This window comes from Nyctibius grandis, chromosome 4 (assembly GCF_013368605.1).
Source record: "Nyctibius grandis isolate bNycGra1 chromosome 4, bNycGra1.pri, whole genome shotgun sequence".
In the NCBI taxonomy this organism is placed as follows: Eukaryota; Metazoa; Chordata; class Aves; order Nyctibiiformes; family Nyctibiidae; genus Nyctibius; species Nyctibius grandis.
The window spans coordinates 93748500-93872081 of NC_090661.1; the positions used below are offsets into that span (position 1 = coordinate 93748500).

Below are 123582 nucleotides of genomic sequence, written 5' to 3' on the forward strand. Positions count from 1 at the left end.
TACACTGACACCAAAGCAAGGAGCTAGAAATATTGTGTTTCTGCTTGTGTGGCATGTTACACTGGCTGCCCTAAAGGTGGTCTGATCCCATAGGGCTCAGGAGCGTGGAGGAGAGTTGAGAAGCCTTGATTAAATTGTCGCAGACGTAGAGATGTTTTCAGTAGTAGTAATATTTCTTTTTTTATAAAAGACACACATAATAACATAACCAGCTTCCTTACTAGCAATATTAAGGACAGCTGAGATCAGAATAATTATTTTTAAGTAGAACATATGGTCACTTTTATGTCTGAGCATGGTTCCATCACCACTTCTGTTTCACCCACTGTACTGAATTTTGCTCTTGACTTCTCACACTGTTTGGGCTGTCAGTGCTGGGGCTGTTGTTAGTTGTTAAAATCTCCCCTTCCAGTTTATCTAGCTGTGAAGGTTACTCTCATGCATGAGCTTGGCCGCTGGAAGCGGGGCTGGAGGCTGAGGCTTTGCTGCCTGTGCAGACATCACCAACCAGGTTGTTTTCAATTTTTTTTCATATGCTTTTCTGCTCCTATTCTGTTCCAAACTGCACCTATGGGAAAAGTATTTGTGCTTGGGGCTTTCTTCAGATAGGGGTGTTTCACAAAGCTGGTCATACCTCTTCTTCAATTGAAAACTAGAAAATTGCTTTTTGATTGACAAGTCCATTTGAATGACAAGTCTGGACAAGTCCAGAAAGAGGCTTGACAAAATTTCAAACACTTTATAAAATATTTCTGAGCAAGATGTAAATCTTTCTTCCTTGTTGCTGTTAGACTTCTGCCATAACCATATGGGCACACAGGCACCTGGATCTGGTGTAAATCTGTTCTCCCCGGTGCCAGCACTAGTCCTGGTGCAGCCCCGTGACTGTGGGCACACAGGGTACCACTGCAGGGAAGGCTGAAGGAGGGAGCCAGGGAGAGGGCAGGCACTGCCTGTCTTGCTTCAGCTTGGATATCTGCAGTTTCAAGTGGCTGTTCCCTCAACACAGCCTAAAGGTGTTGCTCTTGCCATGGTGCAAGGCATTTTAGCAGCTACCCGTCACCAGAGAGAAAATATTTTTCCCCCACAATCCTAGTCCTTGTTACCTTCTCCCATCATTTACAACAGCTCTGGTGCTTCTTGAATGCTTTGGATGAGCTGGTTAAATTTGCTATGCTAGAAAATATCTGCTCATCTCTTGTATATTTTTCTATATTGTTTATTTTATATTTTTCTGCGCTGAGTGTCCTGGAGGGCTAGCAAGCTGATTCAGGTGGAGCATATGGCTGGGCACTGAGGCTGCAGGAGGTGGCAGAGAGGCACAGGATCCTTTCTGTTTGGGCTCGCCCCACATTGTGGGGCCCCACATGATGCTCATCCCCCTGCCTCTCCCCAGCTGGATGGGTGGCAGGCTCTGTGCTGCTGTGAGGCTGTGGGTCCCTGCAGGAGCCAAGCGATGATTAACTCGGGTAGGTGGCCCACCAGGGTTTAGTTATGCTTTGCACATCCTCTCTCTGACAGCAAGGAGCGAGTGTAGAGTGTGTGCTGGCGTCTGCTCCACCAGTTCTGGAGTCTGTGACTGCCGGAGAGCTCATGGACAGATACTGGCCAGTGCTTTGCTCCCCATAAGCCTTTTGACACTGCCTTTGGGCATGGTGAATAAACACTGGCTGTGACAGACACCCTTCTTGCAGACCTCTAAGATTCATAATGACCCAAATTAACCTCACTTTTTTCAGATGCATGTGTTGCACTTATCTCATCTTTCCTCTTACGTTCATTCCTGCAGCCCTCCGGGCACATGTGGCTTCTGCAGTCCTCTGGCCTCTTTCTTTTGTCCTGGTGTGGGCTTAGGACGAGGAGGCAAGCATGCAGTGCAGCTCTGCGTGACCTGCCTTCGTGCAGGATCCTCCACATCACGCACAACGTGAATGGAAAGCTGTCACTTGATCACTGGCTAGAGGAACAGGTCTTACCAAGCCAGCTGACTGTGCAGCTGGAAGAGGTTAAAAATTAACCCAGCAATAAGATAGATATATGGGTAATTGACTTTCTGTTGGTTTTGTAAGTAGTGCCGGCGTCATTCAAAGCAACCTGAAGCAGGGTAGGGCAGGGGGGGAGGGAGGAATGGGGTGGGGATGGGCAGGAACTGGAAATATTTGTGATTTATGATATAAAACAAGGAAGAAAGCCTTTGTTTTTTATAAAGGGAAGAGGCTTTGCTCATGTGCCTCTGTATAGCTCTGTTGAGAGGGATTTATATATGTTCTCCTCCGTTACACCAAAGATATACTTATCTGCTTCATTTGCAGTGCCAAGAATGTCACCATTCATGCACTGATCTTCCTCCAAGGACATCGTAGACATGAAGAGAGGACTCTTTTGAACACCCCTGCTGTGCAGGGAGCAGGTGACTTATCCTTATTTCAAAGATGCCTAACTTAGTGAGGTGCTAGCAAAACCGTCGGAGATTTAACACAAAAATCAGTTCCCCCACTAAGCTTCGTTTTCACTGGACAGTTAACCTGGCCCAGTCTCAAGCAGAGACCTGCCTGTATTTCTGTGACCTTGCTGATGCCGTGCTAATCTGTGTGTATCTGGCCACAGAGCCAGACTTTTCTGGCACTCAGAGGCTGTAGGATTCTTTTGCAGCCACTTGGCTGCCGCAGGGGAGCTAGAGGAGGTGCATTGGAGAACCACCAGAATTCAAGTGATTTTTACTTAATTTTCCTGTCTGCAGTCACAGTGCAAAACAGGTAAGGTCCAGTCCCAGATTCTGCCCTCTACAGCCAACCAGGTAAGCTGGTCTGGTCTGGGAGCACACCCTGGCCTGGTCAGAGGTTTCTTCTCTATATATGACAAGAGTCACTGATTTTAATTTGAGTCAGAATATGAGTTAACTGTGCAGTGGAGAAGTATCCCTAGAGTGAATTCTTGGGATGTCATCATAAGTCTTCAGTTGTGGAAAAACAGGTTGATGAGGTGTTAAAATTGGAGAGGAAAGATATTGCAGGTTATTTTTTTTAATTCATCAAAAAAATAAGTAACCTTTGAAGGACATCTTTTGAGAATTTCTTGGCTGTTCCTGGCCAGACAGTATGTGAGAAGCAATACTGTTTTCTGTGAAAACATCCCTGTAGAAAGGGAGCACTTCATTTTCATATTAAAAAAAAAAAAAAAAAAAAGAAATACAAGTCCCTCTGCTGAAAGGTCTGATTATGCTGGACCAAGCACAAAATCTATTACAGAGATATTAACTGCCTGCACTGTTTATGTAGTCACACATTACACCTGCTATTTCCCGTAGGAGTCTAACACCGGTAGTGTTTTCCATCCCAAACTGTATATGATGCTGAAATTCCACACAGAAAAGGAATTTGCAGTGAACAGGCCTGAGCTGTGTTAAACCAATGACTTAACATGACTTAAAAAGAAAAAAAGACACCCAGGAAAACCAGATTATGAAATTTGCCACCATTCAATTAAAAAGTCATCCTTTCCTGTTGTTCAGTGAGCGCTGGGCTTTCCAAGTTCACCAGTCTTTCCTGGGATGAGTGACTCATGAACCTGATAGGAAAATGCACCTGTTTTTAGCCAGAGGTTAAAGCAGCTCTCCAGTTACCAGAGTAAACATAGGACTTATTTCTGTCCTTAGCAGTTACCCTGCGAAGTCCAGGAACACAGGAAGGCTGGCAGGAGCAGTTAGGTTTGAGCCAAGTTTGCTGAAGTCGGTAGAAGGCCTGTGAAGTCCATGGTAAGATGCTCGTAGATGGCAGTGGGATTTGGCCCATGCCTTTTGCTAAAGGGAAAACAGGCAAGAAAAGTTGGTGCAGTGATTGTGCTGGCTGCCAAGGAGTGCAAGGAGCTGGAAAGTGTCTGCCATGGTGTGGGACACGTATTCTCTTCTCTGGCCTGGAGATGTCCGACTGTGCTCTTGGCAAAAGAGTAGCTGTCAGTCCCAGAGATGTGATGGGTGTACATGCATTCTAGACTATGAGACTGATCAGAGACAGCACTAATGGCAACCACGAAAGTGGCTAAAATATTTGGAAATGAGAGTGTTGTATGTATCGATATCTTGGAAGCTGAGAGGTTCAATTAGCTGGGAGTCACTTCTTAATCCCAGCATGAGAATTGGGATGTGTTTGATCTCCACTGCGGAGTGCTGCAAAGTGCAAACACAACATCAGCTTATTTCAGGTCGGTGCTCAAGATGGTGTAAAGACAAGATGGATTTTAGCCTTTATTTAACTGGATTTAATTACATGCATGAGCTTCAAAATGCCTAAGGCCTAATGGATGGTGATCTAAGGTCTGATTGAAAAAGCAACAACAACCTAAACCATAAGCTCGTTTATTAGACCATACGGCATGACTGGACCATGTGATGTTTCAGGGAGGGATGTTAGGAATAAAGCACCCAGCGCATCCAAAACATTTGCCAGGATTTCCAGCTTCACTCAGAAGAATCTGAACACTGACCTCACCTGCCCTCTGTACCAGCATGGCTCAGGAGTTTGGCTGGGACAGATAGGAGACACTGTTTCCAACCACACCTCCTTGAACAGTCTCTAGTGCCCTCAGGTAGAGCATGCTGACACTTGGAGAAGAAAAATAACACTTGACTTTTTGGTTTGGAAGATCCATGTGGCTAGGAAATTCCACATAACCAAATTTAAGGAAAAGAGGCAATCGTCAAAGGCTCGTTATCTTCATTTAATTTTTTTTTAATTAGTGTTAGCATGTCAGATATTGTGACAGTCATCTATTTGTATATCTGGCTGTGCTTGGTTTGAGAGAATCTTATTCTTAGGTCTGGATAAAGTACAGAGCCTCTCTTTCTCTTTCTGATAGCACAACGTTGTTCCAAAGAAAGTCTTGGAGAGCTACTATTAAAAAAATAGAAATGAACATTAAAAAAACTGCTCATGGAACTACGACCTGCTGAGACATGGCTAAATGTAATTGCTTGTGGCAGATGTTTATGGGAAAACTGAAAGTTTTTAAATTGCTTAATTATTGAATAAGCAGAAATGCTCAGAAATGAAAAGGGTAAAACTTCAGTATGCCACCACTTTAAATGACTGCAGCATGGTTCTGTCCATCACAGGAAGTCTGTGCCATGTTGATTCACAGCCTGATCTAGTTTAGATGAAAAAGGTTGGTGTAACAAATCACCAGCTGGAATGTTTTGAATTTCCAGTGCCTGTGCCGTGCTTGGCACCCACACAGAGCAGCCGCCCCAGGTGCTCGCACTTTGAAAATGATCAGCTCCAGACCCTCACTTTCATCTTGGTCACATATCTGATCGAAAGGACCTTGACGTAACCGTGTCTGTTTCACATTTAAAAGAGAACTGGTTAAAAGCTGTTTAAATAATTTGTGTGTGCATCTAAGAATCTCAAAGCTTTGGCCATATCAATTAATTCTTGAAGCAACCTCATGAGGTGGGTATTATGCTAATTTATGTAGGAGTTCAGTGAGGCATGGAGAGTGAATGTTTTGCTTTGTGTCAGTTCTGTGTCAGGTAAAGGATACCAGCCCTTACCAGCCTCCATGAATCACCTCAGCGGGCTGACTAATGTCCACCTGCTTTGTGTCTGAATCATACAGCTCAGAAACGTCATATTCGCATCCTCAACACATCTCCCCTCCTTGCCTGCTGAATGCTACCCAGACACAGTGCGGTGAGGAAACCTGATGGGCTGCACTGGCTCTGTGCTCAGTGGGGTGAGATTTGTTGGCTTCTGCATGCAGCAGTGGACCCAGATGTGTTTATGGCATGGTCCTGGGTTTCCTCCAACACATGTCCATTTTCTGGCAAGGAGGAGACCTGGGAATATGTTTACATTAATGTCCAAGGTCTCAGCCCCTCTCACAGCTCCTTCATAATGTCTTTTTGCTGTTGCATGCTGAGCTGACCTTCCAGCTGGTGGCTTTTCCCTCTGCATCCCCCAGTCTTAGAAGTCCCTCATCAAACTTCTCCCTGGGAAAGTTGGTAGTTCATAACACCGAGGTGGGGAATCCCTGGCTCTGGAGCCTGTCTCTGCTATCTGGCATCCCAGGCTGTGTGCATCGTCTCCCATACCCTTAGTGACTCGCTTGGGTCTGCCTTCATTGCCTGAGCCGGCTCACCATGGGGTCAGGCAATGACCAGTGCTGATGCAAAGAACAGAGCAGGAGACTCTGACCAAGGAGAAGGGAGAAGTCACTGAGGCCTCAGCCTGGTCCTGTTGAAGGTGTCGTGAAACTGCCCTCTCAGACTGATCTTCCTTAAAGAGTAATCCAGCGTGGGAGTTCCACCAGGAACACCAACACAATGAATTTGTTTTGATTTTCTACTATGGCCTGTCCCTCTCAAGTGCTTGTTTTACATATGGATCATCTACAGACCCCACAAACTCTCTGGCAGCCTCCTGCTTTTGCTGTGCTTGAAAAAGTCTTATCATTCAGTTTTATGCCTTTAGCAAGTTGCTTTTCATTTTCTTGTACTTCATTGTAGTTTCACATCGACTTTGTCAGACTTTGTGTTCTTTCCATCTTCCTCAAGTCCCTATTTTTTGAAGAATTTCTTTTTACTTCTCAGAAGTGTTACATGGTTTAATCATGTTGCCTTACTTTTTCTTTTCCTTTGAATATTTTTATTTGATGCTGAGCCTGCTGTAGAGTGTCTTTAAACAATCTCATATCATCTACAAGTGCTTTACTGTTTTTAGCTGATGATTTCAACAAATTTCCTCACTTTTATGTGGTTCCCCTTTTTAAAGGTAAATGTTTAATTTGGTACGTTCAGTCTATGTAGATCTTCTGAGAACTTGAGTCACTCACTTATCTTTCCCTCCCTGGCATTAACTGTTCTGACATTTATACTGTTTAAACCTGGTATAATAGTATTTTACTAATTAGTTCCTTCTAGAAAGTTTCCCAGATATGTGTGTTGCCAATATCCTTATTTAAAGCCAGGAATTCTGGTTCATCTTCCTTTATTTTCAGATCACTGCCATTTGTACAGAAATGGTGTTGAATGGGGTTGTGGGCTAGCTACATGTTTTTATGTGTTTTGTGTACGTGTGTGTGTGTGTGTGCACCTTACTTAATTGGGGCTTCATTTATAGAGCATGGTCTTCTCTGTTTCCCACTTATCTCCATTGCCTCTGTCCTATACTTTTTCTTAACAGAGAGATTTGAGAGCTTCAACCAAGCTGCATGTTCTTCCATACCTCTCCCTTACCCCCAGTCTTTAATTTAAAACTCTCCTGCAACTCTAACTCCATTAAGTCCCAGCTCCTTTCTGTCTTGTTTACGTAGATCTCATTTTTTCTACATAGGCTCCACTTTTCTAAATAGCTTTCCCCTTTTCTAATAAACCCAGCAACATCTGTAACAACAGCCTTGCAAGCTTCAAACATTCATTTTGCATACATAGAACTATTTAATATCACTTATCATTCATCTCCAGGGTTTGAAGTGCTCTCCCTTGTCTGCCCACTTGTGCTCTTCCCTTTGCCACAATTAATAGCACAATCAGTCATGCTGGAAAGTTACACCCAACCAATATTAGGAAACACTCCCTGCTGCCTTGTAAATCCCTGGTGCCACCAGTAACAGCAGAGGAGGAGAAGGAGGCGGAGGAGGAGGCATTTCAAGCGTATGGCCTCTCAGGCAAGTGAAATGAAGTCCGGTAGGTCACACGCACTGCTTATCACGGTCACATTCGCTCACGGTGAAATCTTGCCCACTCGACATTGGCTGGGAATGTCACCGTTTGCTGTTCTGGTGGGAATTTTGTGCTTCTTGGAAATTTCAGCCTCATGCTGCATTTTGACAGTACCTCTGAGGCAATCGAGCAGCCCCCTCCCTCTGCCCCAGATGCGCTTGTCTTCCTGGCCCTCCTTTGTGGGGGCACAGATAGTCATCTGACCCGTGACAAGTTGCCCCATCAGCCTCGCTGTGTTGTTAAACTACACCTCTTCCGTGCTGAATGTGAGATGGGGTCTTCAGTGTACACAGGTTTTGTATTTACAGTGTTTTCCTGTCCTTTAGATAGTTTCCTATCGTAATGCACAGGGACTGATCAAAACTGGGGTGTACTGTCTCAGTGAACAAGATGAGCACTGGCTGAGGGACAGGGATGTGATATAGGCACAAGGAGAACAAGTGTGACAGCTCTCCTGCTTCCCTCTCTAGGTGCTCCCCAAAGCTCTGTGCTGCATCTTGCCACCATGCCAGGCTCCCTCTGATCCCTGACCACAACTCTGTGCGTCAGACGTCACTACAGAACAGCGCAGCTCTTTCCCAGGAGATAAGCGAGGGGTTTTTTTGCCTACACAACAGCTCTCCTGAGCTTTCCCATGCTGGGAGGGCGGGTGGGAGGGAGGAGATCCGGCTTCCTCCCTGTCCGAGCGCCAGCCCCGTGGGCCTGCCATGGCACTGCTGGGAATATCCAGGGGCATTATGCAATTTGCAGAGGCGGTTTTTCATGCAGGCTGGCAAAGCAGCGTCTGATAATGGCTCTCCCTTTGTTTGCAGCACACAATAGAGCTCATGAGCTTCTCTCCAGCACAGGCAGCCCACGGTGTTAGGTCCTGTACTGCTGTGATGACGAGAGCGGGGCTGTGCGCAGGACGCGGAGCCCTGCAGCGCTTTCATCAGTGAATCACCTACCCTGAGTGCTAGTTAGGCACAAATCATTAATGGTCTAAAAGGGTTGGAATAAGCTAGCTCGGCTCCAGTGGAAGTGCAGATTGTGTCTTTTTCAGGAGGCACGGACAGCCCTTCTTAAGTCTGTTTTTAAACTTCTCGACTTTGGCTTCTGAGTAATGCCACTGATTTCATTTTCCAAAGGTCACAGGGGAATTCTCTTCTGCCATCTGCAAATGGCATGACAAATGTTCCTCTAACAAAGTAACGAATTGTTCAACACGCTGCACTTAGCAATTACCTTGCCAGAAAGGTATTTACAACAGGTACAGTAAGATAAACCAGTTTGCTTCCTATTGTTTTTCAAAGCGGGTAAGAAAAGGGAAAGGCTGTAGCCATTTTGTGGTGAGTTTGAGGGATAAATATAATTTGATGTCTTCACTGTATGCTCTCCTGGGTCTTAAAATATATTTTAATAGACTTAAAAGTCTATTTATAGACCATTCTATTTACAGACTAACCCTTTTAGAGATCAGAAAACATATTCACTTCTGTATTCTGTGAACTTATTTAAATTGCATCCAAATTTAAAGTTGTCCATAACAGCTCTCCATGTAGTCTTTATTTACAGGATCCTGTGCTATTTTATTTTCCCCAGTATCATTCTGCCTCCTGCATGATGCTCTTTCACATTTTGGACCTAAATTAGCTTCTAACACAGTGGGGAAAGGAGTCAGCCATGAAAGAAATTAAAAGCAAAGACTCTACAGCATGATACTGAATGCAGATCTGTTACCAACACAAATCTAGATCCATTTGGCAGGAGGAAAACCAACCCTGCACCAGCAGCAGAGTGCTTGCTGGTCTGTGGGTTAGAAACGCAGTGTCATGGCAAATCTGGTTCAGCAAGCGTGCACCCGCCTCCCTGACCTCTTCCACAGGGCAGTCTTTTCTTTTTGTTTTTGTCTGAGACGCCAATGTGGGAGTGAACAATGGAAACCAAACTGCCCCTCCAGCCCTCAGGCTGGTCGCAGCACATCCTAGTGCACGTGAGTAGGCCGGGTGAGGTAAAGGAGAGATTTTGTCACTCTGGCATGTGGTAAGTAGAGGCCAATGCAGTCAGCCCAGTGTTTTTTGCCAGCATGAAATAAAAGTGAGGGGAACGGAGACACAGCCATGTTTGATGTAAAGGCTGTCTGTGGCTATGTAATGGACAGGTGATCGTATCTAATTTTGCTGCAGAAGAGGAGTCAGTGTAAGAGCTCTCTGGAGTGACTATCCCAGGAGAGCACCTATTTTCTTGGGGCTGGAGGCTCAGATGTAGCACCAGGCCAGAGAGAGCACATCCACGCGGGATTTCCACCTTCTGTTTGAAAGTCTGCGTGACCTTTAGCACTCCTGCTATGCCTGTGCAAGCAAAGCTCCCCACTCTGAACTTTCTTTGGTTCACACACCACTAGTAAGAGGGAAGATGTAGGTAGAGCATTGACAAACGGGAGCAAAGGAGAAAGGGTCTGTGGCTCTACCACAAAGTTCTCGTGCAATCTTATGCAAATCATTTCTCTCATCTGTGCATCCATTTCCAATCTGTGATGTGAAAATAGCAGTTCTTCATCTCACCCATGCACTGTTGTCCTAAATTATAAAATCTTCCAAGGAAAAACTGCATATTCCCAGGTTAATATGCAGAGTCTAGTGCCATAGGGCACTTTTTCTCCTGCCTGTTTCCTCATGTTGTGCCCGGGCTGTGCAATGACTGTCGTGTAGGGTAAATGGTGACATCTGTGTGTTACGTGCATTTGTGTCCAGCCTCGAAACGTTATTTCATTCCCTGAGGTGCGTGCTGTTATCAGGTGAATGAAATGTCCCAGTCCCCTGGTAATTACACATTAGGTAAGATTTAATGTGTGTGAGCATGCAGGGCTGGCAGCTACAAGTGGATCCCACAGGAGAGGTCTGTGAGCCAAGCTTATGTCAGCTTCAGGGTAGGGATGGATGAGTAACTGGAGTAAAAATAACAAAACAGTAAGATCAGTAGCAGTTTGCCCAAAACTTAACCCAAAACCTTTTCTTTTCATCATGAGGCCAAACTCACCATTCAGATCAGAAGGCTACGAGACTTGGGCAGATTTGCACATGCTTCTAGAACAAATCACAGATCTGGACCAAGGCAAAGCAATGCTCAGGACCCAAATCCAGCTATCCCCTGTGACTGTTCATTCTACCCATGCTTCCCTGAGGTCTGAAAAATGTTTTTAGCTTCTTGTGTTTCTTACACACTTATTCCTTGTTTGGTACCAGGATAACTGTTTTCCTGTTCAGAAGACTGCCTCTGCACTATTTCCTGGCTGAGTACGGGTGGCAGCCTTGGTCGTACCAGTTTCAACCGGAGAGCATCTGGAAGTCCAGGTGAATACAGGCACAAGCTAAGGAACAGCACACAACCACATGGTGGACATTATACCAAAGAAATCAAGTGAGTGGAAAGATATTATTTGGCTGACAGTTAAGAGTGGGGGATTGATGAGAGACACAAATCTCAGACAAAACCCTGTTCCTCTGGGAGTCCAGATGGACTGGTTTATGTACAGCTGTCCTAAGCTGGTTGATGTAAGAACTTGACACTGGTGAGACAGGCTGGACTTCGAGGCTTATTTAAAATGAGTCTGAGACAGTATAGGTGCGGAAAAGAGCTACTTGGGAGTTGTGAGGAGCAAACCTTTTCTTGCAGGCTGCAGTGGCAGGGACGTAAGAAAGGGAAAGAGCACTGATGACAATTCAGCACTGGTGACATTACAGCTCTTGGGGCTCTGGAAATTGTGCCTGTTTGGCTTTTCTTGGTTTCCACCATCTTCTGTTCTCTCTGGCTCTGTTCTTCACCCACATAATTACATAAGATATCACCAGCTAAAACTGCATCTGCCTCCTTAATAGATGGCTCATTATCTAGGGAGGGAAACAGAAAGGGCAAAAGCTTTTATGTGCCAACAGCACTGCCGAGATGTTCATGTGCATTACAGGAGAAGGAAAGGGCGTAACCCGTCTGTCCTAATTTATAGCCAGATGGGCTGAAAGGGTCAAGGTGTAATGAAGGTCAGTGTGGCTGGGAATGGGGTGGAGGTGGTGCAAGGTTACTCTCTTGACATAAAAGCAATTAATTCTCCAACAAGGTCCCTCTCTCATGCAGCAGAACAGAGTGAGGCAGTTCTCTCTGTATTTAAAAGTACTCCCACAGCTTTGATCTTTTCCTCTTTTCTGGAAATGTAAGCTTGCAAAGAGGGTCTGGCCTCGTCTGGGATGATGTATCGGGCCATGTGGTGCTGGCCTTGCAAAGCGGCGTAGGCAAGCCTGCTGTTCTCCATACTGCGTCATTCTGGAAAAGTCTCCTAATGTTCCGGTTACTGCAGTAGTGGCAACACACTGCTGCAACGCCGGGTACCCTGCCTGCTCAGAAATGTCGTGACATCACTCCTTCTCATAACTAAGGGGTTTTGTCCAGTTTCGGCCACACACAGGATATTTAGTTATGAGTGAAAATAAAAAAGCAAATGAGAGAGAACAAGGTCTCCTACCAAAACTCCATCTCCAAGGACCTTAAAATGTGGATGTAACCATACTAGCTTGAAAGCAACCCTTTAGCCCTGCATACTCTTCAGTGTCAGATATATGCCATTCCAATGAGTATATTGTGGCAACCAACAGTAGACAAGTTTGTCTTTTATTGATGTTTAAAATAAAGACTTGTTTTGAACTCAGGAAAGAGCTGTATTGGCCCAGATATCAGGCCCAGTTTCAGTAGAGCTTGTGGCAGATAACGTACTGATCTAACCATATGGTGGTGGTGGGTTTCATGCTGCTGCCTGTGCTGGCAGGAGACCAGAATGTTGCTGTGGGCTCCCCCAGCCATAAAAATCCATGAAGTTTTGCAGCTGTAGTTTCATTTCATTTCACTGTCTGACTAACCTTCTTCTTACTGGATTTTCTTCTATTTCCTCTATACGTTTCCCACACAGAAAGTCTGAGATTCCAAGTTACATTTTGAGAAAGTTTTAGAATTAACTTCTCCATTTATGTGAGATGATTGTGCGTTTTGGTAATAAAATGTACCGGGGGCGGGGGGAGAGGGAAAGAGAAGACTTCTCAGTAGGGGGTGAGTGCTGATGACTTTAACAAAGTCACAGTGTAATATGCTGTTCTGCTGACTTCTGCCTTCTTTAATTACCTCCTGAATCCTGAGAAGCTGAACCGTGCCTCACCAGCTCATTATGTCCCCCGGGTTTGCTCTCCCCAACAAATAGGTGCTTTCCCTGGAGTCTCTGGAGCCTCTTTGTTGCTGCTCTGATACATCAGATGTGTTTGTTTTGCACATTGATGTTTGTGTTTTCTGCACTGCTTGTGTTTTCCGATTCCTTGGAGCAGTGAGGATGCTGCTGAATTGTCAGAATCGCGGTAGGATGCTGACTTGAGGTTACTGTCAATGGCCTCATTATGTTAACAAGGGATATTTTAAGAAATACAAAAGATGTGGCGTTTACTTTCTTGGGAGAGGAAGGGGAGAGAAAGAGAATGTGTGGATGAATGGGCTTACACTGCAGGTCCCTCCCACTGCTCAGTTAGAAATGACTGACTGGCTCTCTCTACATCCTTTGCTAGCCAGAGCAACAGTGGCTTCTGATTTGCAGCCTGGGGTGCTCGCAGTGTGCTTGGCTCACTGGTGCATGCAAGGCAATGCGACCCTTCCTCCTGAAGAGCTCCTCATCTCTGTCCTGGGGCATCTGGGTACCTGAAATGGACACAGCCCTAACAGACACAGCAATGGGACATGCAGCATCACAGCATCTTCACGCAGGTTTAAGTGAGGGCTGCTGTGGTCTTGTTCCCTCCTTCCAGACAGCACTACGATTGGTGTGGCTGGAAAGCGAGTCAGTTTGGGAAACTGAGCTGGGAGGGAAGTAATGCTATGAGAAAAAAGTAATTAATTCCCTATGCACTTGCCTTCTGGAGGAACATGACTAGGTGTGGCCAGGGCTAAGGTGAAGACGGCACCCTAGTCTTCTCTGCTCAGATGGACTCTCTCCCTCCAGATATTCTTTAAGGAGAATATCAAAGAGGAGGGTATCGCCTGCAAATCTTCTGTCTTAAATGAAATGGAGACCTGTGCACAGCCCACACCTCTGAATCAAAGGGAGTGAGTTCATTCCCTTCCTCCCTGTCGTCAGGCCGTTGGGAGGTAGTTGGCATATCCCTTATCAAAGGAAATGTGGTCCTTTCCTTAAGCTTCTCTGCTCAGTGGTGTTGTGTAATCACAGATCAATAAGGTGACACAAATCCTATCTCATTACCAGTATTCAGCAGCAAATGAAGCACCCGTAAGCTTAGCATATTATTATTTCATGCATTTACAATTAAAGAGTTAGATAAGATTAATTACTTTCAAGGTGAGTCTTTACAATTGTCTCCTTATAATGGAGTTTGTAACCAGTCCAGTGCCGTGTTGTCACTAGGAGAAACCACAGACAATTTAACAGTTGGATAGAAAAGGTTTATTTAACAGGCCTTGTGCTTCTTCTCTTATATTTCCCTTAAGAGAAAAATAACTCCCTAGCAAAGAGCACATCCAACACTGATAGTGAACTTGACAGAGAACTGCCTACAGCTGGGTTTTTAACTTTATTTTTGGTGCTTCAAGTATAAATATTTTAGGCACCCTGTTCTTCCGAAGCCTCTGAGTAGATGAAATGTGGCAATATTACAACAGAAAAGAGCCGTACATGCTGGATGCAGTGACCAGATTCCAGTACCTATCTCTGACAGCTATTTTTCCATACAGAATGCCGAGAGAAGGGAGAGGAAAGGAGACTCTCAATTCTACCACAAAACATCAGCTGCATATTTATTTATTTGTTACTCTGCCTTATGCTCAGCTGAAAGAGACCATCTGGGTCCAACAAAAGTGCTGGCCTGTCAGCTGATGGAGGGACTGCAGAGCAAAACCCAGCACGCTGCAAGGAACAGGGTACAAACAGAATTGTGTGGGATTTCCCTGGAGGAGATGCCACTGCCTGAGAAGGAGCCCTGTGACTGCTGCTCAGGCAAAGCACTGATGTCAGTATGAGAAGCAGTGGACAGGCTCTCTGGTCTGCTATCACCTGTATACTTCAACCACAGCTTGGCCAGAATGGCTACATGAATTTTATGATTGTGCCTGGTCTTATGATATATGGACCAGGAAGCATTATCTTTAGAGGTACGTGCTAATTTATCCCACATGGGACAATCATTTCTATTTTTCTTTGCCAAGGCAGCATGCAGGGAAGGTGATTAGTACTCACTGTAGCACTGCTCACTGTGCTTGGGGGTTAAAGCACAAGCAATAAAAAGCCCTTAGCTACATCTTCCAAAACCAACAACAAAAAGCCGAGATTTCAGGGTGGGTTGTTTTTTGATGGGTGGCCTGTTTCTGAATTTTGAGGCTTCCTACTAACCACATTTTTCAAACCTGTGAACTAGAAACCTGTGCTTTTACTTTTGGTATTAACTCTTGAGGGTCTTATATTTTGCTCTGACTTCCAAGAAGATAGGCTTCCTGGAAAACACCTTATATCATAAGATCTGTGGTAGAAGCCTTGTTTAAGCTAGTGAATTGTAGTGCAAAAAACCACAGGAGTTAGGTGGGAAATGGGCAACTCCCCCACAATCCTTTCCCACTTTCTAACGAGCTCTCATTTGCTCCCTAGTTACAAGATCACGAAGCAGTTGTCTTCTCATCTTATTTCTGAAATATCAGCAAACCCTCCTCCGCAAAACTGAGAGTGTTTTGAATAACAAAATGAAGGGTGAGATTTTTCAAGCTTGGCTGGGGGAGCAGAAAAACTAGTCCCCACTAGGATGAAAAGGGACTGGATCTCTACATTGCCTGGGCAGCCCTGCTTGGGACATCATAGCTGGGACTTATCAGTCTGTCACATGCCAAGAAGTGACAGCAGCAGAGGACCTCCGTTGTGAATGTTGGCCATGCACAGATAGAGAAGGATCTGTTTCAAAATCAAAGAGCTCCTGAGTTGGTCTTCTGTGGGTGTCTGACTGCAGCTTGTTCAAATGTAAGTCAATCACCTTAGTTAACAGCTCTACCTGTTAGGTAGAGAGGCAGCTGTGGGACTGATCCATAATAGGACTTCGTAATGCATGGGCAGCATTGTTTTACTGCAGGTTTAATTACACACAGAGTACTCGTGTGACATCAACTTCCCACAGCATGAGGTGTTTCTCTCCTGGGTGAGGATTAGCACAGCGCTGTACCAGGAAGTCTGAGTAAGTGGTTTACTGTAATCCTCCTGAGAAGGATTGCTGTCCTGAAGGGATTTGTGGGAAGGCTCTATGCTTTTAGATGACTTTCAACCAGGTTTTTGAGGGGGCATTTTGGAGTTTGTGCAGCTTTTCTGTGGTGCAGTCTGTCTCCAAGACATCTGGGCAGTGGTTGGGTCAGCAAAGACCATTGCAGAGTTTAGAGACAATTGGTATTGCTGTATGAAGAAGACCCCACTGAGTCATCAGGTGATCAAAGTATGACTGACAAGTGGGCACCCCAGTACAGAATTCAAACAGGGACCTGCCTGGACAGTTGTGTTTGCTGTTGATGTGTGGCATATATAGATGTTGATCCTCAACATACTCTTGTTTTGCATTAAGGTACCTTCAGAACAGCAAATCATGGTCAGCACTGCTCCAGGCGTGCTCTGCAGTAGCAGGGTAAGAGTGCTGCTGCTGCACTATACAGGCACTTGGAAATCTGTTTCCTAGTGTTTAGAATAAAGAGCAAACAGGAGCTCCTCAAAGTCACAGCAATTTGCATCCTATATCCTCTCATTTTGTTATTAGCCACTTGGTGAAATTTTCTGGTCTGTGTTATGTAGGAAATTTGGTCCCAGTTCACACATCTCAAGTGCAGAAGAGACCTTTGAATTAAAGTTCCTAAACAAAGTTTTCCAACAGGAAAAGAAAGCAAGCAGTACCACTCTATCTTAGAGTGACATTTCTAGACTAAGAAGGTCATACACAATGACAAAATAGACATGAGGGCAGCTGCAACAGGAGCCTTGATGGTGAGGGAGATTTTAAGCAGTTCGGATATAAAGCGTATCCTTGGGGCCCTGGCAAGGATGCAAACTTCTCTCCCACACACCCTCAGTCACTCTTGAAAAGCCAAGTTCTGGAATTTTAAAAGGCAAAAATATTACAGCAACAGCAACAACAAACATGAAAATCAGGTGTTAAATGATTACTAATGAACTTATCAATGTGTTGTATAATTGGGAGGAAGAGGAGGGAGAAAGAAACACTCAACATTCTTCAGGTTTCTTTTTTTAATTATTCAACAATTATCGATGGGACTAAAGCAAACTAACACCAGGGTTTTGCAGAGAGGTTTCAACTTTATAATGGAGAAGGCATTATGGTGTTTGGGGGAGGAGGGCAAATGGACTCCTGCAGTACAAAAGAAGCCAAATACCAAGATCTGTGGAAAGATAAGGCTTTTGCCTGGACAGCAATTTTAGCTTTTTTTTTTCAGAACTCAAATGCCTGGAGGCACTTACAGCAGACTGAAATCTGTATTGGTGGGCATCCCAGCATCCCAGCACGGTACCCATGGGGTGATCCCACGCCCCAGCTAGCGGTGCTCCAGTGCAGGTACGTGCTGTGCTCTCGGCTGGAGCAAGCAGAGATGTGACAACCACGTGAACGTGTTGCAGAGGCTGTGTACATTTAGCTCTCCAGTTCAGAAATAACCCAGAGAGATGATCAGACAATTGGCAGACATAATTGCTCTGGCAGTGCAGCTGGGCCACAGGATATTACACAGAATCACAGAATCATGGAATCAATCAGGTTGGAAGAGACCTCAGGGATCATCGAGTCCAACCGTTGCCCTGACACCACCCTGTCAACTAGACCATGGCACTAAGTGCCATGTCCAGTCTTTTCTTAAACACATCCAGAGATGGTGACTCCACCACCTCCCTGGGCAGCCCCTTCCAATGTCTAATAACCCTTTCTGAAAAGAAATTCTTCCTAATGTCCAACCTGAACCTCCCCTGGCGAAGCTTGAGGCTGTGTCCTCTTGTCCTATCGCTAGTTGCCTGGGAGAAGAGGCCAACTCCCACTTCACTACAACCTCCCTTCAGGTAGTTGTAGACTGCAATAAGGTCACCTCTGAGCCTCCTCTTCTCCAGGCTAAACAACCCCAGCTCCCTCAGCTGTTCCTAGTAGGTCATACCCTCCAGACCCTTCACCAGCTTGGTCGCCCTCTTCTGGACTCGCTCCAACACCTCAACATCTTTCTTGAAGTGCAGGGCCCAGAACTATTTGTGGGCAACAGAGCTGCAGTAGGGAAATCAGGGCAGTTGATGCTTCCCCTGTGCAAAACGGCCAGGGCACAAGTCCCAGCTGTGTGTATGCAGCACTCCTTTGCTACTGGAGCAGGCTGTGAAAAGCACTGGGCCTGGTTGGTTATTTAACTGTCAGTCATGAACTTTATCCTTGACCTTTCTGAAAAACTCTGTATTTTACTGTTGCATTGGGAACCGTGAAAAATGCAGGTCCCCTTTTCTCACAGCATTGCAAGTCTCCCCATGGATCATCTTGTCAAATTATTTAACCCCACTCCCAAGCGTTAAGATTTTCAGGCCTTTTCCCCATTGACTCTGCTCTTTGGCAGTCTTAGAAGCGAAAAAGAGGTCGTTTTTTGGTGAAAATTTGGAAGTTGGCAAAGGTCCCTAGAGTCAAATAGTGAGAGAATCACTGACTTACTGGGAAAGCCACATGCAGCAACTAAATGCCCATATTTAGGCAGTAATTCAAGTAGTTTTTTAGAAATCAGGTTGCTTTGCTATGCTGTCTGTGCTCTTCTAGGTCTGACTGGTTTTCTTCTGTTGTTAAGAACAAAACACACCTTATTTGCTGCAGAAAACAAAGGCTCATTTGGGATCATTACAGCTCATGTTGTGTCCAGGCTGCTGTTTGCCACCGTTGCCTTTGAAGATGAAGCTGGTTTGAGAGGGTCCCCCCACCCTGAGCCCTGCTCTCCTTTCTGCCCACCAGCTGCTGCGTTCTGTCCCCCCTGCTGCGCAGAGCAGCCACGGGTGGCCTGTGCTGTGACCCCAACCACTGAAATCACTGGAGGGGTTTTTTGGGAGGTTACAAAGAGTTTTAACCTGGGTTCACAGAGCGTCCCAGTGAAAGGAATAACGTAGCAAGTCAAAACATCATTTTCTGCTGGATTAATGAGCTGAAGCAGGTCTTACGAGCCCCAAAGCCAGCACAAAGGAGGCAATGGGAACTTCTGCCAAGAGTGAGGATGGGGACAGGGACAAGAAGGAATGGGAGAAGGAAGAGCATTTCCTGCTTTCGGTTGCAGCAGCTCCACCGTGATGTGTCATTTCACCCTCTGTTGTGCCGTTGGGGTTGAAAATAGCCCTGCTAAAAAAAAACAGGCTGTGGTTTGGGTTTGGATGGATTTTTGTGTGCGCGAACCTGGATCAGCTCCAGAGCACGGCCCCATCACCACTTGTACTGGTCCCAGCAGAGGAAGTGATTTGGGGATGGGGGGAGCAAAAGGGGAGAGAGTGAGCTGGCAAGGGGGGTGCTGAGACACCGGGTGAGGGAGGGGGATTCCTCAAACACCCTATCAGTCAATCATGACATCAGCCACCTTGTACAGACCACTTTCCTTCCGCAGAAGCATGCATCCTGCCTTGCCCCGCTCTTGCTGGGGCCGTACGTGGTTTCTCTCCGAAGCCGCAGGGTCTGACGCAATCGGTGCGCTCTCCTGGACCAGTCGTGTTGCTCTGGCCCCGCTGTGGGATGCTGTGTCCGGGAGCCCTCTGCGCACGCCTGTCTGACGGATCTCCCCTGCCATAGCCGTGACAAAGACGACGTAGGCGCTGATGTGAGCCAGGCTGCAAAACCCAGCGTGTGACTTCCTCTGGAAAGTGGAGGCAATCAGCTCCTCCTCCTCCACCTCTGGTGACAAGTGCCGTGACCTGAGCCAGGCCTCCTCCCTGCTCGCACGAAGGGGGCTCAACCTTTGGGACCGATGGTAGGGTCTCCTTCAGCCAATTAAGCTGAGACTTTCCAGAGGGTGTGCTTTAGTCAGTCTCAATCTGTAAGGCTTGAGAGGAAACACTGGGTGATGCATTAAAGCTTACACCTTACAGGAGGTCAGACTGAGCGACCTGGTAGTCCACTGGCCATCGGCTCTAACGTGGAAGCAAGTTCAGTTTTCCTTTCACTGATAGTTGCCATAATGAACTGTCCCCAAAATGTTTCTGTCACAGCCCTCATTGCAAGGCAGGCCTTGATGCAACTGAATTTTGAAGAGACTTGGCCCTACTTGTACTGTGGCTTATTTTGCTATTAAAAGTATTTTTAATTTCTAAATAAATAGCTGTTCTAGGGAAGTGATCGTCCCTCTGTACTCGGCACTGGTGAGGCCGCACCTTGAATACTGTGTCCAGTTCTGGGTCCCGCACTTCAGGAAAGATGTTGAGGTGTTGGAGCGAGTCCAGAGGAGGGCGACCAAGCTGGTGAAGGGTCTGGAGAGTATGACCTATGAGGAACAGCTGAGGGAGCTGGGGTTGTTTAGCCTGGAGAAGAGGAGGCTCAGAGGTGACCTTATTGCAGTCTACAACTACCTGAAGGGAGGTTGTAGTGAAGTGGGAGCCGGCCTCTTCTCCCGGGCAACTAGCGATAGGACAAGAGGACACAGCCTCAAGCTTCGCCAGGGGAGTTCAGGTTAGACATTAGGAAGCATTTCTTCTCAGAAAGGGTCATCAGACATTGGAAGGGGCTGCCCAGGGAGGTGCTGGAGTCACCATCTCTGGATGTGTTTAGAAAAGACTGGACATGGCACTTAGTGCCATGGTCTGGTGGAGAGGGTGGTGACAGGGCAATGGTTGGACTCAATGATCCCAGAGGTCTCTTCCAACCTGATTGATTCTGTGGTTCTGTGATTCTGTGATCTCTTAAGGCAAAGAAGATATACACTGTGTGTCCTCCTTCAACTGTACTTCTTTTAAGAGTGCAATCAGCAAGCTATTAATTAGCTGCTTAGCTGAACAGCCTTAGAGGAGGCTGTGCCTGTTTGCCTTCTCCCCAGACCATGTATCCCGCTCCTGGGAACTGCTGAGCTCTCACATCAGGATAAGACAAGAAAGTAAGGTGAAAAAGAGTAAGGTCAACCAAGCTCGGCTTCCCCACAAGCAGACATCTGAAGTTAGGAAGACAAAACCGCAGGGAAGGGAGGACTCCATGAGAGAGGGGCAACAGGTGGAGGCAACACAAAACACATCCCAGCAAATCCATTATGGCCAAGTATTAGCACTTTGTCTGCAGCACATGACATCGTATCAGTTCCAGCTGCTGAGGCTTTGGACCGTCTTGCAAAACTTGTTCGAAACCCTGGAGGAGGATTTAGCTCCCAAAGCTCTCCAACCTGTTTCAAGCAGGGGTTTGTGGGCAGTTAACAGCTACTGACAGGACAAGGCTGATGACCTAATGCCTGTGCTGGCATGAAGGAGGCAGGCTGAGGTTGTGATTTAGGCCTCTTTTTAGCAAGAGGGAGCCTGCTTGCCTTTTTCCCTGTAAAATACAAAGCAAAGATGCAAACCAACACACACATACACACACGTGGGTGATTGACTTATCTGGCTCTTGGTGCCTTATCTCAGGCACCTACTTGCATAGTTGTGACACCAGAGGTGCCTTATCTCAGGCACCTACTTGCATAGTTGTGACACCAGAGGTGCCTTTGGGATTTCACATACTGCAAAGACACATCATGTATTGTGTGGTGTCCTGGTTTCGTGCGGATAAAATTATAGAACCACTTTTCTGTTACATTTTGTTTCAGTTTGTGGCCAGCCGTGGTGTGGTGATCAAGGCCATTAGCAGTGAAAGCCAGGGCAGCTGACCCAGGCTGGCCCACAGGTGTATTCTGTAACAGTAACGTCAGGTTCACTATAAATGGGAAAGCTGGTGGGGGGTAGGGGTTCTCTCCTTCTCCTTTCAGCAGTTGCTGTTCCTGGAGGGACTTGCCACCACTCTGCAAGCTAAGTATAAATTTTTGTCTTTTGTATTAGTATTGATATTAGTTTCCTTATTTTATTAAATCTGTTTAAATTTCAACCTGCAAGTCTACCTCCTTTTCCCAATTCTCTTTCTTGGCTGGGGAGGGGAAATTGGGTGATAGAACAACTGGTTATTGTTTGGCCCTGGGTAGGGGCTAACTGGAGATATGTGGTATCTTTGAAAATCCCTGTGCTAAGCAGAACAAATGCAAAGCTAGAGAGCAGGTGGTGCTGGAAATGAAGAGGTTGATGGGAAGGGAAGGGGGAGTGAAGAGCTTTTGGATGCCATGCAAGATAAGCCGGCTGGATAGAGACACTAGGGGGTATTTCAGAAGAGGGAGAGCAGAGTTGGTGAGAGACCAGTAGTGCTGTGACAGGAAGCCACTGCCATTTGTGAGTTTGGGGAAGGAGGTATAAGGGGATAAGGGGTGTAAGGTCTTGAGCCCAATGCTTTTCCCTTCTGGAAGAGCTTCCCTTCCTTAGTAGTACAACACTCTCCTTCCCACCCGATCCTCAGACTTCAAGCAGTGCCTGTGCAACCGAGTGATCTTTACAGGGAGAATTATATATGGTCTCATCTGATATGTGCAAGGCATGTCCTAAAGGTAAGGAGCTGGCTGGCTGCATTGGGGCTTAACGTCTCCTGTGAACCCAAACACTTCATGTTGAAATGCAGTGGGAGCTCACAGGTGGATTGCTGTGAGAGAGAAAGCACTGCTGTCCTGCTCTGGGAGGGAAGGGTCTGGGTAAGCCTGTGAGTGCCAAGTGCAGATAGTTAGCAGAGCAGTGTGCTGCTCCATACTGCCTGCTGTGAAGTCAGAAAGCCCCAGAGGATTGCCAGCTGCTGGGAAACACGCTCACAGTAGTGCTGGAGTCAGCCAGCGTGTGAATAAAATCTCCAGCTAATCATCCTTCACTGATGGAACTTGGTATGTGTATTGCTGGGGGATTCCTGTTTTCACAGATCATCTTAGATGCTTAATCATGTTTGGTTTCCTGGGCTGAGGTGCAACTTAATTTCCTATAATATGCACCTAACTATATGCTGCAGGTAGCTCTTGATGTGCTTTGCTCCCCCCATTTCTTCTGATGGGGTGCTTTGGAGGGGGGATGAAGAGAAACCAGATTCTGTTCCATTGACATCTGCTTTTGTTTTAAAGAGCAACAAATTTAATTGCAATTTAATTTAAATTTGCTTGTTATGGAAAAATTTTTTAAAAAAAAAACACCACAAAGAAGCCTCCAAATGCCTCTGAAGAGGGAACGTGTCCTCTCTCTCTCTCTCTCCCCCTGCCCGAAGCAGACTCCTTGCTTTAACAGCCCCGTGCAGCAGCAGCTCAGCCAGAGCCATTTACCCTCAGAGAGGGTCCATCCTTGGCTGCTCAGGATGCTTTCAGGTCTGTGCAGACAAGACACTGAGCTGTCTTGGTCCCCTCCACAAGCTGCACTCCAGAGGCCAGAGGGGAATGATACCTTGGGCAGAGAACCAAGCTGTACAGCACCTGTGCCATGAGATGGACATCACCACTTGCTGGATTCCCAGTGTGGTGTTCCCTGGGGCTGGAGAGCAGTGCAGAGGATGGATCCGTGACTCGTTCTCTGTGTTATATCTTCTGTGCCTGTTGTGCCTTCATTTCTCTCATCCTTTTCCTCCCCATCCATAAAGCTCAACCCTGTACATGTGGATGCCCCAACTTTGTCTACTGCCACAGCAGTACAAGCATGGGGAGCAAGTCAGATCCTTCATGCTAGTACAAGCCGAAGCCCTGTTCTTCTGGGTCTAGATGATTCAGCTGGTGATGTGTCCCTCGGCCATGCAGAGCAGAAGAGCGAGCAGCTGAGGCAATCTCTGGTGAGCTGAGATTGCCTTAGTGTACTCTGCCTCCTCACAGCAATATTGGAAAGAAAACATTTAATTTAAGAAAATGTCTGCTATCTAAATAACAGCTGCTCCAGGCTAGTTTAATTTGTTATAGCTGTGTGTTTATTTAATATGTGACTTAATGCTACAGCGTTCATTGCGCATGGATATTGCCGCAGCAACAGCAGTAACACGTGCCACATTTTCTACCTTTTGAGATGAAAAGCCTTGTCTCACAGATGCTCAGCCATGCCCTGGCTGATGGGAACTGCATCCTCTTGCACAATGGTTTAAAAATAACACTTGCACACACAGAGTGGGTTCAGCAACAAGACACGCTTTCCCCTCTTTCTGCAGTTTCCTGAGAGTGCAGCCGGATGTTTTTAGACCATGTTAGGGATGTCCCAGGGAAAGGAGCCATGGAAGGGGTAGCAGAGGTGGGGCTGATCACAGGAGGTGGAGGGAGAAATGACTAAGCAGCTATCAATTGTAGGAGGCTGCTCCAGTATCAATTTATTATCGCACATTTGATTGTCTGCTGCAGATTTCTGTGTCATCGTTCTGGTGCTGAGTGATTGTATCTTCTCTCACTAAAAAAAGACTGCAAGAGGTTACACTGATTTGAAACCCGACTCAATGTTTTTTAAGGCCTGACCAAAGTCAGAAGAAACAAAAGATGGTTACCTGCATCTGAATCACGTATTGCCATGGTTACAACAGGCAGGGCTCTTCTCTTGTGGGGGGTGCTTGGGGCCATCTGTAATTTCAGACGTTGGTGACTTGATCTGACTCTTTCAAGCATAATGTTAGAAAATTGGTAGGTTTTTTTAGAGCTTGACCTTCATGAGCATCACTATCAGAGACCTCATTTGCAGTCAGCATAGATAAACATCCTCAGTATTCAGTGGTACATGTGGTAACAGAATTTGCTGTGCACAGCCTTAGCAAAAGCTGCTTTGAGAAGCCTTGATCTGCAGTGTATTCCCTCCTGCTTTGTGCACCTGGTGCAAGACATTGCCAGCTGTGGTCCTCCCTTGACTTCCTTGGGTGTCTCTTCCACAGTTTACCAGATTTGAAAACACAAAAGGACAAAGAAGCATTTCTCCCAGTCTGTCTGCCTGCTTTCTTCTACATTTAAGTCCAATTCTCTTGTGAGGGGCTGGTCAGGGCCATCCTGGCTCGTAACACAACCGAAGGAGCCCTGGGGGAGTCACTGTCATCTTGGACCTGAGTCACTCCTGGAGCCATCTCTCACCTTCCTGCCGACATACGCTGCATGGCTCTTGGCTGTATGAAGGTTTTGGTGTGTCACTTGTTGGCTTATAGCAGAACTGACAAAGGTAAGGAGAGTGCTTGAAGCAGTTTCTGTACAAAGGGCCAAGTAGGCAAGGTCCGACCAGCTAGGATGGGACTCCAGGACCTGTCACATCTGGGGTGGCACAGGGATGGTGATGAGGGAGCTATAGTTATACCAGGGAGAATCAGATTAAAATATCAGATAGGAGTTTCTAGAACAACATAAGCAGCTTTTTCACACAATTTGTCTTGCACACAGTGGTGAATGAAAAATCCACTGAGAGCTATTAAATACAGAGATACTATCTTTGGTCCAGGAAGTCTCTGGTATTTCTGGGGAAATGTCAGTACAGGCTTTCCTGGCATTTATATCTTCCCTAGGCATCTGTTATGGGTTGCTGTCAGAGACAGGATGCCTGGCTACGATGACCAGACAGGTTGGCTGCCCTAGGAAGAGCCTGTTCCTGACACAGGTACAACACCCAGCTTCAAAAGTCCCCATCTTCCCATTGCTCATTTGCAGTTCCCTGCTTGGGAGCAAGTTTTCTGTGCAGAATTTTAGTCAGTGATGGCAAGGAAGCCCATCCCTTACTGAAATCTTCATGCTGTTGGGGTGGGATGGTTGGGGTTTAGGAAAATCTTGCTGAACCACAGTGCAGACTATTTCTGCATGACCTGGTCCTGAGTAGGTACTAGCCAACTAGCCTGGCCCCTAATGTGTGAATGGAGCAATGATTTTGTAACATGTCGCGTTTCGTATGTTCGTATAGCCCTGGAGTCTTCAGACAATGTCAGAAGAAGGCCCTGCCTGTTTTGTCAAGGGCTGCACAAGGGTCTGAAGGACAGTGTTTGGAAATTTGCTAGGTCTTCTAGCAAAATATGTGGATTGCTCAAAATGGCAACTTGTCACTTGCATCATCAGTGCCACATGTTACTAATACAGATTGTTTTGCAAAATGAGACTGGTGAAGGATTTCGGAGGATTTCACATGGGTCATCTTAGCTGCGCTCCAACTTTTCTGGCCTTACATTATGGAAAAGAGTGTACAGGAAGGGGGAGGAGGTGTAAGAGAAAGCAATGTGCCAGGTTTTGGTGGTTCTACATATCAAACTTGTGTCCCAGATATGATGATACTCCTCAGCTGCTGGTGTCCATGTCTGGCACTCCAGACGTGCTGCTGGATCAAGCTCCAGCCTGTCACTGCCAACCTTCAGAGCCTGCTCTTTGGAAGTTGTAGCCAAAGGGCTTTCTTGTTGAACAAGAAAAGATTTTCTTTTTCATTAAAGGAAAAGGAATTTGTATGGTCAGGAGGTTGTGACAGTGCCACAGGAGAGTTAGATGGGATTTCCCATGGGGACTTCTGTTTTCTGAAGAATTGTTCAAATTTGTGGTAGTACCTGTGGGCTAAGGACCACGAAGTCCCCATGTGCCCTCCTTGGTGTCTCCATGTAGGAGGTGTAAAGGAGCACAGGTTATGCAGAGAAGCCCTCTCACCTGCTCAGGGCTTCATTTCTCTGCTGTGGCCATGATCTCAGAGTCAAATACTGACCAGCAGCACAAAAAATAACCAACTGCTTTGGGAATGTCTGGGGTGAACTTTCATTCTGGAGAGAAAATATTATTTCCACTGTCTCCCATCATATAGGCATCAGAGGTAAGTCAACCTCACAGAAGATGAGTTGTGCAGCCATAAAAATGTAAGCAATATGGTTTTCATTAGATGAATACTCTTCCCCAGGGAGCAACATTAGTGCTTTAAAGAACTGAGAACTCTTCTTGATGATATTCTATTTTGATTTCTGCTCCAGGCTCTCAGAGCTGCCGCTCAGGACTGTTGCTTTACTCCACGAAAATTTTATTTCTGGAGCAGCAACAGGCCAATGAGTAATTCTGTAGGTAATCTAGAAATAATTTTCCTTTTACAAGAGGACAAATTGCAACCAGGAAAGACAATCACTTGGGAAACTGGATGTCCTATGGTATAAACTCAAACTCTCCTGTGCCATCCTAGTTTTGGATTCAGAGGGGACAGTTTGGTGCACACAGACACAAATTTGGCACCAGTACTACATCCCTTCTGACATGATCATTTCTCCTGGACTTCTCTGACATGTCTGTTCTTCACAAGCTCTCAAGATTGAATTGACACCCCCAGCCTCCCTCACCAATCCCCTGTATTTTGGAACTCCTAAAATATGGCCTTTTGAAGAGGAAACGAGCTGTTCAGCTGCCAACAGCAGCTTCTGGTATTGTCCAAGGAGCAGCACCAGGGGAAGAGCTAGCACTGATGAACCACCACTGGCTTTAGACAGGCACCTACACAAGGTCCTGCATATGTTACTCTGCCAGTCACAAAACTGCAGCGGTGTCAGTAAAGCAGTGGATGTTTAAGACAGGTGACATGATAACCAGTGAACCAAGGCAATATTCTGCTGCAAGTGACATCTGCTGCAGCCAGGCTGCATCCAAAGTCATTTATATCTGATTTCCTGACAGGGTGGAAAAGGTAAACTTTATTTTCTTTAAAGTGAAAGGGCTTTTTAAAATTTTTTTTTAAATTTAATTTGACAAGGGGGAAATAAGCTCTACATAGCCAGTGGAAAACCTGCTTTAAATGTCAAAGCATCTACAAACATGAAGTGAACACCTAAAAGTGAAAATGTGTGCTGGTGCTCTTTTTCCAGTACACTTGGCCATCGAGCTGACCAGCATCAATTCGTTGACATTCAGCATTCCCAGGTATCTCGGAGCTATTTGAGTGCCCACGGATGTTCGTTTGATTGACTAGTGAACTGCAGCCAAGCCAGAGAAACTCTGTTGAGTATGAACTGTCCCTTTCTCCTGCTCAGGGCTTCTCCTAAGAGAATTAGTCTTTAAAATGTTCCCTTTTTAAAGACAGAGGGGAGGGGGAGGGCTTTGGGGGGGCAAGGAATGAACAGGATGTCAGTTTCAGTCGATTCTGTGCAGCATTGATTTGACTTTTCACCATCGTTGGTCGCACAGAGCCACGGAGTGGGTTTCTGGGTGAGCTGAGCATGGATGAGCTGATGGATCGTTACTGACAAATGCCCTGTGTAAACGTGATGACTGATCAGCACAGGGATGTTGGAGCTGAGAGGGGGTGGCTTTGGGTAGTTGAGTGCTCCCTTCCCCCTAATTTCTGCAAGGGTGTGGGAAAAGAGCAGGGGTGAGTGTGGCACAGAGGGGTGGCATTGGCGGAGGCATGGGGTGGTGGTAGCAACGTAACCCAAACTGGTGAGTGGGGCATTCGCCCTGCTCCCTTAGAAGTGGGGCTGGTTCCTCTGACCAGCGAGCCGTGGTGGGCTGTCCAGGCACACATGCTGCAGCTGCTCCTCTGCTGCCAGGCTCAACATACCTGGCCTCCCTTCACACACAGGTGCTGGTACATTGCAACAAGTCACAGCCCTGTGAAAGCCCAGCTCGGTGGCTATGGAGGGTAGAGAGGATAGGTCTCCTTCCCCTTCCTCCTGTAAGTCAAACACTTTCTGAATCTGTGACTGCAACAGGAAACCTGGCTTTGTATTTACAAATGCTGCTGTGCTAAACGATGCCTCTGAGCCCTCCTGCTCTCTGCTCCCCATGCCTTGGGTGCTCTGGGGTGCAAATGCAGGAGCAGTTTGAGCTGCAGCCATGAGCAGCCTGGTGAGGCCTCAGCAAACCCCCCCTACGTATTTAAAAAGGAAACAAGAGGCTCCTTAGGCTTCTATGTGTAAAATGAACACGAAGTTGTTTAATATACACCTGCTGCTGTGTTTAATGCTGCTTTGAGAGAGTCCTTATCTGCTGTAAAAAAGGAAACAAGCACTTGGCTCATCACAGCAGATCATGCATGGAGTCAGCTCTCCTCCAGCGCTGGGAGTGCAAGTAAGGCATGGCGAGGAGCCAAGCTGGCTTCCTGGCAAGGATGGGGAGGGAGAGGAGGACTAGGTGAGAGAGGGATGAAGAAAGGCAGGCTCAGAGTCCTGCCAACACAGCAGGAGTTAGTCTGGCTGGGACAGGGCTTGTGCTCCCTGGGAAGATTTTTGGCCTGGCAGCGCAGTTTGTTGCAGAAATACGATGGATTGAACTTGTTGAGGAAAGAAAGAGGTTTGCTTGGGTCCCTTCTGCCCCTGGCTCTATTGCTCCCAGTGACACTGGAAGAGATGAAGCAGCTGGCCACTGAAAAGGCCACCAGGGAATTTCAGTCTCTGGCAGGTTGGCTGGTGGCTCTCCCACACTGCGTAAGTTCCCTGGGAACATCACATCAGGAACCCATATCAGAGGAAAAAAATATACAAAGCTGGTTGAAAATACTGCTGCCTGGGCTGGGGTCAAAGTCCATTGCTTTGGTCCCACCAATCTTCTCTGTGACTCCTTCCCGTGCTGCTTTCTTTACCACATCGAATGTAGATGCTCAGGCTCATTTTTAAGGCACATCCCCAGCCTCCCTCATCTCTCTTCTGCCTAGGATGTCAGCTCCTACCTTCCTTGGCTGATGATCCCATTACTCAGTTGTTAAATCCTTAAACTAGCAGTACATAACTTCTCTCCCAAGGTGCCTCTAATGCTCTACAACTGGTTTAGTGATTCTTACTGCATCCTGGTACTTTCTGGGGCATCTGTCTGTCTGCACCCAGGACGTTGCCTGAACTCGGAGCACAAAGCTCGGCTCCACAGCAGGTCTTTCACTCCCACCAGGTGAGAGCGAGCCGAGCAGTGCGACCACAGCACTGACCTCCTCTGCTCCCCAGTTTCAGCTGCCCCGGCTGCTCCCCGCTGGCGACCACCCGACCAGAGGCGCCGCACCTCAGCGTTCACCTGCTCTTGGCATTGCACCGTGTCAGCCCTCCTGCACATCAGGCGTGTCCAGCTCACATGAGCCGCCCCTGTCACAGCTACGATCTTGGGATGCCCATGGGTCCCAATGGGGAAAGCAGGCTGTTGCCTGCAGAGGTGACAGTGCTGGAAGGGCACTAGCCTGGTTTCAGTGTCCTGGTTTTATTTGTTCATCCAGTGGTTCCACCCAGCACCACACCCCGACACTGGGTAGCACGGTGTTAATTACTAGCCTTCCCGGTGGGGATTGCGTTAGGCTGAGCAGCTCACAGATCAGCCCGGTGTGGGTCACTCTGCCAGGGCAGGTGAGCCGTGGTTAGTAGGACGCCATGACACGCTGCCCCGAGCAGCGGCCGGCAGGATTTGGCATGGCTGTGGGTGCTGAGCTGTGCCGGGGCTGTGCTGGCAAAGCTGGGCACAGCTGCAGAGCCTGGCTCAGCGCTGGGTACACCTCGCACGGGCTGCAGCAAGCAGGACCAGCATGGGCTGTTATAAAGTAACTCCCTGGGATGCGCTTGTCTAAACAAGCCTCAAGGGCATGGCTTTCCTCGAAGCTTCTAAACAAGACCGATCTCCCCTTGCCAAGACAGCCTAACTACGTAACAGTGACGCTTGAGTGCCTAAAGCCCGGGGCAGGGGTCCATGCAACGTGGGTGCGGTACCATCCCTGCCACTGCCACCTTCTGCACGACCTCAGGCAAACCCCTTGGCCTCTCTGTGCATCAGTGACCTCATGGGTCTGGGTGTGAGAGGGGCAGGAGGCTGGGGGGCCTCTGGGGTTCCCCGAGGGGAAGGTGCCCCATGTGTGCTCAGGGTGGTGGCTAGCAGGTGGTCCTTATCTGTTTCCTGGCTTATTTTCTTCTAAATATGGGATCTGGCTGCCTGGTCAGTGCAGCTGGATGCAGCACTGTGCACCCCTGTCTCAGGGCTTGCCAGCCCACAGCCCTTCCCCTGACCAGAGCATCACTAGTAAAGCCAAGAGGGTGACTGGCTTCACAGCCCAGCTCAGGGCAACTGTGAAGCTCTTTCTGTTCTTTTGAAAGCTAATGTAAAAAATGATGATAAGCTAAATCGAGATCTGTACAGCAATTATGTGGGATTCCAGACCTTGCACCTGTAGCATAATACATAACAGAACCAGTTAACTACCTCGGCTAATGATTGCTCTGAACAGTGTAGAAATCACATTACGCAGGGTGAGCTGAAAGCCATTTTTCAGCCAAAGCTGATGAGCTTGCAAAGACTTTCTTTGCCCAGCTCGCTCTGACTGCAGGTTTGTCCTCTTCTCTTTGGAATCCTTCCTGTTATTTTTCTACCTTCCGGTTGCAGGATGCAACATTCATTACAATAATAGATCAAACTTTGAGTGGAAAAACTCTGCTTTACAGTTGTCTTCAAGATTTCCCAGTTTTGTTCCTGTTTACTGATCTGCAGCCCTGACCTCTCAGCTCACCCTGCCAGGTACAACGTTGTAATAACACAGCAAAAACAAACCCAGCAGCCCTATGTGCATACCCATAATTAGCAGGTAGAGTGTTTTCACAGGGTATTTCGATGGGCAAAAGATGGTACTTGAAGCTTTTAATCTGCCCAGCAGTTTTGAATTATCATGTGTCTAGGCCTTAACATAATGAGGTTTTTATACAGAGGGATATGAAATGATCTTATGCAGCAAGCTCATAGTAGCTAAGAATAACCGAGGCAGAGCCCCGTGTGTCAGGGCAGTCCTCTCGGGTAGACATAGGTGTTTTATGCACAAGGGGCATAAAAGAGGGGCCTGGAAAGGTTGTGCAGTTGCCATTGTTGGGGATGCTCAAAACTTAACTGGAGAAGACCCCAAAATGCAAAACTATCCCTGCTTTGATTGGGATTTGAGACCTCAAGAGACCTAAGGTGTTCTGAGATGCTGTGTGCTCCGTCAGGGCTCTTGTAGCATCACCAGCGGTTGCAGCAGGACTCCCTGTAGAAACCTGTGCTGGTGAGGACTTACTGCCCTGACAGTGACCGAGCTGGAGAGAGGAAGCTCTGTGCTGCATGAGCACATGTATAAGGCATCAGGTGTTCATGCAGTTTGCCGAAACACACACAAAGAGCTCCTGGGCAGAACTGGGGAGGGAACATTGCTCTGCTGCTTCCCAGCCCTCGTTGCTGTCATAGTTAATACTTATTTAGAGGACTATTTCCAAAAACATCTTAAAACCAAAGTCCTGTTACCTGGAACAGGCCTGAAGTCCTCAGTACTTGTCACATCTAAAGCACAAATGTGGGTACCTAGTTATGAAATTCTTCTCACCTAGTATTAATCACCCAAACACAAGGTGTAAACTAGTTGTATAATTCCTCCTATAGTTAGAGAGAAGTGCCTGTAAAAGTCAGTTTGCCTTATCCTCTTAGCTGCTGTCTTAAGACAGGATAAATCATTCTCTGGAGGTACTGTTGCTTAAGGGCTTAGGTAACTGGGGAAGACCAAACTCCTGAATGTCAAACAGGCATGGGCAGAAGAAGAATCCCACCCTAATGACATAGCTTCTCTGGGAACTCAACCCAAGCTTAACATTTCTGTATCAGTTTCTTAACCTGAAAAAGTCAAGTGCTTTAGCAACCCTGACTAGACAGCCTGCTCTGGCTCTCTGCACCTAAATGCTTTTGGATCTGGCCAGAGGTGATCCCAGCAAGTACTCCAGATTCTCTAGTGAGACACACGAGAGGAAGTTTTGAGGCAGAAGAGCAACATCAGTGCAAATTTGTTTGGAGAGGTTTTTGTTGACTGGATTTCTGTGGGATTTTTTTGCTTGTTTCCTGTTACCCTTATGTTATCAGCATGGAAATATTAAATTATGTGACCAATGTAGCCAGTAAGACTAGCCACAATTATTATATAATGTCTGGTTGCAGTAAACATCTCGACGATTATTTCTTTGATTGCAGCACAAACATCTCCTGTGTACAGTATGTGGGTTACTGGGTAGAGTTATGTCATGAGTCAGGATGAGCCAATATCATAAGCAACTGTTAATGAAGGGTGGGATTTTCATTCGTTTCTCTGTATTGACCTATTTCTGTTCCTGCTGAAGGTAGCAGCTGAAGAGGGAGGCCATTGGGAAGGGAAATCTCGGATGATTTATGGTTATTGGGAACTTGCTCGTGTCAGAAGGTGGGGGGAAAGTGTGAGGGGGGCATTTATCACAGCAGAGGCTGAGCAGCATCTCAGGGACAGGAGGAGTGGTCCTGCACTCGCACAGAAGGTTCCCCCTTATGCTTTTGCCTCCTGCATCCTGCATTGCACCAGCCCAGGGCCTGCAGGGATGTAAGCGCAGGACAAAAGGAATACCTGTCAAGGGCGGTTAGCCATGAGCATGGTGTCGCTCAAGGAAACCCTTTGGCTGCAGAAGGACAGAGCGTGTGGGGGAAGCTTCGCCGCCTGTTCAACCTCACGCTTTTCCCATAGGCATCTGCTGTGGGCAACTGCTGGAGACAGGTCACTGGGTTGGAGGGATCTTTGGTCTTTCCCAGGGTGGCTGTTTTCATGGTGTATTCTGTTAGATAGTCCGACACTCCTGTATTAAAAATAAAATCCTTGAACTCTCATATTTCCTTATGGAAAAAAAAAGCTATCTTGGGATCCTGCTTATATAACTGGAATAACTTTTGTTCTCCACCTCACCAAAAGAAAAGCAAAAGGCTTTTATGTCGTAAGATATTAATGAGCAGGGTTTCCTCTGAGCAGAGGATGTTTGGAGCACTGCTAAAATCTCCACTTGGGAGAGGTTCGGTCCCTTGTTGTGGGGACAAGTGATCTTACACAGCCTTTCTGAGCTCAGCCTCAGCCGTTACAAAGCCACATCCCTCTTGGTTTAGTAACAACTTTTACTGACTTATCCTCTTGCTGTACCTACTTTATTATATTGGGTTGTTACAGAAAATAGCACCCAGCTCTCAAAGGAGAACTAAGAAGCTTTATGACATTTTAAAGTGAGGTGCATTAAATTGTTCTCCCAGTTCCACCTTTCCTTTTAAAAGGGAAAGCAGCACAGCAGTTTCCAGGAACCACAGCCCATCCCCATTACGGAGGAGATAGTGTGAGATGATTTAACCAATCTAAAAAAGAAAAATTAGGGAAAGGTGACAGAAATTGAGAGGTAAAAAGTGACTTGCTGACAGGGAGATAAAAATTATACCAAGTCACAAGCAGTTTCAGGAACAAAGCACTGGTCTCCTGGCAGCTAGTCCACCCTCTCTGCAAATATTATTCATCAGGTAAAAGAATTCTTTTTGTGAATCACTGCCTTGTAAGAAATTTTAGAAAGCTCCCAGCAGTGATGGAGTGATTGACTGGATTTTGAGCTTGCCTGCTCAATCCTGGGAAAGCCCCATGCAACAGGAGAGGGAATCGGTACCCAAACACCTGCAATGCCCTGCAGGCAAACAGAGCGTGAGAGGTGGACAGTACACTGGTTCTGGGGTTTTTGAATCTAAGAGATTTTCAAGAGTTCCTCTGCAACTGAGAAGCAGAAGTGGTTTGGACTTTCCTAGTTTGAAGCCTTCCTGTCTATAGTCTAATTTAGGATGTAATTAAGGGATTTTTTAAAGAGAGTACACCAAAAAGAACCTAACAACAACCATCTCTGGTGTGTCTAATGCTGGAACAACCCCAGACAATGCTACAGATTAAATAGGAGCTTTCCATCTGTACAGTTTTGCTGCCGTACATATTTATTTCTGGTAGGTAGCTGCCTGGTTTACCAGTGTGGTTCACGTACTGTCGGTGTGAACAGGAGCTGGCAGGGGCATGTAGGACACAGCTTCATCCATCTGCTTCAGCGTGTGGGCTAAGAGGAGCTCAGTTCACTCTGTGCAGGGGATGGCTCTGTATTTTTGCTGTGCTGGGGCTGGGGGGAAGCAGCTGGCTGTTAAATCAGTGCAGCTGCAAAACTGCCCCCTGAGATGTCCATGTCCTCTATCAGCAGCCTCTTGGGTGGGAAGGATGGCTCTGTGCTTAGGTCAGGACTGGCTGAGGCGGTGGGAGGGCAGATTGCCTGTCTGAGCATGTTCTGCAAGACGTAGATGTTAGCCAGGCTTTAGTGAAGGGCAAACTAGTGCCTTATATTCTGAATACCCTGGGAATCCTGGAGTGCATAGCCCCAGCTTGGGAACGATGCTGGATCCATCCTGCAGAGGCATTACAAACTAACATTAGCTTTATCACCCCAAAATTCTTCACCATAGTATGCAAAGTTGACTTCGCAATAGCCCAGAATATTTTTCACATTCACGTGTAGCTACTACACCTTCCCTTTGGATTCTCCACTGCTGCATATAAGATTCCTGTTGAGCATCTTAGGTTATAAATGCCTTGAGACAGAAATGGTCTTCTGGGTCTATGTTTATCCAGTCTGGCCAAAGGTTGGAGTCCCTTAGTACCTCCACATCCCAGAGAAAGATTAATCATAACTATCCTCAGCCTCTTGCATGTCTATGTGATGAATCCTTCCTGCACCTCTGTAGGACCAGTGCATACAGGAGACCTGTCCGCAGGGTGTGACCTTACAGTGCCCCAGTACAAAAAGTCCACAGACATTTTTCGTGCACATTAGGCATGAGGTATCATGTGCCACTTTTGGAGTGCAGTAAACTGTCCCCTATGCTGTGCTCGAGCTTTCCACAAGAAGCACCTTCCCTACACAGGGTGGTTTGTGCTCTGAGCATCACTGACCCCTTTGTACAGATGTGGGGAAACTGAGATGCAGGGTGAGCAGAAGTCTGTGTTCATATAACCAGTGAGTGAGAGAGGGGGAAAATGCACTTTTCAGCCCCTTAGCTCCATTCAGTCATGCCGGCTGCCCCGCAGCTCTCCATCACGGTGTCCTAAGTCCTGGAAGCCTCCCGAGTACAGTTTTGCACGCTGCCTTGAGCTGGGTGTAACGCAGCCCTTACCTGCTGCTGCAAGTGAGTGGGATAGCAAGATGTGTCCTCCTGAGGGGCCAGGGTTTGGCTGCCCTGCAGCTGCATTGACCCAGCTGATAAGGCCCATTGGCCACGCTGGCAGCAGAGATGTCAATGGGGAATTTGAGGACTCAAGGAGTGAGAGAGGAGGCTTGTTGTTGGAAAGGCCTTACCCATGGACTGACTTTCTTGTAGGAGGGAGTCCTTGATGTGAGTGTTGTAGAGGAGCCGAGTCTGTTTTGTGTTATTTGAGTCACAAGGGATCACTGCTTGCAGGAACAAAGGTGCCAGTAGTAGCATGAGTGGGTGGGAGAGAAAAAATATTTGGGATTGGTGCCTTCCACCCTGCTGCTCTGGCCCGGCCCCATCACCTCCCCACCCTGTTCCTCCCAGACACAGCAAAGGCTGCTTGGCTGTTGCTAAGGGGGAGCAGTTGGAGGCTTTACCTCAACACATTGCTCATGTGCAAGTTAAGAAGCAGCATAAACAGGGAGGTGGCAGTAAATGTGCTTTATCTGCTGGGACAGAGTCCCACCGAGCAGAGTGGGAGCCAGGTGATAAATGCTCTATCCTCGAGCCTGCCGTCTGGCAACTCCTGCCAAGGGACTCAGCCTGCAACATGCAACTCATCAGTTTGGGTTAATACGGTCAGTGTAATATCAGCCTTAATGCCTGGTTGTGGTCCTCCCATTTAGTATTTCCTACACCTCCTTCTGGGGTGTGTCTGGACCAAGACAAGCAGCACTGACCACTGTAAAGGCTTAGCTGGCTAAACAGGGATGTTGATGCATGAATCCTTTGGTCACCTTGCAGGTCCTAAGGGTGGCTCAATGCATTCCTGGGCCCATTTTTTTGGCATTTTGCACCATTTTGCTCTAGCTCATCTACATCTACTTCTCTCTTCCCCAAACAGGATTTGGGGATTTCTGTAGCATGGGGAGCAGGGCCCATCGGGGGGAAGTCACCAGGCATTGTGTTACGGGATGTGGGTAGGAGCCACGGCCAAACCAGCGCAACTGCAGTAGCTCCCTGTTCACCCTGGGAGGAGCGGCTCCTATCTTTATGTAAGGATGTGGGTGTTGCTGGGAAATCAAAGGTCATCTTGTATTTTAGGAGGTGGAGGCTTGAATGGAGGAAGGAGAAGCTTACAGCCAACACCTGACTCTGCCTGCTTTTAATTATCATCTAATGTGTCAATGCATAAATATCAGCTCTGCTGACCTCAAACATGCAAAAATCCTGAGTCAACCCACTTCCCCTTGTCCCCCAGTGTGGGATTTCCATGCAAAGAGAATACACTGGAGTTCTTGTTTCCTTCTTCTGTCAAAGCCTTTAGGGGACATGGTTTGCATTCATCTTTAATCAAAGCAGCTACCTTGAGGTAACCTGCAGGACCACAGAAGGTGGGCTTAGAGAGCATCTCACAAACTAATAAAAAACTCTGAGTTGGGTCCTGCCAGTTGGGTCACTGGGATTTTGTGGTTAAATACAAGGTCCCAGAACCCTGCAGCAACAAGAGGACTAGGGGTAAAGCACAAGTGGAGATGTGGTGATGAGAGGGTTGGGCAGGGGGGTTCAGTACAGCTCTGAGCAACTTCCTGGTAAGGCTGCAGCCTCTTCCACTTCATGGTCTGGCCACTGCTCCCCCGAGGAGGACGGATGAGATCATACCCATGGGTGCAATGGCAGGAAGGCATCTGGATTTGATTGTGTTGGGGCTTTTTTCTAAACAAGGATTCCTAGCACTTAGGAATGTCTGGTCCTGGTCAGAAACTTATCTCAAATGATCTGAGGACCCCTTTGATAAATTACCAACAGAAGTTTACTGTAATGTGGAGCAATTCTCTATAGAGCAATCACCTTCACAGGGAGCACCTTAAATATTTAAATCAGATGTCTTGTGCTTTACGGGGACTCCAGACAGATGAGTCTTAATGAGAGGTTATAGCACATGCGACGCCCCACGGCCCAGGTAGTAGAGGGACTTGGTTTTGTCCTGGGGTATTGTCATGGATGCTGAGGGTTTCTGGCTGTACTCCGCTGTGGGGATTTATCTTGTGGGTTTTTTGTAAGCATAACTTTATTTTTACATTTCCTTTTGTAGAATTGGTGAAATTCCATTTTTGCTCACACAAGTATTGTCTGATGTGGCTCCACTGCAGTTAACATTTGCTCTTTTGGACTTTTAAAATAAATATTGCGTTACTTTATCCCCCAGCCCCTCAACATATCCATCTGTATTAGCACCTCCAGGCTTGTTTAACAACGTGTTTTATCTGAAAATTCTGGTTTAGTTTGAATTTTGCCGCTGACACTAAGCCATATTGCTGGTGGTTTCAGAGAGAGTCTTGAGCAGTTTGAATGAGAGGGAACCTGTCAAGATACAGTCTTTGCGCTCACTGTGTTCATGGCTCTGCTCTGTGTTAACCTGTCTGCACTTGGTCTGCGAGCCTCTTTATTTCCCACAGCCTTTCATTGTGGAATTGCTCGTAATGCTGATGGATCAATAGAGCCTTTGTACCCTTCCACCTTCCCCAGGTGCTCCCCTTTATTTAACACCAGCTAAAATGTTTTAAACAAAGCACAGAGCCTCAGCCCACTTGTACTGGTTGGGTGGGTGCTATGAATTAGTTGGCAGGTTTTAATCCAGTAAAGCCTAGTTAACACTGTCCTTGTGCACTAAGCTGATTAGGATAAATAGGCATGCTGTGCCTTAGCAGACGCCTGAAATCACATCAGCCAAATGCAGTTAGACTGGCCAGGCTACTTTTTTTTTTTTCTTTTTTTTTCTTCCCCCCCTTTCAACTCCCCCAGTGGTAACACTGCCTTGACTTTGCAGCAAGCTCTGCTTAGGGCGCAGTGATGGCAATTGGCTGCTGTCTACCTGCAGAGCTCATGGAGTTTAGAGGAGCTTCTGGAGGAATGCTGCGAGCTCACGTGAGCCCTTGGCAGCTGTTGGCTCCCTCGCCCTTCAGCAGCAGGGGATGTGCATCCCTGGCTGGGGCACAGTGGCATGAGGTGAGGGAAACAGGGAGAAGATAGCTGTGGTGAACCCAGATTCATTCCTGCCACCCCCATCAGCAATATGCCCTCTGGCCCTGTGCGTGGGACAGGGGACAAGTGGGGTGCTTTGCCCTCCATCTTCCTGGTTTGCACATGGAGGGAAGCCTCTGGCTTCCTAGAAAGCAAAACGTCCTGGTGCACCAAGGGTCACGCTCTCGGGTTTCACCACCAACCCTGGGAATGTCCGTGTGCCACTGCTCTCGTATGCAGGGGACAGTTTGGGATGCAAAATATGCCCCCACGAACAGGGAGACTCAGTGGGGTTTGGGAGTCCAGAGCTTGAGGGGGACCTCTGAATCCAGCAAAGAGCTTTCTGGTTTGGGGCATCCCGTCCCCCCTGCCCTTTACAGCTCATTGGTGTGAGAGTATTTTCCACAGTTCCCCAGGGGTGATCCAGGACACCCAAGGGCTGCGGGGAAGGTTTTCAGTCCCCCGAGTATTTCAGTGTTTCATGACTGAATACAGGCTCTGTCGAGCGGTGCAGGGAATAAAGCTCCCATTTAGGAGATTGCTGCTGCCTAAGAGGCTTTAGGGATTGTTAAAACTCTTGTCTCTCAGGAAATAGGCTGGCTTCATCTGTTGCCAATTAAGAGCCGTGGGGCAGCGTGGAGGCCTGGGGTGAGTGTCTGCAGCTCGCCAACCTCGCTGCCCACCTTCGGGGCCGTGCGTGGGGGTAACGCAGGAGCATGGAAAGGGGTGAAGCACCCTCTGCAAGGATAAGCTGCCAAAGCCCACCAGCAGCCATGGAGCAATATGGATGTGGAGGAAGGACCAGGCATCATTGAGCTCAGCACTGGACTGAATTAGGGCTTCCCATGCACGCACACAGATGAGGGCTGAGACATCATCATCCCACTTGTTAGATCTGTCTGCCTCAGGGATATTAAAACAGCCCTGAAACAGGAAACAGGCCATCGGCTGGCCAGTGGGAGAAAGCAGACCATGTCCCTCCTGCGGTGCCCCATCTGCGGGGGGTCTGCCCCTGCATGCTCCCTCCATCAGCGCCCTGAAGAATGGGGCCCTTGGGGTAGTTTGGGCAGAAACGAAACCAACTCGTGTTTGGGTTTTGGGCTGCCGGCAGTGCTGCAGTGAGAGGGTTGCCGTAACCTCTCAGCGTGAAAGAGCACCAAGGACTCCCTGAACAGGAAACATATAACATTCTATAATCTTCTGCAAGTCTCCATGGGAAACCTCCTCTGAAGTGGTTGTAATCCTGCTCTGGGGTGTTGCACAGCGCGTTGCTGGCTGTGTTCGTGCTGAGGGTGAGGAGGGAGCTGGGCGGCTGTGTGCTGCACAGCTGGACATGCAACTGCAGGGCGGTCCTCGGAGCCGGAGCTGCATGAAAAGCAGAATATCTTCAAAACCTGGGCTCTGCCTGGCGTAGCCCCTTGGGGTTAGGTGCCTTTGGGAGCTCCAGCCCAAACTGTTGCACGTGCCAGGCTGGTGTCCCCCATCCACCCCACCCTGCCCAGGCACCCCAGCATCGTGTGTGCGTGGAGGGGGCAGCGTGGGGTGCCCCTTTGAGCCCCACGCTCAGCAGACCGAGAGCCACAGCTGTGAGTTTGCTTCCTCATACTGCAAAGCGGATGGCAGGTTTGGTTTCCAAAGACTTTTGCTGCCCAAACCCCGCAGTGTTTGCACAGTGCTGACCTAAATTACCATTCAGCTTTCCCAGAGTGCCTCTGAGTGCATTATGAGTTTGTAGACCCAACTGCCTGGAAACCAGGTACCCCAGGAGCTTGTTGACTTTGCTTTGTTGTTCATTTTGGTTGCCAGGTTTGAAAGGCAACCCGTGGCTTTGTACTTATTTCCAGCTTTTGTTGACCTACCACATCCTTCCAGCTCCAAGAGCCCGTGTTTCAGCCGTCTCGACCTACCAGTCTGCAGGTGACAGACTTGTCCCCTGGCAGGCTGCCCCTCGCTCTGCCAAGGCAGCCCTTCCTCTGCAGCCACTCGTTTGCTCCATCATATCTGCTTTCAGGGTCAAGTCCCCAGTTCAACTCTCCTGGGTTTTATTCAGCTAGTAAGCATTGACTCATCTGTGGTTTTGCTCCCCGGATTTTCTTCATTCTTTGTGAAATTGGGGCGTGCAGAAGGCTAGACCACCCAGGAAGTGTGCAGGCTGCCCTTACTGGTCCAAGCGCTGCTGTGGAGAGCTATCAGTGCAATGCAAAGGGTCCCAAAACATCTCACTTCTGAACACAGCTTTGTGAAGGAGAGCTCCCTGGAGGGACGTGGCTTTTATGGTGCATCACTGTGCTTCACTGAGGAGGGGGGAAAACCAGGGAGAGATCCTACAGCTCAGGGCAGGTACCGAGGTGTCAAAGAGACATCAGATGTGCATTAACTTTGCAGTGCCCGGGTGCTGGTCAGGTGGCAGAATAGTCTTGATGAGTTAGGGAAAGACAACATTTGCGAGACATTTCTCTGAGCTCAAACGCCCTTGGGCAGTCTGGTCATAGGCCAGCAAAAGCGGGGGGTCCCATGGCAGATACGTAGTGCTAGACACCAGGGCTCTGCTTCACCTAAGGTCTCAGTGTATAAGGAATGTCCTCTCAGGCCGTGCAGCCAGTGAAGTTCACATGGGGCTTCACAGGGGCTTGAATGGAAGAGGACTCAGAAAGTCCTCACAGATGATCTGGGCTACAGCAATGTCACTTCTCACCCTTGTCTCTAGGTGCATCCATGGAGGATCAGTGGGCAGGGGAGGGAACCAGCCGTGGAGAGTCACACATGCAATGGAAAAGCACAAATCTCAGCAAAGCCTGATACAGGAATTACTGAAAGGGAGCGTAAAGCTTATTTGGGTTTTGGATGCTGTGTTTCTCCAGCTAATTAATTGCCCTAATAAGGGTGAGGCTCTTATCAGATCCAGGAGGGAGTCCACCTCGGGAGAGTAGGGGAGAAAACGAAGGGTAAATTAACATATAAAGCGTGGTAGAGAGGTAAAGCTTGCTGTTGACCACAAGCAAATTCAATCAGGCTGTGTCCTTTCCTCCTCACTTTGATGTTGAGAGCTGTTTGCTTGCTGCAGAGTCGCTGGGAGCGTTGCTGAAAGCCGGGGAGGGGAGCAGCATGCAGGGCTCCCTCCCACGCTCGCGGCGCTCACCAGGAACGCCACGTCTGCACCGGTGATGTTACCACATCTTTTCTCACTGGAAACGGGAGCGAAATCCCGGGAGCTGAGGGACTGGCGGTCCCTGTTAATAAACAGATGTGAGGAATGTTTCTAGGCCTGAGCTGCAACAGCAAAACCAGTGATGCCCAGACTCATCCTCTGCATACGTGTGTCCTGTACGTGCACACAACCAGAGCCCAGCCCTGCGGGCAAGCGCTATGACTCCCTGCGTGGGAGAGGGCAAGAACCCATTCTCCTCTGCCCTAAGAGGTGTAAATCCCAGTTATGAATGGCAATAGAAGATGCAAGCTCTTTCCTGTTTCTTATATAGCTTTTTTTGTTAAAAAAAAAGCGATCTGTCTGACTAAATATCTGCCTGGTGCCAAGGGATACAGCCGTGGGTGTCAAAGGCTCCCAAACCTGCTGAAGTTGTCGGTGCTGCAGGTGTGCTGCTCCTCAGCAGGGCAGGGGCACAAAACGTAGGTGGCGAGTGGGTGCGTAATGAAACCCCTGCACCCTCATGCCGCTGTTGGATTGCGTCACGCTTCAAATCAGACAAACAAATCAAGGGGCCGGGGAGCCCAGCCGTTCTGCTGACTAATCTCCCCTCCCCACGCCGCTGGATGCTGAGCCCTGCCGTGGGCTTTTGGCACGGGTGAGCCCAATAGTGTGGTGTGGTAGGAGCTCCAAGTGGCTTGAGTGGCAGGAGGAAACCCCAAGCTGGGGACCCTTCGACAAAGTTTTATGGCCACGGTGTTTTGAGCAGAGTGTAGCAGCAGCGAGTGACTCTCTAGAGCATGTGATGGTGTAGAATAAAAGCGTGGGTGGCAGGGGATGTTAACGTGCTGGCAGTAATTCCCAGCTCCGTGACAATGAACCACTGATATCATCACACATGCTGGGCCAGATCCAGCATTCCTCCTCTTGCCTGAGACCCTGATGAAAGCAATGGGAATTGCCATCCGAGATAACGATCGCAGGATCGGGCACATGGTGACACCCTGCTTTTCTTATCTTCTTATCTCTGGCACTGTCTCTCTCTCTCTCTCTCTCTCTCTGTCTGTCTCTTTCCACTGCTTGCGATGTTTCATTCTGTGCTCACAAAGTGTAAGGAGAGCCCACTGGAGAGCTGTAAAACACATATGATACCTGGAAACTCTGTGAACTTATAGGGAAAATGCTCTTCCACTTTGTTTCCAGCAATTAAATTGCATCAGACGATGCCCAAATCTGTGTAATGTCTTGCTGCTGTTACCCTGGGCAGGCAGTTGCTGGGTGGTGCATAGTTAGGAGCAGCCAAGGAGGTGGGCTGTGCAGCAGCGCATGGGGAGGAGGTCCAGGGAACCCTCTGCAGTAAGCTGTGCTGGAGATCGCCTTTTTTTTGGAGACTGCCTTTGTTAACGCCTTCAAGACCCCACTTTTGACAAGGCCTGGTACACATCGCACACTGAAAAAATTTTATCAAGTGTGTTCAGGCAATTCAAGAGCCAGTATGATTGCTGCTGTCTCTGCTCTCATGCCCTGCTAGGGCCTGTACGCACTGTTCAACTTCCAGCTTCCTGCAAGCTGCAACCTCAGGGAAAGGAAAACATTTCCCCCACCCGGGAGGGCTTGTCTCCCCCTGTGACAGGCACCCTAAATTAAAGTGGGAAGGGTTGGTGTTTGCAGATAACCCCAGAAATGGCCTGGGAGGCTGATAGAGCTCTTTAAGTCACCCTGAGCACTAGATGAACAATTAAATCCTTCTTAATTTGCTTGAGTGAAATCAAAGGTAACTGAAGTATCGGTCGTGGCCTGACTTGGAAGATGTGCCACCAAAGCTGCTGGTGCGGGAGGACCCACATGCTGCTCCCATTGGGACCACGTGTCCCCTGCGCTTCGCATGCTCAGCGGGCAGCCGGAGCAAGGCACGGGCTTTGCCGCTGACCGGTGACATGGGGCACGGTGGCCCTGGGGTGGGGGCCATGCGCTTCCCTCCTGGGCAGATTCGGCATGTGCATTGTCTTTCATGGGAGGCCAGATCCCGGTACAAAGGTTGGCCGTTGAAGAGGGACGGAGGAGGAAGATCTGTGGAGGTATCTTGCTGCAAGCGCAGGGGTGTGAGCGTGGCAGCATCCCACCCTGATGGTGAGGTTAGTGGTGGGCCCACCTGGGGTTCGCCGTGTCCGTCCTAGCCAGCTGCTCAAGGATCTCTGAGGCACAAGGCACCCTGCTGACCTTTGTGTGAGTGTTAGTCAAAGCAAAGTTACCTCTTTATCCTGTCTGCTGGCCAAGGCTTCATTGAAAGCATAAGCGTAACCTTGCTGCGTTTTCTGTTAGTTTCTAGTATGGCAGAAGGAGAGTTTCTCCTACCCAGTAGAGGAGAACTTGCTGAATGATTTTACTTTGCATCAAGCCAAATGGTTAGAAATGGAAAATGAATCTACACTCAGTTAATAGTTTGTGCACTGGTGATCTCTCTGCCCATGGGCAGGCAGGACATTTATGTACTCCCACATTTGAACGCTCTTCACAGCAGACGCAAGAGAAATAGAGAAGTTGAAGAGCACTATCTCCCCATAAGGGCAAGGGTGATCCTTGGTTTGAGTGAAAGCGGAGCTGTACTTTAGAAACTGTTCTAACAGCGGCTACTCTCAAGTGGGCTGTAGCCACAACAGATATAAATACTCAACTTCCTTCATGTTTTTCTGTGTTGCCTGAGGATCTGATCCACACTCCTCGTATTCAGACCCTGGGGCTGGAGAGCCCCAGGTGTACCTACCGCAGTGGACCAAGGGGAACCGCACTGATGGGGACCCACCAAGGACAAATCTTCCATCGTTCAGACATGCTGAGGCTGGAAACATTTTTCAAGTCTGTTGGGTGAGCTGTATGTGAGCCTCGTCCTTTGAGGTCACAGTGGCCATAGTGAGGTGGATCCTGACTGTGTGGTGGCTTCAGGGACCCCCATTCCCACCATGAGGGCTAGAGAGGTTGGCTTCCTCCTAGAAGAGAGCTAGTGTCACCGTCCCACTGCACTGCTCGGTTCAGACCCTGTACTGGGGATCAGGAGCTGTGGGATCCCTGCCTCCAGCCCCACACTCTATCACACCAGGCATCTCTGCTCCCCCTTCTCTCTCTGCAGGATGGTGTCTTTTTCCTTCTCTGTTTCCCTTCTGTAAGCACTTTGATCATTGTGTGGATTCAGTGCAAAAGCCAGGTGTTCCTGTACACCTTTCTTTTTCACTTGCCGTTGCAAATATCAGTTGCTTTGATGACATATTACAAGATTGTCTTAAAAATACTGAATTAGACTTAGGGCTGGTGCTGCAAGCACACAGGAAGATGTCCTTGTCAGCTTTTAAACACTTAAAGCTGTAAGAAAACTGCTTTCCCAGGAGGGCATACCTGCTCACCCATTAAAGGATGTGCTCCTCCTGCCTACTCATTTCACAGCTATAAAAGGGCCAGTCTGAACTACTACAAACATGGTGTATTTGTAGCTACAGTACAGCCAGTTGCTAATAGGTTTCAACCAGTGTGCCTGAACATGGGGCAGCCATGTGATCCCTGCGTCTTCACATCACGTACAAGGCGTGGTGATCTGATCCAGCAATTTCCGAGCTAAACCCCGTAGCTCCTGCTTGACTAGAGCATTTTGTGATTTGAAGACATCAAGAGAGGGAAACTCCACCACTTCCTTTGGTAGTTTGTTCCAGTGGTTAATCATCCTTGCTACTAAAAATGTGAGTCTCATTTCTCACATGAACTTGGTTGACTTTCTCTTCCCATCGCTGCCTTTTTGTGCTAGTCTCATCCACCATGTCCAGTGAAAGCCAGACAGATGAGTGAGAGCATTTCAAGTTCAAATTCTAGTAATCCTGCAAAATTTTCTGTAGGACTGCAACTTATTTTCTCCTGGGAAGCGATGGACAAAATATTCTGCAGCAGCTGGTGAGAAATAACCCTTCTGACTTGAAAGAATTGACCTCCACACTCTCCTCCCTCTCCACCTCTGATTCTGTCACAATTTTGCTTCTGCAGCTAATTAAGAGGGAATCCCCTGCTGGAGGAAGAAACAGAAATAGAAAATCCCTTTTCAGGAGTAGGCACTATGTAGCTCATCAAGCTGGGATTACATTGTCAGGAGGAAACTTTCATAAATCAGGCCCGCAGCAACCCACAGCAAGAGCATCTTTTTTCGCTCTGCAGAATAAGCTGGCTGACAGCTTGCTGTACAGATGCAATCCAGCCCTTATGTGTGATAGCAAAAGAAAATGCCTCAATATGAGTTTAATTACAGTTGGGTTTATAAATCCTTTGTGATGCACATGTCAGCTAGAGCAACCTTGCAATTAATCACGTAGACAGAAGCCTGCTGTAACCAAAATCTTATTCTGACATCAAATTTGTCTCTGCTTCCATATCCTTTCTTGAACTCTGATCCAAAAAGAGAAGAAAAAAGTTTAAGGAGCTGAAAGAGAGAATTCCTGTATCTGGATGTTTTTGCAGTGTGGTAATGAGGCCGAAGTTACAAGCTGGAGCTATTAGCATTTAACAGCAAGGAAACCTCAACACGATTGCTGCTTGCTGATGGGCTTCCTCTCCCACTGACCTGTGCTCACTGGGGAATTAATGGGATGGCATTTGACGTGACAGCAATGCACTCGTAATGTCTCGTAATCCCAAATGTCAGGGTCAAAACTCATGTCGATCATTCCTCTCATTTGTCTCTAACGTCTCCAGCTGACATGGGTGCCTGAACTGCCTGGAAGGGATGGAGGGAATCATTTGCAGCCAAGTAATTATTGAGTGTCCACCACAGGACAGGGTTTATTTCTGGCTGTGTAGCCACCTCCTCCTGCACTGAGCTCAGCATGTCACATCACCTCTTGCCTCCCCAGTCCACATCTGCATGGTAGCCAACATGACAGACACTTACTGTAGCTTCTCCCAGGGTGTCCAGAATGATAGGATTTAGGCTGATAGCAACAATATACAGCAATAAATATGCATTGTAATGATCCCATCATTACATCGTGACTGGACTGGAGAAATGCCTTCTACCCAAGTACTGGATCTGTAGACAATAGAAGCTGTATAAATGGATAAAATTGTGCACTGTGAGAAATGGTGGGTGCTAAGTCCTGGTCCCAGTTAAGCGCTTTGGGGTTTGTGGGGTTTTTTGGTTTGGTTGGGGTATGTTTTTTGCATGTCTGTGTGCTTGTGTCTAGATACAGCAGCCTGGAGGATGTCAGGATCAACCTGCCCAAGTCATTGTCTGCTGAGCTAGAAAACTGCCCCATTCATGGCTGGAGGAAGGCATTTCTCCCAACAGTTTGAAGACTCACTCCAGGTCAGATGCCTGTGTGGCCCCCACCACTGCCTGCCCCGAGCTCCCCCCTGTGTGAGATGTACGAAGTTCTCCGTGGCTCCATGTTCCCACCTTCTCTCAGACAATGCCACATTTTTCCCTTCTTAATTTCAACTCTTTTCAGCATTTTTAACTAAGAAGTGGTGGAACAAGGGGTCCTTTCCACCATCCAGGAGGGCAGTCAAGCAGAATTGCTGCTGTCACTGACCGACACAACTTGTCGTGGGAGAGACAGACCTGTGTTTGGTCACAGGTATCTGATGGCTTTGGGCATGGGATCCCTCCTCTCTGCAGGTCCTCGCCTGCATACAGAGGGAAGTTTAAACGTCCCCTGTAATTCCTTTCTTGGTTATCTTGCTGCACAGCAGGAGGCAGGAGTTTCTGGACTGTTTTGGGGTGCAGAAACTATTTGGAAAGAACAACACACTGTACGTCATCCTCTGTAACAGGCAGAGCATTACCAGCATCAAAGGGCTGGAGGATCACAGGTGGCTTTTCCAAACGTCAGGCCCCACTGTTCCTCTCATGCACTTGGGTGGATGCACAATGCAGGAGGCTTTAACTTATATGTCAAGTGAAACACAAAATGAGTGTGTTCATGTCTGGCTGCGGAGTATCTGGAGCACTTCTCTTGTTGATTTATGCCATGGGAAACGAAGAGGATTGGAGCAATAAGCCCCAATGCCTCCCACTTCCGCGCTGTCCCAGAGCGCTTCCTGCTGAAGGCAGGCAACCCCCAGCTGATCACCCCATCGCAGCAAAATCCAAAGTATCTCAGTCGGGGAGAGAGGGCTTTGGCTGCCTCTGGGCCCTTCCTGCTTTCCAGCTCTTTCACAGGGTAAATCGAGGCTTTGTCCTGCCCAGCATCCTGAGGCCGGGCTTCCCGCAGGCAGGGACAGTGCCCTCTTGTTAAGGAAGAAGGCTGGAGGAGGAGGCTGAGCCTCACAACACCTTCCAGCACCAGCCCCTGGGGCCTGATCTAAATAGTGCGAAGGTGAGTGTTACATGAGGGAAGGATGCCTACCTGCTGCTCCTGTGGGGCAGTGATTGCCCCCTGGTATCTGCACCATCTCCCTCCTGCAGGTTTCTGTCACCGCCGCAAGAGCAGCAGAAGCAGACACATCTACCTCTCACCTGGTATGGGTTTTTTTACAACCTAGGTATTATCTTAAAATAGAGCTGCCTAGCCCACACCGGCGTGGATGGCCAGCACTCAGCAGACACACAGTTTCATTTCTCTGGGCTTAAAGCTGCAGCATGGAAAGAGCAAAGAAGGTCCAAAGTGTGAGCTGGTCAAGCTCTGGAAATCTTGACAGTCTGACCTGTGTCAATCAGAGTAAAATCCCCCAGTGAAATGCCTTTCTTGTCACAAAATTATTGTAGGTCTGCCCAAGGCAAGGGAGGACTTGTACCTCTGCTCATGGCCCCTGCAAGGAGCTCTGTGCAGCTCTGGGTCACCTTGAGGAGAGGGCTTGGGCAGGCGGTGGGAATGGGGAGCAGATACTTAACCTGCCTTTGGGAACGGCATTGGGATATTGCCAAAATGTGCAAATAGCTCTCCTGTGGTGTCCCTGCTGCAGTGAGGGTGGTTTCTCCGCTCTTTAAACAAGAGTAGAAAATGCATGGGCAGGCTTGTCACGCTGACCTTGTGACAATACAGAGCCACCATATGGTGCCACCATATGGGAAATACATGCCGAGCTGTGACTCTCCAGGCCTATCTCATCCTGCTGCTGCACTTCTGTGGCTATGACTTTCCTCCCACTTTGCCTTCCTACCACAAGAAGGGAGAAGACAGAGGGACCCCTGGGAAGTTCTGTCCCTTCCACATCCCCAGCTGCCTTCCCTCCCTGCCTATGGAGGCTCATGTTCAGAGATGTCACACCATGTGTGTGTTTCTCGGAGGGACACCTGTATGGTGTGGTGGTATTTCTGGCTAGTTAACAGCGCATGATGCAACGGAGGGTGCTGTGCATAGGTGTACAAAAGAGAGTCCCTGTCACCATACATTTGTGCAGCTCAGTGCAGTGCCAGGCACAGCCCCAGGAGCGGGCTAACAAGGTCACAAATGGGCTTTATTCCCAGAAAAGCTTTAGTTGTTTTTCATGGGTAGTCAATTCCTGGGGTCTCTATGATAAAAAAAGGAGCAGCAGCTTCAGCAACCTTTTGTCTGTAGGCTCAAGTGGTATGACGGGAACGCCACAGCTGCACAGTGATGAATTTCTCTAGGACTGACCTCCCTTCGTGGAACAGTTTGCAAAGGCAAAGCTATTTCGTGTGTCTCTTAAGTCCCGGGGTTCAGGTGCCCAAAATCCTTCCAAATCAGTCCAAACAAATATTTTTTTCCCCTTCCTGGTAGATAAGAGTTGTAAACAATCAAAAACTGTCAGTGATTCAGCCAGTGGAATATGTGTCAGATGTCCCGATTCCCAAAGTAGCACGGGAAAGGTCTGGGTGGTGGCATGTCCCAGCAACCAGCCTTCCCGATCAGGAAGCTGCCCCTCGAGCCACACTCCCACTACAGCACTGCTTCCCAGAGCACTGCCTCTTGGGGGACTCCCAAGAGGTCCCAGGGGTGCAGGAAGGGAATGTGCACATCTGTACCATGCTCGTGGAGGGAGGAGGGTGGTGGGAATGAGAGATGAACATCATCACAGTGGGTCACTTCACCACCCCCTCCCAAACTGGGCTTCCAGTAGCACCACAGGCAATGCTGGACAAATGTTCTAGCAAGTGACAAATTCTTTCCTAGCTCAGCCCCATTCCCTTCCCACCCCTTTTTCCCTGTGAGTCGACTTCTGTGTACACAGATGCTTCCAGACCAGCCTGAATGCCCTCATCGTTGCGCGCTGATGGGATGGTGAGTTTGTACTGATGCACACTTTCTGCTCCTGGATTTCGAGATTTTCCTACATGTAGGCAGAGAGCAGTGTGAAGCCCCCGCTCACAGTTAATGAATAATAAAGACTGCCAAAGCTCACAGCCCAAAAGCCGTGTTTTGTTAAGTCTCCAGCACACGTTCATGCAGCAAACATCTGTGGTGGTGTGAAACGTGACAGCCCCGTGCTGATCTTCAGCCAGAGGTTACACTCCCCACCCCAGAGCTGGAGGAAGGGATGGTGCAGGATGGTCCAGCTCCTCCAGCGCAATGACCCTTTCTGCAGATAACTTGCCAAAGGAAAGCGAAGCAGAACCCTCTGGGTGCAGGAGGGATGGATCCAGCAGTTTATAGGGTTAGCGTTCTCCTCCTGCTCTGGAGGACTGGCTGTTACTCACTTTATCAGGACTGTAGGATGGGACTATCTATCTGGTAGCCACAGGCTATAAGGTGGCCCTAGAGATACTTCACCATGAGCAGTCCCTGTTGGAAGGGGCATTTCCCAGGAGGAACTTGGGAAGGGCTAGGGGAAGGGCCTGGCTTTGATTTTTTTTTTTTTTAATTAAACAAGAGAGTCTTAATAAACCTGGAAATCCCCTTTTTAAATTTGATACACGAGCCTCTTCCAGGCCCCCAAGCCCTCGGGGAGGAAGTCATAGGAAGTGAGATTAAATACACTTGAAGTCGAGGGACCAGAGGGATGGGGACCCGCAGCCTGTCTGCACTTGTGTGAGCCAAAGCATCGACTGAAGGAGCTGATCTGAAAGTAAGCCCATACGGGAACAGCCTCTTCCTTGGAGGAGACCACCCTTTGCCAGGAACGTGAGCTAAATACCAGATGACTCTGTCCGTACCTACAGGTGCTTGCTGGGGATGCAGTTTCCAAACCGAGCGGCAAGACAGTTCCTGTACAACAGGCTGTTTGCCGTATCTGCAGTGGAAATCAGCTGTGTCACCCCACGGGCTCTTTTCTGCCAGTAGGAAACTGGGTCGAAGACTCGTGCTATAAGCAGCAGCATTGCATTAGGAAGAGTTTCCTATACAAAGATGACTTAAGAGAAGCCAAGGCACTGCACTGGTTCAGCTATGTGTTTGATAACACCAGGACAAACCATCACTCACATCCTGCTGGGCTCAGATCATGCCCTTCTTACAGGACAAAGGTGAGCAAATGCATGGCAGGTATCATCCAATTCCTTTAACTCTCCTGTTTTTAAATGAATGCCATTTTTGTTAGTATTTACTTCCAAGTTTACTTCAGCTTAAATATAGTTATGTATTTTATAGGGTTAGTGTATGATACCCTCTTACTTTGCCAGTGAAATATGGGGGTAGAACATAGTCCTACTGACATGAAACAGTTTGGTGCACAGAATGAAAACTCTGACGGGCTGAAAGTGACGGGGAAGTTTTATTTTATAAAGATGCTCAAGTGGGCTACGCCATCAAAAGGATACAAAGTCAAAGCCACATCCTGCCGACTTGGCTAATCCATAAAAGAGCTTTCAGTGTTTTCCCTTGGAGTAACAGCTTTAAATTTTAATAAGCTGTAGTGTACTTTCACCGGATGTTGTAAGCTGATACAAAGTTTAAATGGGGTTAAGTAAGCAGAAGCCTAGGAGAAATTAACATAAAAGATGTAAATTATTTCCCTTCTTTTGCAAGTTTATTTCACTAGGTTTATTTGGGGAAAACAATATTTAATTCAAATTATTTTTTCTTCTCTGGATGATTCGGATGTCAGGGGAGGGAGACAACACTTGAAATGACCATAGAGCGACTTCAGCAGAAGGGACACTCAGTAAAAATTACATAAAAGAAATTAATCAAGTTATTAATTCCAGCTACTTTGTCATTTGATAGACTTTACAACAGTTACCAAGTCACAGACTTGTATACCTGAACGTGATCCATACAAGCCTGTAAAACAAGGACTTTTAGGAAGACTCCTCTGAAGGTCATCCCGCCCACCCCCACCCAGGGCAGGATCGAGAATGTGTGCCTGTGTCCAGACAGGCTTTTGTTCTTGGAGCCCTCGGCAGTGGAGAACCGCAGCCGGTTCGACAAGTGACCCCCGTGACAGCACCCTCTGCCACCGAGAAGCGTCCCTCCACCTACAGCAGAAGGGCCTTCCTTCGCATTAAGCCCATTACCCCTTGTGTTACCCCCGGTGAAAGAGGAGGGCTGGTTCGTCTCCTGCCTCCTCGCAGCTCTGGGTGGCACGTTTGCAGGCTGCTCTCCCCGCAGCCCGCCGGCTCCAGCCGCTTCCTTTCCCCACCAGCCAGCCCTGCCGCTGCCTTCTAGGTACCCTGCAGCAGACCCAAACACCATCCAGAAATACCATCCAGGGTGATATTCAGAGGGTAGACCCAAGCCTAGATCTACGTTTTGTCTGTTTTCTCTTTGCAAAGGTGGGATGAAGAGCTTTTCAGACATGGGATGAGCAATGCCATGCTTGGACTGGAGTAAGAGAGGGAGTTTGTAGTCTGCATCATGACCCACTGGCCGCTCTGCCTGTGCCATGCCTGGGGACCCCTGAGAACAAGCAGGAGCTGTGAGGTGGGGGTTTTTTCTGCTACTGGCAATGCTATAGAAAACAGAGGTGTAATGGGTTTTACTGAATGTGTTTATTTCGTTTGCTTGTATTTGTGCAGCCCACTGAAATGACTCCAAAACATTCTCAGCTAAAAGCATGAGTGGCTCCATTTTGAGCTTAAAAAGTCGTTTCTGTGCACAGGAGCTGTACTCATTCTCAGTGGAGTGGGCATAGTAACACGCACTGTGCAGTGGATTATATTTATGTGATTATACCCTCTAGGCAACAACCTGGTGCTTAAGAAATGAGTCAGTCAGAAAGACCACGGCAGAGGGATGAGAAGATTTGCTTCCAAAAGATCTGGACCAAAGTAACTTGCTTGTCCTAACAATCAATTAAATGACACGTGTAAGAATATCTTATGTCATTTCATGGCTCCTGACAGTCTAAAGAAGCAGTGACCACACACAAGGACTAGGATTCACAGCATGAGAGGCTGGTTGGGCACCGACGGGCAGGAAGAGCCAGGAGATGTGAGTGAAAATCTGGCCAGGCTGACAATGGCTGTGTTGAGGTGGGGGGAGATCTGCTGGTGTGGAAGAGGACCATGTTCCTGGGAAACACATCCGGGAAAAGGGAAGAGGCAGGACGAGAAGGCAAGAAATGCGTGCGGGGAAACAGCGGCAGGAAGAGGAAAGAACAAATGAGAACTGGCAAGTTGATAAAAGAACAAAAGGGCTTTGACTCACATTAAAGGCAGCTAACTACACAAAACATTTTCCCATGTAACCAATTACTGCAGCTACCCCAGGGACAGTACGTGGTTGCAAATGGGAAGGCGGGTTCTTTACATTCATAACTGGCTCTCACAAGTGCTCCATCAGTGTGGCTTGTGATGCTCTGGGCCGTCTCAGGCAAGTGGAGAAATTGAAACTTCATGGTGCAGATAGCTGGAATCCCTGTTTTAAAAATTGCCTGTCCATCTGTACGCGGGAGTAAGCCATCAGCTAGTGGAACAGAAAGAACATCGGCTTCTGAAAGGAGACAGGAGGTTTGGTTTATTCCTCTTTCACTCCCGACAGCAGCTGTTGACAGCAGCTTGCAGCAGTCACTGGAGTCACGTAGGCATGAGTCAGGTAAAAATCAGACGCGAGTCTGAGATTCCCTTTCAGCCTGATTTTCAGAAGAGCTGAGCGCAGGCAACTCCTATTCAAGCCAACGCACCACTTAGCTTAATTCTGTTTTACAGCAGCAGAGCTGGGAATATAAACCAGGTCTGAGATACACTGGGGCCACAATAAACTGAAATTCGGTTGGTTCTTCCTAATTGTATAGGTTGTAGCATGCATTCTTTTCTAATTCTTTGGGAATAGTCACTTATGATTATGGATTTGTTAGAGAATGTAGGTTTAAAGTGAAAAATGGATGAACTCTTTTTTATTGAAAATGCTCAAGAAGTTAGTGATCCTTTTATTAGTTTTCTGGGGGGAAAAAAATCCAGTTCAGCATCAAATCATATCTATGGGACCATGAAGTGAGGGAGGGTAGTTGTCCTGCCACAGTCTGTGTCTGATAGTGCATTTCACCCTCTAGAATCAGCTTTTGACAATGGGTTATGCTGTTGAGACCAATTCGTAACCAGGCTGTGTCAGTCCATGATCTGATCTGCTTTGTCAGACTTTGTCAAAAGTGACCAAGCCATGACGCCGATGAGGTCTCAGCTTGACAACCTCCTGTTGCCGCTGCTCAGCTCTCCTTAGCCCTCTGTATAAATTTACCTGTCTTCCAGCTCTCCATTTACCGGCATGAACTTATCTCACTGCTTGTGCTGTAAGCGCAAGTGGCTTGACATCAGCCACTCCAAATTTAGAAACTGATGTTATGAGAAACTTAATAACATTAAAAAAATGCCAACCCATCTTCCCTGCTGTCTTGTGCTATGCTTTGTTCATCTGAGGAATTTCTTGCATTTCACAACCGTCCGGAGGATGCGGGTTCAGGATTGTGCCCCAGCGGGGATATGATGCAGCTCAAGCCCCAGACTAGGACTCCACAGCATTTAGGTTACTCCCTATACCACCTTCCTGACTGATCTCCTGTGTAACCCTTGATCTGCCTTCCCCTCAGTCTCCTTTCCAGCAGGGAGAGCTTGCTGGCTTCTCTCGCCTTTGGTCTTGCTGAGGTTTGGGGTTAACTCTTTGGGGTGACAAGCACACTTGTAGCACCCAGCACAGGGTGTCCTTTGTCTCAGCTCAGGCAGCTCGAGCCCTAGAAACTTGGCTGATCCTGTTTCCTTTGTTTCTGAAGAAATGGCATTCATTTATTCACCTAAGCCCCTTTTTAAAGCTCCTTTTGAGTTTCATTCTCTCCAAAAGGCAGCATTTTACTCTTGAGCAATGCCTGCTGGATGCTACCCCATGGATGCTGTGCCCTGGGAGCTTTTACCTGGGGTGGGGGGGTGTCCAGCTGTGCCCCCCGGGAGCTGGGGCCACCCCTCCCCAGCTGCAGCCAGAAAGTTTCCCTTTGCCGCACTGAGAACAGGCAGAAACAAAGACCCCGGAGGAGATGGGGAGGGGAGAAGGGAAGAATGAGCTGGGTTAGGGGAAATACAGCCTGGAAGAAAAGGAAAGGACCGGCTGATCTGAAAGCCCCGATAAAAGCCCGAGACAAAGGACAAAAGAGCCCGGGACATTATCAAGGGGAAGCGGGAGGAGGAGCAGAAAGATGCAGCAGAACCTAAGTGGGAATGATGTAAAGTGCTGCAGGGAGGAGGGGAGTTTCCTACCTAAAGCGGAGGGTGGTTTAAGTTACTCAACCCCCTCCGTTTACAGGAATCGAGCCCCCTTCTCCCTTCTGGCTGGGAGCACCTGACAAACGAAGGAGGGGAGGAAAAGTATCCGTGTCCATCCCACAGCCCTGACAGCATCAGCCCCGATTGCTCATCTATTTCCAAGTACAACCGAGTCATTTCGCTGGTGGGCAGAGAAGCCAGGGACACTCTGCGGCCAGCACCCTGCAGCGGAGGAAGGAGGAAGCGTTAGTGCTGCTGTTGTTGGCCTCGTTATTTTCTTCTAATAAAAAGGTGGTCATGACTCACTCCATTAAGAAACAAAAGCAGAGCTGTAATCTACTGGAAGGCAGTTGTTTGGATGCTCAGCATTAGGTGTGTAAAAGGAGGAAGGTCAGCGGCAGGTCAGGTCTGGTGATACACACCCTGCCGCCAGTAGGGGCCAAACTTCAGGTGTTTCCCCAGAGAGTTTGGTTTCTGGGCTGATATGATTTTCCCCCCTCCTTCAGCCGGGGTGGGGGGGGGGAGCTTTCTTTCCCACCCCTCCACATTTCACTTGGGTTTCCTGAGAGGAAATGATGCTCTCGTGTGACTGCGCTGCCCCCCTCCTTCCTCCCGGGAGGGAGAGGCATGCTAGCATCTGCCCGCAGCCCCTCTTCCCCTCCCTGTGCCGCACTGGGACCAGTTTGCCAGCTGGGCTGTTACTGGGGGCCGAGCCCCGAGGGAGTCAGGCTGCTTCTGGGGGAGGAAAAAACGGCTCCTGAAGCTGGGGGCTGGGAGGCAGGTTGGGTTCAGGCAGTGCCAGAGGTTTGCTGTGAGAGCAGGAGTCAGTCACTGCACCCCTGCCCCTGCCAGATTCCCCACCTAGTGAAAAATAAAGGGGAGGAATCGGTCTGCCCATGGGATGATGCGAAGGGCTTTGTCACAGCTGTGGCGATGCTTCTCATGGTGGAGATCCAGGTCTGGCAGGGACCACGGGGATGTCTAACCCAGACACCTGGCTCCAGCAATGCCCAGCTGCCTCCCAGGGTGGGTGCCGAAGGGAAGGAGCCGGGCTGCCCTGACAGCGGTGGCCAGGTGAAGACAACACCCACGCTAAGACGCTCTGTGAACATCTGCCCCTACCCACAAGCTATTTCTATTTTTGTTCCGTCTCATACCCTGACTGACGCAGAGGAGGGAAGTGAGTGGGGTCAGGTTAGAAGGAGCGAGCCGGGGGCTGCAGGGGCTGTGAAAGAGGAAGAGGAGGAGGTGCTTCGAAACCAGGAGTTGCTATTCTCTCAATCAGCGTGAACATTTTCCTCACACGGTCTCTTTCATGCTTCTCTGTTTCAGCTGCAGGCAATTTGAGGCCGCGATGGCACTTCCTGCCGGCTCTTGAGGTGAACATACTTTCAGGGCACCATCAGAAGAAATGACACCTTGCTCTTCAAGAGCTCCACTGTAATCTGCCCGGGCTGTAATGAGCATGGCTGGAGCTCATCCTTTTGCCTAACTTCTTCCAGAGATTTCTAGTTCTCTTTTTGGTCACTCTGTAAAACTTACCTACAAGGAAAGGGCAAGTGCCGAATTTCCTAATTCCTCTGCATCTTAGTGCCGTGACTTCTGGACACAGGCGCAGACTGAGGTCTGTCATGTAAGTCTTGCAGGTCCTTGAGGCACAGCCTTGCAGCCTAGAAGTTTTCCACAAGGGAAGGGGCATATGATTCCCCCCCAAACACCCATACCAGCATTTTTTTCTGTTGCACATGGCCCTACTATCCCCGACCCCCCCCTCCATAGCATTCATTAATTCTGCAGGAATGGCACATCTCGCTGCGTCCCAGGATGTTACTCCTTGTTTCCTCCTTTGCTGCCGAGCTGTAAACCTTGGCCCAGGTGACCACATCCTCGGGGCTGTTCCCCGGGCAGCCCACGCTTATCACTGTTACCAGCGCTGGCTTGGTGCCAACCGCAGCCCAGGCAAGAGAGCCGGCCCTTTCCGAGGGGCTCTGGGAGCAGGCAGCTCCCATCCCCTGGGCAGCAGCGCGCTTGGGGGTAGGTGCAGGCAGGGCTGCCTGTGCTCAGGCTTTGCTGGGGGCGAGGACGTACACGGTGAGGGGGGAATAAAGGGAACTGAAACCCCCTTTGCAACTGGTGTGAGAAACCTGCCCCAGCGCTGCGCTTCCTCCCCCGCCGCCGGCTCCCCTCGCTGGCGGGCGGGCAGCGGTGATGCTGGGATGAGCCTCAGCCCGATGACTGGAGAATTTTTGCGGCGTTTTTCAGCTTCCTCCGCCCCCCGCCTGACTAACGCCGCCTGCGCCGCCGGGCCCCCGCCCGCCGCCAGCGAGAGAGGGAGGGGATCCCCGCCAGGGGGCGGTGCGCCGGCCGGCGCGGGGCGGGGGATGCCCATATTTGGAAGGCGGGCGCGTCACTCCCCTTATATGGGCAGTGTCGTCACGGCCCGGCCTCCCATTCATATAAATGCCCGGCGGCGGCGGCCGGGATTCCCTGCCCGGGCTCGGCGCGGTGCTGCGGTGCCTCTGTCCCTCCCGGCCGTCCCGTCGCCGCCGGCCGAGCCCCTGCGGCCCCGCGCTAGCCCCGGGACTCGCCAGCGGGCACCTTCCTGCCGCTCTCCCCCGCTCCGGCTGCGGCGGGACGCGACCCACGGCCGGCATGAAAGTCAAGTCCCTCGACTGCCGCCAGCTGAGGAAGCTGCTGCGGAAGGAGCCCTCCCGCTGCCTAGTGCTGGACTGCCGGCCCTACTTGTCCTACTCGGCCTCCTGCCTCCGCGGCTCGCTCAACGTCAACCTCAACTCGGTGGTGATGCGGCGCGCCCGCGGCGGCGCCGTGCCCCTCCACTTCGTGGTGCCCGACGCGGCGGCCCGCGCCCGGCTGCTGCTGGGCGGCGAGGGGGCGGCGGGGCCCGCCCGCCTGGCAGCCGTGGTGGTGCTGGACCAGGGCACGGGGCACTGGCAGAAGCTGAAGAAGGACAGCACGGCCCAGATCGTCCTCAACGCCCTGCTCTCCAGCCTGCCGGAGGCCGGGGCCAGGGTCTGCTTCCTCAAAGGTGAGAGGGGGAGCGGGGAAAGGGGGAGCGGGGGCTGGGGGCAGCGGCGCGGATCGACCCTCAAAGCCCCCCCGGGTGGCGACGGCCCCGCGGTGATTCCGTCCCCTCTCCTCCGCTACCCCGCAGTTAACCTGATTCTTGGCGGAGGGCAGGGAGGTAACGCCGGGATTTCGTTTCTTTTCCACCCACTGGAAATAAATCCCGGATAGACTCCGCGGGCTGAGCCCAAACGCCTTTCCGCTCACCCCCGCCGCGCGTTTAAGAGGCTGATTAAAAGCAAAGAATATTAGGGATAAGGGCAAAAGTTCCAGATTATCACAGGGGGAGGGGGACGAGAGACATCGGGCTGCGTGGAAAATAAAATCAGCCCCGCGGGTAAGAGGAGAGCCGAAGCCACCGCTTCTCGCTCCCCGCCGGTGACACGGGGTGGCCCGTGTCGGGCGCCCGAAAGCGGGGGGTCGGTGCCCGCTCCCTCACCCGAGACGGAGAGGTTTATCTCTCCGTCGGATATCAAGGCTGTCAGGGGAAACTCGTTCAGGGGAAACTCCGGGGCTTATCGGGGGACATAAATACCGCCTCCCACCACGTGTATTATAGCCCTTTGATTGCGGGTCTTTGTTTTCCTTCCGTGTAACCCGGGGGTAATAAAACGATAAAAAAATAATAGCAGCCCGCCCTTTCTCTGCCCTCTCATCCCTGCTTCCCCCCCATGTCTCCTGGCAGCGCCTTAGTCCTCTTGCCCTCTCTGTTTCTCAGCCCCCCTCCCTGCCCCGTTCCCCCCTCGGGGAGGGCAGTGCCCGGCCGGGATGCTGCAGCCCGTAGCACCGCACACCCGGCTGCCGCGGCTCGAGGCTCCCCGGAGCGGGGCCACGCCGAGGGAGGAGTTCCTAAGCACCCCCCTTGACATACCCTGAGGCCATGGGGAGGCCATAGATGGCAGAGAAAACCAGGCGATGCTTCTTGAATAAACTCTGCCCCTGTGTCCTCACTGGCCAGGGTTAATTCACTTTTATTAAGCCTTTTATCACACTAGTTTTTGTCCTGATGTGCCCAGTTTGTGACATATCACGGTTTTATAGTTTTCCTATAACGAACAGTGCCAGGAGGGCATCCCCACACCTCCAGCCCGGGCATTGCCCGGTACCAAGGGGGAGGGAGGCTCCCAGGGTGGTTTGCCACCCGCCCTGGCTCTGTCTGGGCACTGCCAGCCTGCCCTGGGCTCTGACAATCGCCCCAGAAGCACCAATTCTGCTGCTCCGGGGCAGGGTTACTTGCACTGTGCTGGGCCAGGCATAATCCTTAGGGACCCCATTAACTAGAGATGAAGAAACATCTCCAGGGTCACACTAGGAAGTCTGTGGCAAAGCGGGGGCTGAATTAAGCTCTGCTGACTCTCAGCCTGCTCGTTTAGCCACAAGATCATCCTTCCCTCCTGCTGTACCAGCCCCACGCTTTGAAGTGGTGACTGTGGCTGTGGGCAGTTTATCTGGGGTGGGGTTTTGATGCAGGCTCTGCTTTGTACCTTGTGTGTATTGCAAAGCGTCTCCCTCGAGAGCCTGTTGATTTCAGGCTAAAAAGATTCCCCCTTAGTGGAGGAGAAAGTTTCCCCCTTTTCATGCTGCTGTTGCCCTTCACTTTGCTGGAAGCACCTGGATCAGGCCCAAGAAGTCCACAGCTCCCGTTCAGCTCCAGTGTGGCCTGAGGAGCCAGTGACTCACTGGGCAGTGCTGCTGATTCCCTGGGGCCACGGACCCCCCTCCCCTCCCCCCAGAAGCTGTTGTGGTCCAGGGGGAGATCTCTGGGACAGTGGGGTATAAATCACCCTGAAGCACTGGGCACTGCTCAGAAGAAAGGGACCCTTGGGGGTCTGTAACACCGACCTTGCAAATAATGGGGTGTAAAACTACCAGGAAAAAAAAACTCCTTGAGGTTCCCCCTTTATATTCCTGTTCTTCCTAGGTGTGGGAGAGCTGGGAGGAGACATTGGCTACTTAAGGGCTAAGGTGGTCTCATCTTGGAAGCTGCAGTGATAAGGTGTGAGCAGGTCACCACGCATCCTTGGGGTCTGGCCCCAGGCAGAGCAGCTAGTGCAGAGCAATTGCACTCCAAGTTGCATGCTGGCCCCATTCCTTCCCTCGCTTTCTGGCTTCTAGGGGTTGAGTGTGTCACGTCTTTCGTCTGTGTAGGTGCAGTTTCATTCTGGGTGAGCTCAGCCCCAGCAGGGCGAGGGTGGTTGTGTGGCGGGGGAAGGAGAGCTTGCAGAAAGATAAAATAATGGATCCTCCTTTGGTGCTGACAAGGATTCTATTATTTATTGATTAAAACTGAAGCACAGCCCAGCTCTCTGCGATGAGCAATCTAGTATTTGCAAGAAATGACCTCAGGGAAGCTAGGTTGAGCGGGGAGGGGGAAGAGAGGAGATTGCTGGAGGATGGGATGAGAAGATGACTCACTGTAAGAATGACCTGCAAATATCCTGATCCCCAAGGCTTGTAATTAACCATTCACCAGCTGCATGCGTTAGCTGCCCCTGAGACATGAGACATGCATGTCTGTTCGAACACATACGCTGATTTGGCTCGGGCAGATTTCTGTGTTCCTTCAAGAGTAAAAACAACACCACAGGGTGTAAATGGGGATAATGGCTATTTATATAAGCTGGACATATTTTTCCTATGTGATGGCAGTGGTTGGGGGTGAGATAAGGTCAGCTATGCAAAACAAGAGAATTTAAAAGTTTACCCTGTGAAGGGCAGTTGGAGATCAGGAGAGCGGAGGAGTCTGGAGAGCTGTTTGTGTTTGTTGGGTTTTCGTACTACAAGTTGTTAGGGATATCATTTTATCAACCCAGTTGTTGTGGATATCATTTTATCAACCCCCCTGCATGGTCTCCACAGTCACTTGGCTGCTTGACCCACTGCCTCGTGCTGTGAGCTCTGGGGCGAGCTGGCTGCATGTGGCTGGGGAGTAGGAGGAAAGGTGCAGGTGCTGAGTGCCAGTTGACTCAAAGTCACCCTCCTGCCATCCGTCATAGAAAACGGACTTTCGTCACGTTCAGTGGGCTTTGGATCGTGCCGGACACTTGCAACACGAGGACCCCAGGGCAGGACTGAGTGGGCGACAGTAGCACGTCATGAATTCGAGCACACATCTGCTCAAACATTGCAAACAAATGAGACACCGGCGTTACAGGGCTGAAATGTCAGAGGTAGCTGTACCGGGCAGCCCTGGCAGCGAGGGCGGCGGGGGCCCTGCGGCTGCTCAGATCTTCAGCGCTTCCTTTGTTTCGAAACCCTTCCTTGCACCGGGGCACCCACACCGACACTGCTTATCGGGGCGAAACAGTTGCAGGTGAATGAACGGCATCAGAGGGTTTGCCTTCCGAGCCCTGTTTACTTGCAGGCCACACTCCGAAGGATTATTGAAACTAGCTGTTTGAGAGCTTTTGCCGTTCGTTTTTGTTCTGAAAAAGCCCAGGTGGCAGACACGTGGCACACCACTGACATTTCCAGGCTGCTTCTGCTACCTGACTTATTATTTGCGTTCATTTTGGAGATCGTGTGCTTCCGTGCAGCATATTCCCAGCCTGAACACAGGCAACGATTTAGCTGACGACAAACTTCAAGTAACAATGTAATAATAGGATTAATTTCTTTTCATTAGCAGTGCACTGAATGAAACGAATGCAGTACTTAGCCATGCAGAATGGCTCATGTGGGACTATTCAGTTGTCAAGCGCTGTCACAGGATTTCATTAAGTTTTATAGCTGTTATTTAACAGATTGGTTTCGGCAGGATTGTCTTCATTAACTCGCTGTCTCGTGCATTGCGAAGATTAATAACAGTTGCAAGCATCCCCCTCTTGTGTTTATGTCCATTCAAAAATGCAAATAAAATATTTCTTATGTTGTCACAGCGTATATAGTAATGACAGATTTCGAGGGGATGACTCCTGAGTACAGAAATCTCCATCTCAAATGCTGGAAATAGTGCTCATGTATAAAACCTGGGGAGGAAGTTTAGTCCCTGCTGTACTGGAGTTAATGGTTGCTAGACTCAACAGAATTACATTTGCTAACGGTTTTAATCTGGATCCACTGGCTTTTGGCAAGTTAATAATTGTCAGCGGTATCAGAGGTTTTTCTTCAGGTGCCCGAACCCTTTTGAACAAACCCATTTCCCCAGGGGAGCGCCATCCCTCATTACCCCCTCGGGGCCCATCGCTCTGCGGCACTATCCCACCGCATTGCAAGCACCGAGCTTAATTTCTCCTCCACTTCAATTAAACCAGTTTTTGGAAGCACAAACATTCTTTTTTTTTTTTTTCCCCTTCCCTAGGGGGATACGAAACCTTTAACTCGCAATATCCTGAGTGCTGCGTGGATGGAAAACTCATTTCCCTCGAGAGGACTGAGGTGGAGAGAAACCCCGGCAGCCACTGTGAGAAGCAGAGTGCCAACCACAAACCCGCTTACGACCAGGTGTGTGTCACGGCCGCGGAGGGTCACCTTCCCCTTGGATATTCTCCTCCTGCCGCCAGGCTCTGTTGGGGGCTGGCTGGGTGCCCGTGGCCCTCGTGCTGGTACAGGCTGTCAGTAAGTTGTTGCAGTCCAGGTTGGCAGCCTGTGTGTCGAATAAGATGCCCGGTGTGTGCTGCTGGTCAGCATCACCCCTGCCTGGCTTCAAAATTAGGCAACAGAATGGGGAAAAATGCTCTGTCTAGCCCCAAAACTGTATTTGTGACCTGTCTTTACCACACAGCCAGGCAACACGAGCCGTGAGCAGCTCACGCCTCCCCAGGAGACTTAAAATGGGCAGGGCAGAGGCTGCCAGGAGTGTCATTTCTCTGGCAGACCAAGGAGCACGCTTTGCCTGTGCCTCCTCTGAGACCCCAGGGGGGATCTGAGGCTGGCAGAGGGGGCCGGGGCTGTGGGGTTGCTTCTGAGGAGAGGCAGCAGCTCTCGAGAGCCACCCTTGGGCAGGGGAGAGGGGTTTCCACAGGGGAAGTCGTCACACCTCTGTGCCCACCCAGCCCGTATGGGGAATACGTGTGCTCTGAGATGTCACCCTGCGGTCGGGCCGCTTCCACCAGGGCACGTGTTTCCTGGCACTGGGGGAGCCCCGGGCCATGCCCCCCCTGCTCCCCACGGGCACCTGCCACCCCGAGTGGCTCCTGGGGCTGTCCCCATGTGTGGGACCTGCCAGGCGGGCAGCTCGGGGGGGTGGAAAGCTGGTTTCTCATAGCTGGAGGCTGGCAGCAGCTCTTGTGCATCATGGAAAGTAACCTGCGATCTCCGAAACCTCTGTGTCAGGCAGTGGCTTTTTTTCTTTCGCAGTCTCGTCACTCAGCCTTTGCTTGTGCTGAGGAAGGAGGAACCGAGATGACATCTCGGGGCGGGTGACGTGGCAGGTGCTGTGCCCCAGAGAGGTACACGGGGATGGGGCTGCCCTCCCTGAGCCCTGCGGGGCCGTTGCCGACAGGGAGCCTTGCTCCAACTTTTTTGCTTTGCTTCACCTCTGGAGGTGTGAGCGGAGGGGCTGAGCCCTGGGCTGAGCTAGAGCAGCCTCCTCCTCTTCCCCCCTGCTCAGACACGGCTCCCCGCCTCACCCATGTTTCGGTAAAGCCTCGGAGGGAACAGCCCTCACATATGAAAGCACTTCGGGTGCGTCCCAAGGGGCAGCGCTTTAAAGAAAGCCGGAAACATCCTGCACGCGAGTGGGCTGGATCTGACGATGTACCTTGCAGATGTGGGCAAGAAAATGAAAACCTTTCCCCTGCGTGGGCTTTGCCATCACAGTGATTCACTGGCTGGTGGCACTGGGGTCCAAAACCGCCAGCGAGGGAGGGAGCAGGCACCCACGCAGGCTCCCTTGCCTTTCTCTCTCTGGTATCAAGACTCAAATACCCTTGAAAAAGAGTTACATGTTGCTGCTTCTTCTCTTCCAGGGTGGTCCAGTCGAAATCCTGCCTTTTCTCTACCTTGGTAGTGCCTATCATGCTTCCAAGTGCGAGTTTCTCGCCAACCTGCACATCACAGCCCTGCTCAACGTCTCCAGGAAAAGCTCAGAGTCCTTCAAAGACCAGTATTGCTACAAGTGGATCCCGGTGGAGGACAGTCACACAGCAGACATCAGCTCACACTTCCAGGAAGCCATCGACTTCATCGGTAGGTCCAAATCAACAAATTTCCTGATATTCATGTATTTTAAATTCATTTATTTTAAAATACATATTGGTAGAATGGACACATTGTTTTCTGTGTGTTCCCAGATGTCACAGCAAAAGTTTAAGCTCCCTCCCTTCCCCAGCATCTGTCCTGGCAGAGGGATTTCGGTGAGGAAGGAAGGAAGAGGGACGTTCAGAGCAAGGTCTCTGTCCTTCTTTCTGGCTCTCCAGGCTGGGAGGCTGAGGAAGGAAAATGTCTACTCTTGACTGCCGTCAGGCAGACGAGGCAAGGGAGCTGGTTAGCTTTATTTTCTTTTCAAAGCAAGCGTAGGTGTAACTTCAGCACGACAGGAAGCAAAGAAGTATGGTTGAACAACACCAAAGTCTACTGATTTTTGTAAAGGAAAAACCCATACTGGTTCCTTGGACTTGCATGCCAGACCCTGTAAAAGCCAGGGGAAGCAGGGTCAGCTTATTGCCTTGCTGTGCTGGGATATCTCAAAGCCAAGTCTTAGAAATCCAGCGTCTCCCCTTATTTTTCCATTTCTGTTTCCATTTCTCCTTTTGATCATGTTGGTATTTCACCTTTTAATCAAATGCCCCAATGCAAAAATATGAGGAGGCTTTCAGAAAGCTTTGGGCCATCCCCTCCCAAATCTTCCCGCGTTAGGCTGGGTAGGCGAGCAGCACACCGGCTGTGCCAGGTAGTGCAAAGGCGATGCTCGAGGCTCCTCCCTGAGAGGCACAGGGTGGTTTACTGGGGTGGAGCAGCCTCAGCCTGGGTGGAGATGGTGTTGAAATCAGTGCTGTTGCTCTCCAGGAACATTTGAGAGAGAGAAACAAAACAAAACCAAACCTCAGTTGCAGATTTGCTGGACTCATTGCTCAGCTGAGTTTGAGTCCTTCAACAGTGCAGGCAGAATTACAAAAACCTGCTCTGAGGGTACCCTCTGAGCCCTTCCCCTTCCTGGTAAGGGACTTCTCACACCTTTCAGGGAAATGCTAATTCACAGCACTCTTCTGTCCCATCCCCAACTCCTCCTATAGTTGAGTCACTTGGAAATTTCCCAGATTTTGAGGATGACTTTAGTTTTCACTTTCTCTTAAAATTGGGCGTGTGGTGTAGATGCTGGGGATGACTCAAATCCATATCTTCCTTATTTTGTGCAGTAGTTAAATATAACCGGTCGTGGTGGCACCAGTCCCCCAGCAGACAATCGAAGACAAGCAAATGATAACTTGCTCAGCTCTGCGTTGTTTCAGTGCCATGCACTGAGCACTACACTCAGCACAGTTCTCCATAAATTGGAGCTTGAACATATTGCTCAAGTCACTAGAGCAGAGAACGTCTATTTTTGAACTGTATTTTTGTGTGGAAACGGATTATTTTAAGCACATTCTCTTTAATCTAATAACAATCATTGTGTTGTGTGAGTAACCACAGTGGCTCCTGTTGTGTAAAATGGGTGCTTTGCATAAGCCTTTTATATCCTGACTTAAGTCCAAGCATCCTTTAACCAGGCTGTAATTAGCAACTGCCTACCAGTCCTGGTGTGCTTTGTGGTGAGGCCCCAGGGAGTGAGCTCAGCCTCTCCACCCAAGGGTACTCACCAAGGGCTCAGCTCCTGGTACCACCGTTTGCTGCTAACCCGCCAAGCAGAGAGTTAGGTTCGGACTTTTAAAAAAAAAAAAAGTCCTGTTTTTCTAGCAAAGCTGATGAGACGAAGGTAGTCCCTGCAGTTCTTGCCTTTGAAAGACCTGATGGTGGGAGGGCTGGCCAGGCCAGGCTTGGGTCAGCCTTTTAAGCCACAGGCAGAGAAATGCAGGTACAGCAGAGAAATGCAGGTACAGCAGAGAAATGCAGGCACAGCAAACACAAGCATTGCCCTGATCTCTGTCTCACAATGCTCTGCGAAGTGAGTTGTTCCAGAAGAGAAATAGGCATGTGAGAAGGAGACAGGGAAGGACTTTCCTAAAATATGCAGGAAGAACCAAATCAGGATCCACAGATCCTGAAACCAAGTGTCATCTGCAGCTCAGCTCCACCTCAGGCTGGGTTTTGTCCCCCTTCTCTTTTAATCTTCATGTTACTCTTAGTACCCAACAGAAGAGCAAGCCTCTCCTTGCTGGTGGACTGGCTGCGTGCCCACCGTGCTCCACCTACGGCACTGGGTGGGTGTCACAGTGTCCTCTCCATCCCCAGTGACAACTGGCGTCTGCAATGACTTTTTTTCTCCTAGATTATGTCAGACGAACGGGGGGCAAGATCCTGGTGCACTGCGAAGCGGGGATTTCACGCTCTCCCACCATCTGCATGGCGTATCTCATGAAGACGAAGAAGCTCCGCTTGGAGGAAGCCTTCGATTACATCAAGCAGCGCCGGAGCCTGATCTCGCCAAACTTTGGTTTCATGGGCCAGCTGCTGCAATACGAGTCGGAGATCTTGTCTTCCACTCCCAGCCCCCCCGTCGCCTCGTGCAAAAGAGAAGCCGCGTCTTTCTTTGCAGAAGAACTGACGTTAAGCAAAAACTTTGAAGGCTCGTGTTTTGCCTTTCCTACCTCAGTGCTGAGTTCTGTGCCCATCCACTCTCCCGTCCATCAGCTGAAACTCAGCCCAATGACGGCGTCTTCATCCTGCTGAACACTCCGGGGAGACCGGAGCTGGTGTGGTCCTCTGATCCGGACTGTGACCCCCAACAAGAACATTTCATGAATGTGCAATAGAGAAACCTCATCGACTTAGTCTGAGACGGAGTGGTTGTCATGGGTCATACTTCCCATATGCTGTGACTGTAAGATGCAAGTGCTCTAAGTGTGGAAGGTTTTCTGAACTTTTATTGTCTTTTTTTAAAAAAAAAAAGAAAAAGTGGGTTTTTTAGGTTTTTATCCACAGAGCGTGCACCCACTACTGTATTTCCAGATTCCTGGGGAGCAATGAGAAATCCATTTAGTATGTTCTCAGTTCCCATCTCCTTTCCTTCTTATTTTTGAAAAGACCCTTATTTAAAGTTTCAAGCAATAAACAGCAGCAGCGGGGAAGAAAGCAAAACAAAAAGCACCACCTCTGCAAGGGGGTGGGAGTGAATGAATATTCCTTATGCTTTTTCTCCAGCTTTCCTCCTCCCCTCTCTTGTGTTGTGTTTCAGGGAGCAAAGGGATGGGGCAGCGGGAGGGATCTCCTTTCCCAGGACACTGTTGCACAACCAGGTGAAAATCCCCTCTCCTGCTCCAGCCTCTGAAGTGTCAGGTATTGACCACAGTGTAACTGGATACCAAACCAGACCAGTGGATCCATTCAGGTGTGGCATTTCCTGTACTCTGCATTTGCCTTTGTACTGGATGTGCTTTTAACTAAAGCAGGGGACTTAACGAAGCTATCAGGCTACCCTGCTGAGCTATTATCCTCCCATCTGTTATTTAAGAACAGCCCTAGAGTACTTGAATGTCTCCACAATCCTCATCCGAGTTACTTCCCATCAGCTGACACTGCAACTGCTGGATTTCACACCAAAAAAAACCCCAACGTGACAAGCTTGGCTCCAAGCCACCTCTTCCTCCATCCCTCCCAAGTGTTCACAACGTGTATTGTGTGTGGTCAAGTGGTCTTGTTCAGTGTTACGTGGCTTGCTTAGTGTGTGTGGTCGCCTTCTAGCCAGCCTTCCTCTGTGAAAACTGGTCACATTTGTTTCTGTGTTTCCAGGGAGTTCAGAACGAACAGCTCTCTTTGTCTGTTGACCTTTTTATTTTTTTTAATATGTAATATGTATGGGAAATGGCAATAATTTCCAGAAGATCTTGTGAATGTGAAAGAAAACCTGCAACGGTTTTTATGGAGTGTGAAAAATAATAAAGAAAAAAGAATGCCAGGAAAAGAAAGTTGTTTGTTGTACTTGCAGTGAGCTACAAAAGTGCTTTGGCAGAGCTTGGAGGCAGGAGAGGTCACCTGAGAAAAACGCAATGGCCCAAAAGTGGTATAAGGAGGGAGAAGAGGAGGGTAAGCACCCCTGGGCTCTGTGCTGAAAGCCTGCAAGGTGCATCTCTCTACGGAAGGGAGAAGGTGAGGGGGAGGATTGTTTGAAACCGAATGACATGAGTCACGATGGTGTCACTTCCCAGCCGCCGGGCAGGCACTTCTGGTTTGATTCATGCATGTGTTATATAAGATTTGCCATCTTGCTGGAGATGAAAATCTGAAGTAGGCACAGCCCCCATTTTCTTCCCAAGCACACACCATGAGATGCTGCATGCCCTGGTCCCTGGCGTGATGCTCCCGGGTGGCCTGTGGCACACTCTGGATGCCACAGGCCACCCGGGAGCGTCACACCAGGGACCAGGGCATGTGAGTAATGTTCATTTTTTCACTTAACTGAAAAAAATTAATTTGAGATGCCAGCCTCTCTGAGCCATTTCATACCCCTTTTCAGCTGGAAGTTTTTAGGCTCTTTCTGGCTCATCCCTGCAGCACATTTATAATCTGCATTTCCAAGTTATCCAGTTGAAAAATTGATGGTAGATGTCTGGGTGACTTACAAAGCATCTGTGCTCTCTGGGGTTCATCCATTTGTAACATCCTCCCCCTGAGAAGCAAATCTTACAGGTGAGAAGCTGTCATTGGAGATGAGCCTCAGATTTCTTCCCTGTGTCAGGGGGACATGGCAGCAGCCCTGCCTGGGCTCTGGGAAATGTGAACAGGGGTGGGGAACCAGCAGCCGGGGAGGTGAGGCAGGTGATCTAGTAAGACCAGATCGATTAATTTTCTGAAAGATCTGATTGCTTCCCTTAGGGAACTCTGGAAAGTGCTCTCAGCCCTCACAAGCACCCAAGCAGAAATGGTGCTAGGCTTAGTGAGAGTGACGGAGACCTACAACCTTGAGAGAAACCGCAGCCAACAGCTCTTGTTAAAGCAGTGTAAAACCCCCGTCTGAGGGAATGACCAGCTTTGTTTCTCAAAGGTGAGGAAGCTGAAACCCTCTGCAAAGCCCATGATGTTTGCCATGGGAACCTGCAGAGCACAAGGCAGTGGGCTGAAGGGGTTAACGGAGGGACTGCTGGCCTTGGCAGATTTGACCACAGCAGCTGGAAAAGATCACAGGCCAGGCAGGAGCCAGGTATTTAGCAGAGAGGGAAAGCAGCTGTTCTGGTTTTGGAGAGGGGCTCTGACTCTGGGCTTCAGCACAGTGTGTTGGTGGATAGTGTTGGCACAGGGAGATGCTGGGCTGGGATTCAGCAAGGATTGAGGGCCAGAGCCCTGCGGGAGCCTGAAGAGGTGTTGTCATGCCTGGGCACAGGAGCCTGAGGTTTGTGCTCCTGCCCAGGGCACAGTTCCTCTCTGCTTGGCTGGTCCCAACTCACGCCTCCCCCTTGCAGGAGGAAACCCCAGTACCCAGGGCAGAGTGGGATGTAAATGATGCCTCCTGGAGACTAGTGCCAGCTTTGCTGTTCCAGTGCTAATATAAGACCTCTGCAGCCAGCTCAGCTTCTCCCTTGGCCAGCTTGGCAGATCCCACCTCTCTGAGGGAATATCACAGCCATGTGAATGCAGGGCTCTGGGGTGAGTGTACGTCTTCTCCTCCCTCCCTGGCCATGCTGCTTCCATGTGCAGGGAAGAGCTGAAGACCCAAGCACCAATGTGTGAAGGTGAGTGTGACAAATCAGGATGGCACCTACCTGGGAGATGGGATGTGTGAGTTTGAACCTGCATGGTCAGGGCAGGAACCCTGGTTGTCCGCTTCCAGACCCCACTGCACAATAGCTACGTCTATCCTTAGGGAAAGGAACAGCTCTGGCAGTGTTTTGTGGCTTGTGTACTGAGCAAGTTCACCAGATTGGGTAGGATGGAAGATTTAGGGGGGCCTTTATAGCCCAGATGGGTTTGGTTTTGGGTAGCTCATTCCTAGGGATAGAGGTTCAGATCAGGCAGGTGCGTGGGTAATATCAGAGCTGAAGGATGGGGGCTGACAGTGATGGGAGCTGAACTGACTAGTTCAATGTGCCTGTGTCCATCTGCCAGCTAAGCCTGGCAGAGGAATAGGGATCTCAAAAACAAAGTTGTGATGAGAAGTAGAGACCTACGTAGCTGTAACAGCAAGGGGAAGGCTATAGCTGAATGCTTTCAGACATCAGAAAATGCAAGTGAGGGAAAGATGCCAGGAATGTTGTACCCTTAGGCAAAGCTTTGATTAGAGCTTATCCCTTATGATACCTGAATCCAAAGAGGATGAGAGGAAATGTCACTGAAAAGGGGATTTTGCAAGTTCTGCTGCCCACAGAAGTGCTGGTTCAGGGCTGTGCTGGGACCTGAGCATCTCCCTCCATTGAGACTCCTGATGGTGTACCCTTATGTCCTGGACTCCTTGGCGTCATTTGAGAGCTCTTTCAGATCCTGGTGTGGGACTGATCAGGGCTTGTGCCACGTAGCTTTTGCTCCCTTGCTTTTAGGCTTGCAAAGAGCAGTCACGTTGCAAGCATGAGTGCCGTTGCTCAGCCCCTGTCTCTGCTTTGCGCAGCCTGCCTTCCCTTTCTGCCTCCAAGACAAACAAACTCCTTAAAAAAAACTGCCACAAAAAACAAATGTTTTTACATGGTTACAAATCAGATTGTGAAGAGATTTGGGGTGGGGGTGGATGGGTGGGTGTTGTCCTTAAGTGTCCCTATCTGTTCTTTTAGTCCGTACATTTGCTGGTGTGATTTGCAGCCTATGCTGATTAAAAAGGCTTCTCCTCCTTCTCTGATTAAAGTACTTCCCAAAAGGCAGAAATTACATCCTGACCAGTAAAACCCAGATAAAATTCACCTGCTCCATGGGGAGTTTATACTGAGGTGCCCATCCCCAGTCCCTGAGCAACACAAAGTGGGTAGCTCTTCTTAGCTTCTTGCCTTCTGGTGGCAAGCTGCTTTTTTTCAGGAGACAAAGCCTGAATGAACAAGGTATTCTGCAGGCATTGTTATTTGCATGCTAAAAACAACACTTGCCTTGCTGGGAAGTCAAAGGTCCAAATGTATCTGTAACATGGCAAAAGCAAGTGAGGCTCCAGGCATGGTGAATTTGACCCTCCATCTCCACTTTTCATGTCTTCATGCTAATTGGAGAGGAGACACGCTGCCAGCTCACTCTCTGGGGAGAAAAAGGCAGGAACCAATTTGCAGAGCCACATAAATATGGAAGTAGGATTTTTTTTTTTGGCGTGGGAGGTGTTACCAGTACCATACATTACGGTTCCTTGGCTTTATCACATTGTAGGCTTTTACTGAGACATGAGTAAGTTCTCTAAATAAGGAATATGAAAATAGCTTGTGAAATAGGTTGAGTCATCAGAGAAAATCAAATGAAGTTCTGACACTGAGGCCTCAGTTGTAAAGTCCTACTTTGTTTACTGCTGCATTATAAACTATGGGGTCATTTCAATCTGTTTATTTCAGCTTCAAAATTCAAAGTACTCTGACATCTAAGTAAGGCTTACCAAATGGGTTCACTTTCCTACTAGCAGCAGTGCTGCATCCCTATGCATGCCACCTATGAACACTTGCAGGGAATGTAAAGGTTACTAAGAGAAATGGCTTCTGTGGTTACAGCTGAAATGCTCAGCACTTCTCCCAGCTATGTCTAGTTATTAAAGAGGATTTATGGCCCCTTTCAAGTACTAGCCTATGCCACGGAACTCACTGGCTGTTATTTGTAGCTCCTGGGAACCCTAGCAAGTCCTGTAGTTCTAGGAGCTGTACGAACACCAAACAAATCCAGAAAGTCAGTAACTGAAGACCAGGAGTGACTGTGGCAGATAGAAAGGGAGAGAGAAGCACAAAGCCCCAAAGGGACAGCGCTGCCCCAGGACTCTCATATTTCTGTCAGGGATTTTTTGCCTACGCCAGAATAGGCCCCATGCTAGGGAGACCACGGGTGGAAAGCACGTCTAGGAGCCAAGCATGCACGGGATCCATGGGACCCATTGGACGTGCTGTACATGAGCAGAAGTGGGAAACACCTGTACTGTGAATCCTACAGCTACATGACACAGGAGTCCCTGCCCCAGCCCAGGCTCGCTGCGGTCACAACCAGGATTTCAGGACAGGCAGCACATAAAGGTGTCTGGTCTGCTGGGACTGTGAGGTGCTCAGAAATGACAGTCAAACCCCTTTGGCATAACCCTTTTTCCAGACTTGGTTTTACTGAGCTACTCATGTTAGTAAAGTTACTCACATGAGTAAGCGTTCATCAGGCAAGGCTTAAGTCTCCCAAGTGAAGCGAAAAATGTAGTTTTTCATGGGCTCTCTTTTTTTGTGTGTGTGTGAATAGCGGTTTATTTCTGTCACACAGATACTCAATTTCTGAGACTCCTTTGTAAGGCAGACGGCATTTGATAGTGAGTCATCTCTCGTTATTAAATTGCCTACACATTGTAGCTGCCTCCAGGCCCTGATCCAAAGCCTATTGCCTTCAGTGGGGAGGACGGCTCCTGAACACAATGGGCTTTGGATCAGGCCCTGGATGAATCTTTACGTTAAATCTTTAATTTAAGGAACCGTTTGTTCTAATTGGAGCTAAACTTGATGCCACATTGAAATGGAATATGAGGTCTGCAGGACTCAAACTGGAACAACATCCTCTCTGCTCTAATGCCTCCAATCATGTTAAGTCAAGTTAACCGGAAAATCAATCAACATGAATTCCAGCATGACCATTGACTGCCATCCGGCTGGGCCTCGAGAGGCTGGCCAAGATGAAGCAGATTTCTAACAGGGATGGAGCAGAACTGTGTGTGTTCATCTCCTAGAGATGCTTTCAACCGGTGGTCTCCCTAGCAATGTCCACCTTTCCCCGAGTAATCACTGTGGCTAACGGAGAGCCCAGAGGTCAGGCAGGCTGGGACCAATGGTGGGCTCTGCCCTTGGATGTCCAGGGCAAGCGATGCAGCTGCTCTGTGCGCTCCTGCCGGCACAGTCACGTTTGTCAAAAGCATAAAGGAAGTGAGTGAGACCTGGACTGACCAAGCTGACCAGACGGATCCCTTGGGTATATAGAAAAGGATTGTAGCAGCAAAACTGTGTATTCCGCAGCACAGCTCGTTTCTCCTGCAGAGGATGTTTCTGCTCTGTTGGTACAAAGCAGAGCTTTGCTGATGTGGCTTTGCTCACACAAGAAGCATTTTGCTGCTAGAGTAGACCTGAATTTCTCTCTAACTGTTTCTCGCAGGCTGATCCGTATGTCTATGCATCCTGCCTTGCATCAGGGATAATGATATCGATCTCATTCTAAGAAAGGCATAAAGCTATTTTCATATGTTCGCAATGCATGTTAGACCCATGGACAAAGGCTATCCTAAGCACAAAATCTCGTTACTGTGATGTATTTATTGTACTGTGCTTGTGAGGCTATATGTTCCATATTACAAGAGAGAGTTTGTTGAGGTTTTTGTCTTGTCCCCCAGGATATAACATTTTACTTAGTTAAAAACAAAACCAATCAGGCAGCGCTTTCAAACAACCACAGTGGGGTAGAGCAGTAGTTCTGCCAGGAAGCGGGAGATGGGAGCCCTGGGTGGGTGGCAAGAAATCTATGTGCTACTGAGAGCTAAAGCATTGACATGGTTCAGTTTACAAAATCCAGCTGTGAAGAGCAGCTGGTTTTCTGGCAGTCAGCATGGCATACACAGGAGGATATGCTTGAGAGAACTGATCAGGGGCCACCAGTGGGGAGAAGGAGAGGGTTATGTTGTTCCCTGTGCTACTAAGTGCTAAAGTGGCTCCTGGCAGTTCTGATTACCCAACCCAGCTGCGAGGAGCTTTTCTGGACTTGGATGTGACATCTGATGAGGATACACCTCGGCTGTGTGCGTGGTGGGAGGAAGCACGAGGCTTCTGCACAACCGGGTACTGTCCTGCTCGATGCTCTGGCCTGCAGGATCCTGGAGAAAGGTCACTGGGACAAGTGGAGGATGTCTGCAGACAGCAGGGGAGGCTGCCAAGAGGCTTCAGACAGTGTTCTCGTCTCGGTTTCTTGGTTTCTCTTCCCATTTCCTTCTCTTCAGCCCCGCTCCAGAAGGGAGCTGAGGACACCAGGGGAGGCAGCGGGCACAGGGGGCCAGGGCAAGGGGAGATCATGTAGAATAAACAGTGAGATGCTTCCTTGGAGGGCTGGAAACGATAAAAAAGATGCCCATTAGGTGGACTGAACTGTGAAAAGCTGCACTGGTGAGGTTGGCCAGCTTGGGTGTGATAGGAGAAGGATGTCCTGCTGCCCCTGGGCTCAGCCTGGGAAGAGCCTGAGAAATGCTGAGTGCTAACAGGGAGGGAGGTCCAAGATAATCCCTGGGGTAGTGGTTTTAGTTTCCATGGTAGAGCTGGAAATTATCTTTGCTTGCTTTTGATCTTCAAAGGACAGGAGGAAATTTCACACTCAGAGGAGGCCACCCGGTGTCAGGTGAAGTTGCTGCAGCTTGTGAAAGCCGGTCAGACGCCATAAGGTCAGCAGCTCACCTGCCTTAGTGTGAAAATGCCTCACAGAAAGGACTCTGCCTTTTCCTGGGGCTGGTTTTGGTGCCCCAGTTAGAAAAGCACATTTGTTTGTGGATCCAGAGCCTGCAGACGGATGGCTCAAAGAGGGAGTAAAATCCAGGCAATGGGATTCTGATGTGATTTTTCACTTTGGATGTGTATTACTTTGTTGGATGGATGTGGTCAGCCAAAATAATGATTTTTGTTCTAATCTAATTATGAATTTACTGCAGCCACCTCCTTCCAGGGTGCTAATAAGGAGTAGAGGATGGACGAAAGGGATTTTTTGGTATTTTAGGGTGCTCTGTGGAGGTCAGATGTCCGGTCTGGCATCTATGTCAAACGTAATTTTGTCTGTACCGGCCACAAAGACTCAAAAAGCTTCCCTGAAACGAGGTGGCTTGGGTCACAAGCCCATGTGGGCTCTCTCTGCCCCTTGCCCTGCAGCCTGGCTCACCACGCATGCTGAGCGCAGACATGCAGAGGCTTCTCTGCATCCACCCACAAATTCCCCAAGGGACTCTCTGTGGCCCTTGGTTAGTCTGTGTCCTGGCACTGCTGGGAAGGGGTTGCAAAATATCCCTTTGGTCAATGATATCATCCAACCAGCAACACCTCCGGGGCCAGGACAGGCACCGCCACTTCCCTTCAGTCCCTCACCCACTCTTTTATAACAGCAAAAAATCAGTCTGCGGACACAGCTTCAGAGCAAGCAGCCAGTCCTGCAGATGGGATGCATATATTTACGTCTGCGTGGCTCTCTTACTGCCAAGATCGCATTTACTACTTGCTTGAACATGTGGAGATCCTTTGGAAATAAAATTGACAGTTGTTAATTCACCTCCTGATCTCCCAGGCTCGTGCTGCTGTCTGAGCTGGCCATCTTTCACCCGGCGTTTGGGATTAAGCAGGTCTTCAGAGATCACCCTTGCTTATGATTTATTTTGACAAGAACCAGTTGATCCTGTCCTCCCAGGGCTGTCCCTGAGCCCTGCTGCTGTATGGGCAGGTGTCCCCACCCCGGGAACATCATGCAGCCCCCTGAAAGCAGCCACCCCCCTGCCCTAATGCTGGTGAGCTGGTGCCAACCCAGCCCCGCTCCAGGGCAGCCCCCACCGAAGCCAAGGGGTGCTGTGGGTTGCCACCCTCTCTGCTGAGGCAGCCACCGGATGCAACAGCTCTGTGGGGTCCAGGGTCCCTGATTCGCTTCTCCTTCACACCCGACCCACCCGAAAACAGGTCTGGGGGTGCATCTGCGGGTGCCCTCCAGCACAGCTGACCCCCATAAACAGCCCACTGCAGGGCTCTTCCCTTGTCTGGGGGTTAAAAAAGAAAAAACGCAGAGCAATGGTTTCTTTCACAAAATTTCCAAATGCAACAAAGCTCTTTGTTGCATCAGAGCAAAGAAAAACAGAGATGGTTTCCACCCTTCGGCAGGATGCGGCCCCTCTCACCCCATGGCAGGAGCCGGACCAGCCCGCACCGCCTGCCGGCATTGCTCCCGGCGCAGCCCTGCTGCGGCACCCGCCCGGGTGGGTAATGCGTTCCGTGTGTGTGCAGTGGCTTGCTTTACAAAGTTAGCGAACCAAGTGAAATTAATTCAACCACAGCCACATTTTGTTCATAGAGAGGCTCGGCTGAAAGACGATGAGCAGAAAAACTGCTTTCCCTTATTAAACCTGCATCAGGTTCATTCATAATAAAACACACTTTTTAAAAGGAACCTTTTTCTATTGTTCATTTTATGCTGATGTTTTACCCTGCCACTTTCTTCTTGACAAGCGTGTTAGCTTTCTTAAAATGTTGTTGGATGAATGGGTTTATGGATGAATACTTAGCAGTCAACAATAATGATTTACCTTTACCCATTCAAAGGATCATAAAGACAAACTGTTTTTTTTCTTTTTAAAAAGAAACTGCCTGACTGCAGTCTGCTCTGCTCTACTCCTCTGGAAGGAGCTGCAGCCAGCAGCACCAGATTGCTCCCAAATCACAGGGATAAGGGCCGTTATCACCACTTTGTATCTGGGTATATAGATGCCTTCCGACGTATCAGCCCCGGCACACCTCGGGGCCAACTGCAGTTGTGGACAGGGAGCAGGGATGTCCGCTGCCTGCTGCAACATCAGTACCAGAGACAATAAAGAGCAAGAAAAGGTTCTGCGGGTGGTGGGAACAGGTGCCCACCATCGCAACACAGATATTGCTGACTAACACTGTGCAGCCAGCATCTGAACCTGTAACTACATCCAACCCTTACCAAACAGAGCTTTTTAAGGGTCTTTCAGGCTTAAGGCTTCCTCTTCTAAGTTTTTTGATGGGCAGTTGCTCACTGGCAAAGATACAAGCATTTCTGCAGGTTTTGGTGAGGGGTCAGACTTTTGCATTGCGAGGCACAGGGGCAACTACAGGGTTGGAGAGCAAAAGAGCTCGGTAACTTTGCTCAAGAGAAAACAATTTATTCAGAAGGAAACCTATGCGTGGCTGGCTTGCACGTTTTTCAGAATAAGTGCTCCTTGCTCCTCAAAAGCCTGGTGGATTGAGCACACTGAGACCAATGTGCACGCCCAGGTCTGTCAAGAAAGGGCTGGTTTCTCTCACTTCACCTGCTAGCATCTCCTTTGAATTCAAAGGTGAGAAAAAGATGCACTATGGCCTCGCTGCCTTAGAATTCATGCTTGACCTGGGTAGTTTAGGAGGAGAGGTATCCTTGGCTGTCCCACTGTTACCCTGCTTAGCCTTGGGCAAGACACTTTCTCACTGCATTTGTTTCGCAAGCTGGAATTAGAATATGAGAATATCTGGTCGTGTCTTCAGAGTGACGTTAAACACCGGTTTCTGCAGGGTCTAACTGAAGTGCCTATCCAAAGCCCCGGTCCCTGGTTTGCTCCTGAGATTCTGCTGCGACTCCAACGCGAAGGAGAAGTGCCCGCAGCAGTGCTCTGCCTCCCCTGCCACTTGCTACCGACTTCAAGTGATGAGGCACAAGTGACTGACATTGTGATGAGCCTACTGATTTCTAGTGTCATTTAAAAACGTCAGTAAATACCTCAGTGATTGCAGCCATTCGTGAATGAAAGCAGTCTATACACATGTTGGTTCACAACTGAAAGAGGTAATAGAAGAGGTTAATAATACACTTAAAAAGCTTTCCCCCCCCCATGTTTAACATGTTTTTTCTAAGAGAAATTTTACTATTTGAGAAGAGAGAAAAAAACACTACAAACTTGAAATCCCATCAATATGTTCCCATTAAGCTTAACAAAAGAAATGCCTGACGTATTTTTATGCCGATGAAGCCTAGATTAATTAAAGCAGTGTTCCCACTTTCTCTTTTCTAACGCTAATAGTTAATTTTAGCGTATTTATAGAAAAACACTGCTTATAAAACAGGGCCATAGAAAAAAGCTCTGCAGCTTCTACTGAAGCAAGGTGAACTCCACTCGTATCAAGCACTGATTATACGTTTGCAGGTTCTGAATGAAGTGTGCTGTTTTACTAGCTGTCAGCTTTCTGCACTCCTACAGCCACGGCAGCTTGACAGCATAAAAATGACATGCATCGCCCTTGGGTTGGGTGCATATTTTCAGCATGGACTACAAAACCAAAAGAATAACAAAAAATACAATACCTACCACGTCCCACCCCTCCGCTCCCTCAAATACAAATCTCCAAAAGCTATGTGACAAAACCTGTATTTGAAACGCTCTTTGAACTGGACAATCATTTGCCACTTAATCCTTAATGAATACAGTTGCTGTTTTTGCAAGCACGTCACTCTGGTGGGAGTGTGTGTTGATGAAGTATCAGTGAGATATGATTTTATTCCTATGAATAAATATAACCTGGTGTCTGTGCACATCTGTACGCACACATAAATCATCTCCAAACTGCAGGAGTATGCTGTATATCCAAAGTCTTCGAGAGGGAATGAACACCTGGGGATAAAAAAGATCCCAGGTCCTTATTTGTGCATGTTCGTAATACAGAGGGTGACGCACTTCTTGGTACACCACGACAACAGCGAGTTGTCTGGGGCGCCCGATGTGGACCAGCAGGTTTTGGGATTTCACCTCTCAGAGCTTTGACTCAAGTCAGTACAATAATGTCAGTGCGGCGGGCAAGAGAAAAGGCAAAATTTTCCACAGGTGATGACCACTCTGGTGACTCTGAACCTCCTCTTTAGGGGTGGAAGATTAAATCCTTGCTCTGGGAGTCTATGATTAAGTGAAAATAAGTCTCTGAACTACAAAGGAAACCTCAAAAACGTGACTCAAGGCATCCTGTATCTCTAAAAGCAGAGGACAAAGAGGAATATATCTTAAAACATGTCAATTTAAAAACGTTTCTACACCTATTACTGCCGTGAGAAAATGGTTTTGAATGGCTGGGATGAGTAACACAGGCTGGTCCTTCCGCCCATGGTCTTTAGCAGGAGGAGAAGGCTGATAGTGAGGGGATATCCCAGCTGCTTGTTGGGACAAAGCCTTCGCTGAGATGTTTCAGCAGAGGTCAGACTGCACTGCCTGCTGCGCAGTGCCAATGGAGTCTCAAATGTAGAAAACATATTGCTATTTTCTCCTGTCCGAGCACTTCACAGAGTGATTTGGAAAATCACAAATTTATCTAGAATGTGTACATCTGTGCAATTTATTTACATGCAAATATTAACACAAAATGGATGAAAATAATTCTTTTAATCAGGTATGGGGTTGGTTAAGTGTATTGTGAGGAAAAGTGGGGAATTTGACTTCCATTTCTTTTCTAAACTCCCTTCTCCCCTCTGCCAGTGTGTCCCCTTGAATAGGCCAGGCAGCTGGGACCCGAAGTACTGGCATCTGTGATTCGCTTCACCCTGGAAAAAGTAAAGAGTAAATTCTATTACACAAACCAATCCCAGAAAGATGTTGTGAGGCTCAAGGATTTTAAATGCCCTGAAATTCTAAAATGAAAGGGATTTTGAAAACACAAATGGAGAAAATATTTTTTCCCCCAATTGCCATTGATCTGAGCTATTTAAAAGTAAATGCAGAACAGTAAGGCAGGAAATATTAATACTGCATTTGCTTGTGAAGTAATCATTAAATGCTTTAGTTTCTTAAGCAGTGTGCTTTCTGAAGAAACAACGAACCATTTCTTGGAAGGTGGAGGTGAAATCTGTTACAGCAGCCTCCTGATGGGCCTTTAATAAAACCATTTCATTACATGGCAGCTAAGAATGGTTGGGCCTGGGGAGATTTTTCCATTAAGCAAGGAAAATTATTAATCCACTTATTATTCTAGGAGAGGGAGGAACTAGACCATTCTGTTTACATCTAATTTTTATTAGTGTTAAGAGATGAGTAGAGGAATTCTATCACATGTACAGAAATGTTGGTTACAGCGGCGTTTTTGAAGAAGTACTGTCAAATGGAAAACTGCGTTTTCTCTGAGACGTCGTGCCCTTACTGTTGTCACAATAACACCTGAAATTACTGTAACTGAAAAGAGAGTAGAAGAAAATTAATGTTTCTCTTCCTTCATTTTGCTTATTTTGTGTGTTTGACAGCTCCTTTCGGGAGCAGAATAGTGGCTCTCTGGGAGATAAAGGAGTGGGTGCAGACTCCAGCTAATCTTTCTGTTTTGCTGAGAATATTTCGCACCGTTCCTGTCACTCAGCTCACCCTGCGCACGTACTGGACTTCGCCCAGGCTCTTTGGGGCAGGCATGGAGCTCGGCTCTCCGAGGCACTAAGGCCTGCCAGGGTGCCCAGGCCCCCAACCGTCGCACTGCCCACCCGCAGGCTGCTCGGCCCTGTCCAGCGCGACTTCGTGCTGCCTCGCTGGAGGGACTGGAGTCAGCAAAGTGGGGACAAGGAGCAAAAACGGATGTAAATAAGCTAAAAATTGGAGAAAGGACCGAAATCCGCCCCTCACAGCCCTACGGTCCCAGCCCTGCATAGCCACTGGGGCAGGCCGGGAGCCTCAGGCCTGGTGGGATGGCTGGGCGAGGGGGCACACGGGGGGCAAGGGGGCACACGGGGGGCAAGGGGGCATGCTAGGGCCCAGCCGCAGGCCCCAGCGCTGCTAATTCATCTTCTTTATAATCGTGGTTTTTTTTTTTTTTAAGCTCCTCGAATAAAAGACAGGATTTAAGACCCAGGTTTTATTTCGTGTTCTGGGTGAGCACTGTTACTGCCTCTCCACCTCGGGAGAGGACAGGGTACGGTGCACAGCGCGTTTCTCCCTGGGGTCAAACCTCCGCCGTGTCCCGTGTCCCGTGTCCCGGCCCCCGGCCCGGCAGCGCCCCCTGCAGGCGCGCGGCGCCGCGCCCCCCCCGCCCCGCCACTTTTCCCCGCTCGGCTCACACTTGCCTTTGGCGCCCAACCCGCCCCTCAGGGGGAGAAACCACCTTTCCTAACTCCCTGGGGGGACCCCTACTGGGAGGAGAGACAGTGTCACACTCCTTCTCCGCAGCAGAGCACCTTCAAAAAGGCCAGTAAGGCACTTTAGAAGATGAAATAAAGGGGACTCCCTACTGTCCCTTGCGGTGTCCCTTCTTCGGCGGAGCAGGGGCGCGTTCTCTGCTCCTCACCTCCCCCTCCACCGTGTGCTGAATGGTTCGCGCCGGCTCGGGTTGGGGGAGGCTCCTCCGCCATTTTGTTTGCGTGAGGGGTGAGCGGGGCGCTGTGCGGGGGAGTCTGGGGGTGCTGAAGGGGCGGGAGCAGGCGGCGGCGGAGGAGGCTCGGGGGTCACGGCGAGCACTCGTGCCGGGAAGAGACGGTGAGGGCGGGCTGAGCGACGGCAGGAGGCACCGAGGCGGGCGCCTCCCCCATCCTTCGCAGACATGTACATCAAGCAGGTACGCTGGCGGGACCCACGCCTTGTGCGGTGCGGCCTGGGCCTGGCTGGGTCGGTTTGGCCAGGCCTGCCCTGCCCTGCCCCGGCGCTGGGGGGGTCTTCAATCTCCGGGCGAGAGGCAGAGACAGGTTCCGGCCCGCAACCAGAGGCCCGCTGGCTAGTGGCGGGTCCGAAGGCCTCTGCTTGGTTCGCCGCCGTCCCGGGGGAGGAGACCGCGGCCCTTGCTGGGGGGGGGGGAGGCGTCCCGGGCCCAGCCACGGAGCAAGTCCGCCGGGTAGGCGGGCGAGTGCCATTCCTTTCCCCGGTTCCCGCGGCTGGTTTCATTCATTGCAGGTGTGAAGTGGCGTTGGGGGAGGCCCTCTTGGACCCGAGACTTGTTCGCGGGCTCTGTGGGGACCCTGTGGACGGGGCAGCCTTGGTGTCCCGGCCCTCCAGGCGACGGCCGGGGGCCTCGTACACACGCAAGGCTCTTACACAAACAAGGGGCTCTCCTCAGATATCAGGCGACATCTTTTAGCTGTTAAAAGTTGGGGGTTCTCTTCTTTTTTACTTTTTTATTAAAAAATCTGCATGTGGTTTCAGTGGGGAAATGTGACTATATTTGGGGTTTCAATTCAAACTGGTTCTGTCTGCCCCTTCCCCCGGGAGAAACAAGTTACTGTTTGTATTGGGGTGATGCCTTAGGCCCCCGGGCATGGACCGTTTAACCTATTATACTTAATTCTTGACAAGCAATCTACAGCTAACGTTCAGTTAAAACGAAGGGCCTTGTACGGACCTTTTCCAGACAGTATTTAAGAATGAGGAGATCATTAGTGTTCTTTCTGCAGTATATCCCTGCAGTCGTATTGTGTATTGTATTACACGGTATGGTTGAATTTTTATGTCTGCTTTCATACCGCTGCCTGTGCATGTTCATACAAAGCCTACTAGGAATCTCATTTCTCAGTGGACTCAAAATTAGATACCCCTACGGGTATCTTTATTAAGAAGAATATCAGGTTTGAAAGTGCATGTTCCACATAGAAATCAGATTTACATCAACTGTTTGACTGACTAGGGAGTGTTTCAAATGCCTTTTGATCGTGTTTTAGTAAATCACTTTATCATTGCAGATGTGACACACTTTAAAGTCTTTGAATAAGAATTATTATTATCCAGATTTGAATTGTACAAAAGTAAACGGTAGTGAAGATACATAGAATCAGAGTAAGAAGTCCAAATTAAGTCAGAACAGGGGAAATGAGTTTCATCTGGTTGTTAAAACTTGTGCTTCCTTAGTAATATCCAAGAAATAATGATTGGTTTTGCCTTTTTGTAGAGGCTTTCAGGTTCATATGAGAATAAAGTAGATTAATTATTCCAATCTGTGTATTTTCAGAATATTATAGGTAAACTGTAAAAGTATTAGAGACCGAATTTTTTGCCCATTCTTTTAATTTTTTTCTTGAAATTTGGTGAATTGGGAAACAGCATTGTTTGCCAAATGTTTTGGGCGTTCTTTTTTTTAAAAAATTTTTATTTTTCAAAATCAGCATGAGTGAACGTAGTTGCTGTGGCCTAGAGTTGGTGGCAAGGCCTGAGTAAGATTTGCTGTTCCTGTTTTTCCTTTGAAAGTCACTGGGACTGAGGCAGAGCTTGCTATTACTGTGAAAGTCCACCTGGCAGATGAGGCAGCCTGTTTTTTTAGGGGAGGTGGGGGTCTGTGTTCGCAACCACAGTGACTGGGGTAGTCTTCAGTTAATACGTTGTCTTGAACTTGCTTTCTATAGTTTGGTCCATTACATTCTGAAATCCTTAATTACTTCCAATATCATTGCTGTGGATTTAGATCTGAATACAGTGTGGGTACTTAATGAGAACTGTATCTGTCTTGCCGAGGAGAGGGAGCATAGACAGTTGTAATTCAGGAAGGGCTTAGATAGGCAAAGTATTGGAAGGAGTGGTAGACTATTCCTTTTCCAAAATAGCTGCTGTTGCTTAGATCTGATGTTTGATGGCTTGATTAGTCATTTTCTGCCTACCCATATTGTTAGCTTCAGATTCCAGTAATGAAATAATTTTGCAAAGAGGATTTGACAAGGAGGACGTAGTGCCTGGGAAGAGAATGAGACTGTGATTCCTGACTAAAAGTTAGTTAATGCCTTTTAAGTTTTGCGTGGAGCGGAAAAGAAGGCATGGACTCTGCGATCAAGGAGGCAAGGGACAAAAAGCCTAAGGCACCTTTATTGTTATTCTACTACCCTATTTAAATGCTACAATGCAGGAGACAGACTATGCAGTTCAAGATAACATCGACATTCACACGCTAAGCATCCATCACCCATTCTGGGAAGAGCCACAGTGTTCTGTGCAAATACATCTTTTTGTGTAGTCTGTTACAAAAAGACTCTCAGAGCTCTCTTGTTCACTGTGCTTTGGCCTAGGTAAGTAACAGCGTCTCTCGTGATGTTGGGAGGAAAATCTGCCCCTAAAGTGATGCTTAGGCAAGGGCCAAGTTTTATGATGTAAGTTTTTGATCTTGAGCTGGAAGGTTAAAGTGTGTGCAGGAAGGTGGGGGAAATCAAGTATATTATAATTTATGTAAATACTCTGTAAAATCTTATAGTTCAAAAACTGCTCAAGAACAGAGAGAACTTTGTTAAAATAACTCACTTTTCTCATTAGGTAATCATTCAGGGCTTTCGAAGCTACAGGGACCAAACCATTGTGGACCCATTCAGCTCAAAACACAATGTCATAGGTAAGTTCTGATACTTGTCTTTTAACACTTAACTGGAGTTGCAGTGTTATTTCAGATGATGTTCACATTGAAGTCCTTTATAGTTTTTACTATTCTGCCTGCATTTGATGACTATATTTTCTGTTTCGGGAATTTCTTTACAGTTGTCTGTAACATGTCACAAGGCATATTCCACTTACAGCAAAGTATCGCTAGCATTCAGTTTTACTGTGACAATAGTATGTCCAAGTCCTCAGAAGCTGAGTAAGGTCTGTAAACTCTTCATAAGTGCAGATCTCGGTATGAGCCAGACCCCCTTTAAAGGCTGTCCTTGCAGGAACAGCAGCAGAGATTTTTCTTTTTTTTTCTGGTATGCAAGTGTGATCATTTTTGATAAGTAAGCACATTAGCTACTATAAACTGCTGCAGAGCAGTTTTTCCTCCAGCTTTGGGGGAATGAATTTCTGTATTGTGGACTGTCAAAAAGTATAATACAAGTTTCAGAGTGTAGTTTCATAAATAACACCTAATCTAAAGCTTGCTGTTGTCCACCATTGTCACACCTCTTCCTGTTTTTGCCATTGGACTCCTGGGTCTAGCCTTTTAATTTTCATTGATTTTAGTGATTGTGCAGCAACTTTTGAGACTACTGACCCAACAGAAAACAGTCATTTTTGGACATAAAAACTTAGTAGCCAGGATTTACTCCGAGACTGGAAAAAACATGCAGATGACTTGAATAGCATGTCCTGTTACGTAATATTACTTCATCGGGAGCTAAAACTTAATCCAGGTATTAATGTTTTTAAAAGGAAAAAAATCTGGCTTTGCTATTTTTTGCCCTTTTAAAGACCTCATAGGAATGCCAAGTAATTTTGGGGGAGGGCATGTAGGGAGGAAGGGATGAAAAGCCTGGGATGCTCATTGCTGCTGGAAAGCAAGCAGTTTTGAAATTAACACAGTAGGTGCTGATCTTAAAGATAAGACACTGAGCCTTGCTGAAGCACGTCAGAATGATCACTGAGATTACTATATGTTAGCGTAGTGCGGTGTTCTTATACCTTTGTTTTTTAAATAGAAATAGTACTACTTCCAGTCTTTTTAAAATAAAACATTGCTGAATTAGCAAGTGCAGTATTAAGAAGTTCATACTCTACCTGAAGTTCATACAGTCAACCTGAACGTACAGGCAAGTGATTTCCTTTGGTTAAATATAAAAAATTGATGCTGGGACCAGAAGGATTGGATTTAGGTCTACTGTTTTTGTCCCACCAGATCAGTATTAAAAAGAAAAGGATGAGATCGGTTTAGCTGTTATTCTCGTTGTGGAATAGTGTTTGAGTTCATAAGTCATTGTAATATGTGTGAGTGTGGAAAGGACCAGTCTCTTGTTCTCAGACAATAAGTGATTCACCTACGAAGTTTGCCTTGTTCCCTTGAGATTTCGTTTGGCTGTGTTATATTTGGGCTCTGCTCTTGCATATTTATACGCAAAATTTAATGTACATTGCAATGTTAACTCATGTCATCTTGAGGTTATACTTTGTATTTTAATTTTCAGTGGGAAGAAATGGATCTGGAAAAAGCAACTTTTTTTATGGTAAGCATGGATTTCTTAATATAATAGCATGGGGATGCTGATGATACCAGCTTGCTTTGTTTGGGTTTTTTTTTGCCAGAAGTTGGTTTATCAAATGTTCCTCCTCAACAAGGAGTGGCAGATTGATCATTACTTGACAATGATGAAAGGCAGATCTCAGTGCATTTGTTTAATACTTACCTTCCAGGTTTTTCCCCAGTACTTGACTTCTCTTACTAAAGACCTTCTAAGATTTTTAAATGGCAAAAAAAGTATTTACAGGAGGAAACCGATTCTAAAAGTCACCCACCTTGAAAACTGATTGTGATATTTGCAGTTACTTTAGTCATTCTTAGTGGCTAAATTCTAAGCTGATTCCATAGCAGTATGGCACAGCTTATACAACCTTTTAACTTATGGTTATGAGGGGGATTTTGTGGGGTGGGAGCATCAGTGGAGGAGCAAAGATGCTAGTCAAAGTGTTAGTGGCCGTTGTGATGGTAGTCTTTATAAATTGCCAAGTGTTAAGTATTTTAGCGATATTTTTACCCTAGCCTGTGTGCTATACATTTGTAGAGGAAAGCTCATGAATCCCTACTTGTGCGGCGTTATTAATGCTTATGCAGTGAACTAGTAAGGTGGTGACAATGAGACTTCTTCAGAGAAATTCCAGTGTACAGCAGGCTAAGTGATAAAGATCCAGCAGATTAAGGTTTTTAATGAAGAAACATTGTAAGATATTAGCAGCGGAATGACTGTACTATACAACAGTAAAACAGTATGTTTTGAGTTAAAGAAACTGCTGCATATCTCCCTAAAGGAAAGAATAAATCTTCTGTTTCTTTACTATTTTATTACAGCGATTCAGTTTGTCCTCAGTGATGAGTTTAGTCATCTTCGCCCAGAGCAGAGACTGGCTTTGTTGCATGTAAGTGAAGGGATATAATAACAAGACTAAAGAATAAGCTAGTGTGTTTGAATGTTACTACAAAAATGGTAAATTGCTGGGCTGTGGATATTTTGAGCCGATTATTTTGGAAGCATCCTTAAACATTTTTTGTTTCCCTTTGGCAAAAGGGAATTTATTACTAAGTAATACATTGTGCTGATAATGCACGTAAGTGAATGTATATCCAAGATTTTCAGAAGTAAAAATATATGTCCTGAATCTTACATAGATGCTCTTGACTCTCAAATCTTTGGAAGGAAAGGGGAAGTGGGATTGTCAGGAAAGAGGGGAGATGAATGAGCTCAAAATCCTTCTAAGGTGGTAATTATCTAACCAAAATATCTCCTTTCTTAGGAAGGTACAGGTCCTCGTGTTATTTCAGCATTTGTGGAAATAATTTTCGACAATTCAGACAACAGGTTACCGGTAAGTTGAATACACTGCTTCATAAGTGGATGATCACTTCAGACTGCAATATTTCAGTATTATAGAAGTCTTCAGTATGGTAACTGCTTTTGAGTCAGTTCTGGTAAAAAGTGCAATAAACATTCTGGATTAGTTATACATACCTACTGGAAGCAGTTAAATTCACTGGATTTTGTTTTCTTAAGATTGATAAAGAGGAAGTCTCACTTCGCAGAGTCATTGGAGCCAAGAAGGACCAGTATTTCTTAGACAAGAAAATGGTGACGTAGGTACTTCTTTTCCTTAGCTGAATGACACTAGTAGTATTTCTGTAAAATTCTCTAGTCACACCGAACACTTGTATCTCTATAGCCTGAAATAAATTAATTCTCATGAGTTCCATGAGCAGTACTAATTTAGTTGTGTAATATTGAGTACCAGTAGTTTGACAGCAAGGATGTCAGTCCTTGTGTAACAGACAGCAGACTCTGAATTTACAGTTTAATCCATTCATTAGTGTGATGTTAACTTCTTTCAGGGCTTTTTTTAAATAAAGGAGTTACTAGACTTGAGGTTGTTTCATGTCCTTCCTTGTGATATCTTTACCTGTGTTTGTTTCCTCTTTGCTTCAAGATGCTTCTTTCTTAATCTTTTTCCAACGCTATAGTATTTTAGATATTTTCCATTTTTATTCTCTCATTTCATTTTAGAATTAGCTATTCTCAAATAAAGCTTCTTCAAACAGAGCGTGCATTGCACACAGTGATTGTAGTATGTGATCTATAGTTGTGATACTTCACTGAACTTTTACAGCTGTCACTTTTACTGTAAGTGTTTTTAATAGATTTACAATAATATTTCAGGAAAAATGATGTAATGAATCTTCTTGAAAGTGCTGGATTTTCTCGCAGTAATCCCTACTATATTGTCAAACAAGGAAAGGTAAGATTCTTTTTCACGCAGTGGAAGAAATAACTATCGAGTATCGTGTTTCCTGGATGCCAGACTTAGTTCAGTTATTGCAGAAAAAAAACCAAAACCTAAATCCATTTTAGTTTGAAATAGTTCTTGTAGATGCTTCTTTTGCAAATATTACTTTTTTGTCAGTTTTAAGAAAAATGTTTTAATGTCTGTAATGTTGATATTTAGAAAAGTTTTTTTCTCATAGTAATCTTTGCAATCACATGCTTTTCTATATGCTTAAATACAAAGCAAACTTAATTCCTATGACTATTTCAGTGTAAATTAATAGATTTCTGTGCCTTAAGATGAGGCAGTAAAGTAATTGTAGAGAATTTTAAAAGGCTAAAAATACTGTCAGTGGAGGATGAATGGAAACATGTGGAAGCACCAAAAGTGAACACACAGCAGGGAAAGGGCTCACAGCGTGGCCTGTATTAACTGGTCTTCAAGACCCAAGCGCGCTTACCGGAGCTTTCAAAGGCCACCCAGATCTGGAGACAAAGAAAGGAAGATTACTTGTAGTGGCTTACGGGGTGGGAGGGGGACACCATGGAGACACTGATAACCATCAGCTCCAAAAGATTACTGAAAGCAGTACTTAAAAGGGGAATGCAGGAGACTTGAGGAGCCACTTGATGGCAGAAATGCTGACCCAGCAGTAGAGTCTTTCAGATGTTTATCAGGATAAATTTTCCTATACAGCTGAATGTGTGTATTTGGAAGAAACAAATTCACCTGGAAAATCACTTGTGTGTTGTAGTGGGGATTGGTGCACATGACTCTTAGAGCCAAAATACAGGGTACTGGTTTTAATACAAACTAGAAACAGTTACATTCTTATAAAAGGATACAACCACTGAAATGTTGAAGGAAAGTGAGTTTTATGTCGGGTTTAATTGTATGAGTGATTTAATATTCGATTAATGAGTGTTTCATGACCTGAATTATTCTAAGATTTATAGCCCCTACATTTTGGTGTGGTTTTATGGAGGTGTTTAAAGTGTTTGGTTTAGCACCAGGACTTAAAAGCCCAAGCTTGAGTTTCTCTAAACATAATTTGGAGTGGGTAATGATTTCTTCAGTTTATGTAATACTAGTATCTTCAGTTTTAGCAAAAACTGGTAGCATTTGAAAACCAACAAAATTAATTGCAAGCAGAATACTTGCCATCCTAAAGTAATTGTCTCAAAAGGAAAGCAGTATGGTGTATACTAGGTATCTGAGTCTTCCTGCCAAAACCTCAGGCATGCAGGCACAGCAAAAAAAGTGCAATCTTTGATCTGTTGTGGTTAGCTGTACATCCAGAGCAGGCTATTGAAATCATAGATCTTGAATTTTCAGATCAACCAGATGGCCACAGCTCCTGACTCTCAAAGACTGAAGTTACTCAGAGAAGTAGCTGGTACCAGAGTGTACGATGAACGTAAAGAAGAGAGTATTTCGCTAATGAAAGAAACAGGTAACAGTTTAAGAAATGAATGTTTTCTGCCACAGTAATTCCGTTTACTGAAAAAGCCATAAACTTTTAGAGTTAAGCTAATTGCTAGATAGATTTTTTATTTGTGGTATGTTAAACGATACAGAGCATCTCATAGTTCCTCCTTGAATTTTAAATATCTCAAAAGGTTTAATAAGTGATTGCACATGTGCTTGTAGTAATAAAACTGTTTAGCTAGGCTAATAGGGATATTTGTACTGTTCAAAACCCGTGACTGATGTCAGCTGGCAATGATCCAAAAATCAGGATACCTACTGCTATGCAAACACTAACATTTATGTAGTATAGTCTGTAATTATTTTAAGTGTGTGAGCCAAAAGAGTACGTGCTTATGTTGCCTTACATAACTAGTATCAACAGTTCTGCTATCAGGATGTTTTTTGGGGGAACTTCTGGACATGGATTCTCCTTTTCAGATTACATAACTGTTGACAAATAGTTCATCACTGGAGGAGATTCAGCAGCTTTAAAAGTGTGGGAATGTATTACAGTGTTTAACTGAACTTCAATCTTGTAATCTTTTCTAAAGAGGGCAAGCGAGAGAAGATCAATGAGTTGTTGAAATACATTGAAGAGCGACTGCATACCCTAGAAGAGGAGAAAGAAGAGCTGGCTCAGTACCAGAAGTGGGACAAAATGAGGAGGGCATTAGAATACACCATTTATAATCAGGAGCTTAATGAAACCCGAGCTAAGCTTGATGAGGTAAAATATCTTGGCTGATACAAAATATAATGTGAGCTTTTGATTTGCTTTTTGCCAATGTCTCCTTGCGTTCCTTTATAAAATCCTGTCATGTTCTTCACTAATTGAACAAATTATTTTCTTTCTGGAACTGCTACTAAAACACAATCTTGCTACTTAAGCTATTGGTGATGTTTCTGTACAGCTTTCTGCCAAACGAGAGACAAGTGGAGAGAAATCCAGGCAGCTGAGAGATGCACAGCAAGATGCTAGAGATAAAATGGAGGTAAAAATACTTCTTACAAGGGCTTTCCAGAGTGGTGTTTGGTTTTTTTTTTTTTTGGGTGGGGGGTGGTTTCTAAAACTGTGTTAAATTCTATTCGATGATTTCGTCCTGTTTGGAAATGGGAGAAGTTTTCCACACTTTTAGTGTATCTTGATCTACATAATAACGATCTTGTGAGTTTTAATAGATACTGAAATGTGTATGCAGTGTTTAAGATACTACATACTTAAATTTCCATAGGAAATAGAACGGCAAGTTCGAGAACTGAAGACAAAGATTTCGGCAATGAAAGAAGAGAAAGAACAACTTAGTGCTGAAAGACAGGAGCAGATTAAACAGAGGACTAAATTAGAGCTGAAGGCTAAAGACCTGCAGGATGAATTAGCTGGCAACAGTGAACAAAGGGTATGTGACAGCAGTAAAGTCTTAAAATGTTGTTGGCACAAGGTAGTGTACTTGTACATCGAAGTTTTAGTTTTAGACTGTGGCCTTTCATTATTTTCGAAGGTTTTGAAGGTAGATACCTTAGTTTTTTGTGATGTCTTTAGTGTGCTTCTAGGGGATGTAAACATAGACTCCTGTGTTATGATCCTTTATTTATCATCTTGCATGTCGCAAAATCAAGCACCTATAATTCTCTTGATCTTAATTGCTGCAAGTATTGGGAAAGGAGGGTTTTAGTTTGTACCACTAATTCGAACTTGGTTGTTTGGCCCATACAGACCTTCATTGCTTGCATAGTTTAGCCTGTTGAGAATGCTTCATTTCATCCCTTTTTGCTATCCTGATTGGAACTGAATTCACTTCTGTTAAGTGTTGAAACAGCGTAGTATCAGATAAGCAATGGCATCGTGCAATCTTACAATTAGATAAAAACACACTTCTAAAGAATAATTTAATAATACAGTTCCTGATATTATCTAACTTTAAATACTGCTTTGTTTGACTTTCAGAAAAGGCTGCTAAAAGAGAGGCAAAAGCTTCTTGAGAAAATTGAGGAGAAGCAGAAAGAATTAGCAGAAACGGAGCCAAAATTCAACAGTGTGAAAGAAAAAGAAGAGAGGGGAATTGCTAGGTCTGTGACATTCTACAACAGGAAGTCAATGCATTTAAAAAAAAAAAAAGATACTGTCAATACTATCCATATGTGCAATTAACTCAGTTGTGCTTGTTACTTGAGAATGGGTAGCTATATGTACTTACAGATGGTCTGGATAAAGCCTCCTTTATTGTTCGGGGAAAACAGTATTTAGTGAAATTAATTTTTAAGCTTAACTGCTTTTGTGGGCTATTGTTGACTTCTTGTTTTGTAAAGTCTTCTGGGAGATTTTATGGTTTATAACATGATCCTTTTCTTTTTGTTACTGATTTGGTGCTTAAATTTTAGAGCCTGGTTTGACACTTCTTGAAAGTTCTTATCGTATTTCTTAATGCTTGCTATTAATAAATTCAAGGTTTCTTAATAATACAGCATGTCTTTCCCTTCTCAAAATAGACTTGCACAGGCTACACAGGAAAGAACAGATCTTTATGCAAAACAAGGTCGAGGAAGCCAGTTTACTTCCAAAGAAGAAAGGGATAAGTGGATAAAGAAAGAACTGAAGTCTTTAGATCAGGCCATCAATGACAAGAAGCGTCAGATTGCAGCTATACACAAGGATTTAGAGGATACAGAGGCAAACAAGGAGAAAAATTTGGAACAGTACAGTGTAAGTTTTCAGCTTATTCTCAGTATTTTTGAGAGAAGGGTTACACACTCAATCTAGTCGTGGACAATTTATTTTAGTGCCTATTTATAAGGAAGATGAGACTTTCTGGTTGGGTACGGTCTTTTAAAAATGTATTATTGAAAACATCTGCAGATAAACTCTAAACTCTGTTTAGCACTGCATCTAACTCCACTCTATGTTGACTTTCATTCTGGTACTTTCTCCAAAGTGTTTGGCCTGAGTTCTCAGGAAGAGACTTAGATCTGCCTTTCTCTTGTCTGTGTTGAACATGGCTATTTCATATAGATAACAATTTGTTATGTTTTTATAGAGGTCTACGTTGGTTGTTTTCACTCTTATTTTCCCTGCACAGAGGATCTTTTAAACTGTGCTGCAAGCACTGCACCTTTGCACCATGATTGTAGCTGGTTAGAAGTTCTGTCTCTATCCATGTGAGAAGATTAGTCTGTCTCAGTATTATCTGCATAACTTTTAGATTTCAATCTCTGTTCAGAAACAGCTCTTACACTGCAAATACAGCAGTACAATCCAAAAATGTCACTCCTGCTAGGAGCTACAGGAGTGAAAACCCCTGTACTTATGGTGGGAGAACATCCAGCACCAATGCTGCTATCCTGCATGTGCAGATATACAGTGTTCTTGGTCTTTGTGTAATATATGTACTGAAATCAAGGATCAGTCTGACAGAATCTGGGAGTGTAGTTGTACAAAGACAATGGTGTTCTGCTAAAATACTGTTTGGATGGGGCCCATGTTAGCAAAGTAATGATTCTCTGAGTTGGTGAATGAAAAAAAATGGCATTTACCACTGACTGCAGTTATATTGTACTGCTCAATAGGAATTCTGTGGAATTGAAGAGGATAAATTTGGGGTGGCCTTTGATTCCTTTTATAAGCATGTCTTGGTTTTCTTTTTCTTCTTAAGGAAGGTCAATTTATGCTTAGGCTAAGAATTGTATAGCTTTTTGTTGTTCAAAGGGGAGGTGTCTTCGGTGAACATGATGGAGAGCTTGCAGAGTTAGGTTGGAAAAACTTGGCTATGTTTTGAGAACACAGCTAGTTCTCCTGTACACAGGTAACTATGAAAACATTATCTGGGTACTAGCCCTGAGCTGCTTTGAAAATGGCAAGTGTTAAATGAGCAAGGGGAGGTTGTCTGTGCATTGGCTTAAATAGCATGCTGTTAACAGCAGCCGTGGTGAAGTACTAGTACTGCTGAAGAGCAGGCTAAGATTTTTGACTAATAGCAGTACAGCGTGGTGTGGAAGACTAGTATGTATGTTCTTACCACGAATGTTATTTCGGAGCATGATTACACATAGTTATATGTATGATAGTTACTGTTTTGATTCAGTTTCTTACTGTGACTTACAATGAGCCATTTCACTGTAATACCCAGATACACAGTTCAACTCAGTGCCTGCCTTGGAGCCTACTTGATAACTTGACCTTCTATCCGCTCCCTTACAAAGATGTACTTGTTCTTAATGCTTTTATTGCAAATTCATTAAAATGTTTGTAGGAATTGTTTCTGAATTTTAAGTAGTAACTTAGTATTGAATAAAGGAAAGGTTTTTTTGAACACAGAGATCTGTGGTTTCATATCGTTCTGTTCTTTGTGTTAGAAACTGGACCAGGATCTTAATGAAGTGAAGGCTCGTGTTGAAGAACTGGACAGAAAATACTATGAAGTGAAAAATAAAAAAGATGAACTACAGAGCGAAAGAAAGTTAGTAATTAATTGAAATTTGTCTGAATCTCACTTAATGTGAAGGACCCCAACTGTGTAGTTGTTAAAATGGCATGTAGGTATGTTTTTTTTAAATATAGCCACGTATGAACTCCTGCACTTCGCCTTTCCGTCAGATTAGCAGTCTTTGAGAATAATAATATTAATCAAAAAATCTTCAGACTTCGTTCACACTTAAAATAATTTAATTTTAATTTTTGTTCCATAGTTATCTGTGGAGAGAAGAGAATGCAGAACAACAAGCTCTTGCTGCAAAGCGGGAGGATTTGGAAAAGAAGCAGCAGCTTCTCAGAGCAGCAACAGGAAAGGTATTTGAGAATTCCATGTGGAGGCTTTTGTTCTCATTCTCAAAGGACAAGTCTAATCATATCTGAAAGATATGACACTTATTTCTTTTGGTTATGGTCTTACTGTCATAATTAAGATAGATGGACAAATTATATTTGTAAGTTGAATTTTTCAAATATTTATAGCTCTAGAACTAATTGGAAATTAGTTTTTTAAGCTCAGAGTAATTGAGGAGAGGTAAGGAGACCACGTAGAAACGGAATATTTCTAAAATTTCTTCTGATATCTTTTTGCTTCAAAAAAAAGACCCTGAAAAGTGGCCGACTCAAATATTTAGATACCTTCTGTTAGAGCTTTAGGTTAGTTAGCAGGAACTTGGCAAAAAAGTTTACAACTTTCACAAAGTTAGAAGTAAAATGTGTATTACTTCTACAACTTTTAATTGCAGTACAATAATGAGTTATATTTTAACAGGCCATTTTGAATGGTATAGACAGCATAAACAAAGTTTTGGAGCATTTCCGTCGAAAAGGCATAAACCAGCATGTTCTCAATGGCTATCATGGCATTGTGATGAATAACTTTGAATGCGAACCAGCTTTCTACACCTGTGTTGAAGTTACTGCAGGGAACAGGTAATAACATGCTCTTTAGTGTTACTTAAGTTAAAGCAGCTTCAGTGTTACAATTTAGTTGTTGGTGCCAATTGCTACTGAAAGTTTTATTCTTTTGAACTTGAGCTCTCGTCCTTTTTTTTTTTTGTCAAAGTGCCTTCTGCATAGCATGATCAAACTACTCCTTCAAGAAGGAACTGAGAAGAATTATGCATGTTTAAAAAGTTAATCCTAGCTGCTCTTGATCTTGTGTAAAAAAAACCTAAAACAAAACCACACAAAGACCCCCAAAAAAGGCCCCAAACCCACACTCCTGACATTTACCAGAAGGGTTGGTGGTGAGGCTGAGTTATGTTGAATAAAGTGGACAGCATCTTCCGGTGTGGAGAATTCTACAGTAAGAAATTCTGATGTTTCAGTGTTAACAATCAATAAGAATTATTTCACTTACCCTAGAAAATTTCATGGGTGAGGATGGTCTCTAAACTGTCAGAGTCTGCTGTTGAAAAGCTATCTGAAAAGATGTTGAGTGTTAATGAGTCTGTGTGTAATGTGTGTTCTAGAAGAAGGAAGTGCGTGTTGGGTGATCTGCCACTTCCTGCAGCATCCGACACTTGAAATTAATTTAAATTGTATTTTTGTGTGATCAGTCGCCTGTTCCAATTCATGAGTAGTCATACCAATTCTTGTTCTGATGAAATGTAGATGGCATAAGGGCAGGAAAGAGGACAGAGGTGACATCATCTTGCAAACTATCACATAGAAATGTTGATGCTACCGCAATTTGCAATGCAGTCCCTCATCTGAAACATCTGTGTCTGTGTGAATAAGGGTGTCTCTTCAAATTACTTCACAGTTCTCTCTGAATCCTGTTGTGCCCCATAGTTTGGAAAAAGCAGTAACAAGGAAACTCTGTAGTTCAACTTTCAAAAGAAAGATCACTTATTTCAATCCCTCTGATGCTAGTCCCAGTCATGCACAGGGAGATAGATGTGATCTCTGTTTCTGTTGATTGTGTACAGAGGCATAAGATGCAAACTACGTAAATCCATGCAAAGAGGGATGAATATTGGATATTGAAATGGTATGAAGGACAGAGGTTTGCAATTCAACCAAAAAGGCCGTGTACAAAGTGACACTGTGCCTGTTGAGCTGCTCTTGTGACTGGAGGCTGGAATGTAAAATTCTTGGCTAATCCCATTTTAATGAAAGTGAATAGAGTGTATCCACTTGCTTATTCTAAGGCACAGACTTGAAGAGAAAATGCAATGTAGCTTTATATTCATATGTTATTTAATGGTACCTGCATACTTACTGTTCCCATACAAATATATTAGTGCTTTTAGCACAGTAAAGTTTTGCTTATTTGTTGGGCCTGTTAACTAGGTTGTTTTATCACATTGTGGATTCTGATGAGGTCAGTACAAAGATCCTAATGGAATTTAATAAAATGAACCTTCCTGGAGAAGTTACTTTCCTCCCTCTGAACAAGCTGGATGTTAGAGATACTGCTTATCCTGAGACTAACGTGAGTTAGAGTTCCTTTTGAACTTTCTTGTACTTCATAATTATAAAGCCTCATATTTTGAATTGTTTGTATATATTGCTTATTGCCCACCACTTGCTTTGCTGTTGAATGTCTGCAATTAAATACTACTGCTAATGTACTCTTCTCAATATAAAATACTCTTGTTACAGGAAAATACTTACTGTCCTGCCAGGTATTTGCTCTTTAAAGTTTAACTTCACCTTACAAGTAAATAGGTGACACTAAAAAGAAAAGAAAGTATCTGCTCTTATTTGAAATTTTAGTGACACATTTTTTGTGTAAATGCTAACTGCTTCCTACAATAATAATGGTAGAATAAATTCTTTAAGAATAGATTTATTTGTTTTTTCCTCAGATAAACAAAATAAATAGGAAACAATCAGACTTCTAGTATGCTTATTTTGGGAGGGTTTTACTAGTAAAACTGTGTTAATGTTTGTGTCCTGTTCTCTACAGAAAGGAATAATTTTTTGAAGGAAAAAATTTTACTGCCAATTTATGATACTTACTCAATTTGTTTCAGTAGCAATTTAATACTTGGATGAGATTCCTGACAGACTCTTAGTTGACTTAAGGCTCAAGTCTAGCTGTTAAAAGCTAAAATTGTGAAATCTTGTGCTTGATTTCCATAGAGTGTTTGTGTGTTTTCTTGGGGGTGTTCAGTCAGTGTGTCATCCTTCTACCAACTGACAGCTGTTTATTTCCAGAGTTATCATTCACAATATCGTGCTTTGAGTTCAGGGTTTGACATCCAGTATGTAAATAAGGATACGCACAGCTCCTGAAGTCTTCGTTCTAGAATTTTATTGGCTGTGAAGCCAATGTTAATATTCAGTGAATTTGAAATACGCGAAACGTTTAGAAATTCTTGTTACAAGGCTAGAGTGTAATTTATTTTTACTCTTGATGGTAGTTTCTTTTTTCCAGGGCGCTCTTGAATTCTGTGTATTAATTAGTTGCAGTGTATGTGCCATATTTGTATCAACATATTCTTCTCCTTAAAATCACTGTCACTTCAGGATGCTATTCCTATGATCAGTAAACTGAGATATAATCCAAGATTTGACAAAGCTTTCAAACATGTTTTTGGGAAGACTCTAATTTGTCGTAGCATGGAAGTGTCTACTCAGCTGGCCAGAGCTTTCACTATGGATTGTATTACTCTGGAAGGTAAATATTGCAATGTTATAAATTATTTATTGTAAAAATGGGATCCCTGGAATGTGAGGCTCATTAAACATGATCTGTTAGTGTTGTCAAAATAAGATTATTTTAAATAATAGTATACTTCACTGAGGTGTACAAGGTTGCACTTGGTTAAGTACAGAGCTTAAAAATACAGAATTTCTTCACAAGCTGTTAATTTTTCCTATAATCTAAGAGTTAGTAGCGATGTATTTCCATCCTGGGAATAGTAAAGCAGATTAGGCTTGTTTTAATTCAATTTGTTTCGTCCAGTTTAATAGGCATTTGTTTTCCTGGAATATTTATGGTGTTTTCCACAAACTTAAACCAGTGTTTAGGGTGTGAATGTACAGCCTTAATTACTGATAAGTGCAAGGTGAATTCCCCTGTGTACCAGATACATTTACATGTTATGTTCTCCAAAATAACCTATATCTCTTGTTAATTGCTTGTTCTTGGAGGACAGATTCCCTGCAGGCTTATTGTTGTCTTTCTGTCTCTTAAAGTCAATCTAAAGAAACTCCTAAGGATGTCTGAGGAGGAAATGATTAATTTTTGAGTAACAGCATACTCTGCAAGCCACAGATGCTGCTAATTACTCAGCCTCTTTTGTTTTCTCTCTCACAGAAGATCTGAGATCTCTTTTTTTGAACTGGTAGTACTAGATGTATGCATTTTTCCCTTAACATAAGTATTTTTTTCCTTCAAGCTGCATGGTTTCAGAAGTTAATTAAAAACAACAACAAAAAAATAAGCTGCTGCTTAAAGGAGATCACAGCAGTCAGTTGGTCTTGAGGAAATGAAATGCACTTTAAATTGAATACAGAAATAAACATTTCCCTAATTACTATAAACATCCATAGGTGATTCCTGATACTGATGCAGCGCTTCTATGGGTTAACTGAAATGTTCTAGTTAATCTGTGAAGTGATATTGTAGAAACTGCTCTGAACATTATGGAGTGCATATAGCGTGCAGTTTAGAGTCTCATTCTGTTATGCTCTTAGGTGATCAAGTCAGCCATCGTGGTGCATTGACTGGAGGTTATTACGACACAAGGAAGTCTCGGCTTGAATTGCAAAAAGATGTTAGAAAGGCAGAAGAAGAACTGGGTGAACTTGAAGCAAAACTCAATGAAAACTTACGCAGAAACATTGAAAATATCCTTTTGTTGTTCTTGGGGAAAGGTGGCGTGATGACAAAGCTTTTGTTTTGCGGTTACAGTAATAGATGACAAACAGGAGACTAACTTTTTTATTCATGTTACATATTATCTGTGACATTTGTTTTGACTGTTGCTTGTGCAGCCTGGTTCTATATGTTACTGTAGGGATTCTAGTACAAAGAAACCAGTGGTAAAACAGAAACAAACCCCTGAATGTGTAAATTGGTGTACAACCAGTGAAAATTACAGATTTTAAGACATATCCAGTTTATGTGCCTGAATTGCATGCTTTTTTAAAAATCATTTTTAGATTAATGCATCTAGTTAAGAAATAATTTCTATACTACTGCTGTTAATTTTTTTGTAAAACTTCCGTACTGGGGAAAGCTGACTGAAAAATAGTAATTGAAGCACACCTTGTGCAATAGTTTGCTTCAGAGAGTGGCTGGCACTGCAGGCTTCAGGAAAAAGGAGCTTTAGTAATCTGTCCCTGGTAAAATTTTTTCTTCATCTTTAAAGCTTAGAGATGAGGTTAAACCTTAAATTATGAGGCTTTCTATTCCTTCTAGAGTTTGTTGTAGTAACTGCTATAACCAGATACTCTTGTTACCTGTGTTAATCTTCACTGCTTTTTCTGACTCATGCTATATTTTTAGTACTTGTGTCCTGAATTGGTGTATTACATAGTCCACTTATGCTGTGGGGAGAAGATGGAGAGCATTATATTATAATTAAGCTCTTGAGTTGCTTGACAGTCTTGATCTTTGCAGTCTCTTTGTACAAAAATTCAAGTAACTGTCACCTTTTTCTCTAAGCCCTTTAATGGTACAATGTCCTTTTGAGATCCAGTATCTAGAATTCAGGGGCAAGGGAGGTTTATACAACTTTCTTCTCCATTATCCAGGTCATTCTGTCCTTTGAACTGAACTCCTTTGTTTTTTGACCTGCAGCAGTGCATTAGAGACATTTTTGGGGCGTCAAATAAGCAGAACACTGAAGCCTATGCTTAGATCCACAGCGGATTAGTAAAACTTTTAAAAGTGCGCCCCTGTATCTTGTTAAGTCTGTGGAAGAGTGTCGAAATGGTCTGTTAAATGTGACTTAAATAGACTGAATTTGCCAACTGGCTTTACATGTACCAGCAATAATGAATGTCTTTCACCCTTATTGTTACCTGTAAGCGATGTGCAGGACCCTATTTGTGTGTCTATAATTAAGTATATATAAAGTGTGGCATTTTTGCCTTCCTTTGATCTTTAAAGTTTAAACTACAGATATGTAGGCATATGGTTTTAAAAGGATTTGTGCAGAAACTAATTTTAACCCTAATCCCAGTGTGCATTGTACAGGTAGCCTGCTTTTTGTAACTAGGAATGGGAGCTTGAATTCCTGCTGCTTGTGGTTAAATTCCCCAATTACCTGTTAGGCCCTTTGGTTTCATTACAACTTAACTTTTAACCAGGGCTAATATTTTGGAACTGAGAAATCTTTCTTGCTGTCATTTAAGTCAAAGTCTTAGGTCTATATTTCTTTTTGAGGAGGGGTCTATAGGGGATGTAGGTAGGGTGCTCTGTGGCATGCCCTTCAGCTGTGGTAGATCAGTGACTGTAATGAGAGCTGTTATTGCACTCTGACAATAACTTTAGAACTTAACACAAACCAGACCTCAGTTGTTTTGAAAGTAAAATGATTTAAGTATGTAGTGAAGTGTGTTACTGTAACCTCTGCTTAGGGGAATTACTTAATTCTTAGGGCATTTAAGTGATGTCACGTTAAAATATACATTGTAGCAGGTGTAACATGATGTTAGCAATTCAACATAAATTAAAACAATCTTATGCAAGCTCTGCACCATGGCTTAAGCCATTATATCAAAATTAGCGTGAACAAATTACACTTTTTGCCTCAGAATTGAGTACGGGATAACTCTATTGTTCTAATATTTCTTTTTAAATGTAGGCATCTGCTCTTCTATACTTCGTAATATCTGAGTTTTCCTTACAAGTTCAAATGTATCCCTGTGTTCTTCTGAGTGCCATGTTGTAAAATTAACAGCTAAATGAAGCTTTCCTCGTTTGTTCTTGGTGATAAGGGTGCTCAAGTTACTTTTTTGATGGTTCTTGATTTTTCCTGTACAACTGAATATTTTGGTTTTGTGAAGTTTTTTGTTTGTCTTTTATTTTGATGGCAGCTGAATATGCCAAATGGAATAAAAAATGAAGGTACTAGTAGGTATAAAATGCCTTTTAAAACAAGGACAGAGTTTTCCTTAGCCCACAGTATGGATTAATAATGAGATTGACCAGCTAATGAACCAAATGCAGCAAATTGAGACACAGCAGAGAAAGTTCAAAGCCTCTCGAGACAGTATCTTGTCAGAGATGAAAATGCTGAAGGAGAAAAGGCAGCAGTCTGAAAAGACATTTATGCCAAAGGTATAGTATGGGGATATTGAAAGCTGTTACTGATTTTATCTGAATTGTTTAATTAATATTACTGATAAACTTGCATTCCTTTCTGGTTAACATCATAATATAAAATATGGAGACATGACTAGAGATATGTCACAAAAATGTTTATGTCAAGAGAAAGGTGAAATGAGTATAAATCTACAGGTTGCTTTGAGGAATGATTCTGTCTAATATCTGTTCCATAGCAACGCAGTTTGCAGAGCTTGGAAGCGAGTTTACATGCTATGGAGTCAACTAGAGAATCATTAAAAGCAGAACTGGGGACTGATTTGTTGTCTCAGCTCAGTCTTGAAGATCAGAAACGCGTGGATGCTCTTAATGATGAAATTCGACAACTACAGCAAGTAAGGAAATGAAAATGTGTTGCCCTTAAATGTGGCACTTTTCTTCCCAGTAACTTATTTTTGTCCTTTTGTATGAAAAGTCACTTATGAATATAGTGTAATTAAAGTAGTGTTTCATCAGTAGTAGGTAGGCATGCTTGGAGTTTTGTCATCTGCAGAGTGTATATGCTTGTTTTTCCCAAATGCTGGGTGAATTTTACTAGCTATATTGTGTGAGAATTATGGCTATTTGTGTTGGAATCATCACTGTTTCCTTGCTCCTTCCTGCTCTTGGACTTTGCAACAATAAATAGAAATACATATCATCTGAAAGGAATGATGCACAGTGCGGGGAAAATAAAATAATGCCTTTAAGCACGTGGTAGATGAGACAAAAACTAAGGTTTTGTCTGACACCCATGTTGTTGAAGAAATACTACTTGTTAAGTATATTCTCTAAAGCTCTTCTGGATTTAGGAACTGGATTCAGATGCTAATACAGTTTAAGAAACTTACTGATTTGTATGTTTGACTTTCACACTAGACAGCTACAAAAATACTTACCATTTGGTTCTTTCTACCTGTTAAAATTAGAGAAACAGTCCAAAGAATTGTGCGATATTTTAATACACAGAATGGTGTGAAGAGTGGGGTTTTTTTGTTTGTCTTAATTTTTTTAACAAGGAAAAAGTAGTTGTTTAGGAGTCAGTTAAGGCAATTAATACACTTTTTTTATTTTTTCAGGAAAACAGACAGCTTTTGAATGAGAGGATTAAACTAGAAGGCATTATCACAAGAGTTGAAACATATCTCAATGAGAATCTGAGAAAACGCTTAGACCAAGTGGAACAAGTAAGGATTTTCTCTTAAATGTACTTTTGCAATCTGTTTTTTGTTGATTTCCAGGGATTTAACGTATTAATCATTTGATAAATACTCATTCATTACCCTACATTATCTGTGATGGGTTTTGCTTTCCTATATACAAGCTGAGTTAAGTGTTTCACTTAAATTTCAGCACAGTCTTTTAGGCATGTGAATTTTTGACAGAAATCCTACTCTAAGTGCACAGCCTATGTATAAATAAGACCATCATAATGACAGATTTGTTTGAAAATTTAACTATTGTCTAAAAATTTACTAAAAATATTTAAACTAAAATATTTAATACAGTTATATGTAGAGTAGCAAAAGATAACTTGTTTGTCTGGCTTATACTTTTGTTCCCCTCCATACTGAAGCTTGATGCCATTTACTTTGTCCCACAGGAACTGAATGAGCTCCGAGAAACAGAAGGTGGCACAGTTCTTACTGCCACAACATCAGAACTTGAGGCTATCAACAAACGAGTGAAAGATACACTGGCACGGTCAGATGGTTGGTAGCATCATTTTTTTTGAAAGAAAATTCTCCAGGGTTTTGAAAGTTCACACATACCGTATTTTGGTTTAGAAATAGACCATAATATGAGAAGTACTCATTAATTTTAAATATGCTGTAGTAATTACATAGTGTGTAACAGATTTTTTTGAACTTACTCCAGAAGATAAGTGAAACAAGATTTTGTGCATGTCATACATAAAGTGTCCACAATGGCATGCTGTAATACCAATAAGTATGTGTTCGTAGTAACAGACTTCAGGCTTCAGAGCATAGTACTTCTGAAGCAACCTTCATACAAGCATGGTCTTGTGTAGTTCTTGAATTTTGTCTAACCTATCTAAAACTAAGTTGCTGTCAAATAGGAAATAGCATCTGTATGGCTCAAACTTCTTTTGCTTCTCTTCCTAGACTTTAACAGTATGACCTTAGCATGTTTGTTAGGTTTTTTAATCCATATACTCTTCAGGAAGAAGAGAGAGGTATTTTCGGCTTTTTTGTCTTAAAATTAACTTTCTACTCCTTAATATATCTTTTTCTTTAGATTATCTTTTTGTTTCATAAATACTTGACTGGATAATTGCTGATTTTATACAGGCATGTAAGATTTACCACTTTGGGTTTTGTGCTGTCGCCCAATATTTCAGATCTGGATAATTCTATTGACAAAACAGAAGCAGGAATTAAAGAGCTTCAAAAGAGCATGGAACGCTGGAAGAACATGGAAAAGGAGCATATGGATGCCATTAACCACGATACAAAAGAACTTGAAAAAATGACTAACAGGCAAGGCATGCTCCTCAAGAAGAAAGAGGAATGCATGAAGAAAATCCGAGAGTTGGGTTCACTTCCACAGGAGGCTTTTGAAAAGTATCAGACTTTAAGTTTAAAACAGGTAATAAGTGTGCTTGGTTTCATGACCTGAAATAATGGTGTCACATACGTCTTGAGTGTCAAATGTGGCTAGAATTGCTAGTCACTTTGACATGTTAATATTTTCCTTTTACAGTTATTCCGCAAACTGGAGCAGTGCAATACGGAACTGAAGAAATACAGTCACGTTAATAAAAAAGCTTTAGATCAGTTTGTAAATTTCTCAGAGCAGAAGGAAAAATTGATAAAAAGACAAGAAGAACTGGACAGGGGCTACAAATCCATCATGGAACTGATGAATGTCCTTGAGCTCAGGAAATATGAAGCTATTCAGCTGACTTTCAAACAGGTAACAAAATAGCAGCAATTGTGCTGAAATCAAATTGTCCCATTATGTAGCAGCTATATGGGAAGAAGCTGATGTTAAGTATATGTGTTATAGAATAATAGAAGGCAGTATCATGTAACTTGAGATTTGTTTGGTGTGGTTTTTTTTGAATACTGAAAAAGAAATGAGCACTCATTTAAAATGCTAGCCTGTCTTGGTTGTATTACAACTCCAGCTTTGCTTTAAATCTCTTAAATACTTCCTTTCTGGTGAATCTCTTTGTACTATCTATAGTCCTTTCTGGGGACTGTCTGGTAAAAAACTGCACCAAATCCATTCTCCAGATTTAGTGATAAGTAATTCCTAATGTTAACAAAGGATCTTAACTACAAAGTGTGTGAAGTCTTCTCTTAAAAGGTCATTTGCTTAACTGAAATCTCTGAAGTTTACTGAAATAAGTAATACTTGCTTTTGCTGCTGTTTTATGTTTTAATTCTACCATTTTCTTGAAAAAATGTATGAAAATTCTCATATTACAAGAACAGTTGGCTTAGATGTTTTTAAACCAGGCACTGTATAGCGTATGTGTCTGACTTCTGCTTAAGAATTAATGTGGTTCTCTGCTTTGAAGCAGATACTTAGTGTGATCATGTAGAAGCAGCTGTTGCCTGCATTTGATTTCACTATGTAAAAATGAGCTTTTGTATTGACCGTTTCTTCTTCAGGTGTCAAAAAATTTCAGTGAAGTATTCCAGAAGTTAGTCCCTGGTGGGAAGGCCACGTTAGTGATGAAGAAAGGAGATGTGGAGGGCAATCAGTCCCAAGATGAAGGTGAAGGCAGCACTGAGAGTGAAAGGGGGTCTGGATCTCAGAGCAGTGTTCCGTCTGTAGACCAGTTCACTGGAGTTGGCATAAGGGTAAAGAAAAATATTTATGTTTCAGTATTCATTAGATTGCCTTTTAGCTATAAAGGCAACGTTTAATTGGTCCTGTTTATTTACTGTAACAGCAAGTGATGTTGTGGTTTAATATTTTGAAATAATCTTGCTGTTGCATTGTTTTCTTAGGTATCATTCACAGGGAAGCAGGGTGAAATGAGAGAAATGCAGCAACTTTCAGGTGGACAGAAATCCTTAGTGGCCCTAGCCCTGATATTTGCTATCCAGAAATGTGATCCAGCTCCATTTTACTTGTTTGATGAAATTGACCAAGCCTTGGATGCTCAGCACAGAAAAGCTGTTTCAGGTAACTGTCTACCTTTATTCATCTTCATTGTGGTTGAAGGTGATAGTCTGTCTTCTCAGCCCTGATGTTTAAGACAAAAGCTTTTAATCATAAAGGCACATTTTTGAATATCCCAACGTGTATGTTAGAATTTAACTTTCTGAAGCTTTCATGATCTTGTTTTTAGGTAGAAGCTTTGTGTTGTCTACTGCGTCTAAAGGGTCTCCTGACTACACTTCAGTGTGGTGGAAATAGTCCTGTTTGGAAGTGTAGTTTGATTTTAAAAATGAACTTTTAGCTCACTGAGTTGTTGGAAAAGTTCTTGCTGTGTTTTTCGTCATAGAAGTTTAATCCCCCACTGATTTTGCTGAGTGGCTGGATTTGTCAGAGTTGATACTGGAATTAATGATAATACTTAAAAACCTGGTATGGATCTTTTCGTGATTTGTGGGGTTTTTTGTTATATTAACCAAAACCTCCTTTTGAATAAGGAATAGCAAACTTTTTGCCTGTCCCATATTAAGACCTGTCCTGCTTTATTGAAAAGATTACATTAATAAAGAATTTTTATGTTCTTTTTTAGATATGATTATGGAACTAGCTGAACATGCTCAGTTTATTACAACAACTTTTAGGCCTGAACTGCTTGAGTCAGCTGACAAGTTCTATGGTGTAAAATTCAGAAACAAGGTAAATAATGTTTTAGTTATGGTGTTTACTGCGAGCCTTACCAAGTTGTGAATTTGACACTTAACAAGAGTTCAAAGTGAACCGGTCTTATTTCAGTGGTGGATTTCTAGTTATATTGCAGTCTTGTGTAAAAGTTCTCTCCTTCCCGAAAAAGAATTAAAATATCTACAGATGTCCCTTGTCATGTTCTTTAAAGGAAATCAGAAATTGATTATAGGCCTGTTGCTGACTTCAAAAATAAGTCTGTCTTACTCTGCAGGAGATACTGTAATAACTATACTTTTTTTTTGTTCCACCAGGTTAGTCATATTGATGTGATCACAGCAGAAATGGCCAAAGACTTTGTAGAAGATGACACCACGCATGGTTAAACGAAATTCTACTTACTGCTTGTTTGGAAGATGTGTATAGTGCTATGTTTATTCCAGGGACCTGTAAATTTAAAATATTAATTATTTAGTCCTTGTTTAAAATAGTTTTTAAACATACATTTTAACCAAGACCCTAGAAGGCTTAGTTTCAAAGGAGCTTGAGTATCCATTTTGTCTCTGTTGCTGTATTTTATAAGATAATTGTTAATGTTACCTTTATACAGTACCTGTAGTTTGGAAATTTTATTCTCTTCCCTCAAATCTTTTGTAAAGTGTCTGTTGCTGTTTTAAAGCTTTTCAGAAAGTGCTAGCTATTCCTTCTTAAGTATAATTTTATCATTTATATTGCCTTACATGTTTTTTTTAATGGCTTCAATTAAAATGATTTGGTTTATTGCTGTAACTTGTATACATTAAGTTTTTGTTTTATATTGTCTGTCTTTAGAGGATTCCACTGAGGTGGAGTAAATACTATTTGGTCTTATTGGAGCTGTGTATTTCAGAAGTACGAGACACAGCAGTTCTTTCATGCTATTCTTCTCTTTTCCCCCTTTTTTGCACATTGCCAATGCCAGCAGAAAAGCACTCCAAATCTGTGCTTGTCCAAATTTATAGTATTCTGGTTATTGCACTGAAAAAAATGTATCAGAAGATACTTGAGCCAAGTGACAGTCACCAGTCGAAATATGAATCTCCTCCTACTGTCCTAGGCTTTTGGCAAAGGAGTATTGAATAATTTGATGTGTTATTCTGGAAAACTTAAGGTTTTACCATGAACCATATATTTCTTAGATAGCAAAGCAGTTGTAAAAATCAGTTGGTGTTGCAATAGTGTGTATATATATATAAATAAAATAACCTTAAACAGTACCTTATGTAACTTTATATAGTACAGTGAGAAACAGTGAACTTCTATACTGCATTTACTCTGTAGGGCACTTTCAACAAAGCAGAAGAATAAAGCTGTCTGATAGGTTTTCATCTGCAAGCACCCTTGCTCCCCACTGAGAACTTCAGGAAGTGCAGGAAAGGAGAGCATGAACTGATTGCAAGTCTCCTGAGCTGAGGAGTGCATATACTTGCCGTACAAGGCAGGGTAAGAGAAGAATATTAAAGTTGGTATGGAGTAACTTCCTCAAGGAATGATAACCATGTAGGAAGTCACTGTCTGCACTAAGTCTTAAGGCAGGAGGATGTTGTACCTGACATAACAAAGCTTTCTACAGTTCTAGGGAGTCACTTAGCTACATGGTGGACTTCTCTCAGTGAAGAGAGGGCAGAGTACAAAACATGAAACAAACCCTTGAAGCCAAAGTAACCCCAGCATTCCCAAAATTTTTAGCATGTGAATAGACTTTATACTTGAGAACCCTGAAGAATTTGGAATTTGTCCTCTGCGTGCAGAGCTCTGAGTATGCATTTAGGGTGGCTACAGAGCAAAGCATTCCTGAATTACTCACAGGTGAAACAAGTGAGTTCAAAGTCCAGAGAAGGAACTAAAGAACTTAGCCACAGATTCATACCTAAGGTTACTGATTTCATGCCATTTGATCCAGTGCATGTAAGGACACACTTGAGGTGTCTGTAATCTCTGACCATCAAATACAGGACTTGCCTGTGGTAAGAGCAGGGTGCGCTCTGAGCTAACTCACGAGGATTGCCAGTGGTAGGGCATCAGCTTGATAGTGGTTAGTTTGAATTTTGGAAGAGATAAGCAGTTCATAGGCCATGAAGCTCAATTACTGTGCTTATTAAGAAGTGTCATACTAAATCCATCTAAGACTGATCATGAATTTTATCAAATAATCTCATTAAAGTGGAAGTAGATTAGTAGAGCAGACTTTTTCTTGTACACTGCTCAGCGTAATAGAGCCTAAATGCAGCTGAATAACTTGAGTAATTTCAGCTGTCTTAGGAATTTTCCTCTTGGTTGAGTCTAGCATTGAGTTTGTTATCAAGCACAATAGGAAAATGGGTAACTCGAGCAAGCTGGTGGAAACAACTGAATACTGGGTTGATACTATGCAGGGTAACAATAGGCAAGCCTTTAGCTATCACTTCAGTTTCTTGTCTGCTAAAGACCAGCGTTTAGAACTACTTGCACAAAACTTGGGGACATTTATCAAGACACTTAAAATCCATTTTCAAGGTAAGTTTGGGGGATGGTGGTTATTTTTTGTTTAAACTCAAGTGACTACTAAACTTTATTCTGGCCTGTAAAAGTGGCATTTTTAGAGAGGCTATTTTCTAAGTTGACACCTTGTTTTCCTGTGAGTATACCCCCTTCTCACATGCTCACTCTCAGTGCTGTGATGCCTCTCTGTTGTGCAGCCACATCCTGCAAGAGTGACAAAACTTAATGGCATCAGTTCCTTCATCTGGTTCACTGAGAAAGAGTGTTACCAGTGATGCTGGCATGCCTGGGACTGGAATGGGAAATGCTGAAATAACTTACACAACACCTCTTCCAGATGTCAAAGCACAGCTTCTGTGTGGTGCTGCAGATGAGATGCTCATGCCCTACAGCAAGCTTGGGTTGCTGTGTTAGAGCTTTAGTTAGAATTGAAGAGGGCCTCAAACAGGGATGTAGTAAGGTAAGTTATTTAGTGAACTCCATACCAGCTCGCTACATTGGAAAAGAAATTGCATGAGAGAGAACTGCATGAAAGTAGGAAAACCAGAACCTCGTCCCTTGCTGTATGTTTTAAGGAAAGTCCTTGTACAAAGGGAGAAAGAATTGTCTTGATAAATCGCTGGTACATACAACCTAAAGGAGGATTTCAGTTTTCCCAGCCTGGTTTTGGCCACCGTTAAGGTCAGGAGTGACAGAAAAGTATTCTTTGCTGTCTGCCCCCTAATAATTTTCTTCAGATTGATGCATAAATCTGAAGATGTGACACAGCTATTGCAAAACGCAGTGATTTGAGTGATAGGCTTGTTGTGGTGGTTCATATCTGGTCCACTCAATATCATGGTTTACAAGTTGCCTTTTCTGTCTGCCAATGCTTTAAATTCTTCCTCAAAAATAAGGTTTATTGAGAGTTACTCTGTCCTTGAGTTTCTTCACGTGTCCTCTTTTTTTCACCTGGAAGTTTAAGGCAGAATTCAGTGAAACTATAAACTTGCTCTGAACTGTAGGATGTCCCAGAAATAGTAGAAATCCTGGGCGCCCCATGGTGCACCTGCCCAGAGAGCCCAGGCTTGGATGTATTGACTGCAGGATCTGTATAGTGGTAGGTGCTTCTCAGAAACATGGCGACACAGGGCTTGTGGTTGTATTCTGGGTCAGTATCAGGAGTACAGCTGCTGTTGCCCAAGTGTACTGGCAGAAGACCGCTGGTGCTATGATCCAGAAACATGAAACTTAAGAATGTTACTATTTTATTTTCATTTTTCTGGTTATATTTGTCCTTCCAGTAAAACACAACTGATGTTTTCTGGATGTCCAACTGGGCTGCATTTCCTACTGTAAGCTTAAAAGTCACCTGGGAAATACAGATGTAGTGATGTAACTGCTGAGTGTCTCCAATGTAGGTGTTCAGCTGTTCGTTTTCTTAATTATCAATATGTGAAACTTATCAGCTGAATCGATGATCATTTCTGATCTCTTTGGATGGTTTTCATCTCTAGCAAACGTTCCTCAAATACTTTGTAAGATCTATGTCTTTGACTTTTGTTGATCTTACGTAGATGTTACAAGATGTAGTTTGTAATTTGGGCAGGAGATGGAGCCAAAATGGATTAAATGCAAAAATGAAATTTGCTTTATTGTTAAAGTTGAGGGGTAAAATCAAAGCTTTTTAATGAGGTTTTTGGAATTTCAGAGACTATCACAGTGGTCATGAGGATCCTGAACAAATAGAGAAATGCAAATTATAAGTAGTTTTACATGGACAAAAATGTAAGCAAATGGTACTAAATCATGCTTTTTGCTTAAAAAAAATTATAAAAGCCTTTAAGATTTTAATAATTTGCTAAAATGTTCTTATTGGGTAGAAATGTGCCATTCCTGAAAAAGGTGTGCATAAAGTTATGTAAAAATAAACACCGTACAGGTAAAAAAAAAAAAAAATCTGAAAAATTGTCACAAAAGAATCTGGTTCTTCTATGAGAAATGACTAATAATTCTTTCTAGTGAATGAAGTCATTGTTCTCTCCTTGCAGCTGAACCTGTGGGTGTGAAAAGTGATGATTCCCAAGGCAGGGATGAACAGAGGGGATGAGCTGCTTCTGTTAAAATTCTTCCCTCAATTAGAGGTATGAAGTGAGTTGCTCTGACTGCTGAAGTTAACATCTTCCTCTCAGCTGCTCCTATCTGAGTGTATGTATCCATAGGCACACAGGAGCACTTCTGAAGAACAGCTGCTCTGCTTTTGGAACACCAGGTTCTAATAGGTAACAGCTCTTCACCTGGAGGGAAATAGCACTTTTTTATTGACTCAGTGGAGCCCTGCTGATTTTACAAACTGTGAGTCTTCAGGTGTCACTTCAAAATATTTTCCTAGGGAAAGGTAACCTTAGACCCTGGAGGGTCTTTATTTCCAGCATCTGCTTTCATTCCTCATTAGACACAATGGATGCTTTTACTATCATCTCCATAATGGCCAATAAAAAGCATTCCCAGTAACAAAATCTAAATCTTTTCACATGTGCACTTAAATTCATTTCACTAGTGATACTGTCTTATTTTTCAAAGAGGATTATAAAAGAGTTGGATTTGGTTTTATAGAGAAGCAAATACATAACATTTCCTTTTAGTGTGATTATAAGCGTATTTGGGGATTGTTTTAATAGGAGGCGTTTTTCACCTCACTCCTGGCATGATGTTTCTCTTCTCCCTCTTACAGTCAGCTGAAGTGCAGAGAGAAGCCAGTTAGGCTGCGATCCTTATTTCTAGTTATTCTGCCTTGCTCTTCCTTCTGTGTGGTTCTTCCTCTTCCCTCTGTCTTTCGTTTGCTATCTTTGACTGTAACCACGAGGGGGCATCTCTTGTTTCTGTTCACCTTGATTGCCTCACGTTCAGCTTTTTAATTTTAGTTTTCTGCCTCTGTATTTTGTTTCAGAAAAACATTTCTTATACTATTCAGTAACAATGATGGACAAAATCATTGTTCAGTAGTCCTTGGATTCTTCTGTTGCTGCAGTTTGAGCTAAGTGTTAACTGTGTTCAAAGAGGATACATTCAGCCTAAGAATTTTTGTAACAACACTGAGCCCAGCATCAGTTTTCAGTGCTACTGAATAAGCAGCCGCTTCACGTTGCACTTCACTTCTAGGAGAATTACGTTCTTCTTCTGAAATACCTCCAAACTTCTATTTGCTAAGGCAAAGAAGAACTTGTGTTTTCCGACTATAGTCATGGCTTGCATTTGGGATAGCTTTATTCCTCTGTGTGGAAATGTAAAGATGACAAATGACGTGCACATTCTCAGGTTCTGATGCCTGACAGTTCCCACCATTCTAGAAATGAGATTTACATCGGGTAGGATCAGCAGTTAGAATCTACTTCTGCAACTATGCCCGAGAGGATGTATCGGTAAGATGTTTGTTGGGTTACAGGACCTCTATGATATAGCATCTGCCTACACTATGCTTTAGATAGGAGGCATTCCAGACAGAGCATGTTGTGTGAGTCAGAAGTACAACATCTAATTGCTGTTGGTATCACTACAGGTTGTAGGCAGATGCTGCTGCAGCTTTGAGCAGAATGAAAATCTGCCTCTGTTTCTCCAGAAGAGCTCAAGTTTTTCTACTTAGTTTAAGGATAAAAATGCATCCATGACCTTCCATGTTCAGATCACCCAAGCAGCATCTAGCCAGCTGGATGCAGGCCCTCAGTGCAGGGTAAAACACTTAACACCATTGCTTAAACTGGGGGGAAGTCTGAGCTTGTAAATGAATTTCTGGTTAGTTTTAGAATTCAAACTTGTAAATATTGAGTTGCTGGAGTCTTTCAAGTACAGCTGTAGTTCGCAACACTGGCTACTTGGGAATAAGTTGCATTCCTACTGCTTTGTTATCACCTACAGACTGACAGATACTGCAGAAACCAAAGCTGTACTAGGGTTCCTCTATGTAGCTGCCATAAGAGCTAGAAGGGATTTATAAATTTTAAAATATCTATATATAATATATATTACTATATGTTATTAAAATAATATATAAAAATATTTTTAGAATATATAAAGACTTATACTAAGGAAATATTCTTTTTTACTTTAGCCTAGTGCTGTTTTCAACATTTTGTCTGAACTGGGACTGAACAGCATGGGTTTTTCTTGCTTAGATGATAAAAGCACTACAGTGTATAGGAGGTATTGACACAGTTATTACAATGAACAGTGGGTGGTATCTAATACCTGCTTTAAAAAACCTTTTTAAAAAATTTTAATTTTTTTAAAAGGCTCAAAAACATGTGCATTTGATGGGTTTTGGTGTTACATATCTTGAAAAGATACCAAGTCACCCATCACTGTTATGGTTGCAGCTCCTTTCAAAAAAACAGTCTTTTGTCAAGCCTCTTTGTTTTGTGCATGACAATTCTTGACCACTTTTCAGTCAGTCCCCCAGTATTTTTTTCCCTCGGGATTTTCCGTGGACTTTACCAGAGGCGACATAGACTGAGGTAAAGTCCTCAAGCTGATCTTCCTTGACTGGTGCCAGCTCCTGGGCTTTATTGTTCTCTGGTTCATTCAGAGAACAAATTTCCAAGAGAAAAATGCTCTAGTGGACCAGGCAGTGCTGCTGAGCCCAAGTTTTAAATCACTTGGCCTCTTTTTGCCTTCATGAATCCTCTCTTAGTCCACAAAGACAATTATGCTGAAACTTGTAAGAAGTCTCTGATGCTAAAGAGAGATTCAGATGGGTACCTAGGTAGGTAAATGGATGCACAACTCGGAAGCGTGGGAACATTCAAATCTCTTGTTTAATAAGGGACACTAAAAGGTATGTTCACAACTGTACTTAGAAGGGAACCCACACAGTTGTGCTCCTTCAAAAGAGGTGGGGAAGTAAAATAACTGGGATTGTACTAGTGTGGGTCACATGAACACCTAATGACCATTTGGAGTTGTCTCCTGGGGGAGACATCTCCATCTGCTGGGTAAGACGTCCAGGGTCCAAGCTGTAAGAGAACCACACCTAGATTAGATGCTCAAGGTAGATCATGTAAATATTGCCTCAGTGTCCAGTGTAAAGGTAAAGCAGGGATACCACAAACTGGGTGGAGGAGGAGGACTTTGTTTTCTTGAAGTAGTAGTCTGGTGGGTAGCTGGAGTAAGCAGGGAAAACTGGAGAATGCTTGCTTTCTGCTTTTTAGTTCCTCCTCTTCTCCCACTTCCCCAGGAGGCTGGGGCATTCTCTGGATGTAGGATAGTTCTTCAGCGAGTAAAATGTTCTCTGTCAGACAGGGATCGGTGAGCAATATTCAGCACAGTACACTTCTGCTTTGTTGTCTAATTCCTCCCTGTTTTTGAGTTGCTGAGTGAGGCGGCTTGGGTTGATTTCTGGAATGTGCAGTGAGACATGGGGAAAGCATGGATGGATACAGCTGGTGTGATAAAACTAGAGAGGAGGTTCCCAGGACAGCCAGGCTTTCAGGGTGTTGGTTTTATCTCCACTATGTAAGAGTTCAAGAGAAGTGGCTGCACTGTGGGAGCCCATGGGGGCTCTGAGGTAGCAGAAGGGTGTGTTGTGCTGGTTCTCTGACATACCACCAGCTTCTAGGAGAGCAACCCACAATCATGAACTTGGAGACTAGCAGTCAGATAAGGACACTTGGATTGTCAAGTGTGTTTGCTTATTGAACCTACTTGCATAGAAGAAGTCCCTTCTCCTGTCTGGTCCTTCCAAGGTCACCTGGCAATAAAAGGAAGGACTGCTCAGTGGGTTGCAGTTTCAGATCGGTGACAAGAATTTGTAGTGGTACTTAGACCATGCGCTCCTAAGGAATCCCTGAATGGAGCCCTAGAATCTACATGTGGGTTTTTACACTGGCTGATTGTGGAGGTTGTATTAATAACTCTTTGTGGTGTAAGTGCATAGATGTTGGCCTGCTTGAAAAGAGAGCTAAAGGGCTGGACAAAGGCTGTGATCAAGCTCTCTGGCACTTGCTTTGTAACATTCAGCAACTCAATGGCTGCTGTTGTCTGTGTCTGTAGGTAAGTTGTGCTCACAAAACCATTTGGAGCACTCAGCCTGTGCTACAAACAGCATTACTGATGCCACTTTGTTTCCTTGCTCTCTGTGAATTTCTAGGTGCTAAAAAAAATCCAAGACAGGATACAGGATGCCCCTTCATTCTCTTTGCAGAGAAACCGAAGAACATGGTCCGAGGAGATCTCTGTTTGGTCCGCGTGCTGTCCCTCCTGAGCAGCGTCACCAGCATTGCCAGTTGCTATGAGGTACTCTGCTTGGTGACTAGAGAACTTTATTTAGCAGGACACGCAATCAAGCAACTCCAATTGGGAAACTATTAAGAGCAAAATAAAAAAAAAAAGGTGTTGGAAGAAGTTAATTAGGTACATAAGATCTAGAACCACATCCGTGGATAATTTAAACAATGCATTTATGCAATGCATAACTATGAATAAACTGTAATATCCTGTCAGTCCCTAACTTCTATATGCTTTTCATTCCACCAGGGCTTGGGTAATCATTTTATTAACCAATTTCCTGAGAGCTGAGCACCCTTTATGCTTTGTAGTTTCTCCTGACTTCACCTTTCAGGAGCTATGCACAATCACTGCAGTATGGCTGTGTGTATAATGGCTTGGCAGGTCTCCACAGTTGTGGAATTTACAATCATCGCTCTGTGTGTAATGCTTGGAAGAGCTTTTTTTTTTTTATTTCTGGTGGATGATGAATTAGGCCATCTGTCTCCAATGTCTGCTGACCCTTCCCTGCCACTCTCCTCTTTCCCGGTATGTTGGCGCTGTTGCACAGTCAGCCAAGGTCAAGGTCTGGAGCCCAAGTCTGTGACCTTCACTGCTGAGACCACGATGGCTCAGTCCTCAATTTCCTAGGGTAATTCTCCAGTATGTTATGCACTCAAAGGTCTGAGATGCCATGCAAGGAGGAGGGATCCATTTACAGTAACATTAAGAATGCGATAATAGGAACTTCCTTCATGCATGTAGCTAATGCTTAAAGAGTACTTTATTTAGGCCTAAAGTTAACGAGGGGGCTCGTTTTTCAAAACACAAATGGGACACTTCCTGATTTGCACCAAAAATGGCAGAGGACACCCGAGATCAAATTAATTGAGCATAGGTCTGAAAAAGTTAAATGCAGGCGCACTTAGACATCACTGAGACAAATGGAAGCTTTGACAAAACAAGTAGAAAGCCAAGTAAACGTGTCTTGTCTCATTCCATTTTGCCCCTTGCCTGAAATAAAAATATATGATAGTGATGTGAGTATCAGCAGCCAAAGAGATACGAAGTTTTACCCCTATAAACCAAGGTAGTATTAGTAACTGTAGAATGTGATCCAAAGCTTTCTGAGATTAATGGGAATTTTTCTACTGAGTTTATTGGGTTTGGATTAAGTGCATAGATATGAAAGACTTTACGTAACAGCTTGCAGTGGTAAAGATCTCCGCAAGCATCTGGGGAATCTTTGGGAAGCTTTTCTGTAAACAACTACATCTTTAGCATGAGTGTGAGACTGGAAGGCTTATTTACTGCTGTTGGCAGTCGTCATAGGGATATACTGAGCGCCTGTGCAGCTCCGCAGAGAAGGGCCTTTTGCAGTATTGCCAGTGGTGTTACCAAATGATGAGTCAAGTACAAAAAAAAAAGTGAGACTGTATGGAAATCGTGGGGCTTTGTTTTTTTTCAATAGAAGGCAGTAGGTTCTTTTTGTTTGATGCTTCCCTTTTGGCCTTTAAAGATGCATGCAAACCATACTTCAAAGCAGTTGTGTGTACCCAGGAAGGCCGGGAATTTCTTTTAAATTGAAACCTCAAATTCCCATGCAGTGATATGCCTCCATCACATAGGGCTAAAAGATGGTACAGAGTATCATGAGATTTGCATTAACATCTTTGGAAGAGGTGATACTGAGCTAGCGGAGGGAATGCTGGAATGAAATTTAATGGAGTTGACCAGCAATGAGGAAGAAGGGGAAATTCCTACACGTGGAAAGTAATTGCAACATCTGACAATAGAGCAGATGTAGGATGCCTGGAAAAGACTAACTCTCTTGCGATTCTAGATCAGGATTACCTCTGACAAGGAAAAATTATGAGTCGTGCTATGCAAATTCTATGCACAATATTATTTAGCTCAACAATAGTTTTCAGCTCTTTTTTTCAGTTGGCTAATTTCAAGTACATGTTTTTGCACCTGTTTTGGCTGCAGTGTTCAGAGATTTGTCTTGTGAGTCCAAGCAGTCCTATCTGGAGGTGAAGCAGCAGAAGAGGTTGGTGCTGAAGGATGACAACTGCAAATACAAATAGCTGCTCTCACCCCTTGAGAAGAGTCCAGCCTCTTTTAAAGATTAGATCCTGCCTAAACTCAACTATGGTTGTCTATTGACAGATGAGATTGCTGGTCTGAGATGAGGCCCTGCCTATACTGCACCAAAAGGCTGATCTTAGAGTGGTCACAGGTATGTGGGTCCCCGTGCTTGCCTGCCTTGGCACACACAGCGGCTGCACTGAGTTGGATGCCGTGATACCCACTCACACGCGGTCCAGGCACTTGCAGGACCACAGTATAGAGAATGAGTAGATCTGGCCCTCCCGTCAGAGGTCGTACAGACATAGCCTCAGTTTTTCCTGCTGGGATTTAGCTTAAAAAACCCTTAAGCCTCTCTCTTTGTGACTTCACTGGGACTTCTTATTACGGAGTGACCTAGAGGAATAGAGAATGAATGTAAACTGAGTGTGAGGAAAAGGGGGGGGTGGTGGTGGGGTGGCTAATAAAAAGTTTAATGCTACTGTTTTCCTGATGCTTTTATTAGTCTTGAAGTGTTAATGAACCTTTGAGATTGGGCAACATTTGATCAGTTCTCAGTGTGTACCACAGCATAAGGGATCTCAGTTTCAAGAACAGAGATGGGCTTATGAGTTGATATGAAAATCAAACTTCCCTTTCATTGTTGTTATAATAGTTTCTCTGTCTTAATAATCCCTCAAAGGCCAAAGCAGAAAATGGTTTGCTCCTTGTAGGGAAGAAAAGTTTGGAACCATAAAATTCAGATTACTTTGAGACTTCTGTCTCTCTTGACTTTACCAACTGGCGGAAAATTAGATGACATCAAAGAAGCACTGGAAAGGGGCTTATTTAATTTTGAAATTTATTGGAAATTGTCACATGTGGTTGTAATGCTAACAGCTGCTTTCGTGTCACTTTACAACAAAAGAGAGCAGCATTATGCCTGGATAAGTGTACAAAAGCTGAAGCTGTGAGCTGTGATAGAGATGCAAGTTAAACTTTCTGGGATACACAATTGGTTAACTCCACTGTCTGTACTGTGCGTGTTAAGGGCTCAAAAGTGCAGGAGTTTAATTTTTTTTTTTAAATAGTGCTACTCTTACAATGAATTAAATTAATTCTTAAATTAAAAGAAATAATTTTACTTTAAAAACATTCAGATGAAATATGCAAATAACAACCCTGTCCTAACAAAGAGTTGGAAAAATACCTGTTTTTCAGGCATCCCTTTATAAGACCTTGAAAATACCTCTATTCAATTTGAGTTTTCTCTGTGCAAACTTAGGATTTAGTAAAAATACAACCTTTTTTTGAGAACGGAAGTGAGAAAAACAATTCTTCAGGTTCTCATTCAGAATTGAGATACCTAACTGCAAGTTGGGTGAGAGATTGCTAAAACATATCCGTTTCCAAAGCCCTTTGTAACGGTGGGTTCATTCTGCTGCATGAGCTGATCCCTCAGCTTGTCTCATCTTTCAGTCAGATTGATGTGTAAAGAGTAGTGATAGGTGGCTTTTGTAAGAAACTGAAATGTTTTATGGCAGTGAATTTTGAGTTAAATTCTCCAGGATACTTAGCTGTAATTTTCCAGTTTAAGTCCACGCTGGTGTGAGGACCTGAATAGCGCTTTTTACTGTATTCATCACATCAATTACATATCCTTTGCAGATTTGATCTACAGTTGCTATTGATCTCTGGAAAAATGGTATGGCAATATTTTAGCAGTTACTTCAAAATATTTACGAAGGTAAAAGAAATGCTTTCCACAGAATCAGGAATGGACACGAGGTGATGCAGCACACAGTAAACATTGTGGAAGTGTCTAAATGCTCCATGGGAAGCTCAACCCTTCTGTAATTTCTACACACTGATCTGGGTCGTAGGTTTTTAAGGAAGGAACCCCAAAGAGGGAAAGTAGTTGCAGTAAAAAATCAGTTGCAGGCAAACATGCATGAGTTCTGCTAACAAAGTCTACTTAGGTCTGGTTTATTGGTCCTTCACCACCTGTGATTTGAGTGGCTTACCACACAACTACTGGATGCCTTGAAAGATTTTTGGAAAGCAGACTGAGAAAGTATGCCTCTAAGGAAGCAACAAGATTTGAGGCATAGTGTATTTCTGAAGGATTATCAGAGGCCTTGGCCATGCAGTGAGATACAAGGCTGTAGGCCAAGTGCTTTCAACCCCTATCAGTGCAATAAACCATACAAAATGAGCCATCTTACCCATCTAATTGTAGAATTTGCAGAGAAAGAGATTAAGAAATCAAAGCCAAAACTATGGAGGGTGTATCAATAACTGGTATGAAAGGCTAAATTGTTTCCAAATTTTCACACACGCTCCATGACCTAAAAGACCAGCTCCTTAAAAAAGACTTTTAAAGTCAAGTAAAACTCATGGGGGTTAACAGTTCTCTACAGTAAGACTTTAACAGTATCCATGGTCCATAAATCATGTTCATTGGTGGGATCCCTGGTGGAGTATATCTGAGATGGCTTATGGGGTTTGGGACCTGGGTGTTCTGTTTGTTTTAACCTTCTTTCCACCAAAATTGACATCCTTATGACAGTACCAGAAACTGTGCCCTAATGAAAAACCTTAGCATAGATGATTCAAAAAAGTTTTAAGACTAGTCATTTATTGTTCATTTAAAGGAGTCCCTTTTATAGCAGCAAAAGTCTTGTCTTGTAGTCCTTGAGCTGGGATGGTGACAGAGGAAAAGGTCACTCACCTGCTGCCTAGCCTGTCAGGAAAACTGTCTGGGAGGTGGGAGGGCAAATATGGGGTGAGAACAGCCTGGGGGAAGACTTCTAGCTGGACGGTGTATTTGTCATGAATTTGTAGGCCTGCCTATCCCTTGCCTTTGTGCATAGGATGTTGTTTCCACTGAAATTCTTCTGGAATAACCAGCGAAGATGCTGAAAAAACAGCTTCCCCGAGTGTATCTTGCAATCTATTATGTGGAATCAGAGCTGAAACAGCCCGTCCAGTGGGAATGCGTTTGTTTTGTGTTATCCTTCCAGCAGGGGTTTATCCATGTGTGCTGAAAATTGCAATATTAAATGCTCCAGCACGGAAATTTTGTGTGAGGATTATCAGACTTAAGTTTTCTCAGTGCATTGCAGCCTGGGCCTCCTGCTGGCACAGGAGGCCTCTGGAGCTTCCTCTGCAAAAGTTTTGAAACACTAACGCCTGAAATCAGAAAATCTGTACTGTGCTGAGGAAAACAGAAGAGAATGTTTTCTCGTTTCACTCCTGCATGACAATGCCTATTAAAAACCTTTGCTCTTCTCTCACTTCCCTCAAGCAATTTGTTTTAAGCTTACCAGCTGAAACAGAGCCATAGCATCGTTCCAGCTTAGCAGAATTGCTCTGTTTTCTTAAATGGCCAGACATAAACCTTGGACACGAAAAGGTTATATTTCCATTGCTTTTTTTTCCCCTTCTCCAGATTTATGCATAAAATATATGTACACAGAAGATTGAGGGGTTTCAGATACTGAGTGTATTAGCACCCTCTCCTGAGCTAGGTCAACGATGGTTATCTGCAAATGAAGCAGAGGCAGCTTCATGGGTGCTGCCTCCTCGAAGTAGAGCTTCAGTTGTTTTCTGTTGCCATCTGTCATTTTCTGGATACAGCTCAGCACATTCAAGGTCAGTTTTTCCCATTCTTGCGGTCTGTGTGTGTGGTCGTGAGCGCTCGCATCTGATTCCTTGGGACCAAATCCCCACTCTAGTGCCGAGACCAGTCCAGAGGGTGGCACATGTCTAATCTTAAAATAGATTCACCAGGTGTTTAGTAACTGAGTGCAGTGTGATTATTTAGTCAAGATTATATTTCTTTGGGTGTTATACAGCAGCGCCATTGTGCTGGTTTTTTACTTCTTTGGTCATTTTAATGAGTGTACCCAGTGCTGCACTGGTGGAAGGCAGTTGTTTTTGAATCCATGTGATGTATCACTACCACGTGCTTGGTGCCTTGCTACTGGCCTGATCCTGTGAGGTGTTCATCACAGTCCAAAAATAAAACTTGCTCACAGTGTGATGTATGGAATAGTCTTACAGGGAAGGGAAGCGAGAGCTTTGTTGCTTGTATCACTTGACATTGGGGCTGCGTGAAAACTGGAAAATATTACGCCATAGTAGCAGCCTTTCAAATCGCCTTTGGGTTTGCCAGCAGCGGTTACAAAGCTTTATAATCTATTATAAAGCTTTTTTTCATCATTCCATTAGCTTTTGTTCTGAGAACTCCTTTCTTCTAGTGAATGTCGGGTAGTCCTGAAGGGCAAGGGGACAGTTGCTCACATTTCTGTCTGATTCTTATGGTCTGTAAAAAGGTTATATTAATACATAAATGATTGTTATAAATAAATGAAACTCCATCACTTGGCTACGCAGATCTAGCGTTTCACCACGATCAGTTTGAGCTACAGCTATGCATCTTCAGCCTCCCTCTGCTGAGGCGGCAATGCTTACGCAATAAAACAATTGGTCACACCTCATTATTGAGGTTATTCGCAATAGTGTACAAAGGACCAAGTAACAGATGTTTTGAAATGGTTAATCAATTGTTATAGATTCAATTAAGTTGATGCCTGCACATCTTTCCAATGTGCTTTTTTACCAGAGCTAGGAAAAGTATCCTAATTACTAATTCAGTCAAGCCTCTGTGAGGCTCAAGCTTCAACTTTAGAGCATAAATGTTGCTTGCATGCAATTATAATATTCTGTTTTGGCCACTTACACTGGAGTTTTGTGTCTCTGAACTTCACTCTTGGAAAGTTACATTTGGACTTAGATGTATGACACTTGTTGTTTGGAGTGACAGACACAAATCCCCATACACCAGAATGAAAATTCAGCCCTAATCATCAAAGGGAAGTGAGGACTAAATGAATGTGTGTCATGCGTATCCAATTTCTCTACTGATCATCCAGAGAAAATAAATCACAGTGGACGTCCTTCCATTTCTTCTTTGTTTAAATAGCTAGAAGGAGCTCTGTGTTAAAGTCACCCTGGGTTTCCCCAGGGAATACTAAAATAAATTAATACTGGCTGATAAAGTGTTTTGACTCATATTAAAGCCACTGGAAAATGATAGGCCTAGTTTGTCACGGCAGCACTCCAGCTTTTTTTGTGTACTACTGGAATCAGAGGATAAAACTGGAGGAGCACGTCTCAACTAATAACCAATTTCATCAATTTTTAATAAATCCTTTTTCTGAGACTGTACTCTTTGAGACAGATTTCTTGTGCATCGGTCTCTCAGCAATGTCTAGTGTCCAGCTGTATCTCCTGTTATCTTCCCATTATGCATCAGAAAAGACAGCAAAAGTGATCCACAGGAAAGAGATAAAGATGGGGAAAGGCATTGGAGGAAGGTCTGGCTTGATTAAGGGGAAAATGTAAAATGGCACAAATTGCAGATATGTATCCAAGTCACATTGATTTTCAGTGAGAGTAGGATAGCTTACAGTCCCTCATCTCTCTGAAATGTTCCCTTACACCCTAAGGCAATTTAATTTGGAAAGAATTGTTGGAAGAAATCTGATAGGTGTATAAAATGAGCAGTGTAAAAAGGAATGAGCAGTATAAAAAGCATGCTGTCACAGCAAGGGCAGTGCCCCGAGATTCAGAACCTGCTCAAAAGTTAATTGAAATCAATTGCAAAGACTTCTGTTGACTTAAATAAGCTCTGGATGAGCCCTTGGGAGAGCTAGATTCAATACCCAGGTTTACCATGAATTTCTTGAGTAGTTCAGGGAAAGTCACTCAGGGCCATATCCAGAACGGGGCCCAGATATGGTAATCATAGAATGGTTTGGGTTGGAAGGGACCTTAAAGATCATCTAGTTCCAACCCCCCTGCCACAGGCAGGGACACCTTCCACTAGACCAGGTTGCTCAAAGCCTCATCCAACCTGGCCTTAAACACTGCCAGGGAGGGGCAGCCACAACTTCTCTGGGCAACCTGTTCCAGTGTCTTACTTCCCTCACAGTAAAGAATTTCTTCCTAATATCTAATCTAAATCTACCCTCTTTCAGTTTAAAACCATTTTCCCTTGTCCTGTCACTACTTGCCCTTATAAAAAGCCCCTCTCCTACTTTCCTGTAGGTCCCTTCAGGTACTGGAAGG

At 45.4% G+C, this 123582-nt stretch overlaps 2 protein-coding genes across 2 annotated transcripts; both read left to right on the top strand.

Annotated features, from left to right (window-relative positions):
• Positions 1-57944: 57944 nt before the first annotated feature.
• DUSP5 (dual specificity phosphatase 5) lies at positions 57945-68514 on the top strand. Its single transcript, XM_068398784.1, has 4 exons — positions 57945-58486; positions 62825-62967; positions 64434-64653; positions 66893-68514. Exons 1-4 carry the CDS (start codon positions 58093-58095, stop codon positions 67291-67293), a joined length of 1158 nt encoding a protein of 385 aa, XP_068254885.1. The 5' UTR covers positions 57945-58092; the 3' UTR covers positions 67294-68514.
• Positions 68515-81847: 13333 nt separating this feature from the next.
• On the top strand, positions 81848-107866 carry SMC3 (structural maintenance of chromosomes 3). Its single transcript, XM_068398870.1, has 29 exons — positions 81848-81983; positions 84650-84725; positions 86266-86304; positions 87144-87211; positions 87587-87658; positions 87844-87923; positions 88501-88579; positions 89942-90059; positions 90628-90803; positions 90988-91068; positions 91309-91473; positions 92022-92143; positions 92564-92777; positions 94424-94527; positions 94757-94856; positions 95311-95471; positions 96837-96978; positions 98019-98169; positions 99192-99344; positions 101633-101784; positions 102006-102164; positions 102888-102995; positions 103412-103520; positions 104171-104418; positions 104533-104745; positions 105450-105641; positions 105792-105969; positions 106532-106638; positions 106938-107866. Exons 1-29 carry the CDS (start codon positions 81969-81971, stop codon positions 107007-107009), a joined length of 3654 nt encoding a protein of 1217 aa, XP_068254971.1. The 5' UTR covers positions 81848-81968; the 3' UTR covers positions 107010-107866.
• Positions 107867-123582: the final 15716 nt, after the last annotated feature.

Coding starts and splice junctions, on each gene's coding strand:
- DUSP5 (XM_068398784.1), top strand. CDS start 58,093: ATGAAAGTCAAGTCCCTCGACTGCCGCCAGCTGAGGAAGCTGCTGCGG. Junction 58,487..62,824: donor CAGGGTCTGCTTCCTCAAAG/GTGAGAGGGGGA, acceptor CCCCTTCCCTAG/GGGGATACGAAACCTTTAAC. Junction 64,654..66,892: donor GGAAGCCATCGACTTCATCG/GTAGGTCCAAAT, acceptor TTTTTCTCCTAG/ATTATGTCAGACGAACGGGG.
- SMC3 (XM_068398870.1), top strand. Junction 84,726..86,265: donor CTCAAAACACAATGTCATAG/GTAAGTTCTGAT, acceptor TTTAATTTTCAG/TGGGAAGAAATGGATCTGGA. Junction 104,419..104,532: donor AGACTTTAAGTTTAAAACAG/GTAATAAGTGTG, acceptor TTCCTTTTACAG/TTATTCCGCAAACTGGAGCA.